Below are 107,045 nucleotides of genomic sequence, written 5' to 3' on the forward strand. Positions count from 1 at the left end.
ACTCATTGTGACTCATTGTGCCATTTGAATACATTAAAATCAATTAAAAAAACATGCAACAAAAATCATTACAAATTCTGTATATACCTTGTACACTTACAGGAGATGGTGTCTTAAATTCGCAAAATTGAAGATACCTACTAGAGGAGAAACAAAGAAACAATTATGTTTATGTATTCCTATAATGATATCTTGCAGATTTTCTGAATAAACGTTTCATACAAAGTAACTCACCCACCGGTCCTCTAAGACAAGCCAATACAGTGTCTATTATAAATCTCAAATGTAAATTTCCACAATATATCCGGTCAAAACTATAGATTTCTCGATCTGATGATTTTAAAGACTCCACATTTCTATCTTTTAAACGTAAATAAAAAAAATTCCCCATTTAATTCTTGACATAATTTTATTTGTCTGTTCTTCCCCTTTGTGTTTGTTCCTATTTTGTCTCTTTTTTTATTGTTCTTGGTTGCTTAGTGTCAACTATCCATTATTGTTATTCTTATGTAATTCATGTAATAACTTGTATGTATTTATGGTTGGGAAATGATTTCGATGTGTCTATACGGCATTTGTCACACCCCATTTGAATTCCCTCTGTATTTATGTATTATTGTATATAATGCTGCTTTTATGTACTTGATGTTTCATGTTTTCATCCAATTTGTAACATACTCATACATTTTTTAAATAGATAGGAGAGAATGACTTAATACACAAACGATCCATAAACAAAGAGGGAACGATCCATTAAACAAAAAATGTGTATCGATTTTAATTCATCTGTTTGTCATGAAAATTAATTTGATAAATAATATGAATAAGATTTCTGGAAGCACGATATCACGGATACAGCAAATTGTCTGGGAGAAGATATTAACGAATTGAAATTTTATACAAAAAATAAAATAATGGACGCGAGTCCTTGATATAGCCGACGGCACTAAAATTGAAATAAACGTAAACTGGATAAATTCGAGTGTTTTTTATTATAAATTTGTCTTACAGCTCACAATAGCAAATCATACTCAGCACAACAAAATATCATCTTACTATTTTCTACAATCGTGACGACGGGTAAATCTTTCTGGACAATGCAAATTACGATTTTATGCATCTATATTAAGTTTGAATTTCGATAGTATTTTGTATATCGTTTTGTTTCTTTGATTTTCATTTTAAAAATGACATTCGATGTTTTATTACTTTCAAACTGTCACCGTCCAAGGTCCATCTGATTTTTCTTACTTTTCTTTTTCATAGAAATCATCAAAATTGCCGATATGTCGGTTTGTCTCTCCGATCCGCATTGTATTAGTGAAATACAAACATTAGATGGCGCTATTTTCACTTTCTTGTACGATCGAAGCTCGTCTTGTCGAAAGTTCTTCTTTGGATATGTTGGACGCAATTCGGTAGACATGCCCGGTGTCTTCATTGCGTATTTCCGCACTAGTAACATATTGGTCAAAGAAAATTATGAAATTTAAGTTTCCAGCACATGTATGTGGAATGAATTTTTAATTATATACATCGTGGAAGCTTCCCCCTTTTAAGGATCCCTACACCATACACTGCATTTATTGCTACCCCGAGACCTTGGATTTGAAAAAGGTGGGAGTCCTGTCTCAAAATCTGATGAACTGAAGGGGCTTTATGAAGATGGCCCTTTGTAAATGCGGGTTTGCTTTGGAACTAGAATTTAACATGGAATGGGGCTCTCCAAGAAATGACTCCTGAAATGAGGGGTTTATGAACTGTCTGGTCAATGAAAAGGGATGAAAATGATATATGCTTGGGAACTGCTGGCAAGGTGGGAAAAGGAACTCTTATGAGGGCCACACATACCGAGTGGGTCGTGTGGTCCAGTGGTTAGACCATTAGACTCATAATCGCAAGGTTGTGAGTTCGAATCCCCACTCTGCCATTGTCTCCACTTTAGTGAAAAGGCCCAAGAGTAATATCTGTCGTCTATAAAGTCAGCCACTATGACTGATTAACCAAGACGTAAAATGTTTCCTATAGGTAATTGGTTATATACCAGCTTGGCGTTTACCAGCAAAAATGCTGCCCTGCCGAGTTCCTACGGGAGTTACCATAAACAGAAACAGAATAAACTGCCATTATACGTGAGCCCCCCCCCCAGGTTGGCTCCAGAAGGAGAGCACTGGCCTAAATTTGAAAAAAAAGTGGTTATGAAATATCACTCGTAGCACCCCAGGTAAATATTGGGGCTGCTTCAGCGCTTCTCAGGGCCATGCCCAAAAGGTGATGCCCCCTTATTGCCAGAACATGATGGGTACTGCGCAAATATTGCATGTATGTTTCGTGTTTTATGGAAGCGTGAAAGAATCGACTGTAAATCTACTTTATGATATGCCTTTCTATGGTTTCATTGTTAAATAAGAAAGAAAATAATTTTTCTACAATATGCCTATATTCATCAGCATGAATGATCCTTGAATATTATAAGAAAAACGCTTAAACAGCTATTCTTATCTCTTTCTACGCAATGAAAACCTACAGTTTGGGCATTTATCAGGATTATGCGAAGTTGTAGTAGTATAATGAGCCGTAAATATAGAGTTAGCCTAACATGGCGTGCGGGGCGGCAAAATTTCAACAAAGTTGTCAGAAAGCAGAGTGAGCGAGCAATATTTTGACCTTATAAGTATAAAAATCGAATTTTTGGACAGATTCTGACATGATCTCTGTATCATTTAGATAATCATATTTCACACTTTTTCTTTCCTTTTCTTTTTTTAAGAGAACATCTTTTTTTTTTTTTGGGGGGGGGGGGGATAGCCACCAAGCCCACCCTATATATGTAAGCCAGTGTGAAGTAGTATCAACCGGATCAGTAGCAGTTTAGAGGGAACAATTCGGTTATGAAACTGACCCCATAACTCTGAATATCCTTTCAGTCTCTCCCTTCACATTCGCTCCATTTATTTCTCTTCGTTTCTCGCCGTGGTCTTGTCTTTATTTGGTAAACAACTCCTTAATTTACATTCACAAAATGCACACACGAATGACGAAATCTCGTCATCGTCTGACTTTAAGGTCAATCTTGAACAACTGGCCAATGTCCAGCGGTGACCTGTAAGATTAGTGTCCCAGTTAATAACAGATAAGTCAGAGAGAGGAAAAACAAAGACGCTGGTATGGAAATTGTTTAATTGTGGACTTGATAAAGTAAACCACATCGCATAACTTTATCATAATGGATTACCCAAGACCTTGACTTGACCGCTAAGATTGTGACGGTTGAAATACTGAGGCCATTCTAGCCTTCAACTTACTACATCTTGGCCATGGCCACCAGGCTGAACTGGACACTTGACCCATCATTAATAGTTATGGCATGACTAAGTCTTCACGTGACATGACACGATATATTTTATAGCGGAAGGAGTATTTCTGAACCGATAGAAAGAGTTAAAGGCAGGAACATAGCAGATCTATATGATCTATATGATCTATATTATATTTTGTTTAGATATCTGAAGAGACCTAACTATAACAGACATCACTACATGGGCCCAAGCTCTGAAATCAAGAAAGTTGTTTAAATAACTTGAAACGAGTAAAGTTGAGAATACAAGAAAATATAGCAAGATAAACATAAGAGATAAAGAATGATCAAAAGAGAGAGAGAGAGAGTGAGTGAGTGAGTGAGTGAGTGAGTGAGTGGGTGAGTGGGTGAGTGGGTAAGTGGGTGAGTGAGTAAGTGAGGGAGAGATTGGGAGGGGGATTGGAGGGATGACAATAATATTAAAATCCAAATATCGACGACATTTAATTAATGTTTGCTGTTGACCTACTTTGTATACATTATGATACCATGACCACAAAGTTCAAGAAAATGGGTCCGTTCTTTCTTTTCCAAAGAATGTCAACAAAAACTGTTATATTTGTGATCACTAATTGTAATGAACAGTAAAGAAATATTTGAAAAGGGGTAATAAATTTCATAGTTGGCATGTGTGTGGGTGTGCAATCGTTAGGTATATACAACCCCGCGAAAGGTTTGCTATAGTTTTCTATTCCTTCTTTCCAAGAAGATTCACGCTTCTGAAAAATTATTTGCGAAGACCTATAACAAAAGGGAAGTATAAGGAATCAGCACAAGATACGCGTGCCCCTTTTACACTCTAAAAATTCGAATGTTAAATCAACATTTGAAAGGTTGGAGGAGTGACAACCTTTTCCAAATGTTAAATCCAACCTTGTATAAAGCTGAATCCAACATTTTAAATGTTCAGTTAACATTTCTTGTTTTTAAGAGTGTAAATGACACCGGTTATTGTCTACTGAAGATAATCAGCTTCTGCAAAAAGATTAAAACATATTAGCTTGGTAGATTCATAAATGTGTGGTTCAAATAGTGATGTAATGTATTTCAAAAGTGAATCACTCCATTGAATCCTTTAGAAATAGAAAGTACTTACCCTACATTTCTCTCTATTTTCGGCCTTGAAATTCCGTTTTAAAGCTAGTTTACTATCAGGCAAAAAAAAACACCTACACTTATTTTCGGACATTTCAGTATTACAGGTGCATATGCAAGAATGAATAAAAAAAATGATACCGAATGAACGTATTCTATCAATATGATATTGTGATACATGACTTAATAATGAATAAAGATAATAAAAATCGTTAAAAGTGAATGAGAAAATAAAGGAGTAATTGCAAATAGATAAAAGAAGTAATAAAAACAAAATCGATGAATTATTAATTAAACAAAACGAATAAATGAAAAATAAACCAATAAATAAACCATGCTCTTCATTGCATAGGGCGGGTGTACATGTCCCCATTCGAATTTTAAAGCTTGATATGATTTTTTTAAAGTATAAATCAAAGGCCAAATATATACCAGTCACTTCCATATTTTAAATACCAAGTGTCTCTCTTAAATCTGATAGACCAAGTCTCTCTTTTCAAATAGACCTTTGCCATAATTTTCAGGCAAATATTTTCAGCTCAATTGCCTCGCTCGGTCGCGGAACATCGATTATTATTCCTTCGACATCTCAAAACAAATTGGACGTTGTATTTTACAATGATAACCTTGGCGCTCCATTTCCCCTCGTTCCTAAAACTCATCACAGTCGCTACCCTGGTTCCCTTGCCATAATTATTACAGCATCGTAAAATTTGCTTTAAAAAAATATAAAAACAATTTGCTCTCAAAATGGTTAATATCATTTTAGCTTTGTTTTGTGCATTGCACTTTACTTAGCGCATTTTGGCAATGCCACATACATATATTGCAGATGCATTTATTCATCTGTTTGGTCTCAAAGCTATAGTGTGGTTGCGCATTTTCATAGGTGCAATTTTTTTCTACAGTGCGTATAAAAAACCCAAAGTTTACACTTTGAAATAAACCTATAAAATGATATATTTGTAACTTCCTGAGCCCCTTTTCCACATTAATAACTTGTTATAGGCCTCTTTAAGCAAATGACGATATGACCATCGGCAAATTTTTCCGCTTGAGTGAGCATCACTTTGTGAAAAATTATATGCACAGAACTTGGAAATGGTTATGGATACAAATAAACATTAGTCAATAAGAACACATGGAAAGGGGGGGGGGGGAGTTTAAGTTGTGCTTCCCTAGGGTTAAAATTGAGAAGCAAACTTATAACAAAATGTTAGAATGAATCTGTTTTTTTTTCCTTTTACTAAAAATGGAAAAGTAAAATATGAGAACTGTACGACAGGGTCAGTTCGTTTTTCGCACTTTCCCCTTGACACATCGTGAACATGAGTATTTCTGCGAGTTTTACAAAAGTGGACATTCCTCGCTCAAACGAAACATTCTGTCTAAAGTTTTATTTTCATCTGATAGATGAGGCCCAACCCCAAAAATATAAGTGAAAAAAAATCCCCATGCTGTATCTTTTCAATTCCCAGGACTTTTTCAAAGTGTAAACTTACGCACGTAGAATGTTGCCTTTTACCAAACGTTTATGTAAAGAAAGGATGAGCAAATATTGTGCACTTATATATTCCAAAAACGTCTTATCCACACAATATGTTGTAACTACATTGTAATGCATTGCACATCTGTCTAAGCGTTTATGATTCCCATTTGTAAGGTCACGTTACGTAAAACGAATCTTTACGAATCAATTACTTTCAAAATACCACAAAGAGGACAAAGAGAAATTTGACTAAGTTCTGACCAAATTCAAGCCTTGACCATTCGAAAAGTGCCTTTGTACTCTAACTACAATGTGGTCATCAGATTCGCTAATAATGAAATGAATGTGTAGAAGGACAATGGTACGATTTTTTCCTTCCCAGTGTGGGTCAAAATGTCTGGGAAAGTGCATGTTCTTTGTGATGAATGATAGTCTTCACATAATTTCAAGGAAACGGATAATTGATAACCCAGATACTAAAATAGACATAATTACAGTGAGTGGGGTTAACATTTCGGTAATACGATTACATAAGGTTCGAAAGTTATCATGTATTATCAGGCTTATCGTACATGATTTATATCAAATGCAATTTTATTGGACTTGGTGCATTTTGGCTATACATTTTGGTTTGTCTCAATTTCCCACTTTCGTCGTTGCTACTCTATACTGTAGTATAGCTCGACATATTTCCTTTATGGATTTGGTAAAAATCGATGATTCTCCCCGTGTTTCTTTCTCTGTTTCTTTTTCTCTCTCTCCCTCCCCGCTCCAAAAAAGAAAAAAAAATCCATCATTTTAAATCTATTCTGGCACACATCTACCCCATCTCTCTTTGGGAGGTTTTTTTTAGTTCCTGGATTCAGAATGGTGAACATCAGACTAGCCCCCCCCCCATCTCTTTCAAGAGAATCTTTTATCTGCCCCTGCATACAAGTCGATCCTTCAAGTAAAACAGTTATAATTTCATCATAATAAACATGATAAAGAATATTCAAAAGTTATGAAAATTTCAAAACCCTGCATTTTTGTAATCGTGGACAGTGAATTTATGTGGACGAGATGCTTTTGTAATAATCCCCTTTTCTTTACATTCCGTGTCATGAAATCTAATCTTTTATGATATATAGCATAAAGTAAATTCATCTTGTATATGAAATAAAGGTGATTTTACAAAACGTGTGATCCCAGCTCATTTTCAGCTGTGATTATTTTAACTGAATGATGATAATACTGTCATATTCCGCTTTGAAACACACAAAACAGTTTTGTACCATGCAAATGTCACAGTGGAAGCTCTTTGAGGGCGCCACTTTCCACTCCATGGAAATTGAAGATTTTGTACCTTTTGGGGAAAGCGGGGTAAGTTGAGCATAGGGGTAAGTTGAGCCACCACCCTCAGGTGGATAATAAATGACTCAGACATTGTGATTGTGACATAAGGATATTAATGACCCACTGCATAACCCCTAACCCCACCACACCGTTGAAATAAGAAATGATTTTTCAGAGGGAAAAATACAAATTTCATGCAGTCAAAAAAAGTATTTTAAAAAGTGTAAAATAAATAAGCGCTTTTTACCCACATGAATCTTTGAATACAATAAAGGCATAAGAACAATATTCGTTTGTCCATAGTTTGGATCCTCATTCTTCAGGTTGAGTCATTGTAATATATATAGTAATGTATATATATTGAAAAATAAAGAACTTGAAAATCCCTTGATATGCAGGCAGAAATGAATTAGCAAGTGAAAAGAGTTTGAAATAAAAAAATATCATGCTGGTTTTTACCATACCTTTTGTACGTAGTTTTTGTAGCTCAACTTACCCCAGAAGGTGGCTCAACTTACCCCATGGGTGGGGCAATTTGACATCTTTAGTTTTCAAAGGTGACGGTGACTTTCAGTGTGGGGGTAGAATGATATATATATAGGCCTATAAGTAAAAATGTTTCCCAAGAATAGGATTTTAAGACAAGGTACTTATTTCTACAAGATTATGAATCATATAATTTCTAACATAAAAAAGCAAAAATTGGCTCAACTTACCCTGCCTTCCCCTCCCGATACAGGTAGCTACATTTTGCAGTATAAACGCTGCTGAGTTGTATCCTTTATGAGAATATTCATTTTTAAAGCTCTGAGTTCAGCAGTTTCTGCACCTTCGAAACTTGCTAAGTTGCACCAGTAAGGTGAGACACAAACAAACTAAAATGGGGTGCACATTTTCACTTTTTTTCTTTTTCATGCGGACTGCATAATAGCAACTCAGGGGAGCGTTTCATCAATATTTTCGTCCGACAAGTTGTGAGGTCTGACAACTTTCCTTGATTATGATTCACAGCAACTGTCGGATAAAACAGTATACTTGTCGGACAAAACGACTGACAAGTCCTTTCATGAAACGCTCCCCAGATGACAGAGGTATACTTCTAAGCGTGAAGATATTTCTTAGCATGTATGTAGTCTCGAAATCGCTTTACAACTTAGAAAAAATAATTTGTGAATATAAATACAAATGAAAAGTGAGCTAATGACATCTAAACTATTTTCTGGAATAATACAGTTTTGAAATGCTCTAATTTTGCTCTTTTTCATCCATTTTCGGTAAAACTTTAATTACCCTATTTCGGTTATGAAAATCAACAAAATCAATCTGATCCGAGATGGAAATACACTCTTTAACTGACGTGACCGCTGTCCGAGTAAGACGTGACATATTTTGGTATGTGTGAGTTCACTGACCCACTAAGGTACATTCTACCTTGAGACATACTGCCATCCATCTTGACCCCAGGTCATCGCCCATTGGTCAAATATCGGACATGACCCAACACCAACCCTGGATGCGACAGACCAGGTAAACTCTGCTCCTGGAAGGGAGAGCGATTCCAAAATAAATACGCTTTAAAATATATATATATATATATATATACTATAGATCGATTAATGGATTTGATGAGTATAGGTCTATGTCATTGAATTTATTATGTGAGAAAGGTAAAAAATAAAATAAAAACCTTCTCCGTTCGAGAAAATGTCGATATGATTAGGGTAGTAAATATGTCTATATCATAAAATACATTAAAAAAAGTTTCAACCGAACTACAAATGCCTTTTTTTTCAAAATAGCTTTGAATCAACACTATTTTGAAAAAAAAGGCATTTGTAGTTCGGTGGAATTTTTTTTTAATGTATTTTAAGCTAGGATATTCAAGAGTTGCAATACAAGACAGTGGGTTCATATTCTTGAGTAAAAAAAATACATTATATAAAGACGTTCTGAATATTAATAATATAAACATGCAGATTATTTGACTGAAACAGAACTCAATATAACTCAATATGGTTACAGAGGGACAGTATAATATAAATATGCCGAGTTGATTTTAATCCCTAGTCTAGAAATGTTTGCAGATTACCAAAGCACAAATCATTCACATCACTTTACTTTATCAAGAAAGAGTTTTCAGTCTGATGCAAGACTGAAAAGTTCCACAATGGTCTTCTCAAGGATTTAAAAAGAATAAAGAAAGTCCAAATGGGGTCGTGAGTTCACAAAAGTACAGCATCTGTGTAACTTTTTATAATTTGGTGTCCTTTCATGTTTTTCTTCCCTTTTCGCAGACCACCTGCAGTCAAGGGCACCGGTCAAATTTAGATGCAATTTTTGGTAATAATTTTGGCGGGAATTGAGGCGTAAACCCTGGTCATAAAATTACATGGGCCAATCCGGTCGTCCGGTCAGTTGGTAACCATTGTTTAATTGGTTGCGTAAGTATCCTTCGAGCGGAAATTTGCGAGGTGATCCCAACGAGTAAGTGGAACTTTTAGAAGGCTGTCTGAAAATTATTGGGTCACTTTACATTATGGGAAAAGTAAGTTTTACTATGCTTTGAACATTCTCAAAAAGAAAGTACAAGAACCCAGAATTGATCAAGGGGATATACGAAATTGACCTGAAATTAACATGTAAAAGAGGAAATAGCATGCAAAGTAACAGATTAAGGCAACTGTCTTTACAAAATAAATGATTTTAATGAAACATATTACCGGCAAATCATCGATGGGAAACTGGAACCCAGGTAATTTGGAATGGATAAAGTCATATTTAATTTAAACCTATTAAATATCTTGAAGTGATGGCTTGGATTGGCTAAAACAAGAGGGAACATTTTGTTCACCGTAGACCCATTTGAAAACACTAAGCAAACACTAACAAAAACACTTATCTGAAAGAGGTCGAATTCTGCATATTTTGGCGTAACTTGTGTTAGCGTAAAAATTTACAATTTACAGTTTTTTTAGATATAGATATGAATTCATCTTTGTTTTATAAGATAAAGATAGACCTATAATTCATGCTATCTTAACCTCTATTTTTATATGGTCATCATATACTCGTATATAATCTACAATTGAATATGTGAAGTAATCGACACTAACTAGTCTAAAAGATAATATGATACTATTGGAAAGATTGTTTAAATCCTAAAATCACTAAATCCTTAATAAATTTCATGACAAATTCTTGAGAATTAATGATCCGAGCATATCAATGGTAATTGATTATTCTTTGATTTTGAACATTAAATGTTTCTAGTAGGAAGTGCACTGCCCTCCAAAGCCTTTTGAAATTAAAAGCAAGGCTGAAAATATAACTACCCTCTCATTTGCTCTTTTTGAGGGGGGGGGGGTGAGGGAGCAAGTTAGGCGATTAAGAGGTGTGTAGATTTATCCATCTTTACCCCTTGTTTGATGTCCATGAGTGTGTTTCTCTTCTAAGCCATACGACCTCACTCCTCTATTACATACGACCTCGTAACTCAAAAAGGCTCGCACAATGCTTTTATTTTCTTCCTTTTGGTCCGTTATTGGGACGGTTTATGAAAGGAAAAGATATTATCGCGATCGAGTTTACTTTGACATTGAGCGTGACGAGCACTTTGTTATGAGACGTTGCGTAACCCAGGGACGGCATTATAGGGTCAGGCCGATGTTTAATATTCTCCCCTGATTACGTGATGGAGGCCACTTTGATTTAAATTATTATTATTATTATTCAACCCTGTATTCAACCAGGTCAGGGAAATACTTTGATGGAAAAGGGAAGTTAATGTTAGAGACATTAACCCTATTTGATGCCAGAATTCACAGGGAAAGGAGTAAATGAGTAAAAGATATTACAAGAGATTAAGTCAAACCAGACACCCTGCACACTCACAATAAAATTTCATGATTAATTTACATTCTTGCAGAGTTGTTGTTCGCATGACTGGCTACATGTGGAGAATATTGGTTTGGTTTGATTCATTCATTTTATTCCGCATACCAATATTGTAACCCGAATCGTAGCAAAGAAGTTTTTTAAATAAATCATACATTTAACATAAAAACACTTGCGGAACCGATTGTCATTGTAAGCAGAATGCTAGAGAATATGACAAACCAAAATATATATTACATTATATAATCATGTTGAATAAGCAGAATGTATCACATGCACAGAACGATTGAAATACTAACTTGAAAAATAAGATTGGATGTTATACTGGGAGATGACCCCCCCCCCGTTTTTGTGTCGAGAAATGAGATAGAGATGAAAGAAGAAAATGAAAAAAAAAGGAGCAAAGATGTTTCAAAGGTCCATATAGATAGAGAAATAGGAGAAAGAGGGAGAAAACAAACAATTTGCTTTATTCTTTTGGGAGAGCATGTAGTATTCAGTGCATGTACGAATTTTGTGTCAAGGTCTTTTTAATTATTCGCTTTGTTCGGTATTATAGCCTATATCCTTTGAATTATAATTTCTTTATACCATAGATCTACTGACACCGTCTGCCATATTGTTTATTTGGCGTGTTTGTTAGCACTGCAAATAGACAGTACACGTAATATCCCGTAAGTAGATCACGAACTTCACACTCAACGTCAGGGGCGGTGATTTGAAGGGGGGGTGGACAGGAACTAAAGTAGATGTCAACTGAAGAATAGTGGTATCAGAAACGACCCAGTCGTCACTTTTAATAGTCTTCTTTCTTTTCTCTCTTCCTCCCCTCTTTAGGTAAGTTGAGAAAAATCATCCAAGTCGAGAGAACGAAATGAGCCGCCCCCCTCCCGCCCATGGCAAAACATATATGATTAGCCTACACGTATTTACATCGGTAAAAAAAAATCATTTTCTGCAATCGGGAAAAATGAGCATTATTCAAAAAAAAAAACATTTCACAGAGAACAAGACCGCTGAAAGACCACGAATTCTGGTTGATCTTTCAGAGGTCTCTCAATTAACCTGCAATGGTCTTTAAGGTCTTACACGAGTCCTGACCAATCTTTCAGTGGATTTCGTGGTCTTCATGGGCTCCAAGACTTTTTGAAACGGTTCAAAACAGTCTTACAACGGTCTTACAGGAAAATGGTCTTTCGGTGGTCTGTCAGCAGTCTTTCAGCGGTCTTTCGATGAACTTTCTAAGATCTTAATAGTCTTTCAATGATCTTTCGGTAGTCTCTCAAAATTTTTGCGGAGATCACTGTAAGACTCATGAGATATCATTGAAAGATCAATGAAAGACCATTAAAAGACCAGGCAAAGTCCATGAAAAGAATTCTGAAAGATCACTTGTTGCATAAAAGATATCTGAAAGACCATTGAAAGATCTCTATAGGACTAGTCTAAGATCAGTAAGACAAGAAATATCTATCAGTCTTTGAGTTCTTTGATGGGTCTTTTTGCGCCATTCCACAGAGATGACAAATTTCAATGATCTTGAAGACCTTTGTAAGACCTCACCAATTTTAAGCCTTTCAGTGGTCTTTCAATGGTCTCCGTTGTGTAGAATTGGGTCCTATGTAGGATGCTTGCCAAGTGGGCCTATATCTTTGTTGTGTGGTCGCAAATAATCGCTTACATTTTTTTCTTTGCAAAGAATAGGTCTACACATTGGACACATTAAACTTGAATTGAAATTTGTAATGGACAAGAAGGACCCCAATGAGTGTAGGGCCATGGATGTTGGGACTGAGAGTACGCCCATAATCACTAAAATGCAAGAGTTTATAAAAATTAAGGACTATTGGCAACAGATAGAGACATTTTAGAAGAATATTGCAAACAGCCTCCTTGTGTTCACGATTGAATGACCCAGACACATAACAAGGTTTTAAGGTGATCCAAATAAATCGTCAACCCCTCGAAAAGAAGCCATTCACTCATAGTATTTATTTATATATATATTTATCGAAAGGATGGAAAAGGGCTTCTCGAATTTGCGTCTGTGAAGACATACGCCAGATTTTTCCATCCGCCATGTTTCATTTTAATTATAATGAGCAAAGAAAAAAAACCGAGGGGTTAAGACATAACGTACGGTGCAAAGTTTCTTGAAATAAAAATGTTGACCTTTTTAATACAAAAATCTATTTTTTGTGATGCATTTCGTCATATATTGAGAAAATTATGTCCTATTCCACCCTTTGTCTTCTCCTTTTCTCTGTTTGCCCCCTTTTTTCTTGGTCATTTACAAACACGCTCTTACACGAAATTATTTTGCCGTGTCCTGGTGATGGTATGACTATAATATTTTGTGCCTCATTTAATGCATTATGTTTATGACAAAACACTTTTCCGACTGCTATACTTTTGAAATAATACCAAGAGCGATGGACATTATTAGACTTTATTGTGTACATCAATCGTCTGCATCACAAAGGACACATTCCATTTTATGAGCAACGATAATAATAATTGATAATTGGGATTCAAACTGTAGCCAAAAGAATCTATTTTGTAGTAATATATTGTCTCATTCAGTTGTTGAACAAATGACGGCTTTCATTAGGGATTACATTTCCGCAAGTTTACTATGTCTGATATTCACTGGAGCTAAAACTGGTTGTAAATATTATATCTTTACTCAGCAAAACACTATGAAATAACATGTATAATTATTTTTGAATAACCACCAACAGTATATTCATTTGGTAGATTGTTTTATAATTCGGATGGGGATAAGGGGGGGAGGGGGGGATGGACACCTCGAATTTTGAATTTTCTACAGCGGTCCATGGTAGAGGGTCGTCCCGGTCTCGCGCCCAGCCCCCCCCCCCCTCCCCGAAAACAAAACAAAACAAAAAACAACGAAATCTCCGGGCATAATCATAGGGGCGACGGAATGTATGCTATCGGTCAAAAGATGGGGTAATCAGAGAAATTCCAGAAGTACAAGTAAAGGAAATGGTTTACTCAGCAGAAGTATCGTATTCGTTTTCCCGTCCCCAACAAAAAATGATTTGAATAAAATAAGACAAATTACACTAATAAATGTCAGGTTTGTTAATGTTTTGCTTAAGTTCACAAAACATGTATGCACAAGATAGCGATGTGCAAATAACTACAATTTCTTTGTATTTAATTATAGGCGTTTGAATAATACATGGGATACATGTCTCTTCAGTCTTGCAGATTTGATAAGACAACTCTTCATGAAATCATTAATAGGTTAAAATAAATTCAATTTCCACATGTTCAGAGATTAAACATTGTATCACATTGTAATCAAACAAGTCATATTTCTTTATTTCTCATAATAAATACAAAACAATGTAGTTAGTTGGTGATATCATCAGTTTCTTATTTTGTATACCGACCAACATGTGCATTTAACTGATTTCTGAAATTGAGCAACAGAAAACATGTACTTTACATCCGATTTTGATGATTTTTTGTCTTGCTACACAATCACCTTTTTTTGGAAGGGGGTGGATAACCCTTCAAAATTATTGGTGGGTTCAAAACCATTAAAATTATTCAGCTTATCAATCTTAACTTTTCATCCAAATTCGGGATTTTCAATAAGAATAGGCCTACATATTGTTTCCCCATGGTGGCAATAGATTGCATTATATGACGTTTCTGATGTTGATGGCGATGACAAGATGGTGTCCTATGAGACATTTACTCAAAACAATAACACGAACTTTGGTCATTCTTTTTTAAAGAAAATTAAAATTGAGTAAGTCATACAGTTTAAAAGAAATTGATGACAGAACTGCATCCCGACATAATCTTTTGAATTATGAACTAAATTCTTATTAAAATGCACACAATTAAACATATTTTTTACTCACAAGGCACGGAACTATACTGTCTGAGTGCTACATTCTATGTCCAAGTATTAGCAAGAAGGGATATCATGTCGCCACTTGTAATGAAAATATTGATTTCGCACCCGGGTTTCGCACATGCAAATTTTCCACTCGAATCTGCTAAAATGCAACAGGAATGATCATGGAAAATTCACATAATACATCACTTACACAGGACTAATGTTTAAGTTCTAAGACCGGATTCATATACGTTCCCGTATACGGTACTGAGTTGATGAGTCTCTTTTTCCTTTGAATAAAAATAAGGAACTCGGAGACGCGGGTAGACAAATTTTGAAAATATTGGGCTGATAATTTAGTTTGTTGTCAGTGAGCATTATGGAAAACAAGACTGTCACTTTCGATACATTGTTATTTCTGCATAAAGTGAGGTTCTGAAAAAAAAAATATTTGACCCAAGCCACCTTATCTATCCGTCTGGCGCGGCATGAGTAAACAATGCAGTAATTTTTCAAAATAAAATTAATATGAACCACCCCTTCCAACTAGTTGATGAACAAGACTTGTTTTGGTATAGCGCCACTTACGATCACATTGATTGTGAATAACACGTATCTGATAAATTCTCGGTTCCAAGTCGGAAGAAAAAGGTAATAGAATTGTTATTGAATATGTGCAAATATCCTACTTGAATAATACCATTTTATCCTTGTTTGGTAAAATAAACATTTTCAATCGTTCAATGTTGTTTTCAAATGAATTACGAGAAGATGGACCTTCTAAATGTACCACAGCTGTGTGAACAGTTTAAAAGAAGTATTCTTACCGCACGGAAATCAATGCATGGGACCAGAACCAGATGAAAAGTATGCCTATTTGAATTTCTAGAGGGTAGAGGTAGATCTAATGTGAATCGATTACTAGTACAGCTGTGTATGCCTTTTGTGTGATGCCTTGTTCTAAAACTGAGTTGCAGTTAGTATCTGATGCTGAAGGATTGTTCTCATAATAGGTCTAGCCTCTAGTCTAGGCCTACCCCTTTCATTCATAGTGAAGGCGAAGTGGAGTTAGGCCTACTCCGGAGTAACTCCGGCCGGGTTGAGTCGATCCGCTTGTACTGCGGACTGACTTTAAACCCCCTTTCATATTGGCAAGCACCGCAGCGGTGCATCTGCAGTCGTTGCCATGGTTTCCAAGCGAGTTTGCGCCATATGTGTAGCCGAATTCCCCAACGAGCGATTCGCGCCGAAATTTGTTTTGCAAATGCAGCTGCCCTAGATAGCAATGTGTGCAGCGCGAGCGTCCGGTACTAGATACTCTACTATACTGGCTAGATAATCGTTGGCTATATGATATCGTAATCTGTTCGCTTCCATATCACAATGTTACTTTTGAGTCAGTTCTTACTTCTGACGATTGTGATGATGATTGAACTGGCCGCAAGAACACGGTTAAAAATGCGGGACATTGACAATTTGTTCGACTTACAACTACGGAGGAGGCGGCAAAGATTTAAGGCTAGAATAGCCAGGAGTCGCCGCCGACTACAGTCGCAGAAGAGGGCCCTTGTCGTGTCTTTACTAACAGCATTTCCGGGGTGGAGTAACTCTGTTTGTAACCCTCTTCTCGAAGTGGGTTGAGTACTCCGCTTTGAATCCGGATCGAACTAATCTCAGAATTTTCATATTGCCCTCCAAAGTGGAGTAACTCCTCTTGGACTCCAGACTAACTCCAATTCGGCTCTCACTATGAAAGGGGTATTAAACAATTATGAAATTGGACTCTAATATTAAGCTACCCCAAAATGCCAAATTATTCATGCTTGGCAGATCGAAATCAAATATCGAATCGAGGGATGATTATCCTGGAGGCGTTTGGGGAGTGAAGTCTTCTACCTACGTAGTCACTCCCCTAACGCCTGGATTTGCTTTATATGCCTCTCCGTGGAGGCCAGGATTGCCCATGTTGAACCTAGACCTAAATCACCAATTTTATTTTTTGGTTTTCGCCCAAAGTTATGTACATGGGCAAGTTTTATGTTTACCCCCATTTAATTACATTTTTCTTACTTTTCGTTAAATAAATGGTAGTAAAATTGAAAGAAGTTAAGAGCAAGAGCGTTCACTTACCCCGTGTGTTTACGTCGCCATTTTGCTGTCTTTTGTTATCGATACCTAGATACACACGCGTGCAGAGCTGCATCCTAGATTTTAAAAATACTTGCATTTGCCGATTAATATCACGATTCGTAAAATATTTGTTTTAATCAATAAATATCATATAAATTACTTTATGATATTTATTAACTGAAACAGTAATACATTCCAGTCTAAAAATTCTATCACCCTCTTTTATTTAAACAGATCTCTTGTAACCAGCTTATTCAGTGCGTAGGGAACTGGAGAAGACGATCATATTGTTTGGAGTTCAAGACATTTATTTTTCTCACTGTGAAGATATTTACATTCCTTCAAGATGGTTTTAGCCGATCTTGGAAGGAAAATCACCTCAGCTTTAAAATCATTGAGTAATGCAACTATCATTGATGAAGATGTAAGTATAGGAAATTTATTATGAATACATGTACATGCTTTGCAGAAGATGCTAAGAAAAACTTGAATGTAATAATGTACAAAACACATTCCATAGACATGTGTGAAGAATGCTTTTAATAGTGTGTTTGTTTTTATTTTCATGAAATAGTAGACAGTGCTTTAGTTCTTGAATATGTACTTTTATGTCATTGTTGTTGTTCATATTAGGGAAAACACAGTGTGATAAATAGAATTTAACTTTGAACCCGTGTTATGAAAAAGGTGATGATTTTGACTATTTAAAGTACATTATAAAAAATGTTTCTTACAATATATTAAAAGATTTTTATCCATAATCATGAACTTCATCATACTTTTTCAGACTAAGTAACACAAATTAAAATGAATATACAGGGATTCTTCTGAATCCACAATTTTTTAAAAACTTTTATTTGGGCTTACTTTTTTGTAGCATATTGTATGGCCGTAGTTCATTTTTTTTTGGCAACATTCTGGTATAAACAGATCTTGAGTCGTTCCTCCAATCATATATAGAACCATTTCTTTCTGTGGCCTGACATTTTTATGTATTTTATCAATGTCTTTATCCATCTAGGTACTTAACTCTATGCTCAATGAAGTCTGCAGGGCACTTCTTGAGGCAGATGTCAATATCAGACTTGTCAAAGCTCTCAAAGAAAATGTCAAATCTGTCATTGATTTTGATGAAATGGCAGCTGGTCTCAACAAACGTAAGATGATCCAAACTGCAGTCTTCAAGGAACTTGTAAAGGTAGTGTACAGAGCAATATGCCATTTTGCTAATATGATAATTGCTTGGGGTTTATGTTATCAATGTTTAATCTAAATGTTAAAGCCCCAAATTCTGTTTTATATGTGATGATTATTCCTGAAGTTTGAATTCATTTTCAAGTATAATGGAATAGTATCATGCCAATCAAAACAAATGTTCTAGTGAAACTGTAGTATACATTCAAGATTTTGTTACTTAAAATTGTTAATGGTTACGCTCCTCATTATTTTAATGATCTCATCTTGGAATATGTATCCTCTAGAAATCTTAGAACTTCGGGAAACATGTTGTTGACAACTCATAGACTCAAATACTCATTTGGTGAAAAAGCTTTCACTAATAGTGCTCCCACTTTGTGGAATGCACTCTCTTCAACAATACACAATGCCAAGTCTATAGAGTCATTCAAAGTCAAATTTAAGACTATTCTCATATTTCAAATAACACCCCCCACCCTTCTGTGTAATAATTCCCTCTGCACCTCTGAATAGGAAACTAGATAGAAGGTGCACTCTATATGCTCTATATTATTATTGTTATTAATATTATTATCATAATTATTATTTGGATTATCACATCGACTAAAACATATATTTTTATCTCATATCATTCCATCATAAGAGCTTCAAGGCATATTGTGTGTTCATATAATGTAGTAATGACCAGGAATTACCAGAAATATAAATGGGGCTTAATATAAGACGGGCTTTAAGGGTTCATTGTTGAATCAAGCATTTCTATAAATTCAAAGAATTTGATTTTTATACAAACACGGCATACATGATACATGTACATGCAAATTTCAATTCATTTCCATTAAGTTGGACAATAAAACAGTAAATGTATTAGAGTTTTTATATATATGATTTCTGGAAATCAAATTGATTGGACTGTTGCTTATTGTTTTATCAGTTGGGGGATGAAATTTGGACGAATTTCAGTACGGTACGGTGGACTATATTTTGTGGGTTTTATTTTGTTTGTAGCTTGTGGATCCTGGAGTTAAGGTATGGACTCCAACCAAAGCCAAACCTAACATCATTATGTTTGTGGGACTACAAGGAAGTGGTAAAACAACAACTTGCACAAAGGTAATCTTCAAAATGAATCATTTTAATACACTTTCATGCGAGTTAATGTTCTTATTGTATCTGTCAGATGCTTTTTATATACACGATATTTCTTTAGGTGCCTCTTCAAAATTAAGGAAACATTTTTCGATAGATGACTGAAAGTGTAACCCTTCACTCACTACACATACATAATATGTAGAAGAATATTAATATTCTTGTTTATATTCTCAGAATACATGGTTCTTATAGCTGTTGTATTCCATGATCTATCTCTGTTTATTCATCACAGCCCTCCTTAACTTAGAAATAATTGTTTGGCTGTCACTCTGATTTATTTGACCTATCTTATGTGTAATGATAATATTATTTGGTATGTATGTAGGATTGTATTTCAATTCCAAATAAATTGTTTGGAGGTTTATTTAGTAATTAAGTCTACGTAAATGCCCGTCATAGTTGATGAAAAGTCGTTTTGGAGTTTTAGGTGTTATACATGTATTCTTCATAATAATTTACATGTAGTTGTTCATCATATTATTTGAATATTGTCAATCTAAGGTTACAGAAAGTTCAATTGTAATGTTTGGTGGATTATATATAGCTATGTATTTGTAATTTAACTTGAAATCTTACTTCCTCCAAGAATTGTGTTTACATGGTTTTGTTGTATTCATAACCCTTTCTAGCTTGCCTATTACTATCAGAAGAAAGGATGGAAAGTTGCTCTTATCTGTGCAGATACATTCCGAGCAGGTAACATTATCAAAGTTGTTGTAATTAACATGTGAAAAGATCCTATTATTGAAACAATACTTTTACTCAACAATTATACCCCAATGTTAATTTTACTTTTGCCATGATGTGTTTATTGATTGCAGAATACTACAATGAATGACAATACTAGTTACCTTGCCACCCAGTCCAACACTGTATGAGGCAGCAGGAAAAAATAACAGTTTCTGTTCAGTGGATATTCTGTTCATTCTTTATCCCTCCTTTAATGAATCGAAAGATTCATTTTAGATTTTTGTAAGGGGGGGGTATTTTGCAAATGCTCGAGTCACATCAACGAAACTGACTCCAAACCGACCAATAGTCCCGGTGGGGTCACTCACCCGCAGAGGAGGACGCGTATGACCGTTACCACAAATGCAAGTAACCCCCTATTGCAGTCAATTTCAAGGACATTTTGTGAAATTTACCCCCCTATTTTCACGCAAAACAAGGACAAAATTGCGGTAAAATGGTACCTTGAAACACCCCTAATTATAAGATTGTAAGGACACTTTTGCCCATTTCGCAAACTTACCCCTTTTTACCATATTTCAAGGACAGGGCATTTATACCCTTTCCTCATTAGAGGAAATTGCAACACAGGCGAGGGAGTGCTCAGTCCTTAAAGATGACCAAGAGCCATGTCATACTGATACAATAATCCAAAAGAACTTTATTTTTCTTGAAAAATAAGAAAAGTAGAATTCTTTGTAAAAATAAATGTAGAGTTGTCCACATAAAGATACAGAGTATGATGAGCGCGCCCTCTGCGGCTGGTGACTCGGCGACGGATTTTACTTCCCGTGATCGTTCTCCCCTTTTTCCTGACCCCTATTTCCATCAGATCGAGGACGGTGAGCACCCCTATTTTCACTACTTCGAGGAGTGTTCTGTCCGCGGACGTTCCATGAAATTGACCCCTTTTCCCGCGATTTTGGTAACGGTCATGCAGTCCCCAAGTCATATTGAGTGACCCCACCGGGCCAATAGTATGTCATTGGAAATAATGTAATAGTGGTAGTTGCTTTGAAGTGTTTTTTTTTCTATCAGTGTGACTGTGGCATTGCAGGGATAATTTTAGACATTACTGATACAATTTTTTTCTTAGCCCTGATTTTTTTTGTGTCGCTGATATGAGGCTTATATAATAATCTATCAGGCTACCCTGGGTAAATAAAACAAATAATATATAGATAGATAGATATTTAGATAGATATTGAGATAGATAGATAGATAGATATAAAATAGATAGATAAATAAATATCAACATATATGTATTCAGTCATATTTTGATTAGCAAGGCAAATCTGACACGATTTATTTTCTTTCACACCCATTTGTAATGTTAGGTGCCTTTGATCAATTAAAACAGAATGCAACAAAAGCCAGGATACCATTCTATGGCAGGTAAGTTGAGATGCATGATTGTTTTCAAAGTCTTAGGCCAAATAATTGAATCATTGAACATGTTTTTCAAATTGGGGGTATGTTGAATAGAAAACAGAGCACTTCAATTCCCACCAAATACTTTGAATGATTGATTGTTCTTTGTTTTCAGGACTGTGGGTTATTAAAGATAAATTCCAGTTTTGGTAACGATCTCAAAATGACTTTTTACAGAATCTAATATAATGACCACCCAAGTGTCTGTCTGTATGAATAAAAAATATGTGCCAAAGGATTCTGTGAGAAATTGTGTAATTGCTGAGAAATAAGCAAAATAAGCACGGATTCGGTCACATCCGTCGGGTCTTTATTCCAGCAATAATAATACGCTGTCCCACGTGTGCCTATCTGTGTTGGTGATCTTCAGTGTGAAAGTTTTTCAGCGTAGATTTCAAGATTTCACAAAGTTAAGTTTATGTAAATGTACCAGATCTAGATCTTTAATGATATTCTGACAATTAAGCCTGGTTTTACAGACTTATGAAATCAGTGATTACTGCAACTACTGGCATTTCTCTTTAAAGCTACGCTGTCCTGTGATTCAAATGATAAAAACGTTATTGATTTACAATTTACTCTTGAAATATAAGGAAATGAAATTAAACTTACTTTTAATAGCTGATCATCAACATTCTAATTCATGTGACAAAATGATATTGTGTGTGATGACCTGAGGCCCATTAATACTTTAATTTCCTAATTTTACATTTCACGTATTTTTCAGCTACACAGAAGTTGATCCTGTGATTATAGCTGCTGATGGAGTAGAGAAGTTTAAGAAGGAAAACTTTGAGATCATCATTGTTGATACTAGTGGAAGACACAAGCAAGAGGATTCACTCTTTGAAGAAATGTTGCAGGTCTCAAATGTTACGGTAAGCAAGTTTTTTGGTCGGTCATTCATTTATCGGAGTAAGATCGTCTTTTGGACTCGCATTAGAAGTTAATGTAACGGTTACTCTTAGATATATTTCTACGTATAAAATTCTAAGAACTTGTGACCAATGTGATAATGTTTTTAAATTACGTGTTTCATTAAGATTTATTAGTTGAATTTATATTTTTTGTTTATGCACTAGGCCTTGAACCACTCTGTGCAGAATTATGTTCAGGGAGGGATCAGGAGCAGTAAACGAAATGGATTTGCTCAATTTAACTTGCTGTAACTTTTCACTGCAACATTTTGAGGGGAAATTTTTCACAGCGAAGTTGTAGAGAATTTCACCAGCTTTCTTACTATATATATTTTTGGGGGAGAAAATAATGATCAGAATATGGTATTATTATGGTAAAGACAAATGCAATGGATTGTTTGAGCGTGAAATGCGAAGTTTGTGTGGAAAGAGACAAAACCTCATGATTCAATTTAAATTCTAATGTCTGACAACTTGGCAACAACAAAGGAAAATCAGTTTGTATCAAGTGAGTGACCATATATTTATGAACATTTTTGTACAAAGTTTTTTGATAAGCTGCTTTATTCCGGAATCTTCACATAATTCAAATTTACTGGGAACATAGAAATCTGTTAAACTTAATAAAAATTAGTGTACATAGAAGAGGTATTTAACAGGTTGTTTTGCGTAACATGTCATGTTAGGCTGGGCCCGCTAGAAGAACAACTTATAGCTGAAGTGGCTACCCTGGGTAAATAAGAGTTATTATTATTTTTATGATCAGGGCCCCAGAACACAAAGATTAGCGATTAAAGGACAAGTCCACCCCAACAAAAACTTGATTTGAATAAAAAGAGAAAAATTCAACAAGCATAACACTGAAAATTTCATCAAAATCGGATGTAAAATAAGAAAGTTATGACATTTCAAAGTTTCGCTTCATTTCACAAAAACAGTTATATGAACGAGCCAGCTACATCCAAATGAGAGAGTCGATGATGTCATTCACTCACTATTTCTTTTGTTTTTTATTGTTTGAAATATGAAATATTTTGATTTTCTCGTCAATGTCATGTGAAATGAAGTTTCATTCCTCCCTGAACACGTGGAATTCCATTATTTTAACATTTTGTGCTTCAGGCAAGGAGGTCCCAAACATCAAATTCGTAAAAATTGAAATATTGTATAATTCAAACAATAAAAAACAAAAGAAATAGTGAGTGACATCATCAACTCTCTCATTCGGATGTAACTGGCTCGTTCATATAACTATTTTGTTAAAAATAAGCGAAACTTTGAAATGTCATAACTTTCTTATTTTTCATCCGATTTTGATGAAATCTTCAGCATTGTGCTTGTCTGATTTTTCTCTATTGATTCAAATCAACATTTTTCTGAGGTGGACTTGACCTTTAATCGCTAAATGAAGATCATCATTGCATGCGCATTTTGCTCAGTAGACCGACTAGGAACCAATCAGAACTATTCTTTCAAATAAGCGATTAATCACAAACCTTTTATACGGGGCCCTTGTCTAGAAATTGCTTTGGCAAGTATTTGACTTATGGAAGGTCGACTTATGCAAGTTTACCTGTATTTGTATTTAGAATCCTGATAACATCATCTTCGTCATGGATGCTTCTATTGGTCAAGCCTGTGAGAGTCAAGCCAAAGCATTCAAGGAGAAAGTGGACGTTGCATCGGTCATCATCACAAAGTTAGATGGACATGCAAAAGGAGGAGGTGCCCTCAGTGCGTAAGTAGACCGTATTGTTTTTTTTTCTCTTCAATATCAATTTCTTTTTAACTTGGTGATAGAGAGCCAGATCAGAGGGTGATTCAACAACAATTAACATTGATTCTGAATATGTTAACATTGCTCTTTATTAATCTCAATATCACTACAATGAGCATGTTATCGTTGGAATTGATTGTAAGGGCTAGGACTAAGAGTGATCCAAATCCAGACTGTGTGTATGAGAACCTGTCTATAGCAGCCACCTGTCTACAAAGGCCAATTTTTTCTGTTCTCTTTGGATGGTCACTATAGACAAGTCTCACTCTGCTTAAAACTGTTTTCCTCTTCAATTTCATGGAAAAGTTGAAGAGTTACTCTCACCAATGATTAATAACTGAAAACAGTGCAATTGCGATACCAATATATTTGGGGAGGGTAACTTTAATAGTTGGTCATTTAAATGATCAGTTTATTTACTTTTCAAACTTCATTAGTTTTTGTAGGACTATTATATTGTCTATTTTGAAAAGATGATACATATGACTTCATAAAACTAGACAATGAAAAGGGAGTAATATTATGACCTTTGACCTTGTGCAAGTTTCACTGTAGATATGTCAATTAAAATGTTTATTTTTATGATAGAAATATGTTTCTTTATATTTTCAATTTTGTCATACAGTGTTGCTGCAACAAAGAGTCCTGTTATCTTCATAGGAACTGGAGAACATATAGATGATTTTGAACCTTTTAAGACCAAGCCCTTCATCAGCAAGCTGTTAGGTACAGAACCATTCAATGGCATTTCTTGTTTCATTTGTCTTTTTTTATAAAGTAAGAATGTGTTAACCCAAAAAATTTGGACTATTTTGATATCTAAGTAAGAAAAGTAAGGATTTGGCTGATTCAGCAGAGTGCAGCCAAGAGCTATTGATTATAGCCTGCTTGAAGAATACTGTTACAAGTAATCATATTTGATTTTCATTTTAAACTTTGGGAAGTTAAGCCATTGTTTTGAATTTCACCCAGTGCAGTGGAGACATGGTAAATTATACAAGCAATATGGAAGTATAATTGGAATTCCATCTACTCGAGTTAGCCTTAATGGCTTCTTCATAATGATTCATTATGTACTACAAAATAAAGGTTTTACTCCATTGTAACATCAATTGCTTTCTTAGCACTTATGGATTTGAGAATATATTGAACATAACAAACAACAATGTCATTTTGTAAGGTCATATAATTCATAGCATATGCATCAGAGGTCTTTAAGATTTGTTGCTTGCCTTTCGTAGTATTCGTGGATCAGCACCACAATACAGTCTTTCATTTACCAATCACTACAGACCAGGCAGATCTTTGCGCTCATCCACCTCTGGCTTCCTTGTCATTCAGAAAGTTTCGAAAACTTGGGGGAAAGATCATTTGCCTTTGCATGCCCCACTTTGTGGAATAGCCTTCCTGAAGACATAAAAAATGTACCTCTGTCGAAACTTTCAAAAATCTTTTAAAAACTTTGCTATTTAACTCTTAGCTCTTCATGCACCTTGAGCACTCTACAGATTGGATTTGGCACTTTACAAGTCTCATTATTATTATTACATGTATGTTTGGCTAAAATAAGGGCCAGTTAAGAGAGCAACATAGAATACTGAAATACTGAAGTTAATGGTTATCCTGGAGGAATGAACACAAAATTGTAATAACAGAAACATCTCACATATTCTAATTACACTCTGGCAAATGGAAGAAAGTGCAAATATTTCCAATTTCAATTCCATATATTTCAAGCATTATAAAAAAATACAAGATTACATATCAATACATTTTTATAGTGCAATGGAATATTGGTTTAGGACCTTAAAGTAGTATTGGTCTGATGATAAGCAGATCCTGTTATGAGAAAAACCAAATAAACAAATACAGTAAAAACACAAGATATCAATTAAAATGAACTTGCACTAAAATACACACATGATATGATTTACTTTATCTGGCTTGAGTGAGCATAACATGGATACATTCCTCACTTCAAAATTAATACCTCAGTGTTGTATTTGAATTCATGATCCTCTTATAAAAGAAAATTATCAGAACCACTACACCACGCCATTCTGATTCATGATTTCTTCATTTATGGTGTTTTCAGGTATGGGTGATATTGAAGGTTTGATAGACAAGGTGAGTGAACTCAATCTGGATGACAATGAAGAACTCATCAACAAACTCAAACATGGTAAGCAGTTATCATAAGCATTTCTATTTCATTTGGCTGAGAAAAAGACTTTAATATCACATAATATGTCATATCATCTTTGTTTTGTCCAATCCTTGATGTTTTGCTGAAGTAATAGTAGCTACAGAAGATATGTCTTGTGAATATAAACTTGATAAACAAGATTCAGTCCTGAATGATTAAATGAATATGCTAATTGATTGTGCATTGAAAAGACTGGCCAAAAATACTTCATTTTTATTTGTCAACCATTTCTTACTATTGACGATTTTTTTAATAGAACAACATGAGGTTCACAATGCAGAATTTATGATTTTTGTCAAAAATTATGATCTGTATATATTAAATAGTTTAGGCAAATTTATTGCAAGTAAAAATATTGAATATTTATTTTCCATTTCTTTGTGCAGGTGAATTCACATTACGGGACATGTATGAACAATTCCAGAATATCATGAAAATGGGACCTTTTGGACAAATAATGGTATGTTCACAGTGATATGATCCTTTTCTCTTGTAATTGAATGAGACACCTTCCCTTGACATGAAATTTTACATGATTACCATCAATTACAATGTATTCGAAGCAAGTTCATCAAATAGTTTAGTATAAAGTAATGCTTCTTGTAGATTAATCTTTTACGTAAAGAAAATGTGTGTAGGTATAGGTTACAATTTTAAAGGTACAGTCCGACATCTCTTATCCGGACACGTTGGGACCAGCACCAATCCGGATAAGGGATTTATCCGGATCTGGGAGACACAATATTGAATACACGAAGCTGTGCTGCCGGCTGCCTCCCCAGGCCACCGGCGGTAGCTACACTATTGTAGTGGGCGTATGGTACAGACAATATTCACTGCAGAGTCAGTGCAAATTATAGGCAGTGTTTTTATGGAAATGAAATCGATCGATGGCCAAAACTCTTGGATAATTTACCTGCTAAAATGACTGAGGTATACATCGAGCATACCTCGAAAGAAAGAGAATGACTCGATGAAACCAAGTTTTAAAATTAGATCATTGCGGCGGGTATCGCAGCTTTGCAATGTCAGCCGTTGTTACACAGACTTTAGGCTCAAACATGATAGATGGCGCTGTCCATATTGAGGCCTAAAGTTAGCTAGCAAGACGTGCTGTTTTTCCCGCGAAGCAAAAAGAGAAACGTGATGAAATGTTTGCGCTGCACCCTGATTTACTGGAAATTATCATTCCTAAAGTTCTTTTGGTGATTTGGGTGAGATATTTTCATGAAAAATATGTTTGGTGTAGGGTGACTATGTTGGGAAATATATGTAATCAAAGTGAGTTTACGTATAGGATTGAGTTTAGATTGAAATCTCATTTCCTCTCGTACCAGTACTAGATTGAATGAAAAAAAAAAATCTCGGCAAGTGTGCGTCCAGATAATAGAGAGATCCGGATAAGGAGAGGCCAGATAAGAGAGGTCGGACTGTATGTATGTAGATCAAAGGTTATTAAAGAAATAGAGAATGTTTGCTATAATAATTTTTAAAAAAATCAACACTGCCATTATATTCTTGCAATCATTAACCAGCAAGGCTGCTAGGGCTGTTCTTGTTTCGCCAATTAAAGCAATTCTGACAAATCTATGTAAAAAGTATATGCTTTGTAATGTATTAATGTTATTTGATGTGTAGGGTATGATTCCTGGGTTCAGCAGTGATTTCATGACAAAGGGCAATGAGCAAGAATCAATGCAGAGACTCAAGAAACTCATGACTATGATGGATAGTATGAATGATGAAGGTAAGACATCAGTGGAATGTATTAACATCATGGGCGGAAATCCCAGGGGGACGTGTCCCCCTACCCAAAATAGTAGGGGGGACAATATAAAATGTCCCCCCTACTATTTTCGGTCTTTACTTCTACTGATGGAGAGAAAAACATCATTCAAAATCAGAATAAAACATGTATTTTGGACGAGATGACCTTACTTTTTGGGTGATTACCTTTCTTTCTTTTTTTTCTTGCTTGTCAAATATATTTTGGTCGAAATGACCTTACTTTCTTGGATGATAACTTTTTTTTGGGGGGGGGCTTGTCAAATTTTCCAACCCCTGATGCCCCCTACCTTGTTTGGGGAGAGATTTCCACCCTTGGTTAATATGGATTTTACTTTTTTAAATCTGAACTGTGAGTCCCTATTGTTACCTGCATCTGTGATTTGTCGTAAAAATGTAGCCCTGAAAAACAACGGCACTTGTAAATAATTCTTGTAGTGCATTACATAGTGAAAATGTACAAATGGCTGGAAACATCATTCCAATTTAAGTCCACATATTGCATGTGTTACAATTATCATCCCTCTCACAGATATCCTGAAAATGTCTGCTAAATTTTTTTTGTATTTTTTTCTTGATAGTTTTTATCCATATTAACAATTGCTAAATACAACACACAGTTGTTGGAGTGTTTTGGTGACTTTTAAATCAAGTACAATTGATTCCTAGTCTGGTCCTGATTGCAAATCTCTTTTTTTCGACAAACATTTTCAAGACACATTTAGCCTTTTCATTTAGATCTTGTCAATGAATAAATTCCTATGTTTCTATTTACTTCCACATATAATTAGAATGCTCTCTGTTAATTCAAACCTAGAAAGTGCTTACAATAATGAAAGAGAAAAGAGGGTAACTTTCTACCTAGCCCCAGTGTCTTTGCATAGTTGCTGTGAGTCATAGCTCATAACAATGAATCTGAATCTGGGTATTGTTCATGAGGAAGGGTTATTGATTTTTCCCCAACTCCCTTTTCATTTGATTTCCTGGGTATTTCATGAGGATGCATGTATTATCCCAATCAGTGTGTGTGTGTGGGGGGGGGGTAAGTGAATGTATCCAGAGGGGTGTCTCCTTTGGTGGGTCCTAAATAGCATAGATTTACAGTACATGTAAAATAGGTCAATAAACTAGGATAGGTTGAATGGTTTGATAAAAATAGAGTGAATGCATGTTTAACCATGTGTGCAGAACTTTTCATGCCCTAAAGTATTAAGCGGTAATGATATATCTGCAAAGCAGTTTTAGATACTGTCAGGATTCATTGAGCGCCGTATAAAAGTGGGTTATTATTTATTCATTAGAAACTAGAAAGTACAGAAAATTTATGCTTGTTCAGGGACAAAGGGGTATGGGAAATATGTGGCAAAAGCCCGGGGAGGGGGGGGTGCCACTTACATTGACGAGTGGATACCATGCGCGACCAAAAAACAGGTAAAAATTATATCTTTTTCAAAATAGGGCACGTTATGAATGTAACGTGATAAGGGTGTCAAAAACACAAAAATAATGATAAAAGGGTAGGGGAAGGCGGGGTAAGTTGTGACAGTTTTTTGCTTTTTGCATGTTAGAATTGATATGATTAATAATCTTGTCAAAATAAGTACCTTGCCTTGAAATTGAATTCTTCTGAAATATTTTTTCCACCTATATATAACTTTCTATCTCCACACCGAAAGTCATCGTGACCTTTTAAAAAAACGATGTCAAATGGCTCAACTTGCCCCATATATGGGGTAAGTTTGAGCCACCTTCTGGGGTAAGTTGAGCCACAAAAACTATGTACAAAATGTATGGGGGGAGAACTAGCATGTCAATTTTTTGTTTAAAGTCTTTTCACTTGCTAATTCTCTATAAATACTAACATCCTGTAAAAGGAAAAGAGCAGTCATGTAAATTTGCTCCTTTCAGCCTGCATTTCAATCGATTTTTATGGTTTGTTTGTTTTTTAAGATACATTACCATAGGAATTACCATGGCTCAACTTGCCCCATGCTGTTTGGCTCAACTTACCCCAGTCCGAACTTAGTGCGATGATTTTGTATCCACACATTTATTATGCATCCATCATATAAAAGACTATGACAAGAATGAAGATCCATACCTGGACTAATAATGTTGTTATCATGTCTTTATTATATTTAAAGACGTGTGTGTTTATAAAGCACTTATCTATTTCACACTCTTTTTTACTTTTTTGGCTGAAATTCATATTTTTCCCTCTAAAAAACTAGTTTTTGTTTCAAAGTTGGAAACAATGTGGTGGGGTTAGAGGTTATGCTATGGGTCATCAATACATGACACCACCACAATGTCTGACTCATTCATTATTGGCCTGGGGCTGGTGGCTCAACTTGCCCCTGTGCTCAACTTACCTCGCCTTCCCCTATCTATTACGCTAGGAAAGCTACGTGTTTAGGGTCAAATTTGCGGGGATGAAAAAACAAAATAAAAATGTTTATAAAGGATGTCCATTTTGCCCCAACACTACGTGTTTAGAGTCTGATTTGCGCCAGGTGAAAGGTGGGGCCGCACTAAACCAAATGGTGTGTAAATCTAAAACCGACGACCGACGGGCATAACGATAAAATATCGCTGTACTTGTTTAGGGGTTCATTTCAGGGAATACTTGCCAACTTGCCAAGAGTATTATTTTGTTTCCAATACTTGTTAAGGGTAGGGTTTCACACGCCAATCATTGTTAAGGGGTGCATTTTCAGAATATGGAAAATATGTGTTTAGTGTGCTTTTTGAGATCTCATGGTCGCGCATGGTATCCACTCGTGAATGGAATGTGATCAAAACATGTCTGAGATTGTGCATTAATGCAAATAAAACGTGTGAAGAGTTAGAAAACCTTTGTAATGTTAAATGAAATCTATGTTAAGATAGGTTTAACTGGCATTAAAAAACAGTATTAAAAATAAATATATTTTCTTTTAATACTTGCAATCTACTTATTTTTGAAAAACAAGAAATTATTGCAAATAAACTTATTGGAATGTTATATTTTCTTGTATTACTGGTGTCCTAGGGAAAGACTGGGTTATGACAAACCTATACCCTGTTCTAAACTCAGCAAAAAAAACCTAAATGCAGTTCCATTCAACAAAGTGTTTCTGATTTGTGTTGACATTCTAACTTTTTGTGCTTGGGAAGAAAATATGGATTGGTCATTTTCTTTTGCTCCTCTGAGAGCAAAAGGAAGTTGAATTCATTCCGCCAAGTTTCCAAATAGTAGGAAGCTTCTTTCTCCATATGAGTGTCTGTGACATTAAAATTTTGCCATTAAGCTTCATATAATGAAATAAGACACATGACATCATTCCTTTTAAAAACGAAAGGTATTTTTGATCATGCATTCTTTCCAAAGAGCTTTAGAAACCAGGCAGAGATTAAAAAAATTAGAGTGTACTTTACCTTTGATTTTGTTGACAGAGCTTGATAGCAGAGAAGGTGCTAAAGTGTTTATGAGATGTCCAGGCAGAGTACAGAGAGTGGCCAGAGGAGCTGGGGTCTCGGTCAGGGAGGTACAGGAACTACTTCAACAGTACCAGAAGTTTGCTCAGATGGTCAAGAAGATGGGAGGCATCAAGGGACTATTCAAAGGCAAGTCTGAGAAGGGGATAGGGAGAGAGATGGATGGGGGGGGGGGGGGATTAGGGCTTGGGAACCCCCCTAAGATATTTACTTGATTCATCAAGCAGTGGCAAACAAGGAACCTTAAGGTAAAAAAGAACAACCCAGTGATTTCAATAAAAACGATGGTTTGATAATTTCCTATCAAGCAGATCTATCTATTACTCAAAATGTATTATTGCTTATCATGTATGGTGCCATAAGCAAGAGTCAAATATAACTGTTTAACACATTTTGTTGTCTACCATTAATATAAGAGCAGAATAATCCAAGAAATTAGTCATTCAGAGATATGATGTAATTCCTGGGGCCGCGGAACCGTTGGGACTGAGAGGCTTCAGCCCTTCACTTTTTTTCTGTCAACGTGTTAAAAATGTAAGAATCATATCTTATTGAGGTTTTTGCATGGCCAGCTTTCCCTGCCCCCCCCACATTTTCAAAACTGTCATGTGGTCCATGATTCCTAAACACACATACCAAATAGTTTGAGCAGAAAGGCATTCGTCTTAACAACACAAAATTTTCTTCTTATGCATCAGGTGGTGACATGTCAAAGAATGTAAACCCAGCTCAGATGGCTAAAATCAATCAATCAATAGCAAGGGCTATGGATCCTAGGGTACTTCAACAACTAGGTAAGTCAATAAATTCAATGAAACTCTGTTTGTTGCGTTTTCTAATGATTTTAAATAGTAGGTTCATTGATATTTACGCTTGTAACAGACACTTTCATTGATGAAAAAAAAACACTTATTGTGTTGTGTAACGGACTTGACACAATTTCATGTATGTTTCATGATGCAATAAATGCATTTTCTTTACCACTGTTTAAAGAATTGTGTATGAATTGTGTATGATACTGAATGTTACATTTGTTTGATAAACTCATCAAGACCTGTTTGAATAGCTGTAAAGTTTAAAGTGATGTTTTCTAACTGTCTGAATATAATATTGGTGTGTTGGGATTACCCATTATCATTATCTCTATCTATTTTTTTCAACGAGTCTTGAGCGTGATCTTTTATTTTCATCTTTCTCATGATGCAGGTGGTATGAATGGTCTACAGAACATGATGAGGCAATTCCAGCAAGGAGCAGGCAACATGGGAGGCATGGGAGGTCTAGGCAATATGATGGGAGGCGGTAAATAGCACTCGAGAATCGGGTAAGGGAGGGGAGAACATTTTATCACCATGGATAATATTGAGAGATGGGAATGGACTCTGCTAACAAGAATGCCATAATAGCTGCAACAAGTACTACAAAAACATTGATCAGGAGGTGCTACTAAACAAGTATGGCATGAAGGAAGCCATTGGATAAAAATGGATCAAGGAGAGACACTTGGGGGCAGAAAGGCATCTTACGTAACGGCTCTGTGCAAGGACATCGCTTGCATGTGTGGGTGTCTATAAAACAAGCTTGCATGACTTCCTGAGTACCTGGAGACAATTTCCTCATTACGCTACTGTGGACTCTGTTATACAGTGGAGTGAGATGTGTGAAAACATCCAAGGAGAATTGTTACCACTGTTTATACAATAGTGTATTTTCTTCTCTGATGTCCTCTAATGGCTTTGTGATAAATAACAAATGAAATCTTTGCTTTTTAAACTCATATGTGCTGGAGGAATAATACCACTTTGGAATTTCATTACATGAATGTGATGCCACTTGCTAATTTGATATTTAGATAACATTGTCTAATTTGTCTTCAAATAATGAAAGAATTTCAGCTCTTGTTAATGATGCAAGCATCATATAGATCGGAAGAGGCACGTCATTCCAGTTTGGTAGCCTGCTGGGATTCAACTTCACTTCTTGAAAATTAATAAATTGTATAAAGCAGTTTCTTCAAAAACGTTCCGCTGGCAAATCATTGTGATCTCTGCTATCCAAGTATGGTATTGGCTATCATTACAAATAAAATGATTCCCATTTCATTAATTCATACTTAAATAATCTGAGTAATGTTGATATGTTAATCAGAATTGCGTTCACTATAGAGTACCGAAGTGTGACGTCAGTTGCCATGGTGTCATGGCGGGCTGGTTCTAAAAAGAGTCGCAGCTGACTATCGTCTGTAAACATTTGCATTTTGCAAATGACTTATGTTCGTCTGAAAAAATAGGTTGCAAGCGATCAAATTCCAATAGCAGCCATTTTTTCCTATGAGAAACACGCTTTTATTCATTGGTTTTGTTTGTTTAGATCCAGGCCGCCGTGACACCTTGGCAACTGACGTCATCGCTTCGGTACTCTATTTCTGTAATGTAAGAACTTTTATGAGTACAGTGCCCATCATACTCGTTTATTCCAAGTGGTGATCCCAATGTGCATGTAATGTGGAGTGGACAACAGCAACACAACAATAATGTGGATTATTCCCTTTCGTTAATTCATTTATCAAGAAATAGTTCACCTGTGTTCACACCCACAAGGAGTAGAAGAGATCACAGCATGCAAACATTGATAATTAATTTTAACCATCATAGAATCACTCAGCAAAGGTCTTGTTAATTGTGACCCATTTATTGCCATTGTTTTTGTTTTCTCAGTTCAACACTGAATATTTTTTTTTTCTTTTGAGTTCTGTGAGTATATTTCTTTGTGTCACATTTGTCATTCTGTCTTTTATAAATTCATCCTTTTGAATCATAATTCACACTGATCATTTTTGTCTTGCCTGAAAGATGAATAGTATTTTTGTTGATAGATTTAGGGAACTTACATTTCAATATTCTATTTATATTCAAGATTTTGAGGTACTGTAATCAATACCTTTGTAAACCACATGATCTGATTACTTTAATTGCACTGGTTAAATTTGGCTAATCCTTACTATCAGTCAAGAAGAAGCCTGTCAGAATTCCAGCTCTCAATCTTAAGTAAATTCCACATGTCATCTTGATATGTATAGTGTATTATGTCATATATTATAGCCTTATTTTGAGATGGTGGTTTGAAGGTTTAAACATGGTCAAACTATTGCCACATATAATATGCTAATTTACCTGAATGACATGCTTCTGGTGTGAAAAGATAGCCCCAAGTTGTGTGGACACACTTGTAATATCACAATGATTTCATTATATGAAGATGTCATACATATTTCATTGTGATGTCATAAGTTGAATACATTTTTTGTGGAATTTTGACTGGTCAGTAGTCACCCTTTGCCTCTGTATAACTTTAAAGCACCTTTAAGAAAATACCTCCCAGCTTTTTTGAAGCTTTTTCTTATGAGAAAGGTGTTAAACATTACACACATCACTGCAAGCATCGGAGAAAAGGGTGCTAAGTGTAGAGCACTATGTGCCTTTCAGATTGTCTATACAAAATACCATAGTTTCATTGACATTTTGGTTGACAAGACCTCATTTTAATGCACCTGTGTAAGAAATGAATGTGACTTCTTGGTAATTAAATAGTTTTAATCTCTCTTTCTGTTTTTATTTCCAAAGTAACTTTCCAAGGTTGAAGTTGCAGGCAATACATATGTATGTCTTTTAAATATTACATCTATTTCATGTTAACCATATGCAATGCATGAAGTGAATTAGGTGATATTACTCTTTCCTTTTATGTGTCTTTTTTTGCCAATATTCATTTTTGTTTAAGATTTTCCCTTATTTCTACTTGTCTGATTTTTTTTGTATTTAGACAAAACACAAAATGTCTGACATTTAGGAATATGAGAGGTTATTGTAGTATATAAAAATGTCTGTCAAGTATTGTCACCAGATGAGCGTTTCATGAAAGGACTTGTTGGATGTTTTATCCTACAAGTCCTGTTTTGTCTGACAGTTACCATAGGAACCGTGCTCCTCAGGCCATCAAAATTAATGAAAATTGTCAGATCTGATAACTTGTCGGACATTAATGTTGATGAAACGCTACCCAGAAATCATGTCATATTATTAATGTTTGATCATAACACTGGAAGGAAACGATTGACTTCCATTGGAAGTATTTATAGCTTCATGCATGATGTATATTGAAAATTTAATTCTTATTTAAAACTTAGCAACCCTGTTTTTGTGTTCTATTTTATTATTGTACTGGATTGGATTGAATGATTGTGGTGATGTTTCGAATGATAAGCATGTGACATGTTTTTCAGTTTAAAATAATCCAACCTTTGATGGTAACTTGTTTGAGTGAAAGGGGAAATAATGAAGGGTGGAATTTCAGGGAAGCACATTCATGAAACTTGAAAAAAATTGGACAAACATTAAAAACACAAATATGGTAATGTCACCAGGATGATGATACGTGTATTTGAAATTTAGAAGACACCCTTGCCATAAAATAGACAGGCTTATATGTATAATAATATAATAATAGTAATAATAATAATTCTAGATATTCTCAGAAATGAATAAATGCAAAATGTGGATTTGTTTGCAATTTAAAATGATGTCGCTGTCTGATCAGCTAGGGACTTCGGCTTGAAAAAGTGTACCCATTTTATCTAGCCCATCTAAGAGTCTTTTTCAAACACATTGACAGATATTCAATTCTGTGTAAGGCCATGATCATTGTGCAACCCAGAATAATCTGCCTACATTGAGGTGTTTGAGTTCACTTTTAACCATTTTTACTCCTATTCTATATCTTTTTTGTCTTCCATTTAGTAGAATTCTCTTTGCAGAATATGGAGAGTGAATGCAGTCTTGATTGTTAAGGTCGCAATCACAAGTTTTTTTTCAAAATCACAAAATTGTAGACAAGAACCAGGAAATTTACTAAGCTTACGAGCTCAAAACACTCACTTTCCATTTCCAGTACAATATCATGAAAAGAGACGTTTAAGAGAAATTAATATCCATTTCATATGGCTTTCTCAACGATCTGGGTTTTTTGTTCATACACAATGTCAAAAGCATCCCCCTTTTTGTTTACCTTGCGCCCGCGCCCTCTACAGCGCAGAGCAGAAATGTTCGCGAATTTCGAAGTTTGGAAAGAAAGTCGAGGTGAGTGAGATGAATCGCTTCATTTTGTTTCGCTGTTTTAAATGTGATGTTTTTGTCTGTTTCGTGTAATTGTATCGATTATGGAGATGAAAATGGAGTTATCGAGTGAGAGAAGTGTTTAATGTTGATCAAGACCACGTTCAAGTGCGTCCAGTGCAGTGTGGGTCTTTTCTTATTTAGTTAGGCCCCTGTCCCCACGTACTGAAAATAGTGTTAGTAAAATTTAAATTGTTAAAGACTAACATTAGATCCCGTTAGATCTAACTTACAGCAGGGCGTCCCCCTAGAAGGAAACCCGTCTTCAGATATGAATTTCACAATTATCAAATACTTTTTGCTATAAATTTGACACTCATATGGTAACCGTAAAGAGTGGAATCTCTTAAATTTGAGACAAAAAGCTTAGCAAATTTTTCATGTGTGGGCGTGGCACTTAGTCTTACAGAATTGACTCAGGCTTCATCATGATATTTTAAAATATTTTGACTTATGCTTATTCATCATGAAGCCTTGAAACCCTTGCCATAGGCATGTAAGTGAGACTTGTCAACAAAGATGGATTTCCCTAGGAAAGTAGGAAATCTATCTTTGAACTTGAGTTGAATAGAAATCATGTAAATTTGTTTGATTGTATTTATCTACCGTAAGTAATGGACTATAAGCTGTACCCTTGGATTAACCGCACCCCCAACTTTGGACTAAAAACAAAAAAAATTCTTACATTTACATGCAGATTATTTTGCGGAAATCTGCTGTTCGTGATCAATTCATCGACAAATTTTAGCAAGAAAGAAAGGTCCCGACAATATTGGCCACTTACACTTTTTTTTTTTTCATATTGTTTTATTCTGATTCCATGAACAAAAATATATAACATTTCAATTTAACATTTCAAAACACATAATATTTTACATTTCATATTTGGACTTTTTTCACTAACTTAATACAAGCATAAATCATATATAACTTAAAGGAGAAACAATGAAATCAGTTATAAAAATGGTTGAAACACCACTCCTCCCCCCCCCCCCCCAATCAAAAAGTCTTCCCTTGCACATTTGTGGAGGGCTATTTATACATGGAATACAAAGAAAGAACAAAACAAAGTAGACCCAAATCCAAAACAAACCAATTAACAAATAGATATACTGACACTAGGATCCCCTTAAAAAATACATATAATATACCTAACACTTTTCCTTTCATGTATCAAAAATTCAACAATGATTTAAAACTATATGAGATTACTTGGCTTGCACTTATCAAAAACAAAGCAAATCAAAAAAAGAATAAAAAAATAAAATAAAAAAGAAATTAAAAAAAATCAAAAAGAAAAAAAAAAAAAAACACACTCACCTCACAGTCACAGTGTACACAGTCACAGTGTACACACTCACACACAGCACTGCCTTTCTTGTACATTGCAAACTACGATACAGTACCAGTACATCTTATCAAATTATGATCTGTGTCTTTCCCGGCTTAGGAGGAAGAAACATTCACATTTCTTACATCACAACCTCACAATCACTTTCAGAAATTTGATGTCTTAGCATGAATTTTGGATACGGGATTACAGGAAGGTTCAAGAAACAAAGATTTTTTGGCATTTTTTCCAGTTGTTTTTTACGGCTTTGTGCCGTCTCTCTCGTGCGTGGTTTACATGGTATCTTATGAAAAGCAAACGGGAAAGAAAAAATAAGCTGGCGCGAAATGGGACTTTGGAGGGGAGGGGTTAAAATGAATAGCGCCAGCTTAAGTCGCACTATAGCCACAATACAACGCAAGCTCGATCAGCTCACTCAACAGTCAACTCTTGCTCAGCGGTGACAAAATATTACCGAGTATGCTTCGCGTCTCTTTTAACCTAGCCAGGGAACTTCACTACTTTGAATCGAGAATAAAGTCAAAATTAGTGTCATGAAGGTGGGTGTGTTTGTTATGGACAATATTTAATTAAGATCGTAATAATCGCTTCCCATTACCCGCGGCTTATACCCCTCTAAACGACATTGCCTGGGCGGCTACGCCCGGCCACTCGATGTGTTGTAAACTGGCAGACATCGTACATGTACGGGAGGGGTTACGACAGGCTGGCTCAGACCCATTACCGTGTATAAACCACACCCCCGACTTTTGCTTCTATCCCGCCGAGAAAAGGGTGCGGTTAATACACCGTTGCTTACGGTATACACTTTCATACGCCTATTAAATGCGTATGAAGGTGCAAAAAAACATTTAGGAAAAATGAGAGGTTTCTTACCAGATCCTCGATCCATTTGTAAACACTGCACATACAATACGCTTGACCCTTGAACCACTTCGTTATGATGTAGCTTTGATAATGCCGTTTTGAAGAATAATTTATAGATAAAATTTATTATTTAAGAAATTATTAAATTTAAAACCTGATTACAAATAATCATTATCGCAATAATAATCTTTTATAATATTTATAATCAAGTTTCAAATTTTATTATTTGTTAAAATTGTATTTCAATACTGTACACAATATTGTTGGCTGCTAGCATTCGCATGTGCACATCTGGACAATAGCGGAGATCTTGTCTTGCCCCCTTTTTGATCCCATGATCCTTTGCGATAAAGGATACAGAATATTTGGATAGATTTTATATCTTAAAGTTTTGGTAATATTCTAAAGATCATCAATCAAGAAGAAAATGGTGAAAAACTCACTAAACCATGTAAAATGAAAATTCTGCTGTCTTATTTTGAATTCACCTCTTGAATTTGCCCACGGATTTGTAAGGGGTCCTAATTCTACATACAAAATTGTCCATTCAAAGAAATGTTGTTAAACTGCATTTCTTGTGTACCAATTTCTAACATCTTTTTTCTTGCAAGAAAATGTGATTTATGATATTTAAGAGAATAGAACTCCAAAGCTGCAATGATTTGCTGGTTCTATATGATTTTTGCAAATTATTTCATAGCCTCTGTGGAGTTTTGAATAGGAATCATTTTTCACACTGCAGTCACAGTCCCATACACAGAATCCACATTTTGCCATTGAAATTGAATGTTCAATAAGTGGTGTGTAGCTTTAGGACCCCTTATCTAACCTTACAAATGTTTTATTAACCCTTTGGTTGTGGCATATGTTTTCAACAAACCATTTTTAAATTGGATGGAATTAAAAATTTGCAGATGTCTCTGATGTCAGTTTGTTGCCAAATGTCATATTTGGTCTATATTTTCTTTTGGTTTTCATTTTTAATTTGTTACAGATTTTTCATGATGTCTCTTGATCAAATTGCTTCAATCCAGTTCCTGTCTCAAGATGTACAAAATCAACTAAGATCTGGCGTAGCCACACCATCAGTTGTCCAATGTGTAGAGGAATTGGTTGTGAATAGTATTGACGCTGAAGCTTCTTGCATCGCTGTTCGTGTGCATCTACCCGACTGTCAAATTCAGGTCGTAGACAATGGAAGGGGGATGACTAAAGATGATATGCTCTGTGTTGGTGAGAGATATGCTACAAGCAAATGCCATGACACAAAAGACCTTGAAGATATATCCCATTATGGATACAGAGGAGAAGCTCTTGCAAGTATAAAGGAAATTTCTTCAGTGTTGGAGATCACTTCGCGAGCCAGAGGGTCTGAACTTACCTACAGTAAACTCTTTCATCATGGAAAGGATCAAGGTGTCACAAAGGCTTTAAAGGATAGGCCAAGTGGAGGGACAACAGTCACAGCCCGAAACGTTTTCTATAATTTACCAGTAAGGCGGAAGATGCTGTCCAGTCCCTTGGTGTATGAACAAATCTGCAAGCAACTACAGGCAATATCCTTGATTCACCCTCAGATTTCTCTTACTCTTCGAAATGACAGCACAGGAGTAAAATCAATACAAACGCACAACTCATCATCAGTTGTTCAAACGTTTGGGTGTCTCTTTGGTAAAGATGTGGCAGGTGGCTTGAAAGAGGTGAATAACATCCACACAGTCTTCAACATTTCAGGATTTATTGGATCAACAAGTCATCGGAACAAGTCCCTGCAATTTGTATATGTGAATGGAAGATTGATTCTGAAGACAAAAATTCACAAACTTGTGAATGAGCTTCTCAGTAACTCACTCGTTACTAAGAGTAAAGGAAAGAATCAAAACATGTCACAAGGATACAGCATGAATGCCGGCCCTGCCACATGCCAACCTAGTCCTGGGGGAAATCAAATGGCGTATGGCATCTTTGTTTTGAACATCACTTGCTGTCGTAATGAATATGACATCACGTTTGATCCAGCCAAGACCTTAGTTGAGTTTAGAGACTGGGAAGGAGTCGTAACCTGTGTGCATGAGCTTGTTACATCTTTTCTTGAGAGGGAAAATCTTACAATGAAAGTAAATGTTGCACAGACAGGAAGTGAAGCAGGGCGTAGTGATCTTGTCGTATCAAATGAAACCGAAGTGTGTGCCAGTGCCATCAGTACAACTGATTGTAAAAATGCTGTTCAGTCAACATGTGTCAGAAGACAAATTGTCCAGCCAGATGTCACTCCCATGTTGAATAACCTGAATCCCAGTAACGTAGAGAGAGTAGAGGAGGATAAAGCTGACTCTCATACGACAAATAATTCTTGCAGGATACCAGATGCATTTGGAGATGTCAATGAGATCAGAGAAACTGAAATCCTGCAACCAGATTCACGTGACACAGTACCTCAATTGGAGCTTACCTCAAATAAACATGTGGAGGAGGTTCTTACAGCATATGCAAGTGACCATACAGATCCTATTACAGATCCACATTGTCAGCTCTCTCACGAGACCTTGGTAAATAGACCCATGCCAAAAACACCTGATGATAAGAAAGTTGATAATTCTCAAAATATGAAGTCTCTGACTTCAAACTTGTCTTGTAATAAGGAAGGAAGTGCAGCCGTCAGTGAAGCTCATTGGACATCATCATCTTCAGAACTAGATGTAGGATCGAGTGAGGAGACACTAACTAGCAGTGAAGTGGAAATTGGAACACCCAAGTCGGAAGTACATCAGTGTTGTGATGCTCGCTGTTTATCAATGAGAAGAGATGACACTTACTCAGGACAAAAAGTTGTTGATCTTGTTTCTCCTAGAACTAGGATTGCTGTCAAAGCAAGGAATACACTTTCAATGTTCCGAAGATCAGTAAAAAAGAAAAAAATGACTAATGCTGCAAAGGATGAGTCATCTCAGAAGTCAGAACAGAGAGTCAATAAGCATCTGCAATCTGCTTCAGCCGATGAGCACAAAACAATTGCATTGAGATGGTACCGTAGTCCAGGATTTCGAAGCACATTGGAGAGTTTGAATATCAAATGTAAGGACAGGCAGGAACAAGTGGATGTCCTTCAAAGGCTATCATTCTCTAGTGGGCCCAGTCAATCAAACAGTCATACCAATGCTTGTAGTTCAGAAATTGGCAGCTCTATGAAGGAAGCATGTCAAAGCAATCAACATGCGATGGCTGATGAGAGGAGCAAACTTGGTAATCAAGCAAAAACTCATATGGCTGACGATAACAATACCACTGGGCGGAAGGTTAATGAAAAAGAGGATGCTTGTATTGTCAGTATAGAGAACCAAAAATGTAATCCAATTGAACATATGATGCCACATGACTCAGTAGAGCAAAACACACATGATGCAGCCAAAGGTGACTGTACAAAGAATACTTACAAAGAACCCTGGGAAAGCCAAAGAAGTGATAGTAATACGTCAGATCTTCCAAGACATTCTACTATGGAACCAACAGGCACTAGGAAGATAGCAGCAGATCCTCCTGATTCTCCAATTAGTTCCAAGGCATGGAAGCAGAGCAGTGGATGTAATTTAAGAGAACGAATGAAATTATATGTTCAAGACTCAAAAGGGCAACTCGTGGATGATGCAGCCAAAGATATCTGTATTGAAAGCTCTAGTAGAGAACACTGTGAAAGAGAGAGCATTGTTGTCAATACCTCGTATATTCCAAGAAACTCTACTTCAGAATCAAGACCTACTGCAAAGAGAGCAGCAGATCCTCCTGATTCCCCAGTCAGTTCCAAGTTGCAGAAGCTGACCAGTGGATGGCGATCATCAGCATCTGTTGAGGTACCAGTGAAGTTCTCGACATCTACCTCGTTCATGGTGAGTGCATGTGAGGTCTTTGACAGAGAAACCTTGCAAAGCTCCAGTCTAACAGATGATTGCACTCAAATCAGCAGTGAAGAACTTGAACAATCAATCAGCCAGGGTGTTAGAGCAGCAAGTGATGATTGTCAGGTTCCACTTCCGGTTCAGGAGAGGCCTTGCCCTGTACCTGAAACTGAACCATTTACTGTTGAGATAGCTGATGGAGCACTTGATCTTTGTGAAATTGTTAATGAAAAGGGAACATTAAGTGATAACACAACCCATTGGATGGAAGAAGATACCACAGGAATCAATGGAAGGGATATCACAGAAATGAATGAGTTTGACACAATGGCAGACAGAGGGCAAAGTGCTATCAGAAGCTTCCAGACAGACTATAATGACAATAAATTAAAGGAAAACACTGCAGAGGTGAACACTGATCCTGGCACCTACATGGATGAAGATTCTGGTCTGTTGGATGCAAGTGATCCAGACGACTCAATATCTTTATTTCATATACCTCACCATGATGAAGAAAGACCATTTTGTCTTGATACTGTCGCAGTAGCGTCAGAAAATAGAGATGACAGTACTGCTACCAAAAATGAGGCCCAAGAAAATTCAAGTCCAACAGAGGCACCATTATCAGCAACATCAACCACTGTGCATGAGGGAAGAAACCAATTTGGTATCAATAATGACCCAGCTCCCATACAACAATCTTGCCTTGAAGACATTCATTCTATCAAAATATGTGGAGCAGATGAAAATGTACCTAGTGCAGTAGAGGTACCTGAAATACAGGTTTCCAGTGAAGGTAACCCAGCTACTGAATCAGAAACAAGAATGTGTGAGTCTTCTTATACCACTCAATGGGAGAACATGGATACCAAAGATTCATCAGGGAGAAATGACCCAGATGGTGAATTTGTAATAGAGAGCAGAGAGTGGTACAGTGTCTATGATGCTTCCAGGGGTAGGAAGATCTTTATTAATCGCTTCAATGGGAACTGCTCTTCGGACAAGCCAGAGGATTTAGTTTTGAACCGGGATTCAAGGCAGATCAATGAAGATCATCAATTTACCATGGTGACTAAAAGTGAGTATTTTGAGTAAATTCATTTTTCCTCTCTCATGCTCGACATCAGTGAACTCTGGAAGTTTAAAGAGCTCAACTTACAACTAAAAAGAATAAAACTAGAATGGTATACTTCTTCAAAGGAGAATGGATCTATTAAGATAATGCTTTATACCAGTAGTAGTAGGTTTTAATTAAATGAGTATTCCAAATTTTACTCTATTAGTATAATGAATAGTTAAGTTTTGGTTATGATAGGAAATGCAAGGAGAGGTTTATCAAAACAAGAATCAAATATCTGCTGTGCTGTTAAACTGACATTCATAAACTGACATTCAATGCCGTGCATTAAAATGTGAGACATATATGATGATAATGTACAATTATTACCTTAGGGTTCATATGTACTAAAGGAGAAATAAAAAGAGGAAGAAGCAAGTTTGTGTTTACAATGATAGGTTAAAATGATACGTTTGTTATTGGACATTTGTCTCTGATGAAGGAACAGAGGTTGTATACTCAGGAAGGTTGTATGCAAGATGGGAAGATGCTGGGTGGAAAGAACATGAATGGAAACAAAGTGGATCTATAGTAGTACTGTTAAAAGTGAAAGTTAATAGGCTACCTCTATTAAAGCCAGCTCAATGTTGTCTTCATAACATCTCAAGTCTGTTAAATATTTTTTAAACTCTCATTGTACAGATGATACATTGGCCCATCCTCACCTTCCTCACAGTGCAGCCCCTTTTGTGAATAACTTGCGTGATAAGAAAGAGTCATCATCCCATTCCCATCATCCTCCAGTCACACCTACTACCTTGGCAACCGTTGATGCTGCCATGGAAGAAAGCCAAGAAGAAGATGATGAGTTATCCATCGTCAAGTGGGGCAAGACAAGTCAGATTTCTCGTAAATAATTCTAATTTTTACCCTTAAATATGAATAGAAAAATAAATTTGCATACTGTGAAAGTTTAAATTTGCCTGTGATTGAATGTTTGTGCTTGCCTGTGTTAGCACAATTGTGCATTTTCATTTCCTGTGAAGAATATTAAGCCAGGATACATGTAATTATAGTCAAATGCAAAGTACTTAAATTTTTCGCAAAATTGTGTTTCTGTTCATTGTTGTGTAGCGTACATGACATTTCCATACCAGTTGGGGAATGCCATTAAAAAAATGACTTTTTTATGTCCGACCTCTCTTTTCCTTCACCTCATGATTATCATGCATGCAATAATGTACTTGATATTGTCTCAAATTTGCTTTTTATTATTTGCGCATTTTGTTCAATAAAGTTATGTATACAATACTTATTTTTAAATGAAACAGGAGATGGCTGCATGACGAATGAAGGTCCACAATTCTCAAAATACAATAAAAAAGGGACAGGATATGGATTACTGTCTCCTGTGAGTGAGGGATTTCCCAACGTTGATGTAAAGTTCCAGGCCAAGGTTCTTGCCTCGCTCAATCCATGTCAGTTCACGAAGGCCATGTTTACAAGCATGAAGGTGAATATCTGGACCCTGTTACATGACAATAACTATTGATTATTGTAACTTAACCATCAGTGGCTCCAAGGAGACATTGAGCCAATTTTCGTTGGCTGTTGATCAGAGATGGTACATTAAGTTACCAGTGATGATGAAGTTAATATCGATTTTTAGTTGTATGTAAACAGGATCATGATTTGAAAATATTTTTGTGTGTTTATAACATGGATGAGAAAAGTTATGATCAGCCTTGCAGTATTCAACCTCTTTCATCTGGGAAAATACATTTGGGCTAAGAACTATTCTCCTCTATAAATAAATATCTCTTTAAATGGGCTTGTACACTGGATGTTTTTGTCAGCATATCTATGTCAACATACACATGGCAAGTCATTATATAATTTTATTATATCTTCTTTAGAAAAATTCTTTTGTAATTTGTTCTCATTGATTATTCTTTTTTCTTCCTGTTGATTTATGAATAAATCAGGTCCTCGGTCAGTTAGATAAAAAGTTTATAGCCTGCCTGGTGAACAGTGATTATGAGAAGAACCCCGCAGGAGAGCCTAATCTTCTCATTCTTGTTGATCAACATGCTGCACATGAACGCATCAGACTGGAAATGCTCACTCAAGGTAGGTATATGATTAGAGCCCTGTCTTACAAAGAGCTGTGATAGATTCAAATCAAACACAAATTGATATTGAGGTATTTTTTAACTACACAAATTTTGATAATTACAACTTAAGACTGATTTCAAATTAAAGATGAAGCCCTGTCTTCATGGTGTAATTTTCTTCAGCAAGAAATTTATCCACATTGTGCTGCACTCAACCCAGGTGAGGTGAATGGGTACCTGGTAGGATTAATTCCTTGAATGCATGAGCACTGAAAGGCAGCTCAAGCTAAAGCTAGGGTGATAATGATAATAACAATGTGCCTCGGAATAGAATATTTCTAGATAGATGGCGCTATATAAATGCCTACTGTAATTATAATTATTAAAAACCTGTTCTAACATTTGTAGGTTTATGGATTATTTTGTTGCTTGACTGCTTTATGTATAATCAAGTATGAAAACCATTTTATTTACTGAAAAACTTGGTTTGGAAATGTTCTTTGATAGTGGTTAATGATGTGCAGAGAAACGTAATGAATTTACTGTAAGGTAACAGTTCAGTGAAAATGATTTAGACATTTCCTTAGTACTGAGCAGTCATATTTATCAATTCAAGAAGTATACAAAGACTAGAACTTTTCATTTGTAATAAGACGACGATTGAATTAAATATCAAATGATTCTTAGAATCGTCTACTGCATTCATTACATTTTGAGATTATTAATGAATCCTTGTTAGAATACACTTGAAAATTCTTGTACCTGATATTTATTTAGATCTAGACCTTAATTAGATAACCAACATCCCAAATATTAAAAATTGGATTTCAATATTTTAACTACATTCTTGATATTCTTGATATCAATTACATTATAGATGCATATACAAGCCATCGTGATAATCCTGATGATAGCGACGCTGACCAAAAAAGATGTATCCGTACTTCTGATGTTACTCCAGCTCTTCCTATCAGTCTATCTTCCTCTGAATTAAGACTTCTGGAGGCTTATCCTCAGAAGATGAAGAGGATTGGTATAGCATACCAATTGTCTGAAGATAGTGCCTTGGTTACTCGGCTACCAGCTTGTGTGGTAGAAAAAGAAGCAAATGAGCTCAAGAGAGGGCGCCAAACCATAGCTACCAGTGTGGCAGAGGTGAGAATGATGGCGTAGAGCAATACTTATGCATGAAATTGCTTTAAAGGGATTGGTAAACATTCTATATTGAAGAGGAATCTCATTCTGTGACCTGAAAATGGTTTATAGCTGAAATACAATAATCTGAAAGTCCTGTACTTCTGATTCATTGTAACTGTCACTTTGACTCCTTGTTAGATTTGAAAAAGATGTAACGGGTGATATATATTTAATTGCAGCATGCAATGATTCATATGAAATCCTTTAAAATGAAGTTGAACATTCACCGTATGATTATAGATCTAGGTTTAGTACGTTTACTTAAACCTTACTCTTTGAAATCATGAAATCTATGCTGAAAAATTGTCACACTGACAATTGTCAACACAGACAAGCACATGCGAGTCAGTTTATTACTATTGCTTCAAAAAAGACACTTCACCTGCCTATCTACCAGAATCATCTGCCATTTATATATACAAACACATCAGTTGTCATTTTCTTGGATTCTGTTCAAATTCACTTGGGATCATTACCACAAGTAGTATTTAAGATGAATTTCTCAATGGAAAATGTTTTTTGAAAAGTGAAAATCTAATCCAATGTATGAACGTGATGTCTTACTATACAATTGCTTTCTTTAACAGCCGTTAAATTTCTATCCTAGGGATAAACCGAAAACTTCATCTCAAACCCTTGCCAACACATTTCATTCATTTTTTTTTTGGGGGGGAGGGGATAGAAATCAGTGTAATATGGAAAGTATATGTACATGTAATTCAACTTTACATGAATTTTTTGGTATCGAGTACTCACATTGTTGTTTATGTCCATATAAAGTATAATTAAAAGTATTATGAGTTAGCTCAGATCGTACATACATGTGGAAATCTCTTCTTAAATCTTTCAAAGTACAGGATGGAAACGGAATGGTTTAAAATAGCTTAATGTTTTCTACATGTACATGTACAGAACATCAGTTGACTTCAGTTTGTGATATTTTTTGCTATTTTTCCCCCATCTTATTACATTATTGCATCTTCTTTCATTTGATGATCTCATATGCAAACATACATATATCTTATCAATGTCATGTAATGCATATATTTGCAATATGATAATCAGGAAAATATAACAGGAAATAGACATTTGAAATTTTCAAGTCCAATGTAACATGTTTGATTGTTTATTTACCTTTGAAAATCTTGTTTCTGTTACTTGGCGTTAATCCAGACGTTGATCAAGGAAGTATTAGACTCGCTACAGCATCAATCTGGAGCCGTTTCATCCTTACCTAAGACCATCACAAGGATTCTTAACTCTCAAGCTTGCCATGGTGAGGAAGGTTATGGTATACAGTCACACCTGTTTATTAAAGAGTGGTCTCTGTAGACAAGTGACCTTAATAGACAGGTTCTTTTTAACACTCATATACCTTTCAAATGAGAGGTAATTTTGTAGGCCTCTAAAGACAGGTTTTTACTATAGACGGGTGGCCACTAAGACAGGTTTAACATTATTTTATTTCTATCATCGACTCCAAAGTAACAGTCATAGCAAAGAGCTCAAAAATTAAAATGGTATTAGATATCACTTGGTCTAATATCATGAATGATAAGAATATGTAAATGATGTATCAATTGAAAGTATGCCCCCCCAAAAAAAAAAATGGAAGCTGAAAATCGTAATTTAAGACATTGCTGTAACAAAACCAGATTTTTAAAAATATATAAAGAAAAATACATATCTTTAAAGGTCAAGTCTACCCCAGTAAAAATGTTGACTTGAATCAATAGAGACAAATCTAGGAAGCATAAAATGGATTTAAAATACGACAGTTGTGCCATTTTAGATATTCGTTTATTTTTCACAAAACAGTAATGTGCACAACTAAGTGATATGAAAATAAGATAGTGGTTGATGTCCGCCATTCACTATTTTGTTTTTTATCATTTGAATTATACAATATTTCAAATTTTACAGATTTGATGATAATGACCAACTTGAGTAAACCACAAAATTTTTTAAACAATGGTAATTCCATTTCTTTCACATGACAATGAGTGCAAATAAAAATATTTCATAAAATGAAATACAAAAGAACTAGGTGAAACTTATATAACTTTCTTATTTTTCATTGGATTTTGATGAAATTTTCAGTGTTATGCTTGTTGGAATTTTTCCTTTTATTCAAATAAACTTTCTGTTTGGGTGGACTTGTCCTTTAAGCACATCTACTAACCTTATTTGTCTTTGATTGAAAAGTCAAGACCAACCACTTTATTTTCTTTTATTCTTGTGATTATTGTCTCTTGATAATAATAGTAGTAAATAGTAATACATTATGAAGCGCACTCTCCATCTTAAGGCCTGGTTCCACTGGCCGATGGACACAAAATGTTTTCATAACGGATACAGCGGACAAGCAAAATTTGGGGGTGGCTCCATCCGTTTTCATCCGCTCCAGACAATGCAAAAAAGGGCGAACAATGAAGTCACAGTAGATGAATGCTCGATGGATATAGAGTATGTGAAACACGTATGCAAAGAATACACAACGGATACATAATGTATTCCAAGGGATGGCAAGATTCTTTCCGTTTTACATCCTCACTGCATCCGTATGTGCAGTGGGACCAAGCCTTTAATTAATGCTCTGCCCTATTATTTTACTTGAATTCATTTGTTTCTATTAATCTTATCTCATGACAGGTGCTATCAAATTTGGGGACACCCTTGATCTTGCTGAATGCAAGACTCTGATTGGTCAGCTCTCATCATGTGACTTGCCTTTTCAATGTGCCCATGGTCGTCCAGCACTCATGCCCATTCTCGACTTTAAGAAGACAAAGCATGCAAACGGCAAAAAGGTACTGTTTTGATCAAACTTAACAAAAATGTGTAATCTTTACCACGAAGGGAGAATCAGTATGAAAACATCTGTTTACACATAGTAGTGCCGGGTACAAGTGTTACCTGTGCAAAGTGATGACGGAATATGTCCATGTTAATGACCTCATATGCATATTTCTTCTCATTGGCTCATAAGAACAAAAGTGAACTTCAACCCCTTTCCACAGTCCGATTTTTCGACGATACTTGGCATGTCATAGTGCCGGGTAAAAGTGTTACCCATGCAAAATGATGACTGAATATGTCCATGTTAATAAGCTCATATGCATATTTCTTCTCATTGGCTCATAAGAACAACAGTGAACTTCAACCTCTTTTCACAATGTGATTTTTCGATGCTAATTGGTATGTCATAGTGCTGGGTACAAGTGTTACCCGTGCAAAGTGATGACGGAATATGTCCATGTTAATGACCTCATATGCATATTTCTTCTCATTGGCTCATAAGAACAAAAGTGAACTTCAACCCCTTTCCACAGTCCGATTTTTCGATGCTACTTGGCATGTGGATTATGCCAGGTACAAGTGTTACCCATGCAAAGTGATGACAGAGTGTGAGTGTGGCCCATGGGTTTATATTCTCTGAATATAGCAAGTGCGAAACCCCATGAATATTAACTTACAATTCAACCATTCCTTCATGAATTAATTCATGTTCCCTTATTCACATAAATTATTTATTAATGTATTCATTTTTATTTACATTTTCTATCATTCTCTGAGGGAGTGATCTAAGATGTTGATATCAAAATTTAATCTCAAAGTATTAAATTATATTTATCAGATTCCATATTTCCCTATTGTTTACTTAATCCTCATTTGTTATGTGTAGTGTTCTCTATAACAGTATAGCATAGCATAAGGAAAAGCCAATGTCTTGTATTCCATGACATCAGTGCTTCAAAAGCATAAACTATTTCTTTACATATTATATATTGTTACCCTCTCTCTTGCTTGGCAAGCTGTCAACAGTACGCAAGCACTTTTAGGAATTAATTACTGCCACATACCCATTTACCTCATGTGGGTCGAGTGCAGCACAATCTGGATCAATTTCTTGCTGAAGGAAATTACCCCATGGCTGGGATTCAAACCCATGACCCTCTGTTTCAAAGTCTAGAGACTAATTCACTGGACCACAACACTTCACTTCTTGATCAGAGCATTCTGATTTCATAAATTAGCATAATCTATGTAATCACATATTTTGTAGAAACATTAAATAAATCATGGTGTAGGATATGTCCTAGGCAACGTACATGCTAATCTTTCATGTGATCGCACCGTCCATGGCCAAGATCTTAAGCTGGATGATGTACACAAATAATCTGGTCTAGTTACGGTTAAGAATATCAGTAAGCTAAAAGAAAAGATGTTTGCAATTGCTTTAAAATATAAAAATGTGTGCAATTATTATCCGAAACATTGAAAATGTAGAAATATTATTTTTTTCATCCCCATTTTAAGATCCATTTTGGTTTTATTATCTTGTGTTATATCAACAAGAAATCAATGAACAAACTCGGTAGGGGAACGCGGGTTAAGTTGAGCATAGGGGCAAGTTGAGCCACCGTGACCACCCCCAGGCTAATAATGAATGAGTCAGACATTGTGGTGGTGTCATGTATTGATGACCCATTGCATAACCCTTAACCCCACCACTTTGTTTTCAACTTTGAAACAAAAAGTACTTTTTTAGATGGAAAAATACAAATTTCAGCCAAAAAAGTAAAAAAGGGTGTAAAATAGATAAGTGCTATTTACCCACACACGTATTTAAATATATCATAGAAATAACAATATTGTTAGTCCAGGTATGGATTCTCATTCTTGTCATACTCTTTTACATGATGAATGCATAAGAAATGTGTTAATGTGAAAATATCGCAATAAGTTTGGACTGGGGTAATTTAAGCCAAATCAACATGGGGCAAGTTGAGCCATGGTAATTCTCATGGTGATGTATAATAAAAAAATTAAAAAATGTAAAAAGCCATTGATATGCAGGCAGAAATGAGCAAATTCACATGACAGTTCTTTTACTTTTCGAAGATGTTAGTATTTATAGAGAATTAGCAAGTGAAAAGACTTTAAATGAAAAATTGACATCCTGGTTCTTCCCGCATACATTTTGTACATAGTTTTTGTGGCTCAACTTACCCCACAGATGGGGCAAGTTGAGCCATTTGACATCGTTTTTTTCAAAGGTCACAATGACTTTCAGTGTGGGGGTAGAAAGTTATATATTGGTGAAAAAGATTTCCCAAGAATCAAATTTAAAGGCAAGGTACTTATTTCTACAATATTACTAGTCATATCAATTCTAACATGCAAAATGCAAAAAGTGTCACAACTTACCCTGCCTTCCCCTACTGACATTTTTACAATATTTTTATGACACTAGAAGTAGACCATTCAAAAGTAGACTAGATGTGGCTTTCTGAACACAGCTGTTCTATATTTTGATCCTTTCACACTACTTTAATCTTCAAATCCTTGACATATGGACATTCACACCATCTTTCCTATTAACTTTGATGGAGATTTTAGGGATCTTTTCATGCCATTTATCTCCATATTCCAATGTTAATTTTTGGAGATAATTAACTTTACATGAATTTGCTTTAAACTCTAATTCTCATCATTTTGGTGGTTTTTCATAAGGTCATTACTTTAATGTTACCTGTTTTGGTACTGTAACACCATTCCAAATTCATATATCAATTGTTGAAGTCTTTCAGTCCATTCTTGGGGTTCTTTCACACAAATTACCTCAAACCCGCACAATGTTCATTGTTTGATTCCTTTTACACCATTTATCTCCAAACCACATTGATGATTACAGGGGTCTTTCAAACTATTTAGTTCTAAATTGAATTTTGATTCTTGGTATTCTTTCATTAATTGTAGCTCAAATGTCCAATTCTCATTGTTGTAATTCCCTTTTTTGTCTCCAAACCTTATTGTTGAGCTGAGCTCTAGATACCAATATTGATAGGGGCACACCATTTAACTTCGTACTCCAATATTCACCATATTTTATCTTGAAATAAATTTAATTATATTATTGATTTAGTCTTATTAATATTACTACTACTTTATACTTTTTTTTACTACTACTTATTATTATTTTTATCATTATTAATATTGTCATAATTTATCTATTTACTGATTGATTTTTCTATGTATTTAGTCCATCTATTTCCATTTTCACTTTTATATTTTATTTTGTTTAATTTATTTGTTATTATTATTGTATTTTTTCGGGGGGGGGGGGGGTTTCATTCCTGATCAAAACACTCAAATGCCCCCCTCCAGCAATACAATTTGAAAATAGTACCAGCTACATATTCTCAATCTCCAAACTTATATGTTAATTGTTGGGGTTCATTTATACCATTTAGCTACGAAATCCAATGTTGACTGACTGACTGTCACATTTCTTTTTCACCATTCATATCCAAAGCAGAATTATCAACTTTTCTTTCAGCTACCACTCTTTATGTTCTTTCATGTACCATTTATCTCCACACCTCAGTGACAACTATTGTGTCCTTTTAGACCATTATCTCCAAACCACATTATTATGTTGCGTAGTTCTTTGCTATTATTGAGCTCCAGCGATCTCCAATGTTAATTTCTGGGGTTCTTTCACACCACTGACCACCAAAATCCAACTTTGATTGCCCTCTCACCACAATGACCTCTATATCACCTTTTTAAGAATAGACCTTCCAATACTTTGAATGAAAACAAAGAAAGACGACCTTCAGGCATGCCGTGGCACCAGCGTCAGTCAGTGTCCAGAACAAGTTTGATTTCTGAATGGTCAGATATTTTCACACAAGACTGTAGATGAAGGATCTCTATTGAAGGTCACTATTAGAAGATAGAGTGATATATGTCCATTGGTGCTCTATTCAGTCAATTCTATTGAATAGTAATGAAGCATTATTAATCATCTTGGGGTATACTGAATACTAACACATTAAAGAATTTCTTGCAATCAGTCATATTGAAGTCTATAGCTAGCAAGAATTCTCTCATTAAGTACGAATACGAGCCACGTTATATCTCAAGATATTCATTTCTGACTCTCTTGCTCTTTCTACTCCCGTTCTGTATTTACTTGATTGTAGTAAATGGCTGTCAGGACTTCTCTGCTCTGTTTTATCTTTAAATCAAACCTAATTTTACTAATGTTCCAAATCTCATGTACTTTATTTAAATTGCTGCATTTATGAATTATTGTAAAGCTCGTAAATGTACTTTAAAGGCAACAGATCAGCTATGTATTTTCTTGAAGTTTCAGTCAGGATTGCAAGATCCTCTCCCCCACCCCCATTTCCAGGAGTGATCATTACCCATGTTCTTGCTTCCTAAAACCATTCTAATTAACCAATATCAACCCTGGCCTCAACCTATCTTCCTTTCTTCTTGTGATTAACTTTTCATTTTAAGCATTTCTTGACTGGGGAAGGGGGTGGGGGCAGGGGCTCTCAGGGGAGTGTTTCATGAAAGGACTTGTCAGACGTTTTACCCGTCAAGTTCTGTTTTATCCGACAGTTATTATAGTTACAGTGCTTCTCAGTCAATCACAATCAAAATCACGAAAAGTTGTCAGATCTGACAAGTTGTCGGACAAAAATGTTGATGAAATGCCCCCTTGATGTTTCCATGACCTGGGACGTAGAAAGTATGTCTGTGACAAAAATCGGCATGTACATCACAAAATTGTCCAGTCAATTAAATCATATTCTGATTATCAATACATGTAAATGCATTTAGAAACAGTATTTTTATACATCATACTCAAGGCTTCATGAGTATAATGGGTATTTATTTTATTAATGATTATATGTATTTTAAATATGATTTTATGTTGTTTCAGAAATTACAAACAAAGTCAATGAAATTAAATGAGAATTTGATATTGGTGTATGAAGAAGGGAAACCCTAATGAAATATATAATAAAAATTATATTATCTGAAAGCTCTTGCAATTTATTTTACATGGGAAACGAACCACCTGTAAGTTTTTGGAATGCATAGGTTTTGACTTTCCAATTATCTATGGTCATTGAAACTGGTATAATTCAAATACCAATGAGTGATAAGTTATATAAATTTGATTGTGATTTTTTTTCTGTCATAATGTGAAGGTTATGTTGTTGTTTTGTTCATATGAAATACCAGATGCCCATGATTTAATTTATTTTTTTATAGTTCCAAAATTAATTCTTCAACAATTTTTAAAATAGATACTCATTATTCTGTCATGCCTTAAATCCAAGGTCATTGTGATACCATTTTATATTTGAACTTCAGCTTTACTCCAAATCGTCAGAAAAACTGCTTCTAAATGATCAGCATTTTATTTGTATATAACTGTTATGGTTTCTAAATATACTATTTGCAGTAAAAAGCTATTTCCTTTCATATTTTTGTTATTCAGCAAACGGTTATTTTTGCAATGAATTTGAGGTTTGATGCTTGAGGAAATGATTTAATTCGGCTGATGATACAGAGCTGTGGGTTTGTTATCCCCCATGGCTCCATGTCTGATAGTTTGTCATTGATTAATGTAGTAGAACTGATCCTTTAAACCCACCTGTCATTGAACCTGACTACCACCCTCCACACCCCAACGCCCCTCAAAGCTACCCCCCTAATACCTCTTCGCTCTTCTCACTTTTATTAACCTATCATTTGCATGACAATGGCTGGGATGAGCAGCCATGCATGTCTTACCGCAGATGTATATGCGTTTGTGGACTACTCCATCCGAACCTGATGATACCACGTATATTCATTCTTTGGTTTTGATCTCGTATTTCTTGTGTCATTTCTTTTTCTCTTCTCCCCCCTCATTATTGTCATTTGACCCACTTTTGTTGACAATCGGTGCCTAGACTCGCGCACGCTGCCTGTAAATGGTGCATCAGTTTGAAAGATAAGGATCTTGTCTTTCTCAATATACTTTACATTCATAGCAATCCCTGTGTGCTTGCCGCCTTGCTCACAGAAAGTAAGGTGCAGAACGGCATATCCTGACCCTGAAGGCTAGCTACTTCTCATAAAAGAAACACTTTGTGTTCTCAGATTGGCACAAAGTGTGAGAAAACGACAACCTTGAATGATAGATTGAAGTATTTCATTCATACTCATCAAGGCTACACTGTTTTTGTAGTAAATAGTTGCCTTGCCAATGGAAGAGTTAGTTTTATGGAGGAAAGATGTAAAAAAAAAGCCTTCAGTCCTTCTAAGCCGATCTAAAAAGCCCTTGCTTGAATTCATGTGGTGTGTGCGAAAATGAGATCCCACAGTATGATATCAATGTAGATTAACATCTTGATTGGTATCATCCATCTGGCCAGGAGATAGAAACTAATCAATGGTACATCAAAGAAGATAAACCGACTAGAGATCAGACTGATGGGAAACCGGGCCCATCTTCTTCATTCAGTGTATAATGTTTCTATTTCTATCCCATGGTAGTTATGGGGAGATATACATCTAATCAAAATCCTCTTTTATCTATTTTTGTATCAATCTCTTGCCATGAGGCCAACAATTACAGATAAAGACCATTAGGCTTTAATATATTTTCTTTAAGTATAGTAATTTGTATGGGGTAACTGTCCGTTATACTCTAAAGAGGGTGGAAACCAACTGGAAAAAGCAGTCAAACTCTTACGGAATAAAGCAATACAGGCTGCCACAGAAGTATCCAATGGGCACAGCCAAGGCTTCCATAGCAGTTCGTCTGAATGGTACCTGCATGAGCATACTCTCCAGTTAAATCAGGGATTAATTCTTTAAAATGAAAGGATGAAAGCTAACTGGAGCATGCACAGCAAAAATCAGAAGTTAATTAGAAATCATATGTAATGGAGAAAAATATAATTGAAAAGTAGAACATATATTCATTCTGGTAAAGTTAGTAGAGAATATCATTTGTCAAAAGTATGAAGAAAATGGAATTTCTGTACTATAAAAGTCTTTCAGTGGAAGATTTAAACAACAAAATTTAATTTTTCAGGATGTTAAGGCTCAAATATTGATATTCTGACTGAGAAAATGATTACTTTGCTGATATTTCTAAAAAGATATTCTCTTGTTCTTCATGCAGGTTACACCCTCACCACCACAAGTTTGGAAACTGAAGTATCTCACGTCAGGTATGAATATACAGGTTTGACTTGATATCATTTAAGATTAAACTCGTGTATTGATGTAGATTAAATAGCATACATTTGGTCCCGCCAAAGGGGCTACAGATACATATTACACTGACATCATAGGGTCTCCCCAAATTAGTGGCATAGCTTTTTAACTTAAAGGCTATGTGCAATTTTTTTTTTTTTTTGGGGGGGCACATTGTCTGTACCCCTTTTACCTTACTGCTCTGTAAAAATAAAATTTATCAGTTAGGTCATACATTACCAAGCACATATCAAATTCAAAATGGTGACTTTTTTTGGTATAATCACAAGGGTTATTTTCTTAATGTGTTTAATCAAACTTTTGTTTGGTGAGTGTTTAAGTGCTGTGCTATTTTTGGTTTCATCGCCAGATCTAGTCACACATATCCAGGCATTGATCATGTTTTGCATGGATCAATGAACACATATTGTAGAGGGAAATTCCCTATGTTCCGCTTTCCCAAACTTTGGATCGCTAACATTCAGACTATTGTAAAGTAGATAATTTGCCAGGAAAAAAATGCTATCATTATAATCTTAAGAGGTAATTTTAACATTTTTTTAGTTACCCATTTGAAAAGAAGGCCAATAAAAAATACTAAAATTTATTCTTGATATGCAATAAATGATTTCCTGTGAGCTTTGAAAATGTTTTGCATTTGATGTGATCTCATCATACATGACATGACGGATTATTTCATATTTACACAAAAGTGTTGGAGAAACTTTCCAAGTTATTTTGCTCAAAACCATGTTGTGCCATTTTGATTGAGGGAGGCATTATTTTTATGTTGTTTATAATCTTTGACCGAGAAGAAATAAGAAAACTTTATGGGTTATACAAGATAAAAAATCTTTTAAGTATACTGTTTTTATGAAACAATGGAAGTGAATGGCAGTGAGAACATCATTATTTAAGCTTATGTTCAATTCAGAAATCATTGAACATGTTTTGCAGGTATTTGCCATACATGCCACAAACCTAAGAAATGCAGTTGAGTTTGTATTTTCCCAAAAATCAAATTATGCCTGATTCAAAGAGATTTCTGTGAAACCAATAAATTTGAATAGGCAGATATTATGAAGAGAAGATTATTCCACTAATGATAAGATCACTTGGACGCAGTTGCCTCTATTATGGAGAATTCAGTATAAAAGCTCACCCTTAACCCTATATAGCCCGGGCTATTTTGAAATTGCTTAGCCCGGGGGCCCCCCTCAGATCTCGGTCGTTTATCAACCGATTGCGACCAAATTTGGTGTGTGGGTGTCTCATTATGTATTTTACAAGAATGCGTTGTCAAATTTGTGAAATTTATTATCATTTTTTATTTATCTAATTAATTATGCAAATATTCAATTTTTTCAAGGAATTTTCATTTTTTTGTAGTTTTCCCCCCATTTTTTGAGAAAATGCAATGGAATAAAGCATGTTAGTAGCCAGTCATGTAATCTAAAGACAGCTCACTCAACTGTATTGAAATTGTATAATTATTAGATTATAATAGTAATTAATTATGCGCATATGCTAATTTTTCTCGAAATTCTGAATTTCACATATTGATTACCACGTCTGGGCATAAATTTTTTTTTCTAGTTGTGTACTGAAGAAAGGTGATATTTACTTTATATTTTGACATTATATCATCAAAAAGTGAAAAATACTTATGCAAATTAGAGATAAATGAATATTCATTAGCAGCCAGAAAGTTGAATTTTTCAAAGTAATTTATTAGATGTTGGATAATATTTTTGTTTCCTTCCATGTTTCCAAATTCTTATGTATTTCTTTGTTTTTAATTTATTATGTATTTATTTGTTTTGAAATCTCTATTTGTTATTGTTTTTTTAAATCTAGAATAGTTGGTGATAGCCCAAAAGAAAGTTATGTGAGAAAAAAAAACAAAAAACATTCATCTGACAACACTTCTTGTAAAACCCATACATTGTACACACAAAAGTCGATGGAAATTGCCATTTTCGATGACATTGGTCATGAATATGTGCTATATCTACGCAAGTGTACCCCCGATTTTCGCAAACAGAGTCTCAAAATGTGCGGGAGATGTGAAAGAAAAAAGTCATGAAATTTCAGCGTATTATTTTTTTGCATTTAGAAATTATCGCGAAAAATGTCGAGGGGGGACCGTTTTAGGCCCCCCCCCCTGGGCTATATAGGGTTAAAACAATTTAACTTTGAATAAGTGAAAAAAATAATGTGCAGAACACTGAAAATGTCAAAATCGAATGAAGACTTAAGAAAGTATGCCCATTTTGTAAATTTGATTTGATTTCCCAAAACAGTTATTTGCACAACAAAGGCAGTGTGCAAATGACGGTCACAATAACTTTGGACAGCTGCAATTTGAAATATTTCATTATTCTCTTGAAATGTTGAACATGGATTCTTACATGACATGTGACAACCATCAGTATTGCAGCTTTATGTGATTCAATGATGATTTCCATCGTGATGTTAACTTGTAATTCCATAAAGAATCATATCAACACCGTCTTTGTGTTTTGTGATCTTCTTGACTCAGAGGTGAAGTCCTTTATTAGGACTAATGTCTTTTGAATTCATTGAAGATTCTTTTCGTTGTCTGTGGTGAGGCCTTTCATTTGCATGCTAATTTTGAATGTGAACATAACATTTTGAATGATTTAGTAACTTTATGCATTCTTTCATGTAGAAAGGATATGCAAATATGCATGTACGGCTTGTCAAATGATGTAAAAACAAGGATCCTTCTATCAAGGAGATGCTACTTCTGGCTGGAAATGTCTTTCATAACATTCTGATGAAAACTTCTATTTTAAATATTTGAATTGAATTGAATTGAATAACTTTATTTTCCATAAAGGAAATTCTCTTTTTCACTGGTTTACACACATGTAGATGCAATGTATATACACAGAACAGAACAAACCAAAAGATGATGAAAACATGTCAAAATGAGGAAATAATTCCAACTCAGGTATACATGGTTCATTCAAAAATTTAAAATACACAAGTCTTTGAATTATGAAATAAAAGTCAAGGTTAAAGTCGGGTTTAGGAATAGATTCATATTTCAGAATAATTGTGTTATACATGTACTGTCTTTATTGGCAGGAAGTAATTTATATATTACCTTCTTGCTCTGAAAAGACAGACTTATGACTTGCCTCAATTCTATACATTTTATCCAGAATCATTAAATTTTTTTTCAAGATTGATGAAACACCCAGGGAATAGAAAAAAGGAATTACTTTACAAATAAAAATATGATTATTACAAGACTTAGAAAGGATGATATAGGAGCGTATTCACATCTTCCACGGGGGTTATCAACTAAGATCGATTTTAAAATCAAAACTGAGATTGATGACACACTCCCATGCAGTGTGCAGTGTATATATGGTGATTGCATACAAATGATTCCATGGGCAAAGGTCAAGATTATATGAGAAATGCATGAGTGACAGTTCGCCCTATGAAAACTGTGAACATTGAACCAATCATAAGATTTAACCTCATGCCTAAAATTTATGATGATTCTTGACCTCACACAATTATCAACCAAAGTCATATTATAACACAAAGATTCTTCAGAGGAATTGAGGGACCGTTGTGCATTGAGCAGAATGATTTGTATACGTGTTACTCATGAAATGAGTGTACCTTATGAGGATAATGTGTGTCTGAAAGACTTAAACTCTTGTTTAAATTTAACCTGAAGGTTTGAAAAGGAAATTTAAAAAGAAAGAAAGAAAATTATAAATAGGAAGATGGAAAAAGCAGGCTTGCATTCCATTAAGTGAAATGTAGTATAAATAGTGAACTGAACTTGATAAATGATCTTAGTGAGTTTATGTTTATAGTTACTTGCATTTAGATTTAGTATGTGAAAAATATTGCAATAATTGTCCAGGTGCTTAGCTGTGACTGATAAATGTTTTTAATATTTTGATATATGATATCTTGTTAAAAAGTTATTTCTTTGCAATAGAAATGGTTTCAGGTTAAGCTCAGTTTATTTATTTATGCATGTCTTGCCATATCACTTTAGACAGCTGAAATTCACTTATTAATTTATTGCTTAAAGATAAATATCAGGAAAATTTTCACATTTATTTTGCTTGAATATGTACATAAATTGTAGAGGCCTCAGGATTGTGGAATTGAATAAAGCAAGGATGTTTATTATTTTGTAAACATACAGAACTATTAATTCCTGTCTTAAGATCAGTTGCAAATTGTAAATTGTGTACATTTTAAGTATGACAAGCAAACGTTGAACTGAGTATGTGTGGTGGAAGTGTGGGTTAGAGGAAGAGAAGATGATTTTCTTACTTTTTTAGGTGGCATCCCTGGCTGGCATTTCATGAAAGTTGTCAGTGAAATCCTTGGTTTTTATTGGCTGAAATACACTAGCCTCTGACTGTTACTATAGTATGGTTATTGTCAGAGAAAGTCAACTTGTCAGGTGGACAGCTTTATGAAATGGTCACCAGAAGACAGGTAGAACAAGGAGGAGAAAATGGAAACTTTTGTTCGTAGAGGGGATTCATGTGGTAACATGGGTGGTGCCACATTAAGATTAAGAAGAAATTAAAAAAAAGCAATGACCGTGTAACTCGATATTTCTCCTATTATTCACCCCTTCAAATACACTGATGCCGTCCATGTTTTGATAAGATATTACATTAAAGGAAGATAATTTTTTCTATTTCTGAAATTGGAAAGAGGACAAATTTTTCTTTCTGACAACTTCTGCTGTCTCGGCTATCTGATAACATATGGGGAACAAACACTAAAAGGCTGACGTCAGGTTATGTTAGCCTTTTATAGTTTGTATGAGAGCAACATTATTTTCACCTATAATGTACAAATGAAAAATGACGAAAACAGAAAACTTAGCCTACAATTGGAACACATTACATTTTACCCCTTTTTAAAGTAGTATCTAGCAATGATTGTATGATCTTTGACTAATAAAAAGTTTAAAAAGACACTCTGTTTACATCCATATAAACACTGAAAAGTCCAACCTTGAACTTCGACAGGACTGTGATCAGTTAAAGCCTTGAAAGGTCTCAATGTCCACATACACAGTCGTAATGTGTCACTTCGATGTTATCCACACTTTCTCCAATATCAACCATGTCTACTTTAAGTGAAAGTGTTATAGCGTCCTCAATAATTTGATGTTCGTTTTCACACAAATTACAGCACTCTACGCAGTTATCAGAGCCGTATTTATTTTACGATGGATGAAAAGCCAGGGTTAGACCAAAGGGACCAAACCGAATACCCCCGAGTAAATTCTTACCGATTCTAGCCTAATTCGGACGGTTTTGGTGGATTCGAATGTTCCCAAATCCTTCCTGAATTTTCTCGCATTCGCGGAGAGAGAGCAAAATACTCCCGAAACCACCCGAATACGTGTATTCGGATGGATTCGCTGCTGATTCGGTTCCGGTGTAACTAGGCCTTTAGGCCCGAATAGAGAGGGGCACCCCCCCTTCCGGTGTGAATAGTCTATGGAAAAGAGGAGCGGGAAGAAGGAATATTGATCGCAAAGGGTCCTCCCGCTCACGCGTCCATGACCGCTTGGATTATTTTCTCCCAAGCACGACACCAAGAAATAGTTTCCGCAGCCCCCTCACCATATAAAAGCATATGCAATCATGTTGTAGTTCAAGTTGCAAGCAATCTGCTTATGGTGATTATCCTTCACATGCAAATTGTGAACGTTCTAATAATTTCATAGTAGATCTTTCTTTTCTTCAAATTTATAAATATGCCCTTTGAATGTCTGAGCAACACTGTTATGCAAACATCTCAATTGTCTTCATTTAGCAAAGGGTCCACGCATTTTTTTTTCGTTCTTTAACTTTTAGCAACTTTTCTTAATCTTGGAGGAGGTTAAGCTCACAGTCACGTATAGAGGCCAATGGCGGGAATGAGAGTTTGTCACTTTTCAAGTAGCACTTTTTCACCCTCTATACGCGAGGTTGCCTAGAACTACCAACAAGATGAGATTGTGATTTACACCACCTCACTGCAGGCTTACCGATATTTTTTAATATACTTTGTCACGGCTCGGGGGATGGGAGAGTTGTTATCCAAAAAAAAATGAGGGAACACGCCCTCTTTCTGGATCACAGCCCATATTGTCAAGGATGAATAGCTCCTTTCTGGTTATTGATGAATTTAGAAAAGAAAATGCATTCTAAGAAAATGATGTGAAAATTATCGACCACAAAAGTAATTGATGATCATGTTTTATTATGTCTCACTGTCAGTAGTGTAGATGGGGGTGCCCCCCCACAAAAAAAAGGAAAGACAAGGGTGAAATATATTATTTTCTGAATGTTTTGTCAAAATCTATTTTCAATTTTAAAATGTCGAAGTTTTTGCTCGCTCGCAAGTTTTTATAAATTTTGCAAGATCGATGTGTCATATCTTGCCCCCTCAAAAATTTTGGCTCATCACGCCACTGCTCACTGTCAAGCGCAGATTTCGAGACATACGTTTAAGATTCGGTAATGTATTCTTGGTTAGGAAATATCCATCTGCATATCCTTATTATATTAAAAGAAAAGGTTTTTCAGAGGTAAGTCGATGTGAATTCGCGCATTGCACATATTGTGGCACCCTAGTTGTCCAACGCATTGGGATCCCCTGGGATAATTTTAAAGCATGAAAACGGCAAGTTGAATGCTTTTTGTGCATCCCACCCGCTTTCTTTACTTCCTCCCCATCGTTTACACTTTGGCCGTTCCCCTTCTCATAGTACATGTTATATTTCTCTCTTTCCTCTAAGTAATGTCTAGTAATGACTCCGATATAACAGAGAATCCAGGGTTGTCGACGAGAACCGGGAAGACCAATGCATTCCTACAGAACCAGATTATCTAGAGCCGGAATCTAGGGGTGGAGCTGCGGCGATAGGAAGAGCGAGGCAGCTCGAGAGAATGTTATTATTCCAAATATTACACGTTTGATTACATGGATGAACACACAGAAAGTTGAAGTATGATTAATGACAAACGAGCCATGGGATTGACAGCATTTATCCTCATCTATCCGCGATATTTTAAGGAAAAGAATTTTGACTGCGACAAATGTTTAGAGAGGGCAGGAGGTTAACACTGCTCCAATGCAACCATATGCACTGGACGCATTTCATTTCTAAGATAAAGAAATAAGAATTTTCAATGTATATGAATTTCGTTTATTTTTTAAAGTATACCTGGTAAACAGGGGCGTCGATTCAGATGGGGGGGGGGGCAAAATCATGAATCAACTTTCCAAAGGCGCTCGATCACACAAACTCACACACCCATACACACACACACACACATATATATGATTCATGAGATAGAGACACAAATCTCACCAGCAAATTAATGCGAGCGCGAAGCGCGAGCTGAAAATTTTGATATTTCGATCTGAAAAAAGGTGAGTTTAATGGACGTTTTTAATAAAGAACAAGATATATATTCAACAAAAGATTATTGCACATCGAAGTGAGAGTTCTTTCGACGTTTAGAACTAAAAAACGGGACATTCTTTTCACCTATTTAATCGTGAAAAGTATGTGTTTTGCTACATAAATGATGCGAGCGCGAAGCGCGAGCTGAATTTTTGTTTGTATTCCAATGTGAAAAGCGGACTTTTTGAGCAAGATTTTAGATAAGGAGCAAGTTGTGTATCTAAATCTCGCTTGCTGATTTCTGTGTAACATTACAATCTTATTTGATTTTTTGCACATGCAGAATTATTGGGGGGGGGGGGGCAAAACGATATGTTTGCCCCCCCCCAATACTTTCATTGGTGGGGCGATCGCCCCCCCTCCCCCCAGGATTGACGCCTCTGCTGGTAAAACAAAATATGTTTTTGGTCTGGATATTAATACCCCCTCCCCCATTTTGGGGGTGGGGTAGGGATGGTGCTTGGTTTTGGCCCGAGCTTTCGACGTCCTCAATCTGTCAGTTAACCATCAGTTAAGTGTTAAACCCAGTTCACAGCTCGCCTGTCACCTCGCTGAATTTCCAACGAGTCCCAAAAGAATCCCAAAGGGGGGAAAAGAGGCAAGGACCTATAGCTGCCACGCTCCCATTATTTCGATGGTATGTCGATTACGTCCGTCGCTATTACGGGTTCAGCCGATGCGGCGCGAGGCTGACAACCCACGGGAGAATTCTGGCCTGGGAGTAAGGGGTCAGTGAGCCGTTTTCGCGGTGTGCCGTGCGGATTTAGCCCAACAACACTATTTGGCGACTCTTTAACTTAGGCGTGATGAAAGAAGTGGTGTCGGAAACGGGCTCTGTGGGGCCTCGAGATGGCATCTTTGCTGAAAGCAGGATAAAAGGACTAATCTTGAGGGAAATCCTGCACAAGCACCCGGAGCATCATGCTCAAATCCCTGAACATGTGTGATGGGATACGTCTCGGCCACTTTCTTCCTTTTCCTTTGAAGACTTTTAAAGGGTTGGTGGACGATAAAGATTTAGACGATGTTCAATATGTCGTTTTCTTATCTATATAAGCCTACTTGCTGGTAGTATACCAATATTTCCTGTGACAGAATAATGAGGGAATATTGAAGAATTAATGGGAATAAAGAGATACGGATGGGGGGGGGGGGCAGAGGAAGGCACAAATTTGGGAAATAATTGTTTTATAATCAGTGTAGACGTATTTCATTTTTGATTCATCGACATCTCATGATTCAACACAAAATTACGGGATGATCCAAGTGTACCCAATCAAAATTGTGGTAAAATGTTCGAGTCCTTCTGCATTACTAGAATAAAGATTTAGTAGAGGTTGGGGAATGTCCTATGGTAAAAATATATATGTGTGTGTGTGTGTGTACCAGATTATAAAACAAAATATGTGTTAAAAACGTGATTTCTCATCCTCTCTTGCTGAAGAGAAGTTGTAAAAGAAGAGACTGTTGAATCTACCAAGCAACCATTGATAGTCGCTCCATAAGTGTCTTATCATGGAGACATGCCACGCTACTTGGTCGTCATCCTGTGAAATATATCTCGATAAAAATTACGACTGATGAAATGTTGACATGAGAGCATGTCCAGACATCAATTGCTTACATCTTAAAGTTGATCGTCTAGAAAACACGGCGTCTTTCAACAGAATATAACAATCACAAATAAATAAAGAGCATCGGCAAAAAGCAGTTGTGCACAGAAGGGTCAGGCCCCAGATATCGTCATCAGCAAATACCAATGTGCGGATATACTGTTTGTCCTGTAACTTTAATTTGTGTAAGGCCTTTTGAATAGCTTAAATCCATCAGTTATCTTTGATAGCATTGTAAGTGGTAACCATCCGATTACTCCTATCCTATATTACTAAATGGTAGAGACAGTCGTCTCTTTTGCTCGATCAAAATGTGACATTTTGGCTCTGTTTAATTTTATATCATCATTATTGACTCTGTCTCTCTTTCTCACATTTTCCCCTTTACATTATATACTTGTATTCCACTCTCCTTTATCTTTAAACAATGTTCCACTTTGCGATATTCCTTTGCTGTGGTGTATTTTCATCCTTAATTCTTGTCGCAATGATCTCGTATAATATCAATAATAAATATTATAATAGTTATAAGTAGTATTCCGTCTTGTTCTATCATTCGACAACTTCACAGTTTCAAACGGAACAGCAAACATTGGAGTCCAAAAGAAATCCCATTTGCAACTTGTTTATTTTCGGGAATGAAAGGGTAAAACATCAGTGTGTAGGCATATCTCGTAAAGAAAAATAAAATGTGATTGGCAAATAGGCTTACTTATTTTTTCGGTCAAACATGCTCTTCCAATAAAGGAGAGAATGATGATGTCCTTTGTTGGGGTGCACTTTTTGTTTGTTGATGATTATACACCCCCATCATGCCTACGTGTTCAAGGACTTGCATTAAATATAAACATTTTAAAGTGTATATGCCGACACTTAACATGCTTAAAGTAAACTACACTTAGAATGCTCTTGACCGACCAATATCAAATTCCTCAAACGCCACAACACAAAGAGGGGTTAAGTTTGTGGTGTGACCGGTTATTTGCCTCTTCCACCATCGCTATCACAAGTGGTAGCGACGGACTGAGGGGGGCAATCTTGTACCCGTGGAGAGATTTCCTGGTAAGGAGCGTGTCAGGCGGACGCCATTGCAATGTTGATTGGTGATGTAGGTTGACACGTGGTGAGTAGAGGCGCCATGAAGACCACGTCCCAGTGGTATCGCAAGCCCCGTTTTGCTCTCATCCTTTTCATCAACAATCTTCTAAGATGGATGCCCTTGCACTGAACATCATTTCAAACGAGAAGATAATTGTTATCGAAGTAGCAGAAAGAAACACAAAGTTTTGATAATGTATGTTCAGCAAGCAAGAATGTGTATATTTTTTTAGAAGATTCATGGTGTGTGCATTCTTTGCGCAGATGAATATTAAGCTCGGCTGATGTGTGTCTGTCTATTAATTTATTAATAGACAGACATACATAAGTTGTTATTGAAGTTATATTTAAAAATCTAAATGGAACTTGTATTATAAACACCAGCATGCATGCATGTAAGAAAAGAAAGCGGACGCTCCAACCAGGGTTTAACATTCCACAAGTATTCTTTTCATGTGAGACCTCCAATATGTATCTCTTATTCTTTTCAAATATATAACCACAGTTCTTGTTTTTTACATTAGAGTCGTCGATTTCTGTTTCTAACATAAACTTTGTCCAGTATGAAAGCTCAGTCAGAAGTAAAGCGAAATGGTGCAAAACTCGACGGTCCAACTTAATTCTTGAAGGGTCTGTTACAAGATGAATCTGTGAACGGAAATGATGAATAATATCAGTTGTTACCATACATCTGATCTGTTTGTGGCAAGTGAACATCCACTTGCTCACCCGAAAAAGGCCAAACTTGAGATTTGTTTGTACACTCACTTCTCTTTAGCTCATAATTTACGCACACAGCAGGGTATAATGAAATATGGAAGCAGCGATGGAGCCAATGCTATTGCCCTATAAATTTGACACTGAAATACTTGTCATATTTTAAACTCTTCCTTATAGAGATAATATTTCCTTCAAGTTCCCTAATGTCGGAGAAGTATGAAAGTGTTGTGGTCTAACACTTGTTGTTTATGCATCATCCCATTTTTCCATGCACAGGCAAGATAGAATTTATCGATTGGTTTGTAAAATACTGGCGGTCCGTGAAATAGGTCCTAACAGAGAATATTATATTTATTTCATTCAGTGGAAAGCAATCTTGGGAAGAGTATTTCTATCAAAATAGAAGTATTGGCCATAGCGCAAGCTGTACATTTTTTGTTCAGAAATTTTGGAATCCGTTTTTTTTTTCAATTATGTATCTGTTGTAGTTCATGATACGATATAATTTCAACGATGAGGCAAACATGAATTGATGCGAAAACGTGATGTGTTCCATTCCTAATCGGGTCAAGAGTTCTGAGAAGGCTCAAACAGCAGGGGTCGTGAAATCAAATCCTCCATCTCTAAATCTGATGTAGGTTTTATTCTCAGATAATAGATCTCTAGAGAAAGACGATTGGGTACTCTGCTCATTCATGAATCAGAATAATATGTTAAATTGACATTAAAAATGATTTGACCGCGTTGTGTTTGCCCCCCCCCCCAAAAAAAAGGGAGAAATTTCTGGTATTTTTTACCGGAGGGAAGACCCTTTGAATATGAGCTGAATGATCGCTCTATGGATTGATAGAGGGAACCTGTGAGCAGTGTGTACAGGCATAATAGGTGTAATTTGGTCTAAAATGACGCCAGTTCTTACCGTCCTGATGGCAAAATGAAAACTCCCTGATAGCAAACTGACATGTTCATGTGTGTAATTACATTACAATACGTATTTACAAATTGTTGGGCAGAATATCAATACATATGCTATCCTCGTGTGATGTAATTTTATCAGATTAAAAAATCATTGTGATCGGAATGATGTCTATCAATTCATCGGTGCAGACGCGAGATCACCATCTCTCTCCCTTCATTAAGGACGATTTTTTATGTGCCTTACAAATTTTGATTACGGCTCTCAAAGGGGTGGGGGGTGGCTCCCCCCTGCCCCATAGATCCGCCACTGACTCAACAATATTAACGGCCCATATCACTTTACAACATTGTGGTTAAAATTTGTCAGTTATTGTGTGACATCAATAATTTCTGTCTTAATACAAACCGCATTTATTTTTATGACATAGTTGGAGTATTATGGGAGAATTGATCTAAATTGAATATTGTAAGTCTCAACCTGTCAATCAAAACGATATTTGAAGAGAAAGAATGCATTGTTGTATCAAAGCTTTAAAAGACATTTAAAAATACATTTCATGCAGAAAGTCTAATAGTAATACTGATATAGATACAATTGTATACTTTTGTTATGTTTGTTGTTCTGTATTTCCTGATTGCATTTTTTTTATTGTGTTGTTTTGTGTTAATTTCAGGATCACTAACTTATAAGTTCCTTGTAACTTCTCAGTGATCCTTCCACTATTCTTGAATATACTCACTTTTGTTATAATGTATTTTATTGAAATATTTATTCTTCTTGATTTGTATGTTTTTTAAGATTGTGGTAAATAAAGTTTCAATTTCAATTTCAAATGATACTGAATGCTTGAATCACATGGAGGGACGGGAGTTGGCAAACCCCGTACTAAAAGTCTTTGTGATATTAGACTTATTCCAATAATGAAATCGAGGTTTGTGTCCTCTTTTTTCGGTCCAGTCCCAGATACGAATATTGGTGTCGCACTTTATTTGATCCAGCGTCCATCATATATACATTACTGGCAATTGAGTTTCCCCCTTTCGACGATTTTCCAAAGAATAGTTGTTTGTAGAAGAAAATCGGATTGGACAAGTTCAATCCATGGACTAGCCCCACTGATCCGTTCCGGCACCAGCGGATTTTCTTTTCTATTCTCCCCGGAACTCTCGGCATGTTTTCATGTTTGACGTACCACCTTAGTAGCTGCGGTCCGACCTGTCATCGCATTAGCACCATTACTTTTTTATGGTCGCAATTTGGAAAATTTGGGCCATACTTTTCAGCATCGATTTTGTTCTTTTTGTGACTTTGCCGCTAAAATAAAATGACATTGACAATAACTTTGTATAGTGATTCTAGAAGGTGGTGCGGAGCGTGCGACGCATGCACTTCATATCGAGAACAGACCACAGAAGTCAAATGCTTCATTCCTTAATGGCAACGCAATAATGAAATTATACCCAAACTCTTGCATTCCAAAATGGCATTAAATTCTTTAATAAATTATCCTCTTGCAAATAACCAATAATGTTCTTGGAGTTCAGGAAACCACCTCCAAACCTATACTGATTCTATGCCATTGGAAATAACGATGTCGGTATATGGAGTCGGTTTCACAAGTGCAGTTATCAATAGTCAGGGGCTACCAACTAAAATTCACGCATCCTAGCAAGAAATTGCATAATTTGAAAAAAATTTTTTTATCATGATAGATAAGCCTAATGATTGTGACCGCGACCTGTGATCTTCAAATGTTAAACAGATGATAAAACTGTATAATAAACATGATAAAACTAGATGATTTGATGGCTGCAAAGGAGAATACGATGTGTCATGCCAAATATCTTGTTGATCTGTATCGATGTTGGATATGAAAATATATATATATAATTTTTAGCTGTCATTGATTTTGGGGGGTTTTCTCAGTTATTTACATTTACATATTTACACACTTCGTTTGATTTAATGGAATGTCAAATTGCTTTGGCGTTTCTGTCGTATAGAAGGTCAAACCCAATATCATTCATACATCCTTTAATATCCTACATTATCCAGTTTGTGTTCTCACATACTGTCACCATAATGAGTAGCATATTTCTCATAATTAAGTTCCATCACCAATATGATGAGTGTCAAAGTATCAATGTTACCCTCTGGCGGATGGCGAAAGCTCCCTCTTACAGTATTCACCCCTCCACAACGCTTTGTGTGATAATATTATTCTCCAATTCAAATCTTTTCTCACACAAATATCCATATCCTATCAAATTTAAGCAATGGAAAGCATATCTTCTATACCCTGTTATCGTTTTCTCAAACTATGGTAGATTCGAAAAATCGAAGCGTTTGAGCTTCGCGCGATAGGGAGAACTCCCACTGTGTACCAACGCCTTATAGATAACACACACCTGCACGCGATTTAATTCTTGCATGTCCTGCCTGCCCTTAAATTCCTTACTACTGCCTCAAGTTGGCAGAAGTGTATTGAGAAATGAATGGGCGTTTTGTGTATTTTTGTTGGCTTCCCAACCAGTCTAGGCCCTATTATCATATATATTACCCATAACTGGGCGTTGTGGCGTGCGCCTGTAATCCAAGCTGTGGGGAAGTTACAAATTGATGCAGAGGTTCGAGGTTCGAGCCCTGGTCACGTCTTTCGGATGGTGACGTTAAAGGTCGGTCCCAGACGTAAATAATCGTATCTGATTGATTCACGTCTGGCAAAACTCAAGTACACACATATATTACCCAACTTTCTCTAACACTAATAAAGAAACTCACTGATATGTTTACCTTGGTCTTTACTTGTCGAAATTAAGAGGGGTGGTGGTTTTCTAAAAATGCATTTATGATACACGACATGCGACCACATGCTTTTCAAACCAACTGCGAAACGCGTATCATTTATGAGTAAGAAAAGGACTGAGTAAAATGATGCCCCGAACCTTCTATATATGAAACGAACATTTTCTATGTTTTTTTTTTTCACTCAACAAACTTCATCTTTTTTTCATTTTGATTCAGAGACCCTAAACGCGCCCTGCAAACCGAGCCAAGAATAACTCGGAAATACTTTCCTATTTACCAGTTATGTTCAGAAATACAGTCACTAGTGCCCCCATTATGATTCCAGTATTGAATCCAATGCACCATTCTACACATATTTTCTTTTTCATCCAATGTTAATGTGATCACAGTGTGTTTACTTATTGGACTTTGGGAAGAGTTTTTATCCACAATCTTTAAATTAAAAATTTTATAATTGTGCTGTGCCTGACAATGTGAATATTCACACTGTGTTCACATAGTGGTCTCTGTAAATATGAGATATCACAATTTGAACATTACCCTCATTTGCAAAAGTTTGACTTTAAGATCACCTAAACATTTGTGTGCATAGCATGTGTATGAATATACTTTAACTGTTTCATTGCATACTGGCCTATAATTTTTTGATTCCGCGTTTTATTTGATTGGTTAAAGGGCAACTGGTTTAAAGAAATTTTCTAATAGCTTGAATAATCATTTTGTTTTCAAAAATATTTGAACAAAGGGACCAGTCAAGTTACTGGCCAATTTCTGTAACCAATCCCCTTTAACTTATCAAAACAAACTCGGTAGCAACACCAGCAAGTAAACTATTATAGTATACGTGCTATACACACTCATTTTAGGTGGTCTTAAACTTTTGCAGATGACAGCATGAAGGTTATTTCACAGTGTGGAACACACTGTGACACACTGTATACACATGGAGGGACACGCTGTGAGACACTTTGACACACTGAATACACTGTAAGACACTGTGACACAACGTGAACACACTGTAAGACACACTGTGATACAATCTGACACACTGACGCACTGTGATCATACAGAGTGACACACCATGAGACACTGCGACACACCGTGAACACACTGGAAGACACACTGTGACGCTCTGTGATCACTCGGAGGGACATACTGTGAGACAATGACACACACTGTGAACACACTGTAAGGCGCACTGTGATACACTCTGACACACTGTGATCACACGGAGGGACACACTTTGAGACATTGTGACATACTGTGAACACACTGTAAGACACACTGTGAGACACTGAACACACTGTTTACACACGGACGGACACACTCTGAGACACTGTGTTCTTTTCAGTAGGGATTATCCGTCTCCCTTTAAAATATCACGAACTCTTTCTGCTCATCCGCTCCCTCTTTCTTTTTGCTTATCATCCTTTTAACACTTCATTGAGTGTAATTTACGTTACCCCTTTATCTGTCCTTCTCTCGATCTCTCTACAGTCATTTTCTCATGACATATGCTTGAGGTCTTTCCCTGATTGACCTTTTGGAATGAGTTTTGTCAATCTGTCTGTGTGCTCGAGACGTCTAGCCTACCAGTCCCAATCAACCCAAGCCCTGATCACAATAACACAGGCCAACTTTCATTAAGTTCACCAATCAAAATGACCCTCCTACAAAACTAAAAGGGAAATTGTAAGCCGGTGGCTCATGGGAAATGTGACGCATCTTAATTCTACTTTCATGTTTTCAAGCCATATCCTTTGTTTCTATTTGATGGGAAATGTTGGAAACTGGTCAATTAAGGAAAGATGACGATCACTTGACACATTTCGTGCCAATTTGTCACTCTCCCTTCGTAACACCGAATAAAGGAATACAAACAGAGTTATGTCATGTATGTTGATATCTTGTATGTTCATGGGATATGTTAGCTGTTGAAACCCCCATCGCCATGTGATTTGCGTTTGTATCACAAGGCAGGGGTAAATTAATTTTGAGTAACCAGGTAATGGAGTTTGTTCGATGTAGATTTTTTTAGGGGGGGTCGTAAATTGTATTTATAATAAACGACGGGAACGCACAGGAGCTTTTACCAGAAATCGTGAATCTATATTGATTTAAATGATTGTGAAGTTGAATACATTTCGTAAATTATTCAATCTAAATCCTGGAATGCAATCATTGTTGGCCTAATTAATCGGTCTGCCTTACATCGCTTCATCTGTCGAGGGTCATCAGTCTCTCTCATGCCATCGTGTTCACTGCTTGAGATTAATAATAATTCGAAGAAATGTCAAAACAGACATTACTTGTACCTTAATATCAAGATGGAAATCAACCCACGCACATGATGTGATTACATGTCTTTTCAACTTTAAAAAAGGGAAAAGGATTGCCCAATCAAAATAATGACAGGGTGAATGACCGCAGTTACTCAGACTAAAACAAAATGGAGGTAGCATCGTATAATGGTTGGGAAATGGCTTCGCTGACTTAGTTTGTGAAGTTATTGATTCAATCTTTGCTAATTTGCGTCTTTAGAATCTATTTTCAACAACAAAGTGTAATTGAATAACAGCTAATAATTAAAGACCATCGAATATACCATCGAATAAATGTCAATGGTCAAATATATCCACGGCCTCGAAATATAGATACCTGGGTTCGAGACTAAATCAACGTAAGAAGAAGGGACTTCCTCTCATTAACAACCCCCACCCCGACAGGACATTAAACAGCCAATTCACTCAACAACCTACAAACATAAAAAAAAATATATAATCGATTTGATGAAATAAAACATTTAACTGTTTAATAAGGAGATTCATTTATTTTGCTGTACAGGTGAACAGTGACAAGCTCTCCATCACGCAACCCAATTACATGCAGACATGGGCAAATAATTTAATGGTTTGGTCCGCATTGAAATCGAAGAAACAGATTGTGAAAGAATATCCACATCTTTATTATCTATTAATTTGTTTGATATTTATGGAGAAAGGAACACCGCCCCTAACCATCCCCCTCTGGTCTCTGGTTGTCTAGATACGATAAGTGGTACTTCCAAGGCTGGTGCCGTGCCTCATCACTGATCATTATCGGGGTCGTTTTCTCCATGACCTTTTGTTATCGTCATCCAAATCATCAACGAACGTGTGGAAAGAGACCTGTCTGGTAAGTGAATCTCTCAAACATGGCGTCCACTATTTCCGAGAACAGGGACCGGGAGGGGGGGGGGGGAGCGGGGGCACCCTAGTTGGGGCGGCGGATTTTGTACATGGGTTTATGGAAGTGAAGGGAAACTAACAAAGTGAAACGCAAATTGTGCACATTCAATGCTATCCGAATCCTCCGAAGTAGTGGAACTTGGATGTTTCAGGCATCCCACCAACTCATATACGTCTGCATCTTGTTATAATATGAGAAGTCATCTGAAGACTCGGTGAAGCATAAAACGTGTATTTCTATCGCTAGATCATATACCACAATCTTAACATGACTATCAGCTCTCCCATAACCAGTACACGTATCATTCCTACCAACCCCCATAATCATTCCACTTACACTCTAAAATAATATTGGGAAAAGGTGCTCCATGAGGGTAATTATGTGTCCAACCAACATTTGGCACTCCTTTGGGGCATTTTTATCCAGTGTGATGAAAATTTTGCACATTCTAAAGTAATTGCTGCTTATTTCTTAGCCTTCCTGGACAATATGCTTCCCGCATTGGATAAAATATTGCCTTGAATTGATTGGACACATAATTACCCCCGTGGTGGTAAAATTTGTACCCAATATTTTTTTACAGTGTACACTATCATCTCGGTCATTTCTGTTGTCACTATCCCATTACCACCACCACTGTTAGACCCACGACCATTGCCGTGATCACCAATAACATTATTAAACCCACTGTTGCTACTATTCATCGTCATAACCATCGTCATGTCATCATCACCTCTACCACCATCACCACTGTCGCAACCACCATCATTATCATAACCATGAAACAATATACCACCCTCACCGTTTTCACAATCACTTTCACTGATAACCACATTCTCCGGAAACTTTCACTGATAACCACATTCTCCGGAAACTTTCACTGATAACCACATTCTCCGAAAACTTTCGCAATTTTCTTATACTACCATCATCGCTCATTACTCTCACAAAACTGGTTACTAAGATGTCGAGTTTATACGATGTAAGTAACCAATTTTGGTTTTTAATCTGTTTCAACCCACTTTTAACTAGCGTACAAGAATTTACCAATTCTTACCATGTCTATTATGTCATGATATGTGAGCATTTTGTACTACTTTATCATGTTGATGTCTATATCCAAGCTTGGTTTGCCGTCACTCTCTTCGCTCCATTGCGGCGTTTAGCAAACCTCGGAAACAAACAACACATTTCATAAGACTAAAGAGAGAAAAAGAGAGAGGCGGAGGAAAGGGAGAAGAAAAAAAAAGATTTTTAGGATAATCCCAGGATTAGGTCGTCGAACTTACATATTAGCCTACTTTCAGAGTATTAAAATCTTGAATCAATTGAGGTGTGTTTGGTAACAAGAGGATCACGGCTAAGTTTTGAACTGTGAATTACACACCTTGCAAATATTTTGATCCTTGCAAAGTTCATTGAAACAAGGTCTAATTTCTGCGTTTCCATGGTAACTGGACATTTTGCCTTTTATACTTGTAGTTTTAAGTGTGCACGAAGTTAAGTTTCCGTCGTACAATTTGTATTTGAATACAAATTAATGAAATTGTACGAGAAAGCATAATAATAAAGAAAAAATATAACCACGATTGGTATTGCTGATTGATATATCTCTTTTGAGTTTCCCTACCCCCTCCCTTTAATTTGATGTACAGCATGTACGGGCACACGGGGTGTTTATTTTTTGTAACTTCTAAGAAGTATGTCATTACTTGAAATTACTTTAGAAAATATGCTGGATATATTGTGATTGTTTAAATTTGATGAATAAGAATTAGAATGCTTATCAAGGAATAGTATACCCTGTCACACACGCGTTCGAAATCTAGATCACATAACATTTGAAGCGTATTTAAGGGCTTGGGAATATGCAGATATAAGCTTCTGATATCCCATATTTTATGATCTTGTTCTTTATCATGGAGCATTACATGGAGGCTAGGTTTGGTGACAAAGGAAAAAAAAATCAATTACGGGAAAATTTAATTTATCTAGAATTCCAAATGAGTTATATGCGTGACAGTTTTTTTCTAGCCACGTGCAATAATATAGAGCATGTACAGTGTTAAACATTTATATTTTGTATCACTGTATTTTTTTTAATTGTCCAGTCGGTGACATCTCCTATTAATTCAAACCATATCCAGTAAATCCTCTATGCCATGAAGTATTCCATGTGGCGTGATCTCAACTGGTGTTTTTGTCCGACTGTTCTGTCGATAACCTTCAAACTGTCAAGAAAATAAAAAGGATAAGAGGAAGGATTCTCATAAAATGATAAGAAAGAGAGAAAGAAAAAAAAACAGGGGAGAGTGGACCCCTCAACAATTGACTCGGCATAGCCGGACCAGTCGTCCAAGACATTCTTTAGACAGATTTAGAGGATCATCACAATCGAATCCATGATAATCTTCATGAGGTGGATTGTTTGTCGTCCAACTGGACGCAATCCTCTATTCAATCAGACCTGTTTAACGAGTCAGAGCTCAAGAGTTATGCAGGTCTGTGAAAAGAGATTGAATTAAACATTATTGAGTTACAGCGTTTGTCATATCCGCATTGATTGATTTTCAGACATTTCAATCGAAATGTTCTTCCTCGAATTCCACAGGTATCCGATGAACATTTAAATGATGTATGAATGAGATCGCTCAAAAAAAGAAAGGTTATCACCGTTTACCGTTCATGTGAGTTGGTATGATGATGCAGGTATTTTTATTTCATTTTTTTTACAGACGGTGTATAAAAAAACGAAACCTTGAAATGAATAAACCACACAATTTACCCGATAGAAAGCAAGAATAAATGATGATAAGTTCCCTGCTGCATCTTTATATTCACATTAATGATAATTTGATATCACTGCTATCTAAGGAAGATAGTGAAACACCGGATATAAAATAACTAGCGTTGGGTGCAACATCAATAGAAAATCAAACGTGATGTCAACCACTTAATCAATCTTTGATGACAAAAAATTACCAACCGGAAATAGATATTGATGTGTAACAGTTATTGATATGAACTATCCACCAGTAGGTGAAATGGTGAATTGAACAACACGGCGGACAGCTGTATTAAGCTTGATATCTCTGCATACTCATGCATGATAAATCAATATTATTCAAAATGGATTTAGTTTGGTGTTTCTTTTTCAATTTCTCACTGCTAAAAAAAATCACAAGCAAGCAGCCTATCCGCGAGACCTGGAAATGGTTGCGAGATTATGACTAAGCACTTTTTCAAATACGCCTTTGTGCCTTTTTCGTATTTTCATCGATTGAACATTGATTCGAATGTGATTGGTAAATAACAAGTCTTCATATCAATATAAGAATGTGCGAGGAAAGAAGAGAGAGAGACACACACACGGAGCGAGAGAGAGAGAGAGGGGGGGGGGGGGGTAACTTCGTTGAATAAAATCATAATTACATTCTTACACTACCTTCACATATAAAATCAGTTGAAATTAATAAGAGAACAGTGAATACTGCCTAGTTTGTTAACTAATACTGGAAGAGGGGGATAGGTAAAAAAAATTGTGGCAAGCAGTGATAGTTGAACAGTGATATACTTCATAAAATTTCGTAAGGCATTGTATTTTTTCCCAGTAAATCAAATAGACAGCACTGGTGACGTCATGCTGATAGTTGAATCTAATAAAACAATTCACTGAACGGGAATGGGCGCACGCTTCAACAGGGATCGCCGTCATACGGATAAAATAGATTTACCACGAAACTATTTCAATAAAGGAATAAGAGGAAAGGATTAATAATGCGGTATCTAATCCAAGATATACCGGGAGAAGGAAGTTTGTGGTTAATTTGTAGGATTTATTAAGTGTTATATCTCGAACAATTTAGTTTTCATGTTACTTGGTGGTAAGCGATTTATATATTTCCTGTCTGAGAGTGTCGAAGTTGGACCCTTTTCCGACGAAGTTTAAAAGGTAATTTCAAGCACCTGTCTCATTTTCAATTGTGTATGAAAATAACTAATACAAAAAGAAAATATCACAATGGATGTCCCAAGAAATCCAAGAATAATATCGATGTTTTGATTGCGTTAAGATTTCAGGGATATTTCGATGACTACACCCAATAATCCCTTTAATTCAATTCAAAATGTGTCATAAAGGTAATTTCAAGACGCGGACTTTTTTAAGGCGCCATGCAAAGTTATTTAATTGTATGTTGTTTATTTCCAAATGAGAGAATGCTTAAAGATATCATCCGCTGATATTAGAACAAAGATACTTGTCAAGAATCAAAATAACCCCCTGGTCGAGTTATCGTGTATTTGGAATGTTAAGCTTGGTTAGTAACCGTGACATCCGTTCTTTTATTTCTTGGGAATTATTCTCAAAAAGTTTGCTGACATGAAACGTAATGAGATGAATGGAAAGGTCTGTAAACCACATGCATTCAGATTTTTTTTATTAGTATCTGAAATCACACTGTAAAATGATTAATACATGGAGACTTCGACTAAAATATTTACTCTTACACAAATTGTTACGTCGAGAAAACGCAATTGTTGCCGTATTTTGTACATGCTCCTATGGAAAAGTAACATTAGAAGATGTCTATATACTTACGGATCATCTTGAAGCTGAGGCTTCAGTCACCCGAATAAGAGGATGAGTTCATCTCTTTTTTATTACACATGTTAAAAGGTTCCTTGGGAAGCCAACTTCTTAGATATATAGAAAAATAGAAGACACATAACAGAGAAGAAGAAAAGGTTCTTAAAATCACAGCAAGAAATCATCCTAGTTTAGAACGTAAGTGATTTGAACAATTTGGGGCTTCGATTTACGAAACATCCGAATTTTCATTACCATGGTACTATGTATCCAGAGGTGCACTAACATGAAAGGCGCGAATTGGATTGCCCAAACTTGGTTAAAAAGCAAATTGAGTGACACAATCCTTCATGAACATTATCTTGAACATTAATTCAATGTCAATAGTCAAGATGTACAACTTTGGGATATAATGAAAAATTGATTATGCGCTTGAAGAGCAACAAGACAAAATATAATTGTGGTATTAACCTATTTAACGTGATTGGTCATGTTTCTAGTAATTCTTAAATTCCGACAAAGAAAAAAAAAGAATCGGAGATGGTGAATCATTTGCATTATGATGGCATCGAATTTAGGATTATTCTTAACTTTTAACCTGGCGAACTCACCACCAATATTTGCGTCACCATAGCGGAGATTGCACTGAGATGTATACAATTACCGAATTGTTACATCATCATGCCAGAGTTCCGGGACACGATCTGGCTGTATTTGGTACCGGTCACACAGAGTCCATGATAATATAATTCTTAATTAATTAGATTGATAAGATCTGTCCTATACATCAGACCCTGGGTAAATGACTACGATTTAAGTGATATGAGGAGAGGTCTGGCGCTTTTAAGATAATATTCCTCCAGTCCAGTCGGCTAGTTGAGAAGCCATAGTGATGGATATGGACCCTAAGTAGCCGCCTTATATTGGTTGCAGATGATTGCTGATGATAGCTCTTATGTACACCATGGGTTCGGTTTCAAAACCCGAAACCTCCCTAAAATGATTATGCAATTTCATTTCGGTCAGCGTTGTATTAATATCACTGAAACGATCACTTAATACCTATACAAGTTCTACGAATCTTGATTATCCGTGATTATGATAGCCTAACAATGCAATTTTGATTTAATCAATACAACGCAAACATGACACATGTATTTAAGTTAATACTATAAACTCTTCCTATTTCTATTCGATGAGGAATGGCTTCGTAAGGATTGGAAATGAACCTTTTTAATTGTTTAAGTCCAGGCCAATAATAGATACCATGCGCAGTCTATAACTTGCCCACTATCTGTCGATTCAAATTATCATGTTTCTTAACAAGCATATTCCTGGCAAAAATAATTCCCGATGGTTTTATGTCGACGTGTAATTGCCCACGGAGCCACAGAGGTGCCCCGTTGAGCAGTCAAGTCCCTCCAGTCGACGAGGGGCAGGGTAACCACAGGCCATCTCGCTTGGTCCTTCGCTCTCTGCTGGAGATCAAACTCAAGATTGAAACAGGATCAGCCTCTTTCTTCTTTCTATTGCTCTGATATCTCCACTGATGAACTTCTCAAGAAAAGGCCATTTTGACTCCGGACTTGGAAATGGTGATTTCCCGGAAAATATGACTAAGAGTCATACACCGAAGAAATTAAGTTTGAAACGAAAAGAAGAATCGAACGAGCAAATCATATAATTATGTCCAGAGAAGCTCTCTTTCCTGTTGGAATATGATTATAATAACATTTATTTTTCCCTTGCAAAATAAATAGTTATAGGTGAATGAAATCGAACGAAAATTAGTCGATTTATTTTCCAGGATTTGCGATTTTGCGATCAATTCCACACAATTCATATTCAAATATTGCCTTGCGTTGTTTGGTAAAATTGCGTTGACTAGAAACTAATGCGTAGAAATGGTGACCACGTGGTAGCGACGGTGATGATACTTTGAACATGGACCCTGGTTATGGTAGTGGTGGGAGTATGGTGATGGGATGGCGGAGGTGTGGTTATGGTGATCGAGGTACCGGTAGTGATCATGGTGGAATTGGTGATGGAGATGCTAGGAGAGGCAGTGATGGTGTTGGTGGTGGTGACGATAGTAATGGTTGGGGGTCGTGTCAATGAGGATCACGGAGAGGGTGCACGGTACTGATGATTGGTGGTGGTGAGGGATAAGCCAGAAGATGTAGAACGAAGAGAATCAGTATGGTGGGAGTCATGGAGGGGGTGCTGAAGGATGGTGGCATTGATGATGGTGATTAAGGTGGTGGTACTGATGGTGGTGGAAGTGGTAATGGAGATGTTAGAAGGGGTAGTAATGATGCACATGGTTGGTGGTGACGATGGACGTGGCGGGAGTCGTGGAGATGTGGATGATGGAGTTGGTATCATGATGGTGATCGAGGTGTTGGTAGTGACTGTGGTGAGCTATGAAAAGGTAACATGTTGGTTGCTGGTGGTGACGATAGTGGTACTGATGGTCGTGGGGATCATGGAGATATGGATAATCGAGGTGCTAGTAATAATGATTATGGTGGTGATAGAAGAGTGAGTGATATTGGTGACAGTGTTGGCCGCGTGAATCGATGGAAATGGTGGAGGTGGCGGTATTGGTAGAGATGATGGTGATTTAGGTGCTGGTCATGATGTTGGTGAGGGTTATGATGTAGCTGATTGGAGAAGTAAAATGGTGGTTGATGATGGTGACGCTGCTGGTGGTGGGAGTCGTGGTGATAGGGATGATAGCGATGAATGATGGTGATCGAGGTGCTGGTAACGCTGGGAGTGATGGTGATGGAGGTGTTGATGTATGTAGATGCTACGAGCATGACGAGAGGTAATGACGGTTAGTGGTGAAGATGGAGGCCGGGGAGTCGTGGGGATGGGGATGGTGACGTAGGTATCAGTATTGATCATGGTGTAGTGATGATGGTTATTGAGTACATGTAGTTGGTAGTGATGTTGGTAGAAAAGATTATCTAGAACCAAGGAGTGATAGTGATGGTGGTTTGTTAGCGACGATGGTGGTGGTGGTTGCGATGGGTATGATGAAGTTGTGGTATCAGTAGGCCTTGTGATGATGGTGATTGAGGTGTTTGTAATGGTGGTTGTGATGTTGGTGGGTGGTGGTCTAGAAGCAAGAAGTGATAGTGATGGCAGTTAGTTATGACGATGGTGGTGACGGGAGTCGTGTTGATGTGGTAGTAGTAATGGTAATGACGATGGTAATGGGACGGCATGGGTGATGATGTTAGTGAAAATGATAGTGGTAAGGATAGTGTGATATTGGTAGGGATGGCAGTGGAAGTTATCTTAATGATCACATTCTTTTTGTTGAATGCATTGGTATTGGCGGTGAATGGTGATACAGACAGCGATAGTTGTTTCAGTATCCTCTGGAATGGATGAAACAAAATAGTTGCGAAGTACAAAAGCTAATAATGCCTTAATACCACAATTTGATATTAACTGACGATGATGGCCTCACTAAATAGTTGAAATATCATACTTGTTACTCGATTAGAAAAAAAATAAAGAAAAATAATCGGCAGACACAGATGAATGACAGCACTGCAGCTCTTGATATATCAAATCATGTATGATGCTGATGTTAGTATTTTCTAGATACTAGTACTCATCAGCAATTTATAGTTAACATGGCGTCAACGAATCTCCAGAGAAGAGACGATAAGAGGATACAAGTCGTTGCCCTGTACCAATCGGCACGCATCTCATAGCAGCTCTGAGCTTGCGAAACAGGTGCGTTGGTGACGATACGCTGGTGTACCAAATGGATATAAACATGTGTATGTTTTGACAATTATGATTTTCATTCCATCAGATTTCATTTTTATATGGTGAGTATTTTACAATTCAGTAATTTCCTCATATTCCAAAATGAGATTTGAATGAATGTGGTCTGTATGGAACTTATACTTTTCATAGAGAACAATATGAATTTAATTTGCTGACAGTAATTTAGTAGGGTCTTCCATACAAATTTCATCGCATAGATTGAGTTAACAAGATATCGACATAAATCCCCAGAATTTCTAGATTTTTTTTATCTAACATACCCACTCGTCTCTGTGTTATTCTCCCATGTTGATACTAACTTTGATTTTCTACAGGAATTTACGAATTAATGAGTTCATATTTGCGTATATCGTGGCATAAGTGATGTCTTCAATTTGCAATAGTTTATTTAAGCATTGTATCTCGATTGAATTGGCGCGAGTATTTAATTAACACTGTTATCAGTATGATTAGTGATTTTCAAGCACTCAGCATAATATGAAGGTTTATCCGTAGCATTAAGATTAATCTGCAAGAGGTATGATTCAAGTAGTTCGATAAATATACTCAGTATAGATGAGTCTCCTTTTAAATATGTTTGAAAGAAAAAGAGATTTAATTATGGGTGAAATGATAATTCCTAAATGCATGATTACAAATGAAATTCGATTGAAATCATTTATTCAGGACGAATTAACATCATATCTTGATGAATGTTATGTTTGGAAGCCTGTATACGAGCAATTCAATCTGCTGAATATGTCTTCGAGTTTGGAGGTTCCAAGATTTCTTTTCTTCAGAAGATTTTTAACATATGTCATTTTCAACACTCAGCATTTTAAAATGGAAAAATTATAATAATAACGTATTTTGCAGCCCCCTTTAAGACCAGCTGATAAAGCTAAAGTGAGAACGTTTGATAAATATGAAATATTATTACTAATCTTGTGTTCAGCAAATGTGGTGTGTGAAATATTCCTGAGAACTAATATGTTTCCATTGACTGCAGAAGCTTTGAATTCTTTTTGATATGTTAGTTTGAAACGACTGCATAAAGGACCGAATCTAATTGGTCCATGCTGTTTCAAGTTTGATATAAAAAGGTCGACATATTAGGAAAAGAAAACGATATTCTCCGATGGATCGTTTGCATGGATGAAAATATTACGATTGGCTTGAAAAGAAGACTCGCCAAAGCATACCAACATACAATGATACCATTCAAATCGAACTAAACGCATTTTTTTTTGTCGTTTGAAAAAAATATTTTACACAAATATTTCATGTTTTATGACTTTAATACTTATTCTGGTGGGATACAATTACCCGGTATTACCAATTCATCGTTGAGATCATGGGTAGTATTATGAATATAATTGGGAATGCATGTAGTCATAGTGGAAGAGTCTTGTTTGCTCATGTACTTTGATAGTGGTAACGAGTTTGACTTCATTGCTGTTTTGGTATCATTATGACTTTGTAAGCAAACTTGCTCACAAAGTGGCGCCAGTGCAGGGGTGGATTCTTTAACGTGTTTTTATGAAGCAGGTGGGTTATCTGTCAAACTTTGGTCCTCCTGACGTTTCTCTTCAAAACTTCATAATAGTTTTATGACTTTTCCATCGCTCAATGGCATCATAAATATAGTCTCAATGACAGTTTACAACATGCCTTTACTTTGTGAAAAGAGGAAATCAAAGTAACAAATGGTTTTATCAATGGGATTGGTATTTTCTGGGTCTTGTTTCAGATGGAAGTTTTTATCCCCTATTTTGCAAGTTGAACTTTAATTGGTAGTCAATATTTACCAGTGTCGCATCTCAAGGGTTGTAGTATGATAAGCGTGGCTACTATGGGAGATGTATGGTGCCCGGCTATCAGCCTAGGCCAGTCGGCTACATGCTAACCGTGGAATAATAATGCATCACAGGCGCCGCAATACAAATACATAGCAGCCGCGAGACCAGTTCAAATCCTTTATGCACTTCACACAAGCGACCATGTGTGTCGCGTTACCGTCTATTGCCTTGGCAAAAAACTATTTTATGTAGCAAGTTTTATGAATCATTATTAATATCGGGGCAGGCAGAACGATAGGAAGCTCCCTCGGTAACACTTTTCTTGGAGCGTTTTCAAACTGTTGGATAAGTGGAGTGGGAACGGCCGCTGATTGGTTGATAACTTATCCAGAGAGTGGAGCTGATACGCCGGGGACCTGTCACTCAGTCGCCATACTCTCATATGATAGGACGTCAGACAGACTACCAGCACTGGTATCATCCCTTCCCGTTACCATAACAACCGACTCCACGGCGACTGTTGTTGCACTTGGCACCGAAACTCACTCCGCTGCTAATTATATCACAGAAAATAGCTACCAGTCATGGAATTCCAAAAATATCGGGTGGCTGGGAGCAAGAAAGAAGGCGCGTGCAGTTGGCCTCCGTAATGAAACGGAGGCGCGCAAGTCATTATTATGCTAGCAAGTCGTAACCAATCACACTTGGGACACCACACGCATTCCAACAAAACTTTTTTCTTTGGTAGAGAGCGCCTTTTTCCGCGTGTGTCATCTTCTACAATAGCTACAGTGTCCGATTGTAAAGTGGTGGGTAAACAGTGATTATCAAGATTCATCCAACCATGGGCTACTATCCGTATCATCCTCGAGGATAAATCTCATCGGAATCACATCATATCCATGAGATAGTTGGGGGAGGATCAACTTAACTCCGATTTAAAGAACATAAATCATTTCAGCAATTCATCAAATGAAATTGATAAAAATCATATCTTTATTCGATAGATCGATTCAATGCCATCAGATGAAGTGGACACATTATATATCAAGGGACAGCGATTAGTACCTCAGTCCCTAGACTCCACCCATCACCAGTAAACAGACGGACGACTAGTAAGAAACTTTTCTTGGGAGGAAAATCAGATTCCATTTTCGTGAAGGAAATCCAGCAAACCTCATCGATACTTTTGTTCGTCATTCTTAAGGGTGCAACTGAAACTTTGGATGAAGGGAGAGAGTTCTTTGATGATACTTTCCAAAATGGGGACGAGGAGATAACATTTGAAGAATCCTGAGAAACTATTTTGAAGCCAGGAATCTACCGGTCTTCAATTTCGTATTGAATCAGACTCGGAGAATTCAAGCCGAAACGTGGAACATATTTACGGATATCATATCCACTTGGGATTCCCTAAAAGGAATTTTATCATTTCGTTCTCAAAAGAGAATCTAAAACGTAAGTGACTTTTTCCGTTTTATCCAACATCCTTACTTCAATCTTTCCATGAATTAATCCATACTATTTAATTCTTACGTTTTGTTGCATTCTTTTCCCTACACAAATTATCACTTGCGGTTGCGTATTAACTTTTTCAAAGTGCAAATTTCCCTTCGTCACAGGTAACTTAATAAAAAGAAAACAATAGGTAAAATACAAACAAATATTTTCTTTTGTGCGTGTATGATCTTTGGGGATGAACTACATATCATAAAACTTTTAGACATGGTTCAGAATACTGTCTTCGCCCTATTTTTTTGATCTTTCATAAATAGTAAAGGAGGATGATATATGATGAAAGAGGCGCCCGACATACAAGGATGTTCAATTGCTTTGAATAACCAGCCCCATATAGCATTGTCAATTTCTCACTCAATCACTCCATTTGAGGGTGTTTCGTTTGAATTATTAGTTAGCAATTTGACTGCCTCCGAAATTAATATGTCGCGTTACAACTCTCAGCTCAAAATGAATAAAAATCATTGTAGGGGAGAAAGAATATAAGTTTGAAAGAGACAGAAAAAGAAGAATATGCATGGTTGATAGAAAATGATAATGAATTCGTTTATCTGATTTATTGCGCTGTCATTTCGTATATATACTGGTTATTCTATTGTACTCTTCGATCCTCAACTATTATCAATTGATTAATTATACTGAAGGCGATGCTTATAGAGATATTTGATTTAAAAATGCACAATCAGATTCTCTTCGATTAGTCAGAAAAAAGGCTGTTAGAAGATTAGTACTATGATTTTTATGGATATTAGACATTCTTGAATTTACAAGGAACTGAAGTAGGTCATCCCTTCAAAAAGATAATGATTACTTTTCGGTATGGAATCACTTATCTGGGCCAAATGTCTCCGTAAGTTCCTCGAGGCAAGACAAGACATCGTTTAATCAATATCGGATGGTGAATATTTTCCAAAAAAACCCTCGATGTCTTCTATTTAAAGCTATTTTTTTTTTACTCTTTCTCAATTTCTTTCTTCCTCTCAGAGATACAATGGTGATAATGAATTAGTTTCGACAACTATCATTTCCCCGTCTGTCTATTTGTCTGCTTCCAATTGATTTAGATGTCCCGTCTTTAATATCACAATGTGAAAATTCTTAAAAAGGCCCATGCAGTATTGATTGAGAAAAATGAAGCAAGCTCAAAGTGAACTTTCGTTTATACAGTGAAGTTCTCGACAAAGTCATAAAGATGTGTTACAGCTCAGTCCATAAGTCTCTGAACTCTGAACTGCAAGGTCCGGGGTTTGTCCTTTGACAAGGCATTTGTCTACATTTGCTACTCTCCACCCTCCATTAGATGGGTATCCGATGGGATCAAATACTTTAAATGCTCGAGCGCCCGATCAGAGTAGTCATGCAAAAGGCGTGGCCATGCTTCGTTTATATAGAAGTTTTGTATTAAGCGCTTCATAAACTTTGCATATTTTAATTATCATTATGGAAAAAGGCAACTAGAAGTTCTCCACACGGACAATAAGATTGGTAGACCCTTTAAATGATAACCTCAAATTTGATCAGATTAGTAAAAAGACGTTAAACGGAATGTCGAAAACATGTTTTATGACAGGTTTGTAACAATCTTCAAATTAGAATGTAACCATTAAAGTTTGATGAACATATCATCATGAATTTAATAAGATTTCTCATAGGAGTGAGTGGCTGCTTTTGTTCCCTGATTCACAAGGAAAAGGGATTTAGATCGTTTGAAAACAATTTAATTCAATTTAAAGTGGTTCTTAAAAACGTCACTTTTTAAGGGACGGAATAAATGGAGGGATCAAAGATGTGAAAAGATAGCCACTCCAATCGATTGTTGAATAGAAGAGGTAAGGCGTAGTTGAAATCAACTGGACAAGAGGCGTTCTCTATGAGTACTCGAAACAAACTATAGTCCAATTTAAGGGTAAAACATAAATAGATTCTCCCTTTTAATAGAGGGTAGTATGAGAAAAGTAGTTGGAGGATATTATGATTCCCAGTAGATGGTGTGGTTTTCTTACTCCGCCCTTGGCCCAATTCAACCTATTGTCAAACTTTGGCTAAATTGCCTTCGCTGACTGTCGTAGAGTTGGGCGTATTGTGTTTGCAAAACGTTTGAAAGCGTGTGCTTTATTTTGCTTTTTCCCATTCCCTTTTCCCTTCCAACGACCTGTCGCCAGTCCGGGGCAGTAAATGAAAAGGTACACTTTCCACGAGTCTTCGCGAACAATTGACGACTCATTCCCTAAGACGGGTCTGGGACCAAATTTACAACCCGAAAGGACGTGAAATGTCGAGACGGAAAAACTGATTGGAGAAAAGGAACACACAAAAAGGAAGAAAAATCGAGCAATTAATTGGCACTTGGCAAAACGTGACTGTAATAATCATTATGTTTGGATGGAACGTGGTAAAAACAAACTAAAAAGAGACATTAAAATAGCCCCGTGTCGCCATTCTATTTAAAACGGATTTAGTATGTCCTGTTAATATTCATATCATGGTTGTTCGCTAAATTCCATCACCAAGATGTTGAGACTGAACTCTTAAAGAGTTGCTATCTAACAAAGAGTCATGTTTATTTTCGGGATGTATTGCTCGTTTGTTAACATATAATCCTCCTTTTGAAGATAAATTAGCACATGCCGGACATGTTTTTTAAAAAAAATGGGACCACCTACAAATCGGAATATATTATACCACTTTGAATGTATAAAAGTGAAAAATTGAGTGTCTACAACATTGTCTAGAATCTGTTGAAAACAGTTACAGAAAAGGTTGGTTCTCAACGCATTATGCTATTAATTGCTAAATGTTGAAAACCGGTATATTATGTGTGTATACAACAGTGCCTTTCTAACTTTGATTTGCTGATAAACCTTTAACACATTCCGATGGAAAACATATATAAAAAAACACCTTTAATTACTAGTCATTGGAATGAATTAAAGCAAAAGATTACGTTCTTTAAATACTGGTAAAGTCAATAAACGCTAAGCTTTATCATTGGTTGAAAGTAAATACAATGAATACAGTCAGTTAAACTTAAAGCCAATGATGGTTCTGCGTAGGAGGACGAACTGAAAAGGAAGAAGAGGAAAAGGGAGCTAGAGGTGGAAGAGAAGGGAGGGCATAGGTTGGAGTCTATATATTTGAATGACGTTTCCCAAACAAACACGTGTCAAGATGGATCATTCAGCCGGTACTTATGGCAGAGTGTATGCCTGCCCACTCATTTTATTAGTGTGTGTTGGTTACAAGGTAACTTCAAGTTTAAGGAACTTTACAAGACGATATCAAATACAATTTAAGTATTCGCCAGGTACCGTCGCTGTGAATTCTTACACATCTACCAACACCAATCATTGACAACCATGCATATTTTTGTCTAATCAAACTAAACAGGATAGATAATGTGGGAGGGATCAGCCGACAAGCATGTCGTTATGAAGTCGTTTTAGGGTCCAATTACGGTATTCATTCATTCGTATTAGCGTTCATTCACTGAGAAGCTCCCAAATAGAATGGCATTTCAAGTTGAGTTTCCGACGGAAACCATTAAGTCCTCATCTAAGTCAAAACCCCATTATGTATAATTACTATTAAGTGGCCATTTTATCTCAGTTAGTGTCTAACTTGAGAGGCATATCAGGATATTGTAAAATAGGACCTGGTATTTAAAACTTTCTTCTCAATGGAAGAAATTAATGAAATAAATCTGCCATGATTTATAGTAATTTTGTTTGGTTAATAGATACCATCTCAGGAGGATATGGATATGGGGGGGGGATGGTGCAATGTTTTGTACAATTTGAATAAGTTATACAACAAGGCTTGGAAAGCATTTTTAGATAAACATATAATCCATGGGTACTTTTGTTGGAGCTTTCCATCTTATTGTCCAGTAGAATTACGATGAACTCGTGCGAGGAGTAATCTTCAACAGTTGGAATGTCATGAGAGTGATACTTCGACTCCTAGGATGGCGACGACATGCCAGTGGCTAACAATGTATTGGGCCATGCAGTCGTCTGAATAAACCAAAACAAAATAACAGAATCCCATTTTTGATAGTCAGTTGAGCGAATAGTTCGTATTGTATTCATTTTTTTGGTAGGAAATCACAAGTATTGTAGGAGCCGACTTGGTTGTCTTTATATCTGTCACATCGGGCCTTATAATTTTTTTCTTTCCCATTAGTCCTTCTACAAAATCATTGTATTCCCTACCAGTGAGTTTTCTTGTTTTTCAGCCCTTTTCGTACTTGTTATACAAGACATAAAAAGATCAAAATTACCGAAAGCAAAAGGAAAGGAGACTTTTCATAAAGATGCATTGGGTCCTATTATAATGTTCACGATGTGATGGAAAATCACAATTGATCAATGAATTTGAAGTGCAAGAGAAGAATTAAACTGCCGTTGTTTTGTATGACATGAACGTTTGTGTGTTGGGCGCGAGCTGTGACGCCGCGGCGACAGAACCTTTTTAGTCAAAGGAAATAGAGAAATATGGGATAAACTCGAATGATTCTTCCCTTGTTTCAATGTAGTATCACATTACGAGGGTGAAATCTCACAGTGAATACATGCCACTGCCTCTCTTGAACTCCGCAAAACAGACCTACATTACATTATGATTTTCCACGTCGCAGCAAAATGCTTATAAAAGAGGGAACAAAAATGACGAGAAGAATAATGACGAGCCGCCTGAGCGCAAAATACCTTTGGGGAGAATCCTTCTGATGATACCATTATTTTGCTGTTACATAATAATGTAGATTGAATCTACATTTCGAAGGTGGAATAAATGTTTTCTTCTTGTATTAATCGACCGGAAATATGGACAAGGAATTCACGCAAATTGAATATTTGAATGCCTTTTTCACAAAAGCTGAATAATATCTATTTCTTTTGTAAGGTCTCCCGATTTTTTTTTATAAGGTCGCATTCCTTAATGACCGACTTTGAGGGATTAAAAAAAAAGCTATTCTGGACTTTCTTTCAATTTATTTTTATCTGATATGCATATCAAACAAACAAACTGCTAAAAAATTACAGACATGAAAAAAAATGCAGAAATGAGACAATATATATCATTTATGTATCTATATCTATGGACAGACAAGATAGAATAGATTGGACGTATTATATATTTTAAAAAGCCGTCGCTACTACATGCAATAAACTAAGCTAACTAAGGTGATAATGGACGGTGACATCACGATATATTAGCAAACACTTCACAGACGCTTCCTATAACGCAGAAAAACTTATGTCAAAAGCCCTTCAAAACAAAGAAGGTTTTGTCGAAAATCGGTGAATCAAACAGCAGTGTCGTCCTGGACTCTGAATAAACGACATATTTGCAATTTTGTTCAGACCGAACCTTAAGATGATGTCGACAATGACCTCAATAGATTCTGAACGTTGCAGAAAGTGTCTGCTAAGTATATGCTAAAATCAGTTGTAATATCAAATATTCATCTCCATCTCTACTATGTTGAAAAAATTGAGCATCATAGACTCCCATATATTCATCATATTAAAGTTCACAATGAAGGGTGTTTTTTAATATTAAAGTCTTGCCTTGTATGGAGAACTACTGCAAAGTTATTAATGATTATAAACAAGAGCATTAAAAGTGATTTCTAAAATATAATCATATATATACAATAATTAAAACATAATTTTCGAAGCCAGCCCCTTTCATGATTAAGTATTATGAAAATGATTTCTTACGCATAGGTGTTTTTTTTCGGGGGGGGGGGTGCATCACGGACGAACGATAGTGAAGAAACACGCAGTTTGCATATAGTTTGGGAAAACACTGGTTTGGTGACCTCAAAAAGCGACATAATGGCCCGGGAACATCGGAAATATATTTATTCTACCAAACAGAACCAACACGAACAATTCAAAAGACCTGTTTTCAAAATAAATACAAAATGTAATGCCACATTATTATGGAATGGACAGGAATGGAGTGTAACTCAAAAATAATACCCACGTGTACATGGACTCATACATCATGCAATGAAGTTTGTCACAAGACTATTATTACTGCTCCTGATGCTGTTACTATACTACTACTACTACTACTACTACTACTACTACTACTACTACTACTGCTACTACTACTACTACTACTACTACTACTACTACTACTACTACTACTACTACTACTACTACTGCTACTACTATTACTACTACTACTACTACTACTACTACTACTACTACTACTACTACTACTACTACTACTACTACTGCTACTGCTACTACTACTACTACTACTACTACTACTACTACTACTACTACTACTACTACTACTGCTACTACTATTACTGCTACTACACTACTAATACTACTACTACTACTACTTCTACTATAATAATGATAATACTACTACTAATGATTATAATTCTGCTGCTGCTGCTGCTGCTACTGCTCGATACAGGAAGATAATTCCATTTAAAGGTCAAGTCCACCTTAGAAAAATGTTGATTCGAATCAATATAGAAAAATCAGACAAGCACAATGCTGAAGATTTCATCAAAATCGGATGTAAAATAAGAAAGTAATGACATTTCAAAGTTTCGCCTATTTTTAACAAAATAGTTATATGAACGAGCCAGTTACATCCAATTGAGAGAGTCGATTATGTTTACTCACTATTTGTTTTGTTTTTTATTGTTTGAATTATACAATATTTCAATTTTTGCGAATCTGATGATTAGGACCTCCTTGCCTGAAGCACAAAATGTTAGAATAATGCAATTCCATGTGTTCAGGGAGGAAGGAAACTTCATTTCACATGACAATGACGAGAAAATCAAAATATTTCAAATTTCAAACAATAAAAAACAAAAGAAATAGTGAGTGAGTGACATCATCGACTCTCTCATTTGGATGTAACTGGCTCGTTCATATAACTGTTTTGTGAAATGAAGCGAAACTTTAAACTGTCGTAATTTTCTTATTTTACATCCGATTTTGATGAAATTTTGAGTGTTATGCTTGTTGATTTTTTCTCTTTTTATTTAAATCAAGTTTTTGTTGGGGGTGGACTTGTCTTTAAATATTCGTGTAACAACATTCGACAGTGATAGGTGTTTGGCAAACAAATCCATTATCAATACTATGTAACGATTCTTGCTATAAGAGTCTCTACTTTTCCTGAAAATTATGAATTGGATTAACAATATCATGATGTTAAGAGAGTGGGAAAAACGAATATAAAGTGGAAAGAAATTGTGTGTATGCGAACGATTACAGCAAAGTAATTTGTGAACATTTTGAAAAAAGATTGTACTGACTACTATGCAAAGAAAGAGAATTTAAAGTATTTACATATTCAAGAGCAGTTTTTGGCAAGAGATTAAAGAAATGTTTGTATAATATTCGAATATAGTGATGCATCTACTATGATGATAGCCCCCATACTCATTTTTGAAGCTGTGATCGTTAATGTAGTGCGAATAACTCCAACTGTATACCACTGCCGAAAATCATAAGGTGTATACAACTCATAGAGATCTACAATAAAGCCTAACTTCAATCCGACTCAGATTCGACCCAATTTGAAACTTTAGTGGAAGAAACAGATAATGGACAAAAGAAAGTTATCTTTTATCCTGAAAGAATCTTCATGATCTTAAAAAAGACTTTCAAATTAACAATAAATGTTCTTTTTAGTTCAAAAGCTGGATTCCTTTATGATTATCGAGATCAAGTATTCTGCCACGATGATCATTTTATCCTCTTCTTGGAAATGTAGTGAAATGATCAGAAAGACAAGGATACAGTGAAATCTCTCACATGCACCAATAAATTCGATCAGTTTATTCGCTTTCTTATGTGTTGTACTTTTATCTTAATAAAGGACCCCCCCCGAAAAAAACACAAACACACCAAATTACCCAATATAGTCAGCAAGAAATTCCCAAAGTTGATTGTTTTGAGAAGAGAGAATGAATGAATACGACGAAAGAAGAGTAAAGAGGGAGTAAGTGGAATGAATCGGGGAAGGGGGTGTGTGAGGAGGGGGATGGGTTACATCGGTTTAGGGCACTCTGGTGCAACCATCGGGATTCCTTGGCACCTTATGAACTCCCAGGGGTTATTAGAGTTCATTTTTCTTTCGAGATCTGACCTCGAGACCCCAAGTTTAAGAAATTTCCCCAAGGGTTATGATGAAACATAGTGAAGTGATTATTCATCCGAGAATTTGTCTTTTTCTGAATTTATCTTTATATTGTGCATATTATTTTGACAGATTAAGAAACCTTATTCGTTGTAATAGTGAATAACTTTGTTATTTATATTCTGTTTCATCAAATCGGTCATGAAAAGATCATTCGCAGACTCCCCCTCCCTTGGGAATAATAAGATTGTAATCAAAATGAAGTTTGAATGAACATGTTTGTCGCGTTTGTTCTAAGCATCAAAGTTATGAGATAGTTCTTGTTTTTTCACAATCTGACCATAAACATTTTGATTGAATAAAGTATTTGTTTATTTGCTTATGTCTTTGGCAGGGTCATCATGTTGATACTGTGTTTGCTCTGTCTCACTTGGATGATTCCTATGTTGGCCGGGTCTACCTTGGTGCCAGGGGATCGTTCATCGTCAGAGAGAAATGTTGACGATTCACACTACCTACCTCCAACTAACCCACTCTTACTTCTCGAGGAATACACTTCTTTAAAATCACAGATGGAGGACCTGGACCCCTTAGCGTTCCCACCTGGTACCGAGATTCGAATAGCCCCACACAAGGTCCTTAAACCTTCAAGCGAAGAAGCCATGCAGATTACAGAAAAACAATACCTCCGCGGGGACTGGTGCAAAACGCAACCCTTGAAGCAAAGAATTGAAGAACCAGGATGCATCCCAAGGACCATTGCAAATAGATTCTGTTATGGACAGTGTAACTCTTTCTTTATCCCCAAACAAGCGGCGTCTTACAACGAAGCTTTCAAATCATGCTCTTTTTGTAAACCGTTTCGAGTTAACCACATTACAGTAACTTTGCGATGCCCTGGTCAGAATCCACCTATCAAAAGGAAACGGGTTCCAAGAGTAAAACGGTGCAGATGCATGGCGGTGGATGTTCCGTAGATAAACACCCGATGGGACGGTATAACTTTATAAAACACTATTTATATCCTGTGGACAAAGTTTGAGATGAAAAGGACATCTTTGATGAATTTATCTATGACATGTATCAATATTATTTCTATCTCATCGTATCAAGGAAAAAAAGAAGAAACACGGCCACGCGGTACACACAGTATTCGAGGTATACACATTATCGTGTATGGGATGCGTGTCGCAGGCTCTGATTGGTGGAATAGGAAACTCAACGAATCATCACGTGACTTAACGAGATGACGACATTTACTGAGTGGTGTCCAAACAGCTCTGTGTGGCGTACAACGGGAGCTCAAAGGCACAACGCCATATTTATGCAATTAATATAATGCACTCATTAATTATTGATATTTGTATAACAGAAGATATGAGATATTCACATTGTACATATTGTATAATGATATAATCTGTACTGTATTCAATGAAGATATTCTCTACTACTCTCGTATTTTTGTGAGTGAAATATAATGTAAATACATGGAGATATGTATGAACTATAAAATTAATGTTATGATGCCTTTTTGTTGCTTTGTTGACAGTGTGAAAAGTCATATTGCCGAATCGAAATGTCTTTGACAATTTTCAAACAATTATGTTTTGACAAAAACGGCTGTAAACTCAAGTAGAAATAAAGAAGGTGATGATGTTGACGACTTTGTTGGTGATGATGTTGACGACTTTGATGGAGATGATGTTGACGACTTGGATGGTGATGATGTTGACGACTTTGATGGTGATGATGTTGATGACTCTGATGGTGATGATGGTGATGATGATGATGAATCTACTGATGACGATGACGATGATTATGATATAACAACACATAATTTATGCTTGTAGTATTTTGAAAATGTGAAAAAAAATCACGCAGTTTTTGCTACATTAAATTTTCTCAGGAAATCTAAACAAAAAATGGCGTCAATAAAGACAATCATGCATAAACTACAGAAATTTTCAAGTCATCTGTTCTCATAATTGCCATGTTTAAGACAATAATTATACTTCATTGTATTAAAAATATATACTTTTGAAGAATGAATTCAGACGAGAAAACATAGAATAAAGAAAACAAAAATTCATTGTTTAGGAAAATGTAGAATAAATCATTTTGAGGTCGTACGAAAATCCTGGAAGCCATGTCAATAACACGTTTCATTTATGATTGTTTTTGTTTTATTCTGAATCTTTATGTTTCTTTCTCCGTTGGCGCCAGTCTCCAATGACTTCGCGTTAGAATGAATTCTATTAACATTGTTAAGGAAATGAATTACCACAGTTCGACGATCAATAGCAAGTGTTAAAATGTTGGCTCCGATCAAAGTGGAAAACGCCGAAAGCTTTTTAAAATAAAAACATTAAAAAGTAGGAAGAGAAAATGGCGATGATAGAGGAGGGAAGGAGTAGTAGATGAAAGCGTCTCGCCGGCTGGACTGACTGCTTCTAGTTATTGCATCTTATTTAGAAAGAGATTGATCCTTTTGACAACAAGTTTCGGCGGCATCCACTGAGAGGCACACTTCCACGATATGAAACACAATACCACGAGCGGTTTTCCTTCTTACATGGGATGGGGGTGTGCATGTGTTCTAAACCTTCACGGATATTACAGAATAAAATTTTATAAACAGTCTCTTATGATTTCTTAGGGTAAGACTTGTTTTTATGGAAACCATTTCCTTCCTCTTGGTCCTGTCGACATCTGGAGGTTATGACCAGCACGTTGGTACCATGCAGGGTTCTCTTGATTCATGATCAAGACTAGGTCTGGGTATAGGACCGCAGCTGTTAAGGTCAATACTACACTGAAAACAGGGACTCAGCTCTGAAAGTTCGCAAACACTTTGGAAAACAACATTTACCTTTGGGGGAAAAAAGAAGAATTTTCCAATGTTACTGACTTAAACCAAGGAAATTCTTGCTTAATTTTTTATACATGTACAAATAAAGATTATCTTGCATGCAACAAAAACGAATTGAATTTTAATAATTTTAGGAAATTAACATTTTGTCCAAATTCGTTTAGGGTAATTTTTTTTCAATTGGTTAGGTTCAGTGGCGTTGGAACTAGTTCTCTCCATTTTTGTCTGACCAGAACAACCCGGCACCACTTGGCTGAAATTCATATCAATGTTCAAACTTAGAGTTATGCTCATGAAATAAAGTCATGGATCACGGGATATAAAATACAGAACGGTGTCTATTTGATATTACTGATTTCAGTACAGCTCTGTTGAAACTTTTTCATATTCTAAAGCCAGTCATCGATAATTTGAGTCCAGAAAAATGTCTTTTAGATGTGTTTTGTAAAAAGGTGTGTACATCAAGTACAGAATGACTACCGAATTCAATTCAAAGGTAGGGGTGGCAGCATATGTGGGTGTGTGTGCATGTTTGGGAGGGTGTGTAAGTGCGAGAGGGTGGGAGTGTCTGCGTGACCGTGACATGTGTGTGTGATTTAGAAATATTATTTCCAACACGGGAAATACGGGAAATTATAACGTTCATACATGGAAAAATCTTAAAACACTGCATAATTTCTTAATTCATGAAGAGAATATTAAAAAAACATTAATAATTCAAGTAAGGATTTTTTTCTATATTCAAGAAATGTAAACAAAATACCCTTAAGACTCAGAACATATCAAAGCATCAGACTTTTAACACTCGATAAAGTAAGACGTACATTCTGAAACATATTGGAGAATCTTTCGAACATTTCTAAATCATTTGCTTTTTTAAAGAACACATTCTCCCCCAAATCACATTACACAGTGAGAACCGTCACTTAGTCCAATGAATAATTCAATCTACTTCGTGTTAAAAAAAATCCATAAGGCCTATAGAAGAAATTAATTTGTTGTGGATTTTTCATATACATAAACAATAATTTCAATCTGTGATTCACATCAATTACTTCTCATTCATATAATTTAGAAAATGTAAATGAGATTATTTAATCAAAATATGATAAGAATATTGAGATGCGATGGCTACATCCGTTAATCCTCGAAAGGTTGCACCCGAGCGGACATACAACCCTAGCGACTCGGTGGGAGCCCCGATCGCCTATAACCAACCAATTCATTGGCATATACTGTGCCGTAACCACCAATGCACACGGGGAGCAAAAGATGGGTGGAGGGGTGCTACTATCACGGCCTGTTAACACAACCACTAGTTTGCTCTGCCAGGTTGCCCTGAATAATTGAAAACTCTCCATTGCAATCACAATGATATTGTTTCTAAAATGACAGCTTAATTTTTCTATAATCCTTGCAGGGGGCGCTAACCGGGACTCGGGGCTTTAGGCCCCACTTTTTTATTTGGTCAAAACCGATCCGAGCTCTTGCATTTTTATTTGATATGTTAGAGATAGGTTCACCTTCACCACTTTTGTATCTTCTACTTGCTTCATAAGTTAACTGTTATTTATCTGAACCAGTTGTTTGTTTATTGGCTTTTCCCTACTGTCTCATCTTAATCCGAACGTTATGTTAAAGTGTGTTTGGATAAAGGTCGGGGCGTTCACCCGATTTCGCCTCAGTCGCCTTTATATCACAGCATATATACATATATATATATTTGTTTCACCGAGCAGCACTAGGGAACGTCTTTCATGGGTGGACCAACTGCAGACCTGTTTTTTTCTCCTATGGGTACGGACCATACAACCATCAACATACCGTCTTGGGTTAGAGCTACCCCTGAGTTTGGAATGTGACAAGTTCACACCAGGATCGCGCTGCCTGTCGCCAGTCAGACTAATCGCTGTGTCTCCATCTTCCCCAAAAAATCCTTGCTCCTCCACTTGACGTTAAAGATTGGTGACAATTGCCATTTTCGGCAATAATTTCGATAAAAATACGAAGCGGTTTTCTAACTCGCAGGTTATTGAACCCTTTATACACGTACGTCATAATGCTATTTCCCAGTTCTTTCTGAGAGACGATGGATCATTATTTCCTCGATGATGATATAATTTTGTAAAAGAATGCCGCATTTCTTTCTACCCCGCTAAACAGCTATTCAAAATTCATTTTTATTCAACAGTGAATGAGCTATAATTTACGCATGAGTCAATGAATTTGCCATTAAATATTGTGAAACAGTTTTCAACGACTTTGCAATTTGTGTTTCCATAAAGTATGATGCTTTTATTATCTAATAAAGTTGAAAAAAAAAACCGCAAGTTTTGCCATTCTCTTAGTGGGTTCGACTGAAGCAAAACCGATCTTCTACGAAATAATGCAAGCCAGAAAATATACTTTTAAATATACACGCGTACTAGGAAACGATATCAAAATCAGAGAATATATAGAGGTGACAGACTACCATTAAAAAAAACTAAAACCGAGGCTTTTATAAAAGTGATTTTGATTAACAAAAATATTGACACTGGTGTCTTTAATCGTAATATGAAAGAAAAAAAAAGCTCTTATCATTAATGGGTCTAAATCTATCATCTTTAGGACTAGAATCTATCTTGGCTTAATATGATGATAGAACGAAAGCCATTACCAAAATATCCAAAGCATTAATTTATTTAGAACTTCTGTAGGGTTGTGAGTCTCCTTGCGTGTTTATTAGATTAGTGACATTTGTATGACTAGATTTACGTTACGAAAAGAGACCAAAGCCAAGAAAAGAATGATCATTTATCGGAATATTCCTCGTTCTCGACATGAAAGATCTGACTTTGCAAGTTAAAGCACAAAACTCCATGAAAGACGAAATTGCGTCGTGTTCTATCGCCTGCGTGGCGCCCGTTTAAAACAAGTATAATACGCTAATAATCGTTGGAGTATGATGACGCCCGGAGCTTATCATTCCATACAATACACCGGCATTGATACCATAGGAATAATACCTGTTAAATACAAACTTATATTTGTATTCTCGATACGGCTCGGTGCTTTTTATCGATCATTGCTGAACAATTACATCTCTTTTCATTGCTTTATTCCTTTTCCGTGCTGTCTTTCTTGTATTAATACAAATAATTCATTTAAGCAGGGAAGTTGGGCGCATCTGTCAAACGAGAAACACACAATCCTCTGTGCTTTAAGGGGCGGGTATTTTTCTGGCTTGATGCCTCACGAGCATCTCATTACACGAACAGTAAAATGCAGATCAAAAAAATATTTGTCATTCTTTAAAGTCGATCCTGTCTTTATTATGACAAATGAATGTCAATAGATATCGTGTCGTCTCCATGTCGATTTGCATGGTCCCATTAGTCGAGCTTTTACACGGAACATCGGCTGCACCTCTTTCTCAATACAACTTTACTGTCAATTTTATGGCAGTAAGGAGCATGACCGAGTCAATTTTGTTCCTCTTCATGGAAGTCACGGTGGTGGGGGGGGGGGGATGGGGTGCTAAGATCTGAACCATGAATGCACTATGATGGACTGGTTCTCGAGATGAGGGTTGACAGTGTATTAATGGAGACCATCAGACATAAAATTGACAATTACGCATTATAATGGTAGCACCGACATAATTCATAATATTGGAAAAGATAAATAATGATCATGGACCAAATTATTGATCTTATAAATGACCAGTCATTAATCTTTTGATAATTTGACCAATCTGTTCTTTATTAAATAGACAAGTCGTAAAACCAAATAATCATTCTTTTAAACTTGCCACACCCGCGAGCCATTTGCAATTACGAAAGCGATCATCCAGTTAACAAAGTTTTGGAGCCTGCCAGCCAGGATAGAGACAGATAAGTCATCGAGCCCATTAAACAAAACCAATCAACCATTATAAGACTAGCCAGTTATTAAACAGGTATAAAACCAATCAAACAATAAGGAGATAATGAAGTGATTCATATGAAATAAAATACAGAAAAACAAGACCTAAAATGAATTACAAATCAATAGTAGAGGTCATCTGTTACTATTTCATTGAAGATTTTAGTCAATAAATTTATTCACTGAATCTTCAGGATCAGACTAATTTATAAATGAAATCTATTTTTTTTATCAAGGATTCGATGAAATTACTTTTGTTACCAATGCAGGACTGGTGTCTTCGCCTGTATATTTTGGGAATGATATATCAATATTTCTTCATTGTCATTGTCACAAAAAATTGAAGTTAATAAGTTCATTCAACGAATCTACAGGACCAGAGTAATCTATATATGAAATCCATTTTGAATTGAGGAATCGACAAAATTACTTTTGTTACAAGTGTATGTGTCTTTACCTATGCAGTTTGATAAATGATATATTTCGATCATTGTCATTGTCACACAAATTGATTGGTATTGTTAAAAATCCATCTCAACAGAAATAGATTCATAATGTAATATCAGTTGAATCACGAGGGAAAAGTTGAGACCATGAATACATGTATTCAACAATAACATCAAACTTCATTAAAGCTTCTAGTATTTGGTATATGGACAAGCTAGCATTCAAAGGAAAATGTTAACACACATACATGTGCAGTGGTGCTAAAAAGTAAGTGAACCCCTCTAGAAAATGCATTAGTTCATTGCCGAGTGTTGAATGTCGACAAGACCAGAACAATCCCTGCGAGCCAAGAGAAACAAACTTTATTGAATGTAATATTTTATCACCTGACTTCACAATTTAATATTTAAACGACGGCAGGAACTTGAAAACCTTGAAGAATTTTCATTTTCTGGTGGGTTCACTAACTTTTTAGCACCACTGTATACATTCATCCATGTCAGAGTTGACTAAATGTGTTTCTGAATAGCATTCCAAGATCACAAAAGAAACATACGAGCATGGCGAGATAAGTATTAGATTAAATTTCCATAATTTATTGCTCTCTTTGTATATATACCATTCTTAAAATCATTTGCATGATACAAAGTCATATAGCTACCATTGTCTATCATTCTAACTTAATCATGGATAAAATCCTACAATCGTCAGCACTGTAATAATCTACAAATGCAATTCACAGGGAATATCAAATATCCATATTGATTTCTGTATCAATATGGTAGACGCTGAAGCTGTATACCATTGTGAAAATTAACATGAATGTTTGAAAATAATTAATTCAAACAAACTGATCCAAAGTTTAACAAATCCCACTTGACGAAGAGGATATATTACAGTTTCATATACTTGCATTAAAAAATGGATAGCATATGAATCTTGACGCTACTGCAGCAGGGTTTCCCTTTTAGTGATAGTAAATATTTTCTTAGGAATGTAAAGAAATATCAGAGCAATAGGAACCATGATAGTTGTAAGAGAATGTGAGAATAAAATTACATTAAGAGAAAGGAAAAAAATAAAACATGATATACAATAGAAAGACTGAATTCCTTCAAGGGAATTGGAAAGAGAAATCGTTGCCACTTTTCTGCACAAGATCCACAAATAGATAGCGCATGAACATGGTGAATTTTCTCAACTCTGATTAAAGAGAGTTATTCTAATAGAAGATTCAATTGTCATGACTGTTACAAATTCCCAATTCCCAAGTGCAATGCAATTATTCTTACCCATGAAGCTCCTAGCTAGTATGCATGAATGACACCATGAAGTCTCATGTACTTTATTTTTCCATATCAGCACATTCCGATGCCTCGTAATATCTTACTTTTACCTTGTGTCCCGAAATCAACTCAAATCAGTGTCGCATTTAATGTATCAAAAATGTGAAGTTCATTCGTCCATAAAAACACTTGCAAGAACGAAAGTGGGAAGGATGATAAGATTAAAAAGAATGACATAGAAAAGGATAAGGAAGACATGGAAGACAAGATACTATCAAAATATCACATTTGGTTTGTATTGTGCATTGAAATACTAAATGTAAATTGCAACTTTCGTGCAACTTTTCTTATCATATTGAGATCATGTCAGTAGTTGATTTAAGCTTTGGTACATTTTTGTCATTTCTCAATGTTTTTCGGCATCAGGTAGAGTATGGAAAAGAAATCAATTTTAAAGATCATTTCAGATTTTCAGTTGTCGACATGCACGTGACAGAAAGAAAAAAATGGTCGTTACTCCCAACTCTGTTCATGAACTTATTTCATTGATTTCTTACAATGATGAGCATACCAAACTTGCAGTGCAGAATAGACTTCTGATGCAAGTAATTAGGTTTATCCAACATTGTACAGGCAATGAATACAAACATAATATGGCAATGGGAATGCACCATAAAGCTTTCAACACTTGCTGGATTTTGATTAATCCATAAACTCAATTCAAACAAAGCTGGTAAATAGAGCAAATACTAGATCACATATAATTGTTCTCACAGATCTGACATTTCAGTATTTTTATACAAAGAGCAGAGTTGATCGTCTTATGGCAATACTAAGTTGGTAAAATACTTTTCATGGCAGACCGATGACCTTCATTATACCTTAGTAAATCATTATACCAAATTGGCAATACCATGCATGCAAACGGCAACCTGATCTGAAAAGGGTTGGTCATTGAATATATACATATTGAGATGCAATACAAAGGATTTGAAGGTTTATATGAGCTGTGAGAGACATGAAGCAGAAAGATCGGCAGATCAATGTACAACTGAAGAAGCACATTTGACAAATATCCCTTTCAGTTTTACATGAAAATTGGAATGTCTTTTTGGTAGTACTTTTATCAATTAAATCATAAAACCAGTTAATCATCATGGAATAATAATAAAAATATAAAAATAATAATCGTCCTGAAAACCTTTATTGAGAATAATGGCAATGTTTCATATGTTCTTCACTGCAATAATCCAAGTTATCATCTCTTTTTTTCCCATTACAATACCTTTTAAAACACTCCACATTGCTCATGAATTTCGTAGTAACATTTTAGCATGCAATGGAACGATTTTTTTAATAATAATGTTTTACTTATGTCATCTAGAACAAATGTTACAGTAATGTTATATCAACACAGAATTTGGGCTTTATGCTGAATTGTAATCTATATCCATTTCTACTTATTTTTTATATGTTCTTTATTGCATTTCTTTTTACCTGTTCAGAAATACAAAGAAAACAAACCACCTCCCTCCAAGTTCGGGAACCTGGCCTTTTTACTTGTTCTTCTGTAAAAACATACCTCTCAAAACCAAACAAGATTTGTTGGTATTCAGAGACATAACAACACTTGAACAAAATGAAAAGGTATGCTTAAGATAATATACTACAGTATACACATATTTTCAAATATAAATATAAAAGCAAGAAATTTATTGAAGTATCATCAGCCTAGATTAATAAATTTCAACCTCTTTTTGTACACATTTTGAAATAGCACAGATATAACTATCATCACCCCAAAACTTCCAAAATATAATATGAGTAAATAATTCAGCCATATCATAAGTTGAGGACATCTTTTAACCCTAAAAAGACTGGGGGGGGGCTGATTCATCCCCCCTCGACACTTTTCGCGATAAATCCGCCGTGCGAAATTTTTGACCACGTCGCTCGCTGACATTTTACTTTCAAGTCTCGCGCAACTTTTGAGACCAAAATTGTGACCCCCGGGTACGCGGTTCCAAAATAACGCAACATTTCGTAAGTGCATGCAGACCCAAAATTACTCAAAAACGTGAATTTGTGTACAAATCCAATGCAAATAGTGTTCTTAGCCAAAATTCATAAATGTATCATTATTTTTCCTTTTACTGCTTAAAATCAATCAATTTTATCTTTTTTATGGTCAAAATAAATTCCCCAACAATTTCCATTGAAAAAACAAAAAGTCAAAAAAACAAAGAAATACATAAGAAATTTAGAAAACAATAGAATACATAAGAAAATAAATGTGATTTTGAAATTTTTTAAAAATCAATTTGATCAGATGCCTATCTAGAGTATGTGAAACAAAAATTAGCATTTCAGGGGCATTATCTTATTAATTAGAGCAAACTTATGATTTTACACATAGATTAGCATAATTAATGAGACATGAGATTTTTTGCAGAATTTGATGTTATAGTTTTGTAGATAATGCCATGGGTAACGCGTGTGCCAATTTTCGTCGCGATCGCGCGATCGACGGCCGAGATCATAAGGGGGGGCTGAATCAGCCCCCCCGTCTTCTTAGGCGTCAAAATAACCCAGTCTATTTAGGGTTAAGCTAGACGTACTTGCATGAATACAAATATCAATAAGTGTACACTTTACAATGTAATATACACATAACATTTACAATCAAAATATATGCGAAAAAAAGAAGAAAACAAAGCATTTCTATTGAGATGTATAAAGAAGAGTTGAAAAAAGGGGATAAGTCCTTGACAAGCTTCAGCCTTTTGAATACAAATTATGAAAGACAGAAGTTTCATGCAATGTTTGTTTTTATATGAATAATTAGAAAATATAACTATAAGAGAGAAAGTGTAGAATTTGGGAGCAATTTTAAGTCAACCACACTGCAAACATACACATTTGATATTTCTCATGAAATAAAGAAACTGATACTTTATATCAATCAATAGACAGTACTGCTTTAACTATAGCTAACAATTAGCTTGATCGATCGATTATAAATTTAAGTACCATTATGTAAAGCACGCTTAAAATGAAAGGAAAATTTATTGCACTACATGTAGAGATGAAAAGAAAAAATTATGTGTCTGAATATTATTTACAAATGCACATTCATGAATCTCCATTTGTCAAGTTAATTTCAAGTGACATTTACGAGATTAAGTGATAACATTTATATAATATTACCTCTCTCTCTGTAGGCACAGAAAATATAAATGCAGTCCATAGAGGGCAGCAGTTGTTTTTATGTAATGATACAACAGTTATTTCT

At 35.9% G+C, this 107,045-nt stretch overlaps 2 protein-coding genes across 2 annotated transcripts; both read left to right on the forward strand.

The window, feature by feature from the left end:
* The first annotated feature begins 15,619 nt into the window (after positions 1–15,619).
* On the forward strand, positions 15,620–36,034 carry LOC121418803 (signal recognition particle 54 kDa protein). The gene is made up of 15 exons (XM_041612948.1): positions 15,620–15,699; positions 17,413–17,602; positions 18,200–18,376; positions 19,384–19,488; positions 20,157–20,223; positions 21,594–21,651; positions 22,415–22,565; positions 24,194–24,342; positions 25,007–25,107; positions 26,477–26,563; positions 26,974–27,047; positions 28,226–28,334; positions 31,808–31,978; positions 32,548–32,643; positions 33,056–36,034. Exons 2-15 carry the CDS (start codon positions 17,525–17,527, stop codon positions 33,157–33,159), a joined length of 1,527 nt encoding a protein of 508 aa, XP_041468882.1. The 5' UTR covers positions 15,620–15,699; positions 17,413–17,524; the 3' UTR covers positions 33,160–36,034.
* Positions 36,035–36,936: 902 nt separating this feature from the next.
* On the forward strand, positions 36,937–58,871 carry LOC121418804. Its single transcript, XM_041612949.1, has 9 exons — positions 36,937–36,984; positions 40,233–44,209; positions 44,891–45,097; positions 45,520–45,701; positions 46,174–46,318; positions 47,180–47,457; positions 48,673–48,775; positions 50,152–50,309; positions 57,485–58,871. Exons 2-9 carry the CDS (start codon positions 40,240–40,242, stop codon positions 57,551–57,553), a joined length of 5,112 nt encoding a protein of 1,703 aa, XP_041468883.1. The 5' UTR covers positions 36,937–36,984; positions 40,233–40,239; the 3' UTR covers positions 57,554–58,871.
* Positions 58,872–107,045: the final 48,174 nt, after the last annotated feature.

Source organism: Lytechinus variegatus, chromosome 7 (genome assembly GCF_018143015.1).
Source record: "Lytechinus variegatus isolate NC3 chromosome 7, Lvar_3.0, whole genome shotgun sequence".
In the NCBI taxonomy this organism is placed as follows: Eukaryota; Metazoa; Echinodermata; class Echinoidea; order Temnopleuroida; family Toxopneustidae; genus Lytechinus; species Lytechinus variegatus.

What these genes read in the sequence shown, in the direction of transcription:
- LOC121418804 (XM_041612949.1), top strand. Translation starts at nt 40,240, where the DNA reads ATGATGTCTCTTGATCAAATTGCTTCAATCCAGTTCCTGTCTCAAGAT. An exon ending in CCATGTTTACAAGCATGAAG is followed by an intron (nt 45,702 to 46,173) that starts GTGAATATCTGG and finishes TGAATAAATCAG; the next exon opens with GTCCTCGGTCAGTTAGATAA. An exon ending in ACTGGAAATGCTCACTCAAG is followed by an intron (nt 46,319 to 47,179) that starts GTAGGTATATGA and finishes ATTACATTATAG; the next exon opens with ATGCATATACAAGCCATCGT.
- LOC121418803 (XM_041612948.1), top strand. Translation starts at nt 17,525, where the DNA reads ATGGTTTTAGCCGATCTTGGAAGGAAAATCACCTCAGCTTTAAAATCA. An exon ending in GGAGGAGGTGCCCTCAGTGC is followed by an intron (nt 24,343 to 25,006) that starts GTAAGTAGACCG and finishes TTTGTCATACAG; the next exon opens with TGTTGCTGCAACAAAGAGTC. An exon ending in TAGGGTACTTCAACAACTAG is followed by an intron (nt 32,644 to 33,055) that starts GTAAGTCAATAA and finishes CTCATGATGCAG; the next exon opens with GTGGTATGAATGGTCTACAG.